Source organism: Spinacia oleracea, chromosome 2 (assembly GCF_020520425.1).
Source record: "Spinacia oleracea cultivar Varoflay chromosome 2, BTI_SOV_V1, whole genome shotgun sequence".
Lineage (NCBI taxonomy): Eukaryota > Viridiplantae > Streptophyta > Magnoliopsida > Caryophyllales > Amaranthaceae > Spinacia > Spinacia oleracea.
Genome location: NC_079488.1, coordinates 21074150 through 21218328, shown reverse-complemented (window position 1 = coordinate 21218328; position 144179 = coordinate 21074150). Strand labels below are relative to the sequence as shown.

The 144179-nt window shown below is 37.7% G+C and overlaps 7 protein-coding genes across 10 annotated transcripts; 3 read left to right on the top strand and 4 right to left on the bottom strand.

The window, feature by feature from the left end:
* Window positions 1–51502: 51502 nt before the first annotated feature.
* Window positions 51503–56226, bottom strand: LOC130467768 (uncharacterized). Its single transcript, XM_056836547.1, has 7 exons — window positions 56023–56226; window positions 55733–55936; window positions 55533–55640; window positions 55374–55455; window positions 55189–55290; window positions 54939–55083; window positions 51503–51911 (listed from the first exon to the last, which is right to left on the bottom strand). The coding sequence occupies exons 1-6, from the start codon at window positions 56025–56027 to the stop codon at window positions 54985–54987; spliced, it is 600 nt and encodes a 199-aa protein (XP_056692525.1). The 5' UTR covers window positions 56028–56226; the 3' UTR covers window positions 51503–51911; window positions 54939–54984.
* On the bottom strand, window positions 56039–64743 carry LOC130467266 (uncharacterized). Its single transcript, XM_056835733.1, has 10 exons — window positions 64169–64743; window positions 59703–59786; window positions 58424–58730; window positions 58099–58329; window positions 57693–57992; window positions 57146–57568; window positions 56768–57043; window positions 56456–56668; window positions 56222–56369; window positions 56039–56064 (listed from the first exon to the last, which is right to left on the bottom strand). Exons 1-10 carry the CDS (start codon window positions 64435–64437, stop codon window positions 56039–56041), a joined length of 2277 nt encoding a protein of 758 aa, XP_056691711.1. The 5' UTR covers window positions 64438–64743.
* A 21229-nt stretch (window positions 64744–85972) lies between these two features.
* Window positions 85973–96182, top strand: LOC110796090 (protein FAR1-RELATED SEQUENCE 5-like). 3 transcript variants are annotated; one of them, XM_056836545.1, is made up of 7 exons: window positions 85973–86229; window positions 87327–87402; window positions 87516–87617; window positions 87740–87891; window positions 89602–89720; window positions 89905–92288; window positions 95683–96182. In XM_056836545.1, the coding sequence occupies exons 5-6, from the start codon at window positions 89657–89659 to the stop codon at window positions 91323–91325; spliced, it is 1485 nt and encodes a 494-aa protein (XP_056692523.1). In that variant the 5' UTR covers window positions 85973–86229; window positions 87327–87402; window positions 87516–87617; window positions 87740–87891; window positions 89602–89656; the 3' UTR covers window positions 91326–92288; window positions 95683–96182. The 3 variants fall into 3 exon arrangements, with proteins under 3 accessions (XP_056692523.1, XP_056692522.1, XP_056692524.1); XM_056836546.1 differs by lacking the exon at window positions 85973–86229 and adding an exon at window positions 86333–87114; XM_056836544.1 differs by lacking the exon at window positions 87327–87402.
* Window positions 86664–87844, top strand: LOC110796100 (60S ribosomal protein L24-like). The gene is made up of 5 exons (XM_056835732.1): window positions 86664–86705; window positions 86801–86874; window positions 87327–87402; window positions 87516–87617; window positions 87740–87844. The coding sequence occupies exons 1-5, from the start codon at window positions 86664–86666 to the stop codon at window positions 87842–87844; spliced, it is 399 nt and encodes a 132-aa protein (XP_056691710.1).
* LOC110798048 (protein FAR1-RELATED SEQUENCE 2-like) lies at window positions 91404–92282 on the top strand. Its single transcript, XM_056835731.1, has one exon. The coding sequence runs from the start codon at window positions 91404–91406 to the stop codon at window positions 92280–92282; it is 879 nt and encodes a 292-aa protein (XP_056691709.1).
* A 12827-nt stretch (window positions 96183–109009) lies between the features above and the next one.
* Window positions 109010–112587, bottom strand: LOC110780050 (uncharacterized). Of its 2 annotated transcripts, XM_056836542.1 has the most exons (7): window positions 112488–112587; window positions 112323–112398; window positions 111104–111850; window positions 110733–110933; window positions 109395–110420; window positions 109113–109225; window positions 109010–109027 (listed from the first exon to the last, which is right to left on the bottom strand). In XM_056836542.1, exons 3-5 carry the CDS (start codon window positions 111779–111781, stop codon window positions 109656–109658), a joined length of 1644 nt encoding a protein of 547 aa, XP_056692520.1. In that variant the 5' UTR covers window positions 111782–111850; window positions 112323–112398; window positions 112488–112587; the 3' UTR covers window positions 109010–109027; window positions 109113–109225; window positions 109395–109655. The 2 variants fall into 2 exon arrangements, with proteins under 2 accessions (XP_056692520.1, XP_056692521.1); XM_056836543.1 differs by lacking the exon at window positions 109010–109027 and having other exon boundaries at window positions 109113–109222.
* Window positions 112588–113750: 1163 nt separating this feature from the next.
* Window positions 113751–143557, bottom strand: LOC110798043 (AP-1 complex subunit sigma-1-like). The gene is made up of 6 exons (XM_056835729.1): window positions 143521–143557; window positions 115550–115644; window positions 114209–114280; window positions 114074–114109; window positions 113899–113985; window positions 113751–113822 (listed from the first exon to the last, which is right to left on the bottom strand). Exons 1-6 carry the CDS (start codon window positions 143555–143557, stop codon window positions 113751–113753), a joined length of 399 nt encoding a protein of 132 aa, XP_056691707.1.
* Between the last annotated feature and the right edge of the window lie 622 nt (window positions 143558–144179).

Sequence of the window (144179 nt, the reverse complement as noted above, 5' to 3'; positions counted from 1 at the left end):
TTTGTCGACCACAAATTTTAATTAGACCATGTACATCCTTGACCTTCGGTCAATTGAAAAATAATTTATCTCTTATCCTTCTCCTTCTTCTTCTTCCACTTCATCTTCCACTAATTTGACATACTTCTTACTTAAATCTCTCTTTTTTCTTCTACAATCTTGACTCAAGGTCGTTAATTCTCTTACCTATTTTTTTCACTTTTACATATACCCCACTTCAAATCACCTTCAAACACAATTATTAATTTTAACGAACAAACAAATATGAAATTAAATTGACATACATATAAATAAAAATGTAATATATAACCTTAAAGATATACATATAGCACAATAAAGTAAAACTGATACATAATTGACTACTAATTTTTGCTTAATTTTCTTTTAAAAAATTAATATGAAAACCATGCATGAAATGAAAGTTGCATGGGAGCAACACATGAAAATAAAGTAGCAGAGTTAAAAAAAAGTAGCAGGTAATGCGTATAGAAAGCAACAACATAGTTAATCTATACAAAATGCAAATTTCATCTGCAACTTAAATAGAAATTTGGCCCCACATCCCAAATTTATTAACTTTGTAATACCTCGTATTTTTCTATAATTATATTATATTTATAAAGCATTTTGTTGTATTTATAAAGTATTTTTATAAATTAATTTAATTTAATGAGAATTAAATGCTTTTTATTTTAATTAATTTAATTATTAATTAATTACGAAAACCGAATTTTATTAAATAGTGTATTTCGAAAACGAATTTAATATACTTAAGGCCCGGTTGTTTTGTCTTGACCAAACCCAACAAAGCTTGCAAGGAGTAAACTTAAATGAGCTCGGTAATAAGCCCAACTCAAAACTACCTTAACCTAGCCCACAAGGGAGAGAAAACCTATAAATAGACCTCATGTCAAACCCTCACAACCAAAAATTCAGAAATCTCTCTCTCTCCTCTTTTCCTCTCCTTGCGGCACACTCCACACCCACACACCCCTCTCTTTGTGCGCCCTTGCTTGCGGCGCAAGGCATCCCTCGCCCGTCTCTCTCTCTCTCGCCTTCCCGCAGCCGCAGCGTAGCACTACGTGCCTGCGTGCTGTGCGGACGTGCCTTGCTACGCTGCCCACTCGTCCCTCACCTCGCTTCGCGTCGCAGCACAACAGCAGAGCTGTGTGCGCGCGTTGTGCCTCGCCTGTGCCTAGCGCCCAGCTCGCCTGCCCTGCCCCTTTGCGCGCGCGCTCCCGTTGCTGCGGTGCGTTGCGTCGCTGCTGCTATTGTTGTGCTTGTCGTGTGTGTTGGTCGGCACACACACACACGATTAATTAATCGTTGTGTGTGTGTGTGTTGATCAATTGTTTAATCAAAAATTTATTTTCCAAAATATTAATTTTCAGTTTTAAATTGATTTAATTGTTGTGATTAGTTTAAATATTTGAGTTGTTTAAATTAATTAAAACGGTTATGAACACCGTATTGGGTTAGTATTGTGTTTTAATTAAAGAGATTGGTTTTGATGATTGAATTTATAATTTTCAGATTTTATAAGTTTATAAAGTGTTAATTTTTGAAGTCAAAACGTGTTTTGGAATAAACTATTGTTAGGGTTTTGGTTTTAAATTAATTAAGCGATTGATTCACATAATTTAATGACAATTTAAATTATGGGAATCAACTTAAATTTTCAGAATGTTTATAAGCTTTAAAAAGTTGGTTTTTAATGGTTTTAAAGCTAAAAAGTCAATATTTTTATGCTAGGACCTGAGTTGACTATTTGAGACTATTAAATTAACGATTAACGATTGATTTCTAATTAAACTAAGAGTTTTAGAATCTTGAATAGTTTCTGGAAATTTAGTAAACATGGATAATAATTTAGTTCTCTTATTTTGTTTATAGGAGTTGATTTCTAGTGAGTCGTGATTCGCACAGTGGCCCCTATACTTAGGTATTCCAGGTACGTACAAGACTAGGGTGACCACCCGTCCCTTGAGGACTTTATGAAGTGTATTGAATGCGAATCATGTGAACTTATATGTTGTTATGAATTCATGTTTGATGATTGGGAATGAATATGTTATTATAAATTCATGTTTATTGTTGAGAACATGCATGTTATTACTATTGTTGAATCTATGTGAACGAGCATGTTATGAATTGAAATATGCTTTATGGATTCTATTGAACAATCATGTTATGGACTTTTATAATCGTTCAATTATGTCAAGCATGTTGTTCAATTGGTTTGCATGTATGAGTATTGCGCATGCAAGTTGTTATTATTGTTATGCTATAGTACAGGATGTCTAGCATAATTATTGAGCCAGTCAAATATTGCCAGTGAGCAATATATATTCTGCCAAAGGGGTAGATTATGTTAGAGAGTCTATGTGAATTGAATTAAGGACAATTCGTGCTAAGGGCACACCCCGCTTGTTAATAGGCAATGCCGGGTTATCTCAAACAGTGTTTTTGAGAAGGAACAATGGGAGTAATTTCACTTGAGTCTATATTTGATTACAAGTCCTAAAGAAGTAAAAGAATGAAGTGTCATTGTTGAATTGTTTGATTGTTCAATTGTTCAATTGTTCGTATGTTGTGTCTTGAGTCGCCTTGAACGTAATATACTAATGAACGTAAAGTGTAACCCAAAAGAGCTTCAAAACTCTTGGAACGTATATACCTTGAGTATGAACAATGGGGGGGAGTCTTGCCGGAAAACTTGTACTCCTAGAATGATACAAGACGTTGTTTCGTTCTTCTTTTATGCCGTTGTGCATTGGAATTCCTGTCGGTATGGCCCGACTGTCGGTAGTAGCCCGACTTATTTTGGTGTATGGTTAGCTCCCATCACCCTTTCTTTCCTTTTGAGGATACTTTACTTTACCCGTTCGAAGCTACTTTTTTTATTCTGTGAGTCAAGAATCGTGTCAAGTGTCGAGTCTTGTCTCCATGTTTATTTGTTTATTATATGGCTTTTGCATGTGGATTATTTAATCTGTCGAGTGAAGCATGTTAGAATAGAATGTTATTCTAGCTTGTTCGTACTCAGCTTTTGCTGACTTCGTGCTTCATGTCTTCTGGTCATGGCCTTTTCCTTAATGATCCTATGATGATCCATCAATTGCATTTGCATTGTTGGGGAGTAGATTTTTAATAAAGCAGGTTTGTAGAGATAACTTGCGGGAGAAGTTATCATGGGATTCGTGTTGAGATTTTATTCTTCCGTAATTTTATAAACTCTATTTTTATTTAAAGTCATGACTACTATTTTCAGTTAATGGATTTCGAAACACTTTAATACCTTGGATTTGGGCCTCAACGGTTCCAACTTGTTTTTAATAACCATTAACTACTTATTTAATATGTTTTGAAAGTTAGTTAATTCCGCTGCGTAATTCTGGTAAATAGCCTTAACCGTTATCACGGTGGTGGTAATATCTTGGTAATTCCTGTGTTTTAAGTTGGAAAATATTTTATAAAAAGCAAGGAATTATTAGGTGTTACAAAGTGGTATTTGCAGAGCTCTAGTTTGAGAGTTGATTTGCATTAGTTAATAGTGCAAAGTGGTAAATCCTTAAACTACGATCGCGGAACTTTAGGATTTTCGAAAATTATTTTCCTAAGTCAAAATGTTGTTTTGAGTACTCAAAATTTTGAAAAGCCAAATACCAATTATTTCAAGAATTTGAAAATCATTTTAATCATTCGATTTTTTTATTCGAATTATTTGTTTTAATTCCGAAATATTTTCGGATTTTCAAAAAATAAAAATAAAAACTTTAATTTTATTTTCGGATTTTTCCGAATTTCAAAAAAAAAAAAAATATTCGGAATAATTAATTATTTATTTATTTATTTCTTTCTTTCTAATTATTTTCGAAAATAATCGAATTAATTAATAAAATTATTCGATTAATTATTTTAAAATTTTCGATTTTAATTTTTAATAATTTTGTGTATATTTGAAGTTATTTATCTAAATTAATTTATAAATTTTTTATTTATTCTAAGTGAGGAAAGGGTAGAATAAGAAGGGTACAATTAGACTAAGTATGCGTTTGATTTAAGTATGCATTCTAATCAATTTTTTGGATGATTATGCCTTGATTATGTGATCTTTTAATTAAAGTGTGATCATGTCTTGTTTTGCTTTATGTGATTAATTGCATCACGATTCATGATTAAGCATGTACTTGTGCATTGAAATTGTATGGCTCAACGAACTTACTTTGTTTTTGGAACACTCTAGTAAGACTTTGTAGTTGTTACCTTTCAGGAGTTAAGATGTTGATATCAAAGTACGCAAATCTAGGAAACCTAGAGAAGCTAGATTGTGAAACCCCACACATTTATGTGAAGAAGATCGAATTTGCTTGCAACTATTTTGCTACAGTAAAGAACCTACCTGAACTAAGGAAGAAAGATGTTACGGCAGAGATGGTTATTCATTGCTTACCTTCCAAGAACCCATACATAGAGCTTAAGAACCGATTTCGTGATATGCATATGGAAAATGGCATTCCTAATTACTACAAGTATGGTACTCCAGATGGTAGATGGAGGTATGATTTGGAGATTATGACCACGATTATAGAGCTTGCGGAGGAATGTTTTGATGATGGTAAGACAGTGGAGAACATCAACCATACAGGATTAAATAATGATACAGAAACTCAGATGGATGAGGATAGTGATGATGATGTTGTTGAGATTGAGAACCCTAATCCTATCATTCCTGAACCTACTATTGAGATCTCAAGTGATACAGAAATTGAGCCTGAAACCAACAATGATGAAGTAAAAAGTGTGCTACAACAGAACAATGAGGATATGGAGTATGAGTCTAATCCAGAGGAAGACTTTGATGACTTTGAAGACCATGAACACTCTTCACCAGTTTGTAGAGGTGGTTGGATAGTAGAGTAGCATTTCAAAGACTTTTCTAATGTAATAGCTAGTGCTTAAATTTTAGTGAAGTAATAAAGTAGTAAACTACTATTTATGGTTTTAGTAGTTAAGTTTTGTGGTTTCCGAATAAAGAACGATCCAAAGGATGTATTATTCTTTCCATTGAAGCAATAAAAGTTTATAATCCTTTCTTTTACCTTTAATTCTAAGTTTATGCTCTCTTTGAGCGATTATCGCAAAAGAATTTCATGTATTTCTTCAATGAAATTGTGCTTGCAAGGTGGTTCAATTTTCACCACTTGGACTTTGTGATGCGGACTAGGAGAGGAAGCGGCCCATAATAGGCGCCTATCTTGCTTAGGGTCCGAAATTTCCATGTATGTGTAATAATTGTATGGCTAGTTAGTGCAATGTTTTAGCAAGGCAGTGTCCAAACTCAGTCGTTAAAGTTAGTCTTTTGTTTTATTCAGGAGAAGGGAAATGACTACCCAAGGAATTTCCGACGTGGTTAGGCAGCTAGCTGAAGTAGTGCAGAACTTAGCACATAATAGGAATAACCAGGGAGTTGATCCAGCTGGTGAGATGTTTAAGAAGGTGGCCCAAAGTGAGCCTCCTTTGTATCAAGGGAAGATAGAACCAACAATACTTGAGAACTGGCCAAGGGAGTTCGATAAGCTTATCGTAGCTGTCAATTGCCCGAAAGACCTTAGGGTTAATAGTGTTGTTTATTACCTTAGGGGAGAAGCTGATTTGTGGTGGCAGAGGTGTGAGAATGCTTTGAGAGCTGCACCTAGATTTGGATGGGAATCATTCAAGGTAGCCTTAAGGAACAAGTTTTACCCACCATACCTGAAGAAGTAGAAAGCCCAAGAGTTCATCGAGTTGAAAATGGATGGTATGTCTGTGACAGAGTACTATTCTAAGTTTATAGAGCTGTCTAGATTTGCACCAGAAGTGGTGGCAACGGAGGAGATTAGAGCCCGAAGATTTGAGAGCAGATTGACTATGGACTTGCAACTGATGCTTGCTGGAGAGACCTTTACATCTCTTGACACCCTATATGGAAAAGCTGCCCATATGTATGGCCTGCAGCAAAGGAATAATGGAATTGGTGAAAAGAGGAAGGATGTTGGTAACCAAAACCAAGGGGGTGGTCAGCAAAATCAGAGGAACTTTAAGAAAAATAAGGGAAACAACCATTTCCAGTTCAAGGGAAACCAGGGTGGAAACAGGAACAATTTCCACAATAACAATGGAGATAAGAATCAGTCTACATGGAATGGAACGAGAGTCTATGAGTGTAGACGTTGGCATACTAATCACCCAGGTCGAGACTGTAATGGAAACCAAGTTGTCTGTAGGTTTTGTGAGAAGCTAGGCCATAGAGAATTTGAGTGTTGGGCCAAGAATGGGAAACCCAACCAAGTCAACCAAGGCAACCGCCAGAACAACAATCGGAATAACCAAAACCGGAATGGAGGGAACAATGGTGGAAACCAAAGGGGTAACCAGAATGGTAACAATGGCAATAATGGCCAGGGTAATGGAAAGCCCGGAGGGAACTATCAGCAGAATGGGAACCGAAATGCCAATGAAAATGCCAATGGAGGTGGCTATAACAAGGGAGTTTCCCAAGGAAAGCTGAATGTGATCACTAGGCAGGAAGCCGAAAACTCGTTTGACGTCATAACTCCATTTTAGTTAAAGCACTATTTGATTCTAGTGCGACTTATTCGTTTATATCAAAGGGTATCTTAGAGAAGTTAGGATTGAAAGAACCTGAAGAGATTGAAGTACCCATAGTGATACCAACCGGTGAAATTGTGAAATGCACTAAGATCCATAGGAATGTACCTTTAACCATAGCCAAGACCATATTCTTGTCTAGCCTAATTGAGTTTGAGTTAGGAGATTTAGATGTGATTTTGGGAATGGATTGGTTGGCCATGTTCAAAGCTAAGATTGACTATGAGAAGCAGAAGATTCTTTTGAAGTCTAGTCTAGGAAAGGTTGTATCATATCGACGTTTTGGGAAGCCTAGGAGTGTAGGAATCGTCACGGCAATGGAATGTTAGGTTATAATACATATAACTGAATATAAATCATGTGGAAAAACCATTAAAGCCAGGAATCCCAAATTAATTGCCACATAACAATTAGCATAATTAGGATGCATACTCTTTGTAGCGTGCCCTCCCTTGCTGCGCCCCAACCGATTAAGAACAAGTCTTTAGGACTCCAAGTGTCGTCCCTCCGTAGAAAGTCCACAGCACGTCCGGATCCGCCTTAGGTTTGACTAACTAGAATGGCCCCAAAGGTTTCGGTTATTGTGAAGCAAATAAGTGACTGAATTTTATGCCTAAAACTCTTTTGAATAATTGAAAAACTCGTTATAAATTGTGAGCATTGATCACCTATTTATAGGGTATGGAAAAGGTATTGGAATCCTACTAGGAAACGAATTAATTAATTTGAATTTAATTTAAACTCTATTAATTAATTTATCTAGTAGAAATAGGAATTTAATCATTAAACGAATCCTACACTATTTAGGTTTTGTACGGAAGCACAAACACTCACACGAGCATGACCCGCATGCGTGCAGGCCATGCCCGCGCACAAGCCCACGAATCTGCCGCAACCAAGGCGCGCGCTGGGCCTGCCTTGCGGTGGGCCTGGCGTGGCCTTGGGCTGTTTGTGTGGCGTGCCATGCTTGATGGACGTGGGCCTGGCTTCGCGCTGGGCCTTCGTCTAGCAAGCTCGTCCGATGCTAATTCGTACGACGTGCTTCCGATTAATTTCCCGATAACGGAATTCATTTCCGATACGAACAATATTTAACATTTTCAATTCCGGAATTAATTTCCGTTTCGAACGAATATTTAATATTTCCGTTTCCGGAATTATTTTCCGATTCCGATAATATTTCCGATTCCGACAATATTTCCGTTTCCGACAATATTTCAGATTCCGGCAATATTTCCATTTCCGATAATATTTTCCGATACGTACCATGTTTGCGTTTCCGGCAACATCTACGACTTGGATAATATTTATATTTCCGATACGATGTATATTTCCGTTTCCGGCAATATCATCGTTTCCGGATTATTCATTTATTTGCCTTTGACGATTTCAGCTCCCACTAAAACCAAGATCCGTCGATTCCGAATATTCATAGATGGAGTATTTAATGTCATTAAATACTTGATCCGTTTACGTACTATTTGTGTGACCCTACGGGTTCAGTTAAAAGTAAGTTGTAATCCACTTGAACTGAAGCGGCCTCTAGCTAGGCATACAGTTCACTTGATCTCACTGAATTATTAACTTGTATAATTAATACTGAACCGCATTTATTAGACTTACCATTAAATGCATACTTGGACCAAGGGAATTATTTCCTTCATGGAACTCGTGAAGTTAATACAGAAAGGAAACCCTATTTTCTTATGCAACGTAAGAGACCTAGACCATGTGATGAAAGAGCAACCAGGGGATATTGCAGTGGTGAGTGAATTCCTGGACGTGTTTCTGGAAGAGATCCCGAGAATGCTGCCCAATCGACCAATCGACTTTACCATATATTTAGCACCCGGAACTGCACCTATCTCAAAAGCCCCATACCGGATGGCTCCAGCAGAAATGAGTGAGTTAAAAGGTCAACTTGAGCAATTTCTAGGGAAAGGTTATATCATACCAAGTGCATCGCCTTGGGGAGCGCCAGTCTTGTTTGTGAAGAAGAAGGACGGTAGTATGAGACTCTGTATAGACTACAGGGAGCTCAATAAAGTTACAATCAAGAATAAGTACCCTTTGCCTAGGATAGATGATCTATTTGACCAGTTAAAAGGAGCGGGAATGTTTTCAAAGATTGACTTGAGGTCAGGTTATCATCAGTTGAGAATCGCAGAGCACGATATACCAAAGACTGCATTTAGGACTAGATACGGTCATTATGATTTCACGGTTATGCCTTTTGGGTTAACCAATGCACCTGCAATCTTTATGGACTTAATGAATCGAGTATTCCATGCATTCTTAGACAAGTTTGTAGTGGTTTTCATAGATGATATTCTGGCCTACTCTAAAAATGAGGAGGATCATGCGGAACACTTAAGGTCAGTGTTGAGTACCCTGAGAGACAACCAGTTGTATGCCAAATTCTCGAAGTGTGAATTCTGGCTGGAGAGAGTTGCGTTCTTAGGACATTTTGTATCCAAGGAAGGAGTTGCAGTGGATCCTGCAAAGATAAAAGCCGTTAGTGAGTGGCCTACGCCTAAGAGTGTCACCGATATTCGGAGTTTTCTTGGTTTAGCGGGTTATTATAGACGCTTCGTGCAAGACTTTTCTAGAATCGCCAAACTAATAACAACCTTGATGAAGAGAGAAGCGAAGTTTGAGTGGAATGACCAGTGTGAGGAGGCGTTCCAAGCTTTAAAGACGCGATTGACAACCGCGCCGGTGTTAACTTTGCCAGATGAGAGCTGTACTTATGATTTATATAGTGATGCCTCTAAGAATGGTTTAGGGTGTGTGTTGATGCAGAACGGGAAGGTGATTGCGTATGCATCAAGGCAGTTGAAGCCATATGAGTCCAATTACCCTACCCATGATTTAGAGTTAGCCGCCATAGTGTTTGCATTAAAGATATGGAGACACTATCTGTATGGTGTGAAATGTAGGATATTCACGGATCATAAGAGTTTGAAGTACATTTTCACACAGAAGGAATTAAATATGCGACAACGAAGGTGGTTGGAGTTAATCAAGGACTATGATCTGGATATTCAATACCATGAGGGAAAATCCAATGTAGTCGCACATACCTTGAGTAGGAAATCAAGTCATGTGTGTGAATGCGTTAGTAGTTGCTAACGAGCTGTGTAAGGACATGCAACGATTAAATCTAGAAATAGTGAGTGGAGAATGACTTGAGGGTATGATGAGTGCCTTAACCATCCAGTCGTCGGTATTTGATGAAATCAGGGAGAATCAGGCTGGTGATGTTAAGTTAGAGCGGATCAAGGAAAAGATTTCTCAAGTAAAGGAGATTGATTTTAAGATCCACGAGGATGGAAGTTTGAGGTATAAAGGACGATGGTGTGTACCTCAAATGTGTGGTGAACTAAAGGAGAAGTTGATGAGAGAAGGTCACAATACGCCATGTTCTGTTCACCCGAGAGGTGACAAGCTGTATAAGGATCTGAAGAAGGTCTATTGGTGGCCAAGGATGAAAATCGAAGTGGCTGAATTCGTTGCAAGGTGTTTGACTTGTCAGAAAGTTAAGATTGAGCATAGGAGACCTCAAGGAAAGGTCCAACCTTTAGATATTCCGAGTTGGAAGTGGGACTGTATCTCAATGGACTTTGTCACTTGTTTACCCAAGTCTAAAAGTGGAAATGACACCATTTAGGTAGTGGTGGATAGGTTGACTAAGTCAGCAGTGTTCATACCAATGAAAGAAACCTGGAAAATTGAACAACTTTCCAAAGCTTACATCAAACATGTAGTGAGATTACGTGGAGTTCCTAAGGATATCATATCAGATAGAGTGTCTAGGTTCCTTTCGAATTTCTGGAAGAGTGTGCAGAAGAACTTTGGTACAACATTGAAAATGAGTACAGCGTTCCACCCAGCCACAGATGGACAGACCGAAAGAACTATTCAAACCTTAGAGGATATGCTAAGAGCTTGTGTGATTGATTTCCAAGGTGGATGGGAAGATAACCTAGATCTAATTGAATTCTCATACAACAATAGCTATCATGCCAGTATTGGAATGGCACCATTCGAAGCCCTGTATGGACAAAAATGCAGAAGTCCACTATGTTGGAGTGACATTAGTGAAACCATTGTATTAGGTCCCCAATTCATAGAGGACACTATGAATCAGGTTAGGACTATTCAATCCAAAATCCAAGTCGCGCAAGATCGCCAAAAGAGCTACGCAGATGTAAAGCGTAGGGATGAAGAGTTCCAAATAGGTGACAAAGTATTGCTTAAGGTTTCACCAATGAAACGTGTGATGAGATTTGGGAAGAAAGGAAAACTCAGCCCAAAGTATATAGTGTTATGTTATGATACATATAAATAAACATAAATCATGCGGAAAAACCATAAAGCCAAGAAACATATTATTAACACATAATCATTTAGCATAATTCAGATGCATACACTTTGTAGCGTGCCCTCCCTAGCTGCGCCCGAACCGAACAAGAACAAGTCTTTAGGAATCCAAGTGTCGTCCCTCCGTAGATAGTCCACAGCACGTCCGGATCCGCCTTAAGCTTGACCAACTAGAATCGTCCTTAAGGTAGTATGAAATTCGGCTATTATGGGGCAAGAGAGTGACTGATTTTTCTTGAAAATCTTACCTTTGAATACTTCAATATGATCTCTAAATTGTGACCCTAGGCACCTATTTATAGAGTTATGGAAAAGGTCTTGTAATCCTACTAGGATACGAATTAATTAACTTAGAATCCTAGTAGAACTCTAAATCAATTAATTTAACTTTTAGGATTAGGATTTCATCATATGTAGAATCCCGATAGCTTTAGGATTCACAAACACTCACGCACGCACGAGCCGCACGCCCATGGGCAAGCCTCGCGGCCCACGCACGGCGCACAGCCCCGCAACCCATTATGCGCTCGCGCCAAGGCTTGGCTGGGCCTGGCCTTGCGCTGGGCCTGGTCGAGTTGGCGTGTGTTTGTTGGGTGTTTGCTTGCTGGGCGATGGCCCGGCTTCGGGTCGGGCCTTCGTCTGGAAGGCCTCGTCCGATGCTAATTCGTACAATACGCTTCCGATTAAATTCTCGATTCCGGAATTCATTTCCGATACGAATAATATTTAATATTTCCGATTCCGGAATTAATTTCCGTTTCGAACAAATATTTAATATTTCCGTTTCCGGAATTATTTTCCGATTTCGATAATATTTCCGATTCTGACAATATTTCCGTTTTCGACAATATTTCCGATTCCGGCAATATTTCCATTTCCAATAATATTTTCCGATACGTACCATGTTTCCGTTTCCGGCAACATCTACGACTTGGATAATATTTATATTTCCGATACGATCCATATTTCCGTTTCCGGCAATATCATCGTTTCCGGAGTATTCATTTCTTGCTTATGACGATCTCAGCTCCCACTGAAACCAAGATCCGTCGATTATGAATATCCATAGATGGAGTATTTAATGCCATTAAATACTTGGTCCGTTTACGTACTATTTGTGTGACCCTACGGGTTCAGTCAAGAGTAAGTTGTGGATTAATATCATTAATTCCACTTGAACTGAAGCGGCCTCTAGCTAGGCATTCAGCTCACTTGATCTCACTGAATTATTAACTTGTAAATTAATACTGAACCGCATTTATTAGACTTAACATTAAATGCATACTTGGACCAAGGGCATTATTTCCTTCAGTCTCCCACTTGTCCTTGGGGACAAGTGTGCATTTCCTAATTCCTTTGTCGCTCGATGCTTGCTCTTGAACATAAGGTAAGAGTTGTCATCCTTATTACGTCCAAAGGTGTTTCTCGGTTTCAGAGTTCAACTGATCAAATAAACAGATAATCATAGACTATGATTCATCCGAGCACGACCATGCATTTTACAGTTTCTAACTCTCCGAGTGGCCTTGTACAACTTTCAGCATCTCATCCCGATTTCTGGGAGGACAATACCAATCTTGCGATCTTGAGATTAGACTTCGTTTGATAGATGATTACCTGAGCGTTGCCTTTATAGCCTCCTTTTACGGTGCGACGATTGGTCAACGTCAAAGTAACCAGTTCTCAAACAAGTAATCTCAAATCACTCAGGTATTGAGGATTTAGTGTCTAATAATTTTAATGAAATTTACTTATGACTGATTTTCCTCTCTTACAGTAAAGTTTCATAGGCCTGTCCGATACTTGTAAACACCTACTTTTGTCCCCATTTCCGAAAGGGAAGGTTCGATGATGAAAGCATAAATCTCCAATTGACAACGCATCTCCTATAAAATAACGAATCTCGATCACCCCTTTTCATTTCACCCGAAACCTGCTATTTATGGAAACCTGCTAAAAATAGTAACTGCCGTAATGGGTAGTTGTTAAAAGTGGAAAGTCATAAAAGATAGAAACCTGTCAGAATTAGGTGTTGCACTCCAACATAAATCCTAAATGAGATAGAAAACTGCGAGAATCCTATTCCTAATATGATTCGGAAATAAGAGTTACGTATTAATTAAAATCCTAACGAGCCTAGAGTTCGTAACGGGCCCAGACGCATTCCGTCATAAAATTGATACGCAATGAAAGACTCGATTAAATCTCAAACACTCAGGATTCTAGGAATCCGAATCTGACAAAGAAACGGCCCAAACAGCAATTTCAACGCTCAGCCTTGGGCGCTGAAATTGCATGGATCCTATTTTCAACGCCCAGAGCTGGGCGCCGAAATCTTTGACGCGCAGCACTGGGCGCTGAAAATACCCTGGTACGTGTTTTTTCCTAATTCCTCGTGGATTAGAGTTCTGCAATTCTATCTTACCACGAACTCTTTTCTATAAATAGGGCCTTAAGTTCGACGTGAAAGGGACAACACACAACACAATTATATTCTGAGTATTGACTCCAACCCTTAGCCTGAGCCTCACGCTGCGAAACTATTCACGCGTTCTGTCGCAATCGATCCATAAATCGAACAGAACGTATCCTGTTCCATAATTGAGATTCGTTAAATAAAAGGAGAAATAGCAAAGTCAAAGTGGTTAGTTTTCTGAGAACCGTGACGCACCTCTCAAGGGTGCATCGTAATGTGCCCCTTTTCGATGATTTAACTGCTTTCCTCGCCCTTTTTATGAACTGTTAAACTAACCAAATCTGATTGTTCTATCACGCCTAACAAATATAATATTTTCGGGAAATCGGATTATCATGCTAGGTCCCTTAATGCTATTTAAATCAGATAATCGCGATCGATCTAGTATTATATGTTGCATATTGCTAAAATCAACTCAGATTAGTTTAATAGTTAACGCATGTCCCTTCAATTATTTATGCTGAGCTAGTAAGGATATCCTGCCTCTGGAGTTATCGACGAGAGAAGTACTCCTCTCGGTAGTTACAGTCCCCCGAACCCTCAATCTCTACCTTGCGGGTGTATGTTGAGAGATCCCCACACCAGGGATCACAAGGGAACCTACGGCCGTCGTGGTCAAACATAATTGCACTCCCTTTATGTCACGATAACCGGGTTTTTGTCAGTTTTTCTCATTGTCGTTAAAAACTGAATGGCGATTCCTATATTACTAGTCAATTGGGTGTAAACTCACAGGAAATCCAACTACACTTGATTGAATAAAAAGAATCATCACACCCACGAGGGACGAGGTCACGCATTAGCCTCGTGCTTTTTCGACCCCCTCACAGTGGCGACTCCACTGGGAAAGTGAAGGAAATACTCGTGCTTGTAGGTAATCAAAATAGCCGAAGGGTGAAACGATCCTACCCCGCATTTATTTCCCCATCAAGTTGGGACGACCTGAAAATCAACATATTAATGTGAACGGGCAGAAAAGCATAACGAATCTCGGCTCCCTCGGGAGTTGGGACTAAGGATACCTTTTTTCGCCAATAGGGGGGTGCATACGCCGCGCATGTTGCCCACTCGGTACTTGTGCAGGTAGTACACCTATCCCGAACCCAATCGCTCACTCATTAGGTCCCTCTCGCCTGCATGCCCCCTTGGCTTGCACTTGCGGGTTGGCCTCTTGAGCGAAATTCGTCTGTTGAAGACACTACCTCGACCGGGGCATGTGTTGGATCGACGATAGAAGCGGTACCAAGCCAGGCGCAAATACTACCCATAGAAGCCTATCATAAACTACGTGACATATTTAATTTTCAAATCCATGTTTGTAATGTAGTTATGTGTAGCGAACTATGTGACTATGTTATGATTGTGCGTACGAATAATGCTAGACAAATAATGCTAGAAAACCAACGACCTTAAAAATTTCCCAAACATTCATGAACCAATTGGCCAAAGAGTTATACCAAAATACGTGTCCCGCAAGCCCGAACGATCGCCACAAAAATAAGCGACGCTCGGGATGGCCGTAACAAATCCCACAAACGCTGCACAACGCGTAAAGGACGTTATTAGGCAAGCACGCAAAATTGAAGTCGCATAAACAAAAGTAGACGCAAACAGAAAACGAGAACCAGCCAGGGACTCATTTTCAACGCCCCTGGCTGGGCGCTAAAATTTCTCACGCCCATTGCTGGGCGCTGAAGTTGCTGCCTGGCCTTTTGGTCAGGCACAGGAGCCTCGGTGCCCGCGCATAAGAAAAACATACGTAGCAAAAAAAAACTTTTCAAAAAAATTGCTGCGAGGGCGTATGAAAAGGAACTCGATTCTAAAAGCGACTTGTAAAAAATAAATAACTCCTTGTGTCGTTGTTAGGCCTCCTACGACGACAATGCTCGGCACCAAAACCGAGCATGCTAATCCAACTACACTTGATTGAATAAAAAGAATCGTCACACCCACGAGGGACGAGGTCACGCATTAGCCTCGTGCTTTTTCGACCCCCTCACAATACTAGTCTTCCCAAAGTAAGTATCTATGCAAATGATTATGACATTGCCATGTCCACATAGTTCAAGAAATATAACTACTAGTCATCTTGCATTCTAGTCGTCTAACGCTTTCTATGCGTCCATCTTTATAGAAAACTCCGACCAGGGACCATTTTCAACTTTTGACATTCAAGTTCACTTGATAGACATTTCTTAGTCACAGGACTGGTCCTGACAGTCTATCTTGAATATATCGTCAAATTAAAGGGACTCATAATTTAATAACCACAAATTAAATGGAAAAATGAATTCTATTCATTTATGTGAATGATTAACCAATAATGTTTTACAAAGAATTAAACTCTAAAACTTTAAAACATTAAACAAGGACATCATAGCCATTCTCCAATATGCTTGATTCCCATAGCTGCAGTGTGCGAGTTGTGCTTCGCCTGCGGCAGAGGTTTAGTCAATGGATCTGAGATGTTTTCATCAGTTCCAATCTTGCTTATCTCGACTTCTTTTCTTTCAACGAACTCTCTTAGAAGGTGAAATCTACGAAGTACATGCTTGACTCTTTGGTGGTGTCTAGGCTCCTTTGCCTGTGCAATTATCACAATATAGGGCTATTGGTCCTTTAATGGAGGGGACTACACCAAGTTCTCCTATGAACTTCCTTAGCCATATAGCTTCCTTTGCTGCTTCATGTGCAGCAATGTACTCCGCTTCAGTTGTAGAATCCGCAATGGTGCTTTGCTTAGCACTTTTCCAGCTTACTGCACCTCCGTTGAGGCAGAAGACAAACCCAGACTGTGATCTGAAATCATCTTTATCGGTTTGGAAACTTGCGTCCGTATAGCCTTTAACAATTAATTCATCATCTCCACCATAGACTAGGAAGTCATCTTTGTGCCTTTTCAGGTACTTCAGAATATTCTTGGCAGCAGTCCAATGTGCCTCTCCTGGGTCTGACTGGTATCTGCTCGTAGCACTGAGTGCGTACGCAACATCCGGGCGTGTACATATCATAACATACATTATTGAACCAATCAATGATGCATATGGAATCCCACTCATTCGTCTACACTCATCAAGTGTTTTTGGGCACTGAGTCTTGCTTAGAGTCATTCCATGAGACATGGGTAGGTAGGCTCGCTTGGAGTCTGCCATCTTGAACCTATCTAGCACCTTATTGATATAAGTTCTTTGACTAAGTCCAATCATCTTTTTAGATCTATCTCTGTAAATCTTGATGCCCAATATGTACTGTGCTTCTCCTAGATCCTTCATCGAAAAACATTTCCCAAGCCAAATCTTGACAGAGTTCAACATAGGAATGTCATTTCTGATAAGTAATATGTCGTCTACATATAGTACTAGAAAAGCAATTTTGCTCCCACTGACCTTCTTGTATACACAAGATTCGTCTGCGTTCTTGATGAAACCAAAGTCACTGACTGCTTCATCAAAACGTATATTCCAGCTCCTTGATGCCTGCTTCAATCCGTAGATTGATTTCTTTAGCTTGCATACCTTTTTAGCATTCTTTGGATCCTCAAAACCCTCATGCTATGTCATAAACACAGTTTCTGTTAAAACGCCGTTTAAGAAAGCGGTTTTGACATCCATCTGCCATATTTCGTAATCGTAATATGCAGCGATTGCTAACATTATCCGAATAGACTTTATCATTGCAACTGGTGAAAAGTTTTCATCGTAATCCACACCGTGAACTTGCCTGTAACCTTTTGCAACCAATCTAGCTTTGAAAACTTCAAGTTTCCCATCCTTGTCCTTTTTCAGTTTGAAAACCCATTTGCTTCCAATGGCTTGGTAGCTGAAGGAAATAATGCCCTTGGTCCAAGTATGCATATAATATTAAGTCTAATAAATGCGGTTCATTATTAATTAACAAGTTAATAATTCAGTGATATCAAGTGAGCTGAATGCCTAGCTAGAGGCCGCTTCAGTTAAAGTGGAATTAATGATATTAATCCACAGCTTACTCTTGACTGAACCTGTAGGGTCACACAAATAGTACGTAAGCGGATCAAGTATTTAATGGCATTAAATACTCCATCTATGGATATTCGGAATCGACGGATCTTGGTTTCAGTGGGAGCTGAGATCGTCACAAGCAAGAAATGAATACTCCGGAAACGATGATATTACCGGAAACGGAAATATGGATCGTATCGGAAATATAAATATTATCCAAGTCGTAGATGTTGCCGGAAACGGAAACATGGTACGTATCGGAAAATATTATTGGAAATGGAAATATTGCCGGAATCGGAAATATTGCCGGAAACGGAAATATCGTCAGAATCGGAAATATTATCGAAATCGGAAAATAATTCCGGAAACGGAAATATTAAATATTTGATCGAAACGGAAATTAATTCCTAAGCAACCTTAAGGGCGATTCTAGTTGGTCAAGCTTAAGGCGGATCCGGACGTGCTATGGACTATCTACGGAGGGACGACACTTGGAGTCCTAAAGACTTGTTCTTGTTCGGTTCGGACGCAGCTAGGGAGGGCACGCAACAAAGTGTATGCATCTAAACTATGCTAAATGATTATGTGTAAATAATATGTTTCCTTGCTTTATGGTTTTTCCGCATGATTTATGTTTTGTCATATGTATCATAACCTAACAGTGGTATCACGAGCCTCTTATTATTTTCATAATCTAAATTGCATAAACATGGTTAAATATTACAAATTTGCAAGGAATTAAAAGGGGTGATTAATTTTCGTAATTGTTAATTAATTGCAAATTGCGTTTATTTAATTATATGTACGCAGTTTTTCGGCAGAATGTTCGTTACTCAACCAAATCGAGTGTTTTTTGTGTCAATTCCGCATGTAAAAGGCATTCTAAAGTTTTGACAAAAATAGTTTTTTACGCCGAAACCCAGAATTCCCAAATTCGAAGCCTAACTATGACTTTTCGGAGGTTTTAGTTTTTCGAACGCAAAAGTTTGTAAATTTAAGATGTTAAATTAAATATTTGCGATTCTTGTTGATAAATCTTGAATCTTTGATTGACCTACTGTATATGTTTAACAAGTTTGAGTGCCTAGCCTTGTTAATTATACAACCTAATTTGTAATTATGATTAATTTGTTGAAATTCGAATTTAGAATTGATTTGATTATCATAATTAATTAATAATTTAATTAGGTACCAATGATTAAAAACCACCATAAAAATTGTTAATTTGTGTTAAATTTTATATTTTTATGACCTAGATTTGAATCCATGTTAATCGGAAATTAATTGATTAATAAATTTTCGATTTTTCGCCCTAAAATTATGAAATTAATATGATTTATTAATTTGTCATTAATTTTGGAAATAAAAGTTTTAATTTTTTATGCGATTCGCTCATAAAACTTGGACGCACAAAGCAATGGACGCTACGTGTTACCCTTAAGGGGTGTTGTATAGTGCGGGCATGCGACGACGAGCAAGGGAGCTCGTCGCCTATGCGGTACGAATGCAGCGAGCAAGGCGAGTGGCACGCGAGCATAAGGCAGTGGCCCTGCCTTGCGTTGAGTGCTGCGATGATGCATGGGCAGATGGGCGAAGAACCAAGGCGAGCGAGTGATGGCAGGCGCGCGCGCGGGCTGCGAGGGGTGCCTTGCAGCACGAGCGCTGCCTCGCCCAGCCTCGCCAAGCAGCTGCTGCGCTACGAAGCCAGCGCGCAAGCGTGGCTTGGCTTGCTGCGTTTGCGCGTGGCTGCTGCTCGAGCCTTGCTGTGCGATCACTCGTGGACTCGACGGGGGTATGGGCGATGCTGCCTCGTGGACTCGACAGGGTATGGGCGCAAGCCCATGGCCTCGTCTTGACCCGATTTTAATTAATTTTAAAATTCGTAATTTAAATTGTTTTCTCGGATTTTAATTTTGAATATTATAATTATTATAAATTTTATTTATACTAATTATTTTACTAAAATTAAATCTTGAATTAATTTAAATTCGTTTAATTCAACTGAAATATATTAAATTAATGGATTCGATTATAAATTTATATGAGCTTTAAATTTTAATTAAATTTGTATGTTTCCGGTTAGACTAGAAATTTATTTTTATGTTTAAAATTAGTAAAGCATATGAATTTATTGGTTTAAGTGGGAGCCTTTTAGTCATAAACTCTTGATTAGGTCTACAAATCCTTTAAAGTTAAACAACTTGATTAGAATTAATAAGGACTGAATAATTGGTAGATTATTGGTGCCCTTAATTAATTCCTGCAAATATTTATGTGATGCATAACGTGTTTTACTAACCAGCTATGTGGGCCATTCATGATAATGAATGGGTGAATGGTATATATTGTATATGTACTGTTTTGCAGGTTATAGAGTGACTAGTATGGCCCAAAAAGGATAGAAAATATGGTCTGCGTACCATTAATTTGAATGTAATTGGTCTAATGCACCAAATTAGTTTTTCAATTTAAATATGGTCTGCGTACCATCAAATAGTTGTAATTAGTTTAATTATAGCTTATCCTATTTGAAGAAAATGGCGCCTCCCACGGTGAAATTCAAGACAAAGTTACCATTTTCGAGACGGACTTTGAAGTTGAAGCTTCAAGATGAAGTTGGGCCATACTAGATCACATTTATCTTATGCATGCTTTAAGTTATTTATTGCTTTAAATATGTCTTAATTATGCATGAGATTGTGGCTTGATTATGTTGCATGATTAAGGATTTTAGTTCACTTAAAATCTAACCAACATAGTAAGAGCCTTAAGTTCCAAACTTAAAAATTGGGTTAAAAGGTGCCATGCCAAAATAAACACTTGCTTGGATATCCTTTACATCAATCTAGTAATAGTTTTCGCTCAGCGAGGTGTTACTTATTGGTCCTAAAGGGGTAAGGTACACAAATAATTGTGAGTACATGTTAGTTTTGGTGAAACTCAACGATATAAGTAAGGAGTCCTTTTATGTCGTGGCAAAATCGATAGGTTTACCTAATAAGTTCTTAGACGTACCTATCAACCAAGAGTAGTTTCTAGACTATTAGCAAAAGGCTTTTGCTTACCTAAAAGATTTTAGAATTGAGTCTAAATACATAATGTGCTTAATTATTCAATGGATTTTAGGGTCTTGGAATTATTTTATTCACACCTGCCGGAACACATAACTTGAATAAAATGCTTAATGAACATTGAATTATGCATGTATGCTAGAATTTAAGTTTATTAAGAGAAACTGTGAATGGTTATTTATTTGTTTATTCTTTTCAATTGTAGTTTAAACTATGGCAAACAACAATCAAAACATCATCATGGGTTCTGAGCTTATGGTCAAGCTGAACCTAACAAATTTTCTTGAATGGGAAGCTAAGCTAGTTGAAATAGTCAGACTCAATGGACTTGAGTATGTACTGTTACATCCCATGCCACGCTACTATGCCAGAGACATGACCCCTGAAAGATTTTCCGCCTGGGATGCGGATCTCAAAAAGGTTATGAGTCTCATGATGAACAATATCCCTGATGAATGGGCTAGAAGGTTCGTAGCTTATGAACCTTTTACGCTCATCAAGAATCTGTCGTGGAAACACGGAGGACAGGGACCTGAACGTCCATGAGTTGATTGAATCAATGTCTGGTCTAAAGGTTAGTTCTCCCAACAGGTGTTATAGGATGGAGGTCCAAGAAACACATGTTCAGCTCCTTCGCACTAAACAAAGGGTAGGCGTCCCACTAAGGTTCCATGTGGATCTTATGCTTTCATATTTCGATCGCCTAAGTCTGCTAGGAACACCAATAAGCGAAAGGATGGCAGTCTTATCTTGCTCAATTCACTACACAGTGGGTTTGGTCGCTTCAAGAAACTATACCTAAGTGAACCAAGAGAAGAAACAGTTGCAGAATTTATTCACCTTGTCAGAAAGGCTGAGATAATACTGGACTGCGAAGCCAAAGATTTACTCAAGGCTAAAGGGAGACCGTTCAAGAAAAGTGGAAAGTCCAAGGGCAATGCTAAATCAAAGCAGGACAAGTCCACATCAAACTGTCTTTATTGTGATGGAATAGGCCATTACAAAAGAGAATGTCCAAAGCTTAAGGAAGATCAGAAGAACGGAACAGTCGTTCCATCTTCAGGTATTTTCGTTATAGACTGTATACTTGCTAAATTCAACTTCTTGGGTATTAGATACAGGTTGTGGCTCACACTTATGTTCCAATCCACAGGGGCTAAGAAGAAGTAGAAAGTTAAGCAAGGGTGAAGTCGACCTACGAGTGGGAAATGGAGCACGGATTGCTGCATTGGCTGTAGGAACTTATTATTTGTCGTTGCCCTCTGGGCTAGTTTTGGAACTGGAAGAGTGTTTCCATGTTCCAAGTCTTACTAAAAACATCATTTCTGTTTCTTGCTTAGATGCTAAGGGATTTTCCTTTTTAATAAAAGACAATAGTTGTTCGTTTTATTTTAAAAAGATGTTTTATGGATCTTCTAGATTAGTCAATGGACTTTATTTATTAGATCACGACAAACAAGTTTATAACATAAATACCAAAAAGGCCAAAAAGGATGATTCAGATCTCACCTATGTGTGGCATTGTCGATTAGGCCATATTAACTTGAAACGCATGGAAAGACTTCAAAAGGAAGAAATTCTAGAACCATTTGACTTAGAGGATTATGGTAAGTGCGAATCATGTTTACTTGGCCAAATGACAAAGCAACCTTTCTCTAAAGTTGGAGAAAGAGAAACTGAACTATTGGGTTTAATCCATACAGATGTATGTGGACCAATGAGTACAAATGCTAGGGGTGGTTTCAGCTACTTTATCACTTTTACTGATGACTTCAGTAGATATGGTTATGTCTACCTAATGAAGCATAAGTCCGAATCCTTTGACGAATTCAAGGAATTTCAGAGTGAAGTAGAGAATCAATTAGGCAAGAAGATTAAAGCACTGCGGTCTGATAGAGGCGGTGGATATCTGAGCTATGAATTTGATGACCATCTGAAAGAATGTGGAATTCTATCAGAATTGACTCCTCCTGGAACACCACAATGGAACGGTGTGTCGGAACGGAGGAACAGAACCTTACTAGACATGGTTAGGTCAATGATGGGTCAGGCCGAACTTCCAATAGAATTTTGGGGACATGCACTAAATACAGCTGCACTCACTATAAATAGAGCTCCGTCTAAAGCTATTGAAAAGACTCCATATGAGTTATGGTTTGGAAAGCCTCCAAATGTGTCTTTTCTTAAGATTTGGGGATGTGAAGTATACGTCAAGCGATTAATTTCAAACAAACTTCATCCAAAATCTGACAAATGTATCCTTGTGGGCTATCCAAAGGAAACAAAGGGGTATTACTTCTACAATACATCTGAGAACAAAGTGTTTGTTGCTCGAGATGGTATCTTTTTGGAAAAGAATCACATTTCCAAAATGACAAGTGGGAGAAAAGTAGACCTCGAAGAAATTCGAGTCGAACAACAAACTCTAGAGAATGCTCAAGATGACATTCAAGATGAAACTCAGAGATCTTTAGAAGTATCTGGTGAGAATCATGGTCAATCTAGAGATGTAACCCCGTGTAGATCGCAGAGATATAGATCTCAACCGGAAAGGTACTTAGGTATTTTGACGAACGAGAGCTATGATGTTCTATTACTTGAAAGTGATGAAACTGCGACTTACAAGCAAGCTATGACGAGCCCTAGCTCCAAGCAATGGCAAGAAGCCATGCAATCTGAATTAGAATCCATGTCTGAAAACCAATTCAAGTAAGGGATTTGGTCGATTTGCCAGATGGCTACCAAGCCATTGGAAGCAAATGGGTTTTCAAACTGAAAAAGGACAAGGATGGGAAACTTGAAGTTTTCAAAGCTAGATTGGTTGCAAAAGGTTACAGGCAAGTCCACGGTGTGGATTACGATAAAACCTTTTCACCAGTTGCAATGCTAAAGTCTATTCGGATAATGTTAGGAATCGCTGCATATTACGATTACGAAATATGGCAGATGGATGTCAAAACCGCTTTCTTAAACGGCGTTTTAACAGAAACTGTGTTTATGACACAGCCTGAAGGTTTTGAGGATCCAAAGAATGCTAAAAAGGTATGCAAGCTAAAGAAATCAATCTACGGATTGCAGCAGGCATCCAGGAGCTGGAATGTACGTTTTGATGAAGCAGTCAGTGACTTTGGTTTCATCATCAAGAACGCAGACGAATCTTGTGTGTACAAGAAGGTCAGTGGGAGCAAAATTGCTTTCCTAATATTATATGTCAATGACATATTACTTATCGAAAATGACATTCCTATGTTGAACTCTGTCAAGATTTGGCTTGGGAAATGTTTTTCGATGAAGGATCTAGGAGAAGCACAGTACATATTGGGCATCAAGATTTACAGAGATAGATCTAAAAAGATGATTGGACTTAGTCAAAGCACTTATATCAATAAAATACTTGATAGGTTCAAGATGGCAGACTCCAAGCGAGGCTACCTACCCATGTCTCATGGAATGACTCTAAGCAAGACTCAGTGCCCAAAAACACTTGATGAGCGTAGACGAATATATGGGATACCGTATGCATCATTGATTGGTTCAATAATGTATGCTATGATATGTACACGCCCGGATGTTGCGTACGCACTCAGTGCTACAAGCAGATACCAGTCAGACCCAGGAGAGGCACATTGGACTGCTGCCAAGAATATTCTGAAGTACCTGAAAAGGAACAAAGATGACTTCCTGGTCTATGGTGGAGATGATGAATTAATTGTTAAAGGCTATACGGACGCAAGTTTCCAAATCGACAAAGATGATTTCAGATCACAGTCTGGGTTTGTCTTCTGCCTCAACGGAGGTGCAGTAAGCTGGAAAAGTGCTAAGCAAAGCACCATTGCGGATTCTACAACTGAAGCGGAGTACATTGTTGCACATGAAGCAGCAAAGGAAGCTATATGGCTAAGGAAGTTCATAGGTGAACTTGGTGTAGTCCCCTCCATTAAAGGACCAATAGCCCTGTATTGTGATAATAACGGAGCTATTGCACAGGCAAAGGAGCCTAGACACCACCAAAGTGTCAAGCATGTACTTCGTAGATTTCATCTTCTACGAGAGTTCGTTGAAAGAAAAGAAGTCGAGATAAGCAAGTTTGGAACTGATGACAACATATCAGATCCATTGACTAAACCTCTGCCGCAGGCGAAGCACAACTCGCACACTGCAGCTATGGAATCAAGCATATTGGAGAATGGCTTTGATGTCCTTGTTTAAAGTTTTAAATTTTTAGAGTTTAATTCTTTGTAAAACATTATTGGGTAATCATTCACAATAAATGAATAGAATTCATTTTTCCATTTAATTTGTGGTTTATTAAATGATGAGTCCCTTCAATTTGACGATATATTCAAGATAGACTGTCAGGACCAGTCCTGTGACTAAGAAATGTCTATCAAGTGAACTTGAATGTCAAAGGTTGAAAATAGGTCCCTGGTCGGAGTTTTCTATAAAATTGGACGCATAGAAAACGTTAGACGACTGGAATGCAAGATGACTAGTAGTTCTGTTTCTTGAACTATGTGGACATGACAATGTCGTAATCATTTGCATAGATACTTACTTTGGGAAGACTAGTATCGGACAGACCTATGAAACTTTACTGTAAGAGATGAAAATCTGTCATAAGTAAATTTCATTAAAATTATTAGACACTAAATCCTCAATACCTGAGTGATTTGAGATTGCTTGTTTGAGAACTGGTTGCTTTGACGTTGACCAACCATCGCACCGTAAAAGGAGGCTATAAAGGCAACCCTCAGGTAATGACCTATCAAACGAAGTCTAATCTCAAGATCGCAAGATTGGGATTGTCCTCCCATAAACCGGGATGAGATGCTTAAAAGTTGTACAAGGCCACTCGGAGAGCTAGAAACTGTAAAATGCATGGCCGTGCTCGGATGAATCATAGGCAATGATTATCTGTTTATTTGATCAGTTGAACTCTGAAACCGAGAAACACCTCTGGACATAATAAGGATGACAACTCTTACCTTATGTTCAAGAGCAAGCATCGAGCGACAAAGGAATTAGGAAATGCACACTTCTCCCTAAGGACAAGTGGGAGACTGAAGGAAATAATTCCCTTGGTCCAAGTATGCATATAATATTAAGTCTAATAAATGCGGTTCAGTATTAATTAACAAGTTAATAATTCAGTGAGATCAAGTGAGCTGAATGCCTAGCTAGAGGCCGCTTCAGTTCAAGTGGAATTAATGATATTAATCCACAGCTTACTCTTGACTGAACCCGTAGGGTCACACAAATAGTACGTAAACGGATCAAGTATTTAATGGCATTAAATACTCCATCTATGGATATTCGGAATCGACGGATCTTGGTTTCAGTGGGAGCTGAGATCGTCACAAGCAAGAAATGAATACTCCGGAAACGATGATATTACTGGAAACAGAAATATGGATCGTATCGGAAATATAAATATTATCCAAGTCATAGATGTTGCCGGAAACGGAAACATGGTACGTATCGGAAAATATTATTGGGAATGGAAATATTACCGGAATCGGAAATATTACCGGAATCGGAAATATTGCCGGAAACGGAAATATTGTCGGAATCGGAAATATTATCGGAATCGGAAAATAATTCCGGAAACAAAAATATTAAATATTTGTTCGAAACGGAAATTAATTCCGGAATCGGAAATATTAAATATTGTTCGTATCGGAAATGAATTCCGGAACCGGGAATTTAATCGGAAGCACATCGTACGAATTAGCATCGGATGAGGCTTGCTAGACGAAGGCCCAGCACGAAGCCAGGCCCGCGCCCAGCAATCCGAGCGCCCAAACACGGAGCTGCCACAGCCTCGCCAGGCCCAGCGCAAGGCCAGGCCCAGCAAGGCCTTTGGCGCGCGCGCTGAGCGCGCTCATGGGCTGCGAGCAGCGACTGCTCGTGTGGGCCGCAAGGCCTGCGCGGGTGGTGCGATGCTCGTGGCCATACGACGCTCGTGTTCGTAACGAATCCTAATCCTATCGGAATTCGTGTATTGATTAAATCCTAATCCTAATAGATTAAATTTATTATTTAGAGTTCAAATAGGATTCTAATTAATAAATCCACATCCTAGTAGGATTATAATTAATTTTCCATATCTCTATAAATAGGTGCCTAGGGTCATAATTTATAGATACAATTGAAGTATTCTAAAGGTAAGATTTTGATGAAAAATCAGCCATACACTTGCACCTAAATAGCCGAAATTTCTAAGCAACCTTAAGGGCGATTCTAGTTGGTCAAGCTTAAGGCGGATCCGGACGTGCTGTGGACTATCTACGGAGGGACGACACTTGGAGTCCTAAAGACTTGTTCTTGTTCGGTTCGGGCGCAGCTAGGTAGGGAACGCAACAAAGTGTATGCATCTAAACTATGCTAAATGATTGTGTGTAAATAATATGTTTCCTGGCTTTATGGTTTTTCCGCATGATTTATGTTTTATCATATGTATCATAACCTAACAGTAGCCATCTGGAAAATCGACCAAATGCCATACTTGGTTTTCAGACATGGAGTCTAATTCAGATTGCATGGCTTCTTGCCATTGCTTGGATCTAGGGCTCGTCAGAGCTTGTTTGTAAGTCGCAGGTTCATCACTTTCAAGTAATAGAACGTCATAGCTCTCGTTCGTCAAAATACCTAAGTACCTTTCTGGTTGAGATCTATATCTTTGCGATCTACGCGGGGTTACATTTCTAGATTGACCATGATTCTCACCAGATACTTCTAAAGATCTCTGAGTTTCATCCTGAATGTCATCTTGAACATTCTCTAGAGTTTGTTGTTCGGCTCGAATTTCTTCGAGGTCTACTTTTCTCCCACTTGTCATTTTGGAAATGTGATTCTTTTCCAAAAAAATACCATCTCGAGCAACAAACACCTTGTTCTCAGATGTATTGTAGAAGTAATACCCCTTTGTTTCCTTTGGATAGCCCACAAGGATACATTTGTCAGATTTTGGATGAAGTTTGTCTGAAATTAATCGTTTGACGTATACTTCACATCCCCAAATCTTAAGAAAAGACGCATTTGGAGGCTTTCCAAACCATAACTCATATGGAGTCTTTTCAACAGCTTTAGACGGAGCTCTATTTATAGTGAGTGCAGTTGTATTTAGTGCATGTCCCCAAAATTCTATTAGAATTTCGGCCTGACCCATCATTGATCTAACCATGTCTAGCAAGGTTCTGTTCCTCCGTTCCGACACACCGTTCCATTGTGGTGTTCCAGGAGGAGTCAATTCTGATAGAATTCCACATTCTTTCAGATGGTCATCAAATTCATAGCTCAGATATTCACCGCCTCTATCAGACCGCAGTACCTTAATCTTCTTGCCTAATTGATTCTCTACTTCACTCTGAAATTCCTTGAACTTGTCAAAGGATTCAGACTTATGCTTCATTAGGTAGACATAACCATATCTACTGAAGTCATCAGTGAAAGTGATAAAGTAGCTGAAACCACCCCTAGCATTTGTACTCATTGGTCCACATACATCTGTATGGATTAAACCCAAAAAGTTCAGTTGCTCTTTCTCCAACTTTAGAGAAAGGTTGCTTTGTCATTTTGCCAAGTAAACATGATTCGCACTTACCATATTCCTCTAAGTCAAATGGTTCTAGAATGCCTTCCTTTTGAAGTCTTTCCATGCGTTTCAAGTTAATATGGCCTAATCGACAATGCCACAGATAGGTGAGATATGAATCATCCTTTTTGGCCTTTTTGGTATTTATGTTATAAACTTGTTTGTCGTGATCTAATAAATAAATTCCATTGACTAATTTAGCAGATCCATAAAACATCTCTTTAAAATAAAACGAACAACTATTGTCTTTTATTAAAAAAGAAAATCCCTTAGCATCTAAGCAAGAAACAGAAATGATGTTTTTAGTAAGACTTGGAACATGGAAACACTCTTCCAGTTCCAATACTAGCCCAGAGGGCAACGACAAATAATAAGTTCCTACAGCTAATGCAGCAATCCGTGCTCCATTTCCCACTCGTAGGTCGACTTCACCCTTGCTTAACCTTCTATTTCTTCTTAGTCCCTGTGGATAACATAAGTGTGAGCCACAACCTGTATCTAATACCCAAGAAGTTGAATTAGCAAGTATACATTCTATAACGAAAATACCTGAAGATGGAACGACTGTTCCGTTCTTCTGATATTCCTTTAGCTTCAAGCAATCTCTCTTCCAATGCCCCTTCTTCTTGCAATAGAAGCATTCGGATTCAGAAGTGGGTTGACTGACCTTCCTCTTTTCAGACTTGGCGCCAGTTTGCTTAGTTGGGCTGGCCTTGTTGCCACCTTTCTTAGCATTCCTCTTCTTTCAAGATTTCTTGAACTTGCCCCCACGCACCATAAGCACATCTTGCTTATCACTTTTGAGCGTCTTTTCAGGGGTCTTCAGCATACCGTGAAGCTCAGTGAGCGTTTTGTCCAGACTATTCATACTGTAGTTCAGTTTGAACTGATCATTCCCGTTATGAAGAGAATGGAGGATGGTGTCTACAGCCATTTCCTGAGAGAATTGCTGATCCAGCCGACTCATATTCTCAATGAGTCCAATCATTTTGAGAACATGTGGACTTACGGGATCGCCTTTCTTAAGCTTGGTCTCAAGAATTTGCCTATGAGTCTCGAATCTTTCGACCCGAGCCTGATCTTGGAACATGTTCTTTAACTCACTGATGATCGTGAAAGCATCTGAGTTGATGAACGTTTTCTGTAGATCTGCACTCATGGTTGCAAGCATTAGACATTTTACATCCTTGTTGGCATCAATCCAACGATTGAGGGCTGCCTGAGTGACCCCGTCGCCCGCGGCTTCGGGCATCGCCTCTTCCAGGACATACTCCTTTTCTTCCTGCATAAGAACTATTTGCAAGTTCCTTTGCCAGTCAAGGAAGTTTTTCCCGTTCAACTTCTCCTTTTCGTGAATTGATCGAATGTTGAATGAATTGTTGTTTGCCATAATAAAAACTACAATTGAAAAAGAATAAACAAATAAATAATCATTCACAGTTTCTCTCAATAAACTTAAATTCTAGCAAACATGCATAATTTAATGTTTATTAAGCATTTTATTCAAGTTATGTGTTCCGGCAGGTGTGAATAAAATGATTCCAAGATCCTAAAACCCATTGAAGAATTAAGCACATTATGTATTTAGACTCAATTCAAAAATCTTTTAGGTAAGCAAAAAGCCTTTTGCTAATAGCCTTTTGCTATCGATTTTTCCACGACATAAAAGGACTCCTTACTTATATCGTTAAGTTTCACCAAAACTAACATGTACTCACAATTATTTGTGTACCTTACCCCTTTAGGATCAATAAGTAACACCTCGCTGAGCGTAATCTATTACTAGATTGATGTAAAGGTTTATCCAAGTAAGTGTTATTTTGGCATGGTACCTTTTAACTCAATTTTTAAAGTTTGGAACTTAAGGCTCTTACTATGTTGGTTAGATTTTAAGTGAACTAAAATCTTTAATCATGCAACATAATCAAGCCATAATCTTATGCATAATTAAGACATATTTAAAGCAATAAATAACTTAAAACATGCATAAGATAAATGTGATCTAGTATGGCCCGACTTCATCTTGAAGCTTCAACTTCAAAGTTCGTCTTGAAAATGGATTGGAAACTCCATCTTGAATTTCACCATGGGAGGCGCTATTTTCTTCAAATAGGATAAGCTATAATTAAACTAATTACAACTATTTGATGGTACGCATACCATATTTGAATTGAAAAACAAATTTGGTGCATTGGACCAATTACATTCAAATTAGTACGCAGACCATATTTTCTATCCTATTTGGGCCATATTAGTCACTTCATAACCTGCAAAACAGTACATATACAATATATACCATTCACCCATTCATTATCATGAATGGCCCACATAGCTGGTTAGTAAAACACATTGTATGCATCACATAAATATTTGCAGCAATTAATCAAGGGCACCAATAATCTACCAATTATTCAGTCCTTATTAATTCTAATCAAGTTGTTTAACCTTAAAGGATTTGTAGACCTAATCAAGAGTTTATGACTAAAATTGCTCCCACTTAAACCAAAAAATTCATATGCTTTACTAATTTTAAACATAAAATTGTATTTCTAGTCTAAACGGAAACATACAAATTTAATTAAAATTTAAAGCTCATATAAATTTATAATTTAATCCATTTTATTTAATTTATTTTTCAGTTGAATTAAATGAATTTAAATTAATTCAAGGTTTAATTTTAGTAAAATAATTAGTATAAATAAAATTTATAATAATTATAATATTCAAAATGAAAATCCGAGAAAACAATTTAAATTATTAATTTTAAAATTAATTAAAATTATTTCCGAACTGAAAATCTTTAAATTAAATTTAAAACACGTCAATCGTAACACGACGAGGCACTTGGGCTTGCACCTAAGCCCATCGAGTCATGAGGCAGCTGCGCCCCACCGACTGATCGCTAGGCGCGCACGAGCAGGCCACACGCATCGCAGCCATGCCAGGCCACGCTGCGCGCAGCCCGCACAGCACGACGCTACTGCTTTGCTCGTTGGGCGAGGCAGCGCGCGCTGTGGCGCAGCTCGCTTGCTGTCCACACGCGACTGCTCGCCTGGCACACGCCACGCCCTCCGCCCATCGCCCATTGAGTCGCACACGCCCAGCTGCCATGCTTCGCGCGCGCGCCTCTTGCTTGTTGCTCGTTGTATTCGTACCGCATGGGCGACGAGCTCCCTTGCTCGTCGTCGCATGCCCGCACTATACAACACCCCTTAAGGGTAACACGTTGCTTCCTTTGCTTTGTGCGTGCAACATTTATGAGCGTTTTCATAAAAATGTAAAATTTTTAATTTAAAATTAACGACAAATTAATAAATCATATTAATTTCATAATTTGAGGGCGAAAAATCAAAAATTTATTAATTAATTAATTTTCGATTAACATAGATTCAAATCTAGGTCATAAAAATTTAAAATTGAACATAAATTAACGACTTTTATGGTGGATTTTAATCATGAATACCTAATTAAATTATTAATTAATTATGAAAAACAAATCAATTCTAAATTATTCGAATTTCAACAAATTAATAATCATTACAAATTAAGTTGTATAATTAACAAGTCTAGGCATTCATAATTGTTAAACATACACTGTAGGTCAATCAAAAAATCAAGATTTATTAACAAGAATCGCAAATATTCAATTTAACATCTTAAATTTACAAACTTTTGCGTTCGAAAAACTTAAACCTCCGAAAAGTCATAGTTATGCTTCGATTTTGGGTATTCTGGAATGCCTTTTACAAGCGAAATTGACACAAAAATCACTCGATTTGGTTGAGTAACGAATATTCTGCCGAAAAACTGCGTACATATAATTAAATAAACGCAATTTGCAATTAATTACGAAAACTAATCACCCCTTTAATTCCTTGCAAATTTGTGAAATTTAACCATGTTCATGCAATTTAGATTATGAAAAAAATAAGAGGCTCGTGATACCACTGTTAGGTTATGATACATATGAATAAACATAAATCATGCGGAAAAACCATAAAGCCAGGAAACATATTATTAACACATAATCATTTAGCATAATTCAGATGTATACACTTTGTAGCGTGCCCTCCCTAGCTGCGCCCGAACCGAACAAGAACAAGTCTTTAGGACTCCAAGTGTCGTCCCTCCGTAGATAGTCCACAGCACGTCCGGATCCGCCTTAAGCTTGACCAACTAGAATCGCCCTTAAGGTAGTATGAAATTCGGCTATTATGGGGCAAGAGAGTGACTGATTTTTCTTGAAAATCTTACCTTTGAATACTTCAATATGATCTCTAAATTGTGACCCTAGGCACCTATTTATAGAGTTATGGAAAAGGTCTTGTAATCCTACTAGGATACGAATAAATTAACTTAGAATCCTAGTAGAACTCTAAATCAATTAATTTATCTTTTAGGATTAGGATTTAATCATATGTAGAATCCCGATAGCTTTAGGATTCACAAACACTCACGCACGCACGAGCCGCCCGCCCATGAGCAAGCCTCGCGGCCCACGTACGGCGCACAGCCCCGCAGCGCATTATGCGCGCGCGCCAAGGCTTGGCTGGGCCTGGCCTTGCGCTGGGCCTGGTCGAGCTTGGCGTTTGTTTGTTGCGTGTTTTCTTGCTGGGCGATGGCCCGGCTTCATGTTGGGCCTTCGTTTGGCAGGCCTCGTCTGATGCTAATTCGTACGATACGCTTCCGATTAAATTCTCGATTCCGGAATTCATTTCCGATACGAATAGTATTTAATATTTCCGATTCCGGAATTAATTTCCGTTTCGAACAAATAATTAATATTTCCGTTTCCGGAATTATTTTCCGATTTCGATAATATTTCCGATTCTGACAATATTTCGTTTCCGGCAATATTTCTGATTCCGGCAATATTTCCATTTCCAATAATATTTTCCGATACGTACCATGTTTCCGTTTCCGGCAACATCTACGACTTGGATAATATTTATATTTTCGATACGATCCATATTTCCGTTTCCGGCAATATCATCGTTTCCGGAGTATTCATTTCTTGCTTATGCCTATCTCAGCTCCCACTGAAACCAAGATCCGTCGATTCTGAATATCCATAGATGGAGTATTTAATGCCATTAAATACTTGATCCGTTTACGTACTATTCGTGTGACCCTATGGGTTCAGTCAAGAGTAAGCGGTGGATTAATATAATTAATTCCACTTGAACTGAAGCGGCCTCTACTTAGGCATTCAGCTCACTTGATCTCACTGAATCATTAACTTGTTAATTAATACTGAACCGCATTTATTAGACTTAACATTAAATGCATACTTGGATCAAGGGCATTATTTCCTTCATATAGGCCCATATGAGATCCTAGAACGGATAGGGAAGGTAGCATATAGATTAGCCTTGCCCATGGACTTGCACATAGTGCATAATGTGTTTCATGTATCTCAGTTGAGAAAGTATGTCCCGGATAAGTCTCATGTACTGTAACCGGAGACCATAGAGTTAGACCAAGGTTTGACATTTGAGGAAAGACCTGTCAAAATACTCGATAGCAAAGTGCGTAGTACGTTACACAAACTAAGGATGTTAAGATCGTTAAAGTGTTGTGGTCTAACCAAGAGTCTGAGGAAGCTACTTGGGAAGCGGAGGAGGAAATGAGAAAGAAAAATCCCGAGCTTTTTCCCGAGGTTATTTGAGTTATGGGGCCGTAACTCGTTTTCTTTAAAGGGGGTAGAGTGCGGTAGAATTTCGCGCTTTTTACCTTATTTACCCAATTTATCCTTTAAGATATGCTTGAATCGTTGTTTCCAGTGAAGTTTCACTGTTTATTGTCATGTTGAATTACTTAAAGAGTACAACAACTAAAATTTTTTGCAAAGAAAACACACTAAAGTCTCAAAATAGTCTCAAGTCTAGTTTTAAAATTGTGATTTCCGTGCCCAAGTTTCGGGACGAAACTTCTTTTAAGGAGGGTAGACTGTAATACCTCGTATTTTTCTATAATTATATTTTATTTATAAAGAATTTCGTCGTATTTTTATAAATTAATTTCATTTAATGAGAATTAAATGCTTTTTATTTTAATTAATTTAATTATTAATTAATTACGAAAACCGAATTTTATTAAATAGATTGAACGAATTTATTTAATCGGGAATTGTTGGGTCGTATTTCGAAAACGAATTTAATATACTTAAAGCCCGGTTGTTTTGTCTTGACCAAACCCAACAAAGCTTGCAAGGAGTAAACTTAAATGAGCCCGGTAATAAGCCCAACTCAAAACTACCTTAACCTAGCCCACAAGGGAGAGAAAACCTATAAATAGACCTCATGTCAAACCCTCACAACCAAAAATTCAGAAATCTCTCTCTCTCCTCTCCTTGCGGCACACTCCACACCCACACACCCCTCTCTTCGTGCGCCCTTGCTTGCGGCGCAAGGCAGCCCTCGCCCATCTCTCTCTCTCTCGCCTTCCCGCAGCCGCAGCGTAGCACTACGTGCCTGCGTGCTGTGCGAACGTGCCTTGCCGCGCTTCCCACTCGTCCCTCACCTCGCATCGCGTCGCATCACAACAGCAGAGATGTGTGCGCGCGTTGTGCCTTGCCTGTTCCCAGCGCCCAGCTTGCATGCCCTGCCCCTTTGCGCGCGCGCCCGTTGCTGCGGTGCGTTGCGCCGCTGCTGCTATTGTTGTGCTTGTCGTGTGTGTTAGTCGGCACACACACACACGATTAATTAATCATTGTGTGTGTGTGTTGATCAATTGTTGAATCAAAAATTTATTTTCAAAAATATTAATTTTCGGTTTTAAATTGATTTAATTGTTGTGATTAGTTTAAATATTTGGGTTGTTTAAATTAATTAAAACGGTTATGAACACCGTATTGGGTTAGTATTGTGTTTTAATTAAAGAGTTTGGTTTTGATGATTGAATTTATAATTTTCAGATTTTATAAGTTTATAAAGTGTTGAATTTTGAAGTCAAAACGTATTTTGGAATAAACTATTGTTAGGGATTTGGTTTTAAATTAATTAAGAGATTGATTCACATAATTTAATGACAATTTAAAATATGGGAATCAACTTATATTTTCAGATTGTTTATAAGCTTTAAAAAGTTGGTTTTTAATGGTTTTAAAGCTAAAAAGTCAATATTTTTATGCTAGGACTTGAGTTTTCTATTTGAGACTATTAAATTAACGATTACCGATTGATTTCTAATTAAACTAAGAGTTTTAGAATCTTGAATAGTTGCTGGAAATTTAGTAAACATGGATAATAATTTAGTTCTCTTATTTTGTTTATAGGAGTTGATATCTAGTGAGTCGTGATTCGCACAGTGGCCCCCGTACTTAGGTATTCCAGGTACGTACAAGACTAGGTTGACCACCCGTCCCTTGAGGACTTTATGAAGTGTATTGAATGCGAATCATGTGAACTTATATGTTGTTATGAATTCATGTTTGATGATTGGGAATGAATATGTTATTATAAATTCATGTTTATTGTTGAGAACGAGCATGTTATTACTATTGTTGAATCTATGTCAATGAGCATGTTATGAATTGAATTATGCTTTATGGATTCTATTAAACGATCATGTTATGGAATTTTATAATCGTTCAATTATGTCAAGCATGTTGTTCAATTGGTTTGCATGTATGAGTATTGCACATGCAAGTTGTTATTATTGTTATGCTATAGTACAGGATGTCTAGCATAATTATTGAGCCAGTCAAATATTGCCAGTGAGCAATATATATTCTGCCAAAGGGGTAGATTATGTTAGAGATTCTATGTGAATTGAATTAAGTATAGATATATGTTTCATTGTGATTTATTCAAATGAGACACAAGGGTATTGTTTCTACCACGAATTTTTGAGAACATAATGTTTGTTTGCTCGAAATAATGTCCTTTTGGAGATTCGTTTCTGTAGACACCTACTTTTGTCCCCATTCCCGCAAGGGAAAGGTTCGATGATGAAAGCATAAATCTCCACTTGACAACGCATCTCCTATAAAATAAACGAATCTCGATTCCCCATTTCATTTCACCCGAAACCTGTTATTTATGGAAACCTGCTAAAAATAGTAACTGCCGTAAAAGGTAGCTTCTAAAAGTGGCAAATCATAAAAGATAGAAACCTGTCAGAATTAGGTGTTGCATTCCAACATAAATCCTAAATGAGATAGAAAACTGCGAGAATCCTAACGAGCCTAGAGTTCGTAACGGGCCCAGAAATAAGAGTTACGTATTAATTAAAATCCTAACGAGCCTAGAGTTCGTAACGGGCCCAGACGCATTCCGTCATAAAATTGATACGCGCTAAAAGACTCGAATTAATCTCAAACTCTACGGATATCAGGAATCCGAATCTGACTAAAGAAAACAGCCCAGACCCAATTTTCAACGCCTGGCTCTGGGCGCCGAAATCTTCGGCGCCCAGGCCTGGGCGCTGAAAATAACTGGGTACGTGTTTTTTCCTAATTTTTTGTGGATTAGAACTCTGCAATTCTATCTTTCCACGAACTCTTCCCTATAAATAGGCCCCTAAATTTGACGTGAAAAGAACAACAACACACAATTATATTCTGAGTATTGACTCCAACCCTTAGCCTAAGCCTCTCGCTGCGAAATTGTTCACGCGTTCTGTCGCAATCGATCCATAAATCGAACAGAATGTATCCTATCCCATAATTGAGATTCGTTAAATAAAAAGGAGAAATAGCAAAGTCAAAGTGGTTAGTTTTCTGAGAACCGTGACGCACCTCTCAAGGGTGCGTCGTAATGTGTCCCTTTTCGATGATTTAACTGCTTTCCTCGCCCTTTTTATGAACTGTTAAACTAACCTAATCTGATTGTTCTATCACGCCTAACAAATATAATATTTTTGGGAAATCGGATTATCATGCTAGGTCCCTTAATGCTATTTAAATCAGATAATCACGATCGAATTAGTATTATATGTTGCATATTGCTAAAATCAACTCAGATTAGTTTAATAGTTAACGCATGTCCCTTCAATTATTTATGCTGAGCTAGTAAGGATATCCTGCCTTTGGAGTTATCGACGAGCGAAGTACTCCTCTCGGTAGTTACAGTCCCCCGAACCCTCAATCTCTACCTTGCGGGTGTATATTGAGAGATCCCCACACCAGGGATCACAAGGGAACCTACGGCCATCGTGGTCAAACATAATTGCACTCCCTTTATGTCACGATAACCGGGTTTTGTCAGTTTTTCTCATTGTCGTTAAAAACTGAATGGCGACTCCTATATTACTAGTCAATTGGGTGTATACTCACAGGAAATCCAATTACACTTGATTGAATAAAAAGAATCGTCACACCCACGAGGGACGAGGTCACGCATTAGCCTCGTGCTTTTTCGACCCCCTCACAGTTTCCAAAATGACAAGTGGGAGAAAATAGACCTCGAAATTCCTCGAGGCGAACAACAAACATAAACGGACATTCCGGAGGCTTTTCGAAGTGCTTCAGAAAATCCGAGCTTATTCTTTAAGGACTTTAGAAGTGGCTTTAAGAATAGACATCTCTTAGAAGACTTTACAAGTGCTTCAAGGAGAACAGAATATTCAAAGGACTTTCAAGTGGCTATTGATATTCTGTTGTTTGATGTTCTATACCCAAGTAGGCATAGAATTCAAGTCACTGAAACTATGAGATTCTTCTATTAGATAGTGAAGAAACATGGAGTTCAGGTCACTGAAGCTATGCGATTCTTCTATTAGATAGTAAAGAAACCTACAACTTGCAGTCAAAATATTATCATGTAGATTAATGAGTTTGTGACTTGTAAGAAAGCAATGACGAAACCTAGATTCCCTAAAATTGTTAGAGGCCATATATAGACTCTAATGTTTTAAATGGTTAGAGGCCATAAAACATACTCAATGTTCTGATGACAAAATTGAAATTTTGTTAATTTGCAAGAATAGTTTCACACCTATTGGTTGCAAATTGGTTTTAAGGATAAAAACCATCAAACATGAAATTGTGTTCACACACAAAGCTAGATTAGTTGCTAAAGGTTACAGGCAAATTCATGGCATGGATTGTGTTGAAACCTCATGCATAATCGTAATGCTCAAGTCTATAATTCAAGCAATGATTGCATATTGGTACATATGGCAATTGGATGACAAAATGTATTCCTCAATCAAATGTTGGAAGAAAACTATGTACATGGCATGTCATAGGATTTGTGGATCCAAATAAATGCTTGAAAAAGAAAAGCTAGCTTATGAAATTAAGTACAGAATTTAAGCAAGCAATTGGGAATTAGAATTATATTTTATTGAAGCTAATAAGTATTTTAGTTTCATAAAATGTACATAATTCTTATAGATATATAAGAAGTTTAGTGGGAGTACATAAAACTTAATTGGTCATATGTGTATCAAACACATATCTCTCTATTGTGAAATAACATTCAAGTGCTAATAAGTTAGGTTTGAAATTATTCATCAATGATGGACCAAGGAAAAACTTAGTACATTCTGGGTATTAAGATCTATTTACAAAGACCTTATGATATTGTTTTGGATTAAGTAATGGCATTTACTAAATCAAACACGAAAGACTCCATTGGAGATATTCGATCCATATGAATAAATCTAAGTAATGAATGTTTGAACTATGTATAAGCATTTACTAAGTTAAACATCAAAGAATCTAATGAGATTCTTCACCTATATTATATGTCAAAGAATTTAGTTGAATTCAGTATCTATTGAAACTGAATGAGCTAAAGTTACATGAATAGAATTCAATTGGGAATTATTCTGCAAAAGAATTTATCATGTATATAATATAATATGAGGATCGCCAAAAACGTATCGTATGACTTTAGGCATGACGAACATATACCAATCTCTATTGATCTAAGTAAAGATCAACTAGATTGAGATCAAGAAAAACTTATGGTACTTGAAAAGGTACATAGGATTAGTTCTTGATTCAAGGAAATAAAGATATGCTAAATATTGATGCTACACGCATAAACACTGGCAAAGGATCAAGAAAGATCCCTTTGAAGTTAACCATTGACAAGGACGAGCAATAGAGCATTGTGTTTTGAAATGGAAACATGGATTGGAGACCATGAGTTGTTGCCTGGGAAATTAAATATTAATTTCTATGTTCTAAGATACAGCTGGAAAGTCTTCCACATATCTGTGAACTGCTTGGATAAGCAAAACCAAATAAAGCATCACTAGCAACCTATACAGTTGAAGTAAAAGTAATTATTGCCTAAGAAGCAATGAAACAGGGTTGTTTAAGTTAAAGAGTTCTTCACTGAACTTGGGTAGATCACATGTCTGCTGACTTGATGGTTCATCATTGCAAAATGCGTAGAACCAACCTTGTAGCTAGAAAGAATAGATCACAAACTAAACACACTCAAAAGATCTTATCATCCTATCTCGAAAAGACATTCGATGAAAAGGGTATTAAGATTGGCAAAGCATGATAACTAAACCTATGCAACAAGTGAGAAGCAACACTCACATTCTAGCACTGGAAATCAAGCATAGCTTTGAATTCCATGAACTGTTTTAAAGATGGGTTTGAGGCCCATGGTTGTAAAACATTGGGGTTGAACATTTATCATATATGAAATGCATTTTCATATTCCATTTAATCTTGGTTTAGTATTAAATGATGAGTCCCTTCAATTTGACGATATATTCAAGATAGACTGTCAGGACCAGTCCTGTGACTAAGAAATGTCTATCAAGTGAACTTGAATGTCAAAAGTTGAAAATGGTCCCTGGTCGGAGTTTTCTATAAAGATGGAAGCATAGAAAACGTTAGACGACTAGAATGCAAGATGACTAGTAGTTCTGTTTTTTGAACTATGTGGACATGGCAATGTCGTAATCATTTGCATAGATACTTACTTTGGGAAGACTAGTATCGGACAGACCTATGAAACTTTATTGTAAGAGATGAAAATATGTCATAAGTAAATTTCATTAAAATTATTAGACACTAAATCCTCAATACCGGAGTGATTTGAGATTACTTGTTTGAGAACTGGTTACTTTGACGTTGACCAACCGTCGCACCGTAAAAGGAGGCTATAAAGGCAACGCTCAGGTAATCACCTATCAAACGAAGTCTAATCTCAAGATCGCAAGATTGGGATTGTCCTCCCATAAATCGGGATGAGATGCTTAAAAGTTGTACAAGGCCACTCGGAGAGCTAGAAACTGTAAAATGCATGGTCGTGCTCGGATGAATCATAGGGTATGATTATCTGTTTATTTGATCAGTTGAACTCTGAAACCGAGAGACACCTCTGGACATAATAAGGATGACAACTCTTACCTTATGTTCAAGAGCAAGCATCGAGCGACAAAGGAATTAGGTAATGCACACTTGTCCCTAAGGACAAGTGGGAGACTGAAGGAAATAGTGCCCGTGGTCCAAGTATGCATATAATATTAAGTCTAATAAATGCGGTTCAGTATTAATTAACAAGTTAATAATTCAGTGAGATCAAGTGAGCTGAATGCCTGACTAGAGGCCGCTTCAGTTCAAGTGGAATTAATTATATTAATCCACATCTTACTCTTGACTGAACCCGTAGGGTCACACAAATAGTACGTAAACGGATCAAATATTTAATGGCATTAAATACTCCATCTATGGATATTCGGAATCGACGGATCTTGGTTTCAGTGGGAGCTGAGATCGTCACAGGCAAGAAATGAATACTCCGGAAACGATGATATTGCCGGAAACGGAAATATGGATCGTATCGGAAATATAAATATTATCCAAGTCGTAGATGTTGCCGGAAACGGAAACATGGTACGTATCGGAAAATATTATCGGAAATGGAAAAATTGCCGGAATCGGAAATATTGCCGGAAACGGAAATATTATCGGAATCGGAAAAATAATTCCGGAAACGGAAATATTAAATATTTGTTCGAAACAAAAATTAATTCCGGATTCGAAAATATTAAATATTGTTCGTATCGGAAATAAATTCCGGAATCGGGAAATTAATCGGAAGCGTATCGTACGAATTAGCATCTGACGAGGCCTGCCAGACGAAGGCCCAGCACGAAGCCGGGCCATCGCCCAGCAAGTCATGCGCGCCACACGAACAGCCAAGGCCACGCCAGGCCCAGCAGGCCGTGGCAGCGCGCGCAGCGCGCGCAGTGGGCTGCAGCTCGCGTGGGCTTGTAGCTCGCGTGGGCCGAGCGGCCGTGTGGGCTGTGCGCGGGCATGGCCTGCACGCTTGCGGGTCATGCTCGTGTAGAGTTTGTGCTCACATACGAAACCTAAAAAGTATAGGATTTGTTTAATGATTAAATTCCTAATCCTAAAAGATAAATTAATTAAATAAAGAATTCTACTAGGATTCTAATTTAATTAATTCGTATCCTAGTAGGATTCGATTACTTATTCCATGGTCTATAAATATGTGTTAAGGGCTCATAATTTATATCGAGTATTCAAGGATTCAAGGTGATTTTGAGAGCAAAATTCAGTCACACAATTGCCTACAACTAGCCGAAAATTCCAAGTACCTTAAGGGCGATTCTAGTTGATCAAGCTTAAGGCGGATCCGGACGTGCTGTGGACTATCTACGGAGGGACGACACTTGGAGTCCTAAAGACTTGTTCTTGTTCGTTTTGGGCGCAGCTAGGGAGGGCACGCAACAAAGTGTATGCATCTAAACTATGCTAAATGATTATGTGTAAATAATATGCTTCCCTGGCTTTATGGTTTTTCCGCATGATTTATGTTTTGTCATATGAATCATAACCTAACAGTGTCTTGAGTCGCCTTGAACATAATATATTAATTAACGTAAAGTGTAACCCCAAAGGAGCTTCAAAACTCTTGGAACGTATATACCTTGAGTATGAACAATGGGGGGAGACTTGCCGGAAAACTTGTACTCCTGGAATGATACAAGACGTTGTTTCATTCTTTCTTTTTAGGCCGTTGTGCATTGGAATTCCGTCGGTAGGATCCGACTGTCGGTAGGAGTCCGACTTATTATTATGTGGTGCATGGTGGGCTCCCATCACCCTTTCTTTCCTTTTGAGGATACTTTAGTTTACCCGTTCGAAGCTATCTTTTTATTAAACTGTGACTCAAGAGTCGTGTTATGTGTCGAGTATTGTCTCCATGTTTAAATTGTTTATTACATGGCTTTTTCATGTTGATTATTTAATACTGTCGAGTGAAGCATGTTAGGATAGAATGTTATTCTAGCTTGTCCGTACTCATCTTTCGCTGACTTCGTGCTTCATGTCTTTTGGTCATGGCCTTCGCCTTAATGACCCTATGGATGATCCATCAATTCCAATTGCGTTGTTGGGGAGTAGATTTTCAATAAAGCAGGTTCGTAGAGATAACTTGCGGGAGAAGTTATCATGGGATTCGAGTTGAGAGTTTTATTCTTCCGTGATTTATAAACTCTTTATTTTATTTTAAAGTCATGACTACTACTATCTTCAGTTAGTGGATTTTTAAACGGTTTGTTTAGGATTGGGCCTCAGTGGTTCCAACTTGTTTTTAATAACCATTAACTATTTATTTAATGTGTTTGAAAGTTAGTTAATTCCGCTGCGTAATTCTGGTAAATAGCCTTAGCCGTTATCACGGTGGCGTAATATCTTGGTAATTCCTGTGTTTTAAGTCGGAAAATGTTTTATAAAAAGCAAGGAATTATTAGGGTGTTACATCAGCCATCAATGTGTGTCCTCTCCGCACTACTGAAAATTTGGGCTTCACCCCTATTGACTTTTCTAGCTCCTCCCAAGTTGTTCGTGCCTATGACAACACTTGTCGGGAAGCAATGGGAACTCTCACCCTTCTACTCCGAATTGAATAGGCCCAATTGAACGCAAGGTGAGCTTTCAAGTGCTCAACATCAAAGCAAGTTTCAATCTCCTTTTGGGGAGACCTTGGATCCACGACCTCAAAGCTGTGCCATCCTCACTCCACCAGAAAGTCCGGATGGAGGTCCAAGGAAATATCATTACTCTAAATGCATCCCATCCAAGAACCAAGATAGCTGACAAGTCTTTGATACTAATAGAACATGATGACAATGATGAAGACCTTTGGGGGTTCAGTGCCGAAGTAGGAGCCATCGAGTCAAAAATGAATCCCATGGCAACGCACATAATGATTGAGCGTGGGCGCTTCTTGGGCACTACTATGCCACCGCCTACCAAGTCTCCTTTCAAGACTCATGGATAGACTAACTGTTGTGGTATGGGATACAAACCGACTAAGTACGACAACAAGAAACAAGAGGCTAAGCTAAGGGCCCGTCGAGCTGGTAATGATCAATTCAAAGTACCTCCCCATCAGCGTACACTCAACGGGCAGTTCATAAAAGAAGGAGAGGATGACATGTACTTTGACTTTCCAGAGCCTTTCTATTATACTACAAAAGGGGTCCTCTACCCTGGATTCGAGATCTTTCAAGACTGTCACTTCCTCGAGAATGCCCCTACAATACAAAACAAGGCTACCCCTGAATGCCTTGATTCATCAGCTTTTGGTCTCTTATTCGGCCAAGAAGTAAAGCCAATCATTTCTGAAGATACTATGGTTCAAATGATCACTCAAATAGAAGATTTTGACCCATCTAAGCTTATTACTCCCAGTGAGAAGATGGTCAATGGTTGGAGGAAGTCCCTCAAGATCACTGCTCCAAATGGCAAAATGTTCAAGATTACTGTGGGCGAAGGATCTATGATAGGCGAGTCTGAGTCAGAGGATGAGTTTGGATCTGAGTCTAATGATGAGTCTAAGAGTCTAGGGATAGAGTTTTACATCAATCAAGAGCCTCTAAAGGCCGAACTTCAAGTTAAAGTTGTCGATGTAATGATTGCTAATTTCAATAATACTTCAATTTCCTCCTACTCTTCAAGTCCAAATTCAAAACACACTTCTAATTTAAACAACTTTGCTTCACAAGAAACTGACTTTGAAATCTTAAAAACTATTGAAAATCATGAAAACAGGACGCCCATAATTGAGGAAACAGAAAAAGTTAACCTTTCTAACAACAGTGATCCAAAACTAGTTCAGATTGGTTTGACTCTATCTCAAGCAGAGCGGGATGATCTTATCAGGCTACTTTCGGAGTACATAGACGTCTTCGCGTGGTCCTATCATGATATGCCAGGGTTGATCCAAGCATCGGTCAGCATACAATTCCCCTCATCCCAGGTTTAAAGCCCATCAAGTATAAACTCTGTCGCATGAAACCAGATGTTTCCCTCAAAATTCAAGAAGAAGTCTCTAAGCAGCTAGAGGCCGGGTTTATTCGAGAAGCCAAGTATCCGAAATGGATTGAAAATGTCGTCCCGGTTGCAAAGAAAGACGGAAAAGTACGGACGTGGGTTGATTACAGAGATCTTAACAGGGCTAGCCCTAAAGACGGTTTTCCATTGCCTCACATCGATATCTTGGTCGATAACACCGCAAATCATGCCTTACTCTCTTTTATGGACGGGTATGCGGGCTACAATCAGATTCCCATGGCAGAGGAAGATATGGAGAAGACAACCTTCATCACTCAGTGGGGTACATATTGCTACACAGTTATGCCGTTCGGACTGAAGAACGCGGGGGCTACGTATCAAAGATCAGCCACCGCCATTATGAGCGACATGATTCACAGAGAAATTGAGGTATATGTCGACGACATGATCGTCAAATCCAAAGAGCGACATAAGCATACAACAGTACTTCGAAAATTCTTCAATAGGCTCAGGAAATACAATATGAGGCTCAATTCATACTGGTCGCAATCGACTATTTCACTAAGTGGGTCGAAGCCAAGTCATTCAAAGTGTTGGGTTCCAAGAAAGTGGCGCAGTTCATATAAGAAAGCATCATATACAGATACGACGTTCCTCACGAGTTCAATAGTGACCAGGGAACCCATTTCCAAGGAGAGTGTGAAGATCTATTTACCAAGTACAAAGTTCAGAATCACCGTTATTCGCCTTATCGCCCGCAAAATAATGGGGCAATAGAAGCAGCCAACAAGAATGTCAAAGCCATCATCATGAAAATGACAACCAATTACAAAGACTGGCCCCAAAAGTTGCACTTTGCATTGTGGGGGTATCGAACTTCAATCCGCACTTCAATAGGCGCAACCCCATTTTCATTGGTCTATGGAATGGAAGCAGTACAACCTATTGAGCTGGAGATACATTCTCTAAGGATAGTCCTCGAAAGCAAAATCCCAGAAGCTGCATGGGTACAAGCAAGATATGACGAGCTAGTCATGCTCGATGAGCGTCGGCTTTAAGCCGCTCACCATGTACAAGTCTATCAGCGCCGAGTGGCCAGACATTTCAACAAGAGGGTCAGAACCCGAAACATCAAGGAAGGCGAGCTTGTCTTGAAAGCCCTTCGCAAGAGCGTCATGGACCAAAGGGGAAAATTTAAACCCAACTGGGCAGGACCATACATTGTCAAAAAAATCCTCTCTGCGGGAGCAGTCGAATTAACAGATGTCGATGGGATAGAATTAACAAACCTCGATCAGCTCAAGAAATTCTATGTCTAAGTTCTAGATTCGAAATTCAATCTCAAATTCAAAAAGTTCTGTAAGTTAGAACTACGTTCGGCCTGATTCCTTAACGGGACACATAGGCAACCTCATTCCGAGGCCCGATCACTTTAATACAAATTTTTTTTTCAAAGTTTCCTCAATTAAGGGCATCCTAAAAATCGAATCAAAATTCAAAATTCAATTGTTGTTGTGGTTTCTATTCCAAATGTGCAAATAAAAAGTAAGCATGTTCAAGCAGAAGTTAACACAATAACTTTCATTTGTCTCTAAAGCCTCCAGCAAAACTAATTCAAAGTACAAGGTTGGAATCAAGTGAAGTAAAGTTCAATGCTTTTTCACTTCCACTAAACACAATTCCTAAACACATCTTCTAAACACACTCTTAAACACACTTCTTACTAATACAATTTCAAACACATTATGCCTACAAAGATCTAGAGTTAAGCGATTATGCTCTTGAGTCTTAGCACCTTGAGTACTATCCCCTGACTCTCCCCGCAATCATTCATCAATCTTCCCCTTGCCAAAGCGGCGAGAGAAGGAACTTGCCAGTCTTCCAAGACGGGAGGATGACGAACCTCCTTTGGACCCGGAATGGTCAAGCACCGGACGGGCCACACTTCCGTCACCTTCCTCATAATCATTGATGCAGGGCGTCTAGCTCTAGAACCTCGGACTCCCGCTGGTCCGTAGAGAGAAATATCCCTTTGGCTTGGGCCTTTCATCCATACAATATACCCCGCAGACAGAGTAGCAGTCTCAGGTGGAAGTAGAATATTCAAGAATGGTTTGGCAACCCTATACCGCCTCCAAACTTCAAGTCGATCAGCATGCAGTACAACAGGTTTCGGATGCTCCTCAGCACAATCCGGGATTTCTTGGTTCAAGCTATATTGTCTCATCACTCGAGCAGGAGAGTAGAAGACTAACATTGTGAGGCTGGGCACCCTCAAAGCAGTAGAGCCAGGTGCATGTCTAATGGCAGCGATTCCCCACCAAGGAACTACCCGCCTGATACAAGATTCAACCCCCGAGAGTGCGCAACGCCACTCATCCAATAAAAGACGGCCATACATCATGGGCCGCACAATGAATCCTTTCCTATTATAGCTTTCCATGTTCTCCGTGGTGCCACCAGCATGAGTCTCTCCATAAGCCAGACCAGGGGAAAGTACAAGAGAAGCATTTCAAAATTCAACATTCAAAATACAAGTACAATTTCAATATACAATAATGTTAGGTTATGATACATATAATTGAATATAAATCATGCGGAAAAACCATAAAGCCAGGAATCCAAATTAATTACCCAATAACAATTAGCATAATTTAGGACACATACACTTTGTAGCGTGCCCTCCCTAGCTGCGCCCGAACCGAACAAGAACAAGTCTAGGACTCCAAATGTCGCCCCTCCGTAGATAGTCCACATCACGTTCAGATCCGCCTTATATTTAATTAATTAGAATTGCACCTAAGGTTCTATGAATATGTTCGAATACTTTAGGCAAATATTAGACTGAGTTTTAATCCATAAAACTAGGTGAATGATTGAAAATTATGTTCTCTTAAATTTGTGAATGCCATCACATATTTATAGAGTAGGAATATGGAATTAGAAGTCTACTAGGATTCAAGTATTCTAAATCTATTAGAATTAGAGTTTACTTAAAACTAGTAACTTAGGAATTTTAATCTTTTAATCTAATCCTAATCGCTTAAGGATTCGATGCATGCACAAAATCCAACACGCACACGAGCAAGGCCCACAATCGGGCAGGCCATGCCCGCGCGCGGGAGAAGCCCGCAGTAGGCTTGCAGCCCACACGCAGCCTCGCAGCCCGCGTTGCTCACAGCCCGCGTTGCTCGCAGCTTTGCTCGCAGCCCAAGGGCGCGCTAGGCCTGGCCTTGCGATGGGCCTTGCGTGCCTTTGGCTTGCTGCGTTGCTTGTGCCTTTTGCGCTGGGCTTGCTAGGCGTGGGAATGGCTTCGTGTTGGGCCTTCGTCTAGCAAGCTCGTCCGATGCTTATTTCGTACGACGCGCTTCCGATTAATTTTCCGATTCCGGAAATCATTTCCGATTCGAACACTATATAACATTTCCGATTCCGGAATTAATTTCCGTTTCGAACAAATATTTAATATTTCTGATTCCGATAATATTTCCGATTCTGACAATATTTCCGTTTCCGGCAATATTTCCGATTCCGGCAATATTTCCATTTCTGATAATATTTTCCGATACGTACCATGTTTCTGTTTCGGGCAACATCTACGACTTGAATAATATTTATATTTCCGATACGATCCATCTTTCCGTTTCCGGCAATATCATCGTTTCCGGAGTATCCATAATTTGCCTTTTGACGATTTCAACTCCCACTGGAACCAAGATCCGTCGATTCCGAATATACATAAATGGATTATTTAAATCCTTTAATTTAAATACTTGTTCCGTTTACGTACTATTTGTGTGACCCTACGGGTTCAGTCAAGAGTAAGCTGTGGATTAATATAATTAATTCCACTTGAACTGAAGCGGCCTCTAGTCAGGCATACAGTTCACTTGATCTCACTGAATTATTAACTTGTATAATTAATACTGAACCGCATTTATTAGACTTAGCATTGACTGCATACTTGGAACAAGGGCTTTATTTCCTTCAGTCTCCCACTTGTCCTTAGGGACAAGTGTGCATTTCCTAATTCCTTTGTCGCACGATGCTTGCTCTTGAACATAAGGTAAGAGTTGTCATCCTTATTTTGTGCAGAGGTGTTTCTCGGTTTCAGAGTTCAACTGATCAAATAAACAGATAATCATAGCCTATGATTCATCTGAGCACGACCATGCATTTTACAGTTTCTAGCTCTCCGAGTGGCCTTGTACAACTTTCAGCATCTCATCCCGGTTTATGGGAGGACAATCCAAATCTTGCGATCTTGAGATTAGACTTCGTTTGATAGGTGATTACCCGAGCATTGCCTTTATAGCCTCCTTTTACGGTGCGACGATTGACAACGTCAAAGTAACCAGTTCTCAAACAAGTAGTCTCAAATCACTCAGGTATTGAGGATTAGTGTCTAGTAATTTTAATGAAATTTACTTATGACAGATTTTCATCTTTTACAGTAAAGTTTCATAGGTCTATCCAATACTAGTCTTCCCAAAGTAAGTATCTATGCAAATGATTGCGACATTGCCATGTCCACATATTTCAAGAAACAGAACTACTAGTCATCTTGCATTTTAGTCGTCTAACGTTTTCTATGCGTCCATCTTTATAGAAAACTCCGACCAGGGTCCATTTTCAACTTTTGACATTCAAGTTCACTTGATAGACATTTCTTAGTCACATGACTGGTCCTGACAGTCTATCTTCAATATATCGTCAAATTGAAGGGACTCATCATTTAATTTACCACAAATTAAATGGAAAAATGAATTCTATTCATTAATATGAATGGTTAACCAATAATGTTTTACAAAGTATTAAACTCTAAAACTTTAAAACATTAAATAAGGACATCAAAGCCATTCTCCAATATGCTTGATTCCCATAGCTGCAGTGTGCGAGTTGTGCTTCGCCTGCGGCAGAGGTTTAGTTAATGGATCTGAGATGTTGTCATCAGTTCCAATCTTGCTTATCTCGACTTCTTTTCTTTCAACGAACTCTCGTAGAAGGTGAAATCTACGAAGTACATGCTTGACTCTCTGGTGGTGTCTAGGCTCCTTTGCCTGTGCAATAGCTCCATTATTATCACAATACAGAGCTATTGGTCCTTTAATGGAGGGGACTACACCAAGTTTACCTATGAACTTCCTTAGCCAAATAGCTTCCTTTGCTGCTTCATGTGCAGCAATGTACTCCGCTTCAGTTGTAGAATCCGCAATGGTGCTTTGCGTAGCACTTTTCCAACTTACTGCACCTCCGTTGAGGCAGAAGACAAACCTAGACTGTGATTTATAATCATCTTTGTCGGTCTGGAAACTTGCGTCCGTATAGCCTTTAACAATTAATTCATCATCTCCACCATAGACCAGGAAATCATCTTTGTGCCTTTTCAAGTACTTCAGAATATTCTTGGCAGCAGTCTAATGTTCTTGGTAGCCTCGCTTGGAGTCTGTCATATTGAACCTTTCAAGCACCTTATTGATATAAGTTCTTTGACTGAGTCCAATCATCCTTTTAGATCTATCTTTGTAAATCTTGATGCCCAGTATGTACTGTGCTTCTTCTAGATCCTTCATCGAAAAGCATTTCCCAAGCCAAATCTTGACAGAGTTCAACATAGGAATGTCATTTCCGATAAGTAATATGTCGTCGACATATAATGCTAGAAAAGTAATTTTGCTCCCATTGACCTTCTTGTATACACAAGAATCGTCTGCGTTCTTGATGAAACCAAATTCACCGACTGCTTCATCAAAACGTATATTCCAGCTCCTTGATGCTTGCTTCAATACGTAGATTGATTTCTTAATCTTGCATACCTTTTTTGCATTCTTTGGATCCTCAAAACCCTCGGGTTGTGTCATAAACACGGTTTCTGTTAAAACGCCGTTTAAGAAAGCCGTTTTGACATCCATCTGCCATATTTCGTAATCGTAATACGTAGCGATTTCTAACATTATCCGAATAGACTTTAGCATTGCGATTGGTGAAAAGGTTTCATCGTAATCCACACCGTGGACATGCCTATAACCTTTTGCAACCAACCTAGCTTTGAAAACTTCTAGTTTTCCATCCTTGTCCTTTTTCAGTTTGAAAACCCATTTGTTTCCTATGGCTTGGTAGCCATCTGGCAAATCGACCAAATCCCAAACTTGGTTTTCAGACATGGAGTCTAATTCAGATTGCTTGGCTTCTTGCTATTGCTTGGAGCTAGGGCTCGTCATAGCTTGTTTGTAAGTCGCAGGTTCATCACTTTCAAGTAATAGAACTTCATAGCTCTCGTCCGTCAAAATACCTAAGTACCTTTCCGGTTGAGATCTATATCTCTGCGACCTACGCGGGGTTACATTTCTAGATGGTCCTTGATTCTCACCAGATACTTCTAAAGATCTCTGAGTTTCATCCTGAATGTCATCTTGAGCATTCTCTAGAGTTTGTTGTTCGACTCGAATTTCTTCGATGTCTACTTTTCTCCCACTTGTCATTTTGGAAATGTGATCTCTTTCCAAAAAGATACCATCTCGAGCAACAAACACCTTGTTCTCATATGTATTGTAGAAGTAATACCCCTTTGTTTCCTTTGGATAACCCACAAGGATACATTTGTCAGATTTTTGTTAAAGTTTGTCTGAAATTAATCGTTTGACGTATACTTCACAACCTCAAATCTTAAGAAAAGACACTTTTGGAGGCTTTCCAAACCATAACTCACATGGAGTCTTTTCAACAGCTATAGACGGAGCTCTATTTATAGTGAGTGCAGCTGTGTTTAGTGCATGTCACTAGTGGAAAAAATACCTGTTGAGGGGGGCATTTTGGGTTTATTGAGGCGAACAAGGCCCGCTGCGACAGACGTAGCTTCAACAGCTCAGTGATCTGTTGAGGCGGGCTTTGTTCGCCTCAACAGGTGATCTGTTGTGGGGGGCTTTCAAAAGCCCGCCTCAAAAACCTCTACAGAAAGCGCGAAAATAAGGACCTGTTGAGGGGGGCATTTAAGAAGCCCGCCTCAACAGCCTCCTCTGTTGAGGCTCACTTCTTAAATGCCCCCCTCAACAGGTCCTTATTTTTGCGCCAAAAGTTCATATGTTGTTGAGGCGTACATTAAAAGCCCCCTTCAACAACATTAATTTTTTTTTTTCCAAATTCTTTTAAAATATAAAATAGGCGGCAATAACCACAACTAGATATATACTCCATTGAGTATTGAAACCTGTACCCAATCAACACCAAAATAGCAAAGGTATGAATCTGCTTATCTTTGATAAATAAATCATTACATTAACTTCATTTATATTAACCCAACAGAGCAAAGCGTATATATAGTACGTATGTTTACAATTTTTAAACACCTAGCTAGTCTAACAAATTACAACTAATATTAACAACTAAAGACAAAAGGCTAGAGAGCTAATCTAACAAATGTCTCTAATCCAGCCACTTAGGTCCCTTTAGATCATGCATTACAAACCTTAAGTAAGGTCGTGTTGACTTTCTTCCAATCGACTCGATCCCTAGCCTGCAAGTTGCATGGAAGGAAAATATATATGAGTACCAAAGTTTACACTCACGATATTGTCTTTACATTCCATTGAAGCATAAAATTAAAAGATATAGTTGCAGACTATAGAGATAATTAAGTACGTTGTTGACCTATAACGACCCAATGAGCCTTAAATGTGCATACGTAGATTAGAATGAGTTTTAGAAAGTTAAAGCTATGTATATTAGTAATGTAATAAGAATCAAATGAGTCCTTAGGTTCTTTAGTTCAAAGTTGGGAGCGGAAATGTCATTTTAGCTCTAAACATGACCTATAACGACCTAATGAGCCTTAAATGTGCATAAATAGATTCGAATGAGTTTTAGAAAGTTAAAACTATGTATATTAGTCATGTAATAAGAATCAAATGAGTCCTTAGGTTTTTTAGTTCAAAGTTGGGAGCGGAAATGTCATTTTAGCTCTAAACATGACCTATAACGACCTAATGAGCCTTAAATGTGCATAAATAGATTCGAATGAGTTTTAGAAAGTTAAAACTATGTATATTAGTCATGTAATAAGAATCAAATGAGTCCTTAGGTTCTTTAGTTCAAAGTTGGGAGCGGAAATGTCATTTTAGCTCTAAACATGACCTATAACGACCTAATGAGCCTTAAATGTGCATAAATAGATTCGAATGAGTTTTAGAAAGTTAAAACTATGTATATTAGTCATGTAATAAGAATCAAATGAGTCCTTAGGTTCTTTAGTTCAAAGTTGGGAGCGGAAATGTCATTTTAGCTCTAAACATGACCTATAACGACCTAATGAGCCTTAAATGTGCATAAATAGATTCGAATGAGTTTTAGAAAGTTAAAACTATGTATATTAGTCATGTAATAAGAATCAAATGAGTCCTTAGGTTCTTTAGTTCAAAGTTGGGAGCGGAAATGTCATTTTAGCTCTAAACATGACCTATAACGACCTAATGAGCCTTAAATGTGCATAAATAGATTCGAATGAGTTTTAGAAAGTTTTAACTATGCATATTAGACATGTAATAAGAATCAAATGAGTCCTTAGGTTTTTTAGTTCAAAGTTGGGAGCGGAAATGTCATTTTAGCTCTAAACATGACCTATAACGACCTAATGAGCCTTAAATGTGCATAAATAGATTCGAATGAGTTTTAGAAAGTTAAAACTATGCATATTAATCATGTAATAAGAATCAAATGAGTCCTTAGGTTCTTTAGTTCAAAGTTGGGAGCGGAAATGTCATTTTAGCTCTAAACATGACCTATAACGACCTAATGAGCCTTAAATGTGCATAAATAGATTCGAATGAGTTTTAGAAAGTTTTAACTATGCATATTAGACATGTAATAAGAATCAAATGAGTCCTTAGGTTCTTTAGTTCAAAGTTGGGAGCGGAAATGTCATTTTAGCTCTAAACATGACCTATAACGACCTAATGAGCCTTAAATGTGCATAAATAGATTCGAATGAGTTTTAGAAAGTTAAAACTATGTATATTAGTCATGTAATAAGAATCAAATGAGTCCTTAGGTTCTTTAGTTCAAAGTTGGGAGCGGAAATGTCATTTTAACTCTAAACATGACCTATAACGACCTAATGAGCCTTAAATGTGCATAAATAGATTCGAATGAGTCTTAGAAAGTTAAAACTATGCATATTAATCATGTAATAAGAATCAAATGAGTCCTTAGGTTTTTTAGTTCAAAGTTGGGAGCGGAAATGTCATTTTAGCTCTAAACATGACCTATAACGACCTAATGAGCCTTAAATGTGCATAAATAGATTCGAATGAGTTTTAGAAAGTTAAAACTATGCATATTAATCATGTAATAAGAATCAAATGAGTCCTTAGGTTCTTTAGTTCAAAGTTGGGAGCGGAAATGTCATTTTAGCTCTAAACATGACCTATAACGACCTAATGAGCCTTAAATGTGCATAAATAGATTCGAATGAGTTTTAGAAAGTTAAAACTATGTATATTAGTCATGTAATAAGAATCAAATGAGTCCTTAGGTTCTTTAGTTCAAAGTTGGGAGCGGAAATGTCATTTTAACTCTAAACATGACCTATAACGACCTAATGAGCCTTAAATGTGCATAAATAGATTCGAATGAGTCTTAGAAAGTTAAAACTATGCATATTAATCATGTAATAAGAATCAAATGAGTCCTTAGGTTTTTTAGTTCAAAGTTGGGAGCGGAAATGTCATTTTAGCTCTAAACATGACCTATAACGACCTAATGAGCCTTAAATGTGCATAAATAGATTCGAATGAGTTTTAGAAAGTTAAAACTATGCATATTAATCATGTAATAAGAATCAAATGAGTCCTTAGGTTTTTTAGTTCAAAGTTGGGAGCGGAAATGTCATTTTAGCTCTAAACATGACCTATAACGACCTAATGAGCCTTAAATGTGCATAAATAGATTCGAATGAGTTTTAGAAAGTTAAAACTATGTATATTAGTCATGTAATAAGAATCAAATGAGTCCTTAGGTTCTTTAGTTCAAAGTTGGGAGCGGAAATGTCATTTTAGCTCTAAACATGACCTATAACGACCTAATGAGCCTTAAATGTGCATAAATAGATTCGAATGAGTTTTAGAAAGTTAAAACTATGTATATTAGTCATGTAATAAGAATCAAATGAGTCCTTAGGTTCTTTAGTTCAAAGTTGGGAGCGGAAATGTCATTTTAGCTCTAAACATGACCTATAACGACCTAATGAGCCTTAAATGTGCATAAATAGATTCGAATGAGTCTTAGAAAGTTAAAACTATGCATATTAGACATGTAATAAGAATCAAATGAGTCCTTAGGTTTTTTAGTTCAAAGTTGGGAGCGGAAATGTCATTTTAGCTCTAAACAGAAGCAAACAGAGGAGAAACACACAGATGGAAGTGAAATTCTAAAGACCACCAGATCAGAATTCACATGCAACAGCAGCAAGACCAGCAGATTAGTATTCAAAGCAATAAATTAGCAAATCCAGCAGACTTGTAATTATGGAAAAATTAAAGAACTTTACCAAATCCATGAAGATATAAACGCTTCCATCTTTGTGTCTAAACAACCTAAGTAAATAAATACTCGGTTGTAAAAAACTTAGCCCATTGCTCACGAACCACATCTATTTCCTCATCGGTATAAGGCGCATTTCTTGGAGTGTAAGCCTGAAATAAGTAACATGATAAGTAATGCTACTTGTAAATTAAGAATTCTACTACGTAAAAGTACTAGTATTAGTAGTTCAACTAACATATGGTAAAAGAACGAACATTGTCTAACCGCTCATCAGTGTTATGGTGTAACGTGACTATTTCATGCATGAACTTCATAACGTAATAGCCACACTCGTGGGCGCCGACTTGTTGAGCACACTGATTTGGAGATAAATCATAAATTATATATCCAAGTAGTTACCCAAAAAAAAAAGTAAAGCTAATTAGTAAGCATGATATACCTTTACATGGAAGCCTTTCAACCCCTGCATAGTCGCTCTATTCGGACAAATCCCATCATTAAACTTGTACACTTGGTATGCCCTGGAAGTTGAGTAAAACTTCATGAATCTGATTCGGCACGAAAAGAAATAACTTAAAAAGAATTGAAAGTAACTTACAAACACAAGATTCCCCATGCACTATTTTCTCGGTTGGAACCTATCGCAGAGTCGAAAATATACGCACAACCTCTACGTAGGTCTAACACGTACAAAATCCAATGATTTCTGCATTATATATAAATGTTATTGCAACCTTATGCATGAAAATAACAATAACATAGCTATTTACCAAATATCGATCAATCTCTAACACTTACTCTTGATGGTATGGGATCAAAAACCACTTGGTAATGTTAGGATCACCCTTCTTCTCCTTTTCAATTTCAGCATTGAAAACTACTTTCAAATACATTGATGCAGCCTGAGGGTTGGCCTTGATTCTAGAGCTTGACATTGCCTCGGGACAAACAAACCCAATCTGAGAGTTGTCAAATGCAAAGGTGTGTTCGTGGAATAAACACCTACAAAGTAAATGTATAATGCAAAAATTTCAAAAACTATTATAGTTGACAAAACCAAAAACAAAAATATCGATGGAAAAGTTTACATCATATAGACTTGGATCACTGAAATGTTGAGGCACGCCCCTCTAAGGAACTCTTCAACGTCAACCTCATTTACATAAGTTTGTCGATCTTCGTCATAATGCCAAACCGAAGCGGGCAATGGGATTGAAGTATTTTTATATACATCACCGGGCGCCGTATTGATGATAAACTTCAAATAATTGCATGATGGGCCAAGACCTTGAATTGTGCCGTCTGCCAAATTTTGCTTCTTACTTTTGGCGGCTGATTCTTCAGTTTTACGATCACAACTACCTACCATCTCTTTGGCCGTCTTAGAGTTCTTCGACTTCGATTTCGACTCCAACTTATTTGAGCATGAATTTCCCTGTAACAATAATGTTAAGCTAGCATGAAAAGTTCAGTTTTGATTTCAGTGTTGAAGCACAGGGGAGTGGGAAGCATATGGTTTACCTTGGCCGTTAACTTCAGTGTTGTCTTCTCTTTGGACCCTAAATCAAGTGTTGCCTTCTCTTTGACAATTAATTCTGTTGTCTTATCTTTGACAACTAATTCTGTTGTCTTCTCTTTGACAATTAATTCGTTTTTCTTCTCTTTGGAGCTACCAACCACCTCTTCAAAAATCTGACTCCTGGACTTCTTTGTTGGGCGTGGAGTAGAGTACTCCTAAACAGAGGTAGAAACCAAAGGAGTTCAAGGCTCTGAATCTAATTCTAAACAGATGCATAACGCAATGAATGACAATTAATAATAAAAAAGTTATACCTCGTCTTCTTCGAAAATCACCAAGTGAATTGGCCATTGCACAAAACTAGCAAGAGCCCTGCCTAAGTTATTGAATCCATCTCCAGTAGGTACCGGAAGAGTGTCATCATCATGTCCGTCGTAAATACAATCAACTTGGACCTTATAATGACTAGGCTTCATCGATCTAAAGTGTTGGTGCAACGAACCATCCAATGGGTACGCCATACCATCTGCCACTATCACTTTGTTACCCAAAACTTTATCCTCAAGGGCAAGACGACATGGAGTTATGGCCTTCACAAATAAATTTACAAAATTTCAGAAATCACTACAAAGTACAATATTAAAAACCTAGCTAGGGGTGTTTTGAGTGTATGCACTATAGAGAATATATACCTTCAGCTCGCGTGGTTGCTGCGATGAACTCGGACAACAGGTTACGAGTGCACGGTTAACATCAAACTCATCACTTACAAGAGCAGAATCAAGTGCGGGGGTAGAGAGGGTGTGTAGTTGACCGTTTGCTTTCAATGTGGCTAGTTGGTTTTGGAGGGCCTCCGCCACCTTTCTCTCTAATTGATCTTCAAACTCCCTTCTCACCGAAGCTCTGATTGATTCGATAGCCTCCGGTGATGGTTCAATATGGCCACATCTACTACTTCGGTCTATTGGACCGAATGCAACTTTGTAACCGACATTAACTCCACCTGTTGCCTTGACACGCCCACGGTGATCCTTTTTTCCCATAGCCTTGGTGAGGGCATCTTCTCCCTGGGTGAATGAAATATTTCCTTTTCCCTCTTCTTCTATGTACTCCAACTATAAGAATTAGGAAAGTAAAAATTAGATGGTATACATGATGGAAAGGAGAAGCAATCTTAGCAATAGAACTAGGAATTAGGAAAGAAAAGGATATAGAACGTAAAATTTCATATGCACTTACAGCCATCTTAGCAATATTTACGGCTTCTTTATCATTCGGGTCAACTTCCCACTTTCCCTCTTTGTTTTTAACTTGATGAGCCAAGATCCACTCTACTGATCTAAACTTCTTAAATCTATCTGGCGCTGTGGTGAGTGATGAGGTCACTGAGGAGGAGCCACTTGAGAGGGTTAAAGCTGCCTCTGGCGGTAGTCGCCCATCATTTATCCACTCTGGTCTCTTTCTAACATAACCCTTTTGGCCTGTGCGATGTGGGTGCTTGTTTTGTAATGCACTTTTACTTGCTTTTTCTCTACGAACCTGTCAAAAAACACATAAAGAACATGTCGAACATTTAAAGATGGCAACAACAAACTAATCATAAAATTATAAAAAAAAATATCTAGCAAAGTAAATTCATTATTACCAACATCTCCGGCTTGTTTCGTTCTATCACAAATGTTTTCCAATCATCCTCTGTGATTTGATGGTAGATGTCCCAAGGCATGTCATTTGTCTGATGTTTCGGCATTTTTTCTTTCTTAGTTATCCAACGCCGCGTTAACCTGGACTTGAAAGCTCCAAAGCGTTTCGCCACACACATATGAAAATATTTTTCTCTCCTTTTAGCCGGATCATCAATAATGTGGAACAGAAGCTGTTAATTTTATGGATAAGAGATTGTTAGAAACGTATGCTACACAAATAGATAATCTAGGAGAATACAAATCAAGTTTTTATTCAATGTTTACCTTGGTCTCCTCCCAAAACCCCTTCTTTGTGTGTTCATCTAACGTTGAATATTCTTTCACATTAATGTTAATTCTAGCAGCACAAGACCCAACTTGCTTCCCGTATTCTCCTGACCATTCTCCATCGGGGATTCCATATTGATTATACTGAAGATGCATAGGCTTTTTGGCTTGAACTCCTTTTGACGGACCACGGAATTTGGTCTTTTTACTAGTGTTGGTACCTTGTGATTCCCCCGTAGGATGACTAGCTCCATCAATTCCCTGTATTTCATTATCACGATGATCATCCATGGTAGCTACGGTCCTGCAACAAAGAAAAGAGAGCAATACTTAGTAAAGGGAGCAATACTTAGAAAAGAGAGCAAAATGCTACAATTGGCCATTTACAAAGCTATACCTAAAATAATGGCCTTATGGTATTACACCTAACATGCAAAACAATCCCAAATCAAACCTCACCTAAAAAAACAACCCAAAAAAAAATCATAATTCACCAGTTCTACGAGATCAATGCACAGAACTGATCAGAACTGACCAGTTCTGTGCACTGATCTGCACAGTTCTGATCTGAGCTGTGCAGATCAGTGCACAGAACTGATCAGAACCTGACCAGTTTTGTGCACTGATCTGCACAGTTCTGATCTGAGCTGTGCAGATCAATGCACAGAACTGATCAGAACTGACCAGTTCTGTGCACTGATCTGCACAGTTCTGATCTGAGCTGTGCAGATCAGTGCACAGAACTGATCAGAACTGACCAGTTCTGTGCACTGATCTGCACAGTTCTGATCTGAGCTGTGCAGATCAGTGCACAGAACTGATCAGAACTGACCAGTTCTGTGCACTGATCTGCACAGTTCTGATCTGAGCTGTGCAGATCAGTGCACAGAACTGCACAGTTCTGTGCACTGATCTGCACAGTTCTGATCTGAGCTGTGCAGATCAGTGCACATAACTGCACAGTTCTGATCAGTGCATATTCCTTGTGCTACTTGCAGTTCTCGTGGATTGATAAAATGCAATATATGTCAAATTTGATTCCTGGTCTAATTTGATGATTCTGGAGTTCAAATCTTCACCTTCAAACATGTAAATTACACCATACTGTAAGCAAAGTATCAAATTGTAAACAAAGTCATCTTCAAAACGGTTTTTATGTACTTATCCATCATCAACCACCAGAAAGCAAACATCAGAAACTAAGTTACCAATCACAAAGCCATGCAAACAAGAACAGGTAATTGATATTATTAGACAAAATGTACTGAAAACTAACCTAGGAAAATTCAACTGCAATTTCTGCAACCTGTGCTTGGAACCTGGCTCACATAAGAGGATACGACATTCACCAAGTTTACACCTGTGTGAAAAAACCAGATAAAGTTAGTCAAGTTATTAGAAGTATCAGACTCTCAGTAACTTAAATAGGAGGGATAAAGTAGGAGACTATCACTGCAATTCCTCTTCACAATACAAGTGGCAATTGATTGGGGTTGAATTTTTAGAAAAAAAATATGAATTAATATCCACAAGTATCCTTCACTATTCAAATTTAAGTAGTCAAGATAACAAAAATTCCAAGGCGCACAGGCTTTCAGATATGAATAGAAAGAACAAAGTCAAAAACTTCAACAATGCATCAGAAGTGAAGCCCGAACTTACACATGTATGTTTCAATTACGATTCGTAACCCATATTCCTTCCGTATGATCTGTACGCATATGATTAGTATTATTTGCATCCTCCTCTTCTGGCAATGGTTGAACAACCATTGGTAACGGAGGTGTGTCATCATACTCATCATACTCATCTTCATCTACAACATCATCAATACCCAAAATATGTCTTTTTCCTTGGGCAACAACACGCCATCTAGGATCAATATTGTCAACCACATAAAAAACTTGCTTAGCTAGTGATGCTAGAATGAATGGCTCGTCACTGTCACTTAGTCGATCAAAATTCACCAAGGTTAAACCCGGGAAAATTTCATCTCGCTTCACACCATTTTGGTTGTTAGCCCACTGACACCGAAAAACAGGGATCACAAAATAGGTATAATCAAGCTCCCATATTTCTTCGATAACACCATAATATGATTGTGTTGAATCAACCGGCCTTTTATCCTTAGCGCTTGCATAGACCCTAGATGATGCAACAACCTTTACTCCACTATTTTGCACTACACTCTTTTCATCTTGCCTTCTAGTGTAGAATGTGAACCCATTGATATCATATCCTTCAAAAGATCGAACACATAGTCGAGGACCTCGAGATAACCACTTGATCGTATCAGAAACATCATGGTCTTGTTTCTTTCCAACTTCCTTCTTAACCCATTCAATAAATGTGCGATTATGTTCCCGCATCAACGCTCTTTCCTTCAACTTAGGATTACAATGTTGCAATTCAAGCAGATGCTTTTCTAAATAAGGATGAACCTCTGTAAGATGCTGCAACACACAAAGATGTGCCTTCTTCTTCCTCTCCGATGGAGGAGATATCACATTTTTACCAATTACTCCCTCCCCTGCGAGCCTACCAACATGTCGAGATTTTGGAAGTCCTATTGGTTCAAGGCTTGACAAAAACTCAGCTAGATATCCAGAAATCTCTTCTTTAAGGACTCCCCGAATGATACTACCCTCTGGATTAGCCGGATTCCTTGCTTTGTCCTTTAAAGTCTTAAAAAATCTCTCAAAAGGATACATCCATCTTAAGAACACCGGACCACATAACTTGACTTCGCGAACTAAATGGACAATCAAATGCACCATTATATCAAAGAAAGAAGGCGGAAAATACATTTCAAATCGACATAGAGTTTCAACAACATCATTGTGCAAAGCATCCAAAGTCTCCGGATCAATCACCTTAGCACATATGGAATTGAAAAACAAACAAAGTTTTGTTATAACATGTCTCACGTGTTTCGGCAATATCCCACGAAGTGCAATTGGCAAAAATACATTAATCAGTGCATGACAATCATGAGACTTTATACCAATCAACCTAAGGTCCGAGAGAGACACTAGGCGCTTAACATTCGACGAATATCCCGAGGGAACCTTAATGCCATGTAAGCACTCACAAAACTTCTTCTTCTCCTTTCTCGACATTGTGTAACACGCTGGAGGCAGAAAGGTCTTTGTACCATCCTTTTTTTTAACAGGCCACAAATCTGGTCGAATATTCTTCTTTTTCATATCTTTCCGCACATTCTCATTGTCCTTGGTCTTTCCTGGTATGTTTAGCAAAGTCCCGATGATAGCATCGCACACATTTTTCTCAATGTGCATTACATCGAGACAATGCCTAACCGACAAATCTTTCCAGTAGGGAAGATCCCATAATGGAGACACTTTCTTCCATAAAACACCCTTTTTAGACTTGGACTTGAAGCACTTACCGTATTTGGTTTCAACATTTTTGATACGTTCATAAACTTGTGATCCTGTCAAAGGTGTACGAGCTACTCCTTCCTCGGTGAACCCATTGAATTCCTTCTTCTTCTTACGATAAGGATGATATCGACTAAGGTGCTTCCTGAAATCTGGGTAGATATTTTTCTTGAAATGATCCAACCGTGTGGGCTTCATGTCCTCTTCACATATAGGGCATGCTTGTTCTCCTTTGGTTTTGTACCCAGACAAGTTTCCATAGGCCGGAAAATCATTTATGGTACAGAAAACCATTGCCCGCAATGTAAAGTTTGAGTTGGTGTGAGCATCGAACATTGGAACACCTTCATTCCACAACAATTTCAAATCATCTATGAGTGGAGCGAGATACACATCTATATCATGTCCTGGCTGCTTAGGCCCTGAGATGAGGAGTGACAACATGATATACTTGCGTTTCATACACAACCATGGAGGAAGATTGTAAATTGCAAGAAGAACCGGCCAAGTGCTATGCTGACTACTCAGAGAGCCGTATGGATTCATCCCATCTGTACATAGAGCAAGTCTCAGATTTCTAACCTCCTTGCCAAATTCAGGATACTTCTTATCAATAGTTCTCCATTGAGGAGAATCAGCCGGATGTCTAAGGAATTCATCTTTCTTCCTCCCTTCCGCATGCCACCTCAGATACTTAGCATTCTTCTTTACGGAGAACAAGCGCTCAAACCTAGGTATGATCGGAAGATACCACAATACCTTGGCGGGCGGTCCCCTCTTAGCTGAATTGGCCCCTTTACGCTTGTAACGCGACATAGAACACGTTGGACACTTATCCAAATTTTCATACTCTTTTCTGTAAAGAATACAATCATTTGGGCAAGCATCTATCTTGACGGCCTCTAAGCCTAAGGGATTCGTCAATTTGTTGGCATAATAGGCAGAGGTGGGAATGTCATTGCCATCGGGAAACCAAAGACCTAGTCGTTTCAATAATTTCGTGAAACTTTCTTCGGTCCAACCACTCTCCGCTTTCAAGTTGGAAAGTGATGCCACACATTCTAACAATTTGAATTTTGTACACCCAGGGTACAAAGGCGTCTCAGCAGCCTTTAATACCTGCTCGAGTATGTGAGGTCGTTCATTCAAGTGATCTTTCACCGCATCCATCATTTCATTTATTTCATTATCTTCTTGCTCATCATCATCCATCTCATTATTCTCAGAAATATCAGAATCACTCTCATCACTCTCATCACTCTCTGCCAGAACATCAAATTCATTCACACTAGAACTTGGACGATCAAGTATTTTCTCACCATGCCAAAACCAGACATGGTAATCTTGCTTAAACCCACGACGAAATAAATGATCCTCAATTTCATCAATATCAGCTAACCGCCTTACATTGTTACAATCACGGCAAGGACAATAGATCTTTGCGGCTTTCGTATTCCGTTGGTGTGCTAAAGCACATCTAAGGAACTCCTCAACCCCACTCAAGTATTCCACCGTAGTATGGTCACCGTACATCCAACGACGACTCATTTCTAATAACACAAGGTTTTACACAGAATTAGATAAATCAAGCCACAAATTCTTAATTTTGACACAAGAACTATACTAGCTTGGCATAAGATCTTTGTTCTCTAATGATGCAATCTTAATTTTGACACACGAACTATACTAGCTTAGTTTCTGATGTTTGCTTTCTGGTGGTTGATGATGGATAAGTACATAAAAACCGTTTTGAAGATGACTTTGTTTACAATTTGATACTTTGCTTACAGTATGGTGTAATTTACATGTTTGAAGGTGTAATTTACATGCATGAAGTACTGTTTTAGCTTCTCAGTGCACTGATCAGTTCTGTTCTGTGCACTGATCTGCACTGCCCAGATCAGAACTGTGCAGATCAGTGGACAAAACTGATCAGAACTGTGCAGTTATGTGCACTGATCTGCACAGCTCAGATCAGAACTGTGCAGATCAGTGCACAGAACTGGTCAGTTCTGATCAGTTCTGTGCACTGATCTGCACAGCTCAGATCAGAACTGTGCAGATCAGTGCACAGAACTGGTCAGTTCTGATCAGTTCTGTGCACTGATCTGCACAGCTCAGATCAGAACTGTGCAGATCAGTGCACAAAACTGGTCAGTTCTGATCAGTTCTGTGCATTGATCTGCACAGCTCAGATCAGAACTGTGCAGATCAGTGCACAGAACTGGTCAGTTCTGATCAGTTCTGTGCATTGATCTGCACAGTTCTGATCTGAGCTGTGCAGATCAGTGCGTAGAACTGGTGAGTTAAAAAAAACTAAGATTTGGTTTTAAGTCCAAACCTTGGTCTGATGGCTGATTCTTCTATTGCAAAATGAGGAATAGATGGATATAAGGAAGACAGGGTTGAATAGCTTGGTCTGAAGTTCCTCGAGAACTGGCACCAAGAAGCATAAAACAGAACATCTACACAGTCCTGATTGAGGTTGTACACCAAATGCAGCGCTTTTTGCAATGATGCTTCATCTCCCTTGAAAATTAGAAGTAAGCAAATGCTATTAGATTTAGTTGAAAAGTAACAGAAAGGAAAAAGCTCCACATAAAATAACATAGCTATAGAATCTCCTAATTTGGTTATTAAAGTCCTTTCTTAAGTTAAATATCAAACCACAGTTTGTTTCCATGCAACAGGATGGATAACTGAATGAGCCCCTATGCATGCAACTATGCAAGAGTTAAGCTACAAGCACCTGGCACTACTCATACTCAGCCATAGTCAAAAGCCTTGTAAGTAGAACTAGTTAATATGAGACTGGTCCTCGGCAAAGGAAGAGGCACGGAGGTTTGCTGCGGACTGTGCATACATTTTCAAATTTTGACAGGTGCTCGACGACCTGGCTTGATTAAATTTTTAACCAAGAAACAAAAAAAGACTAAAAAATCTCTAGGGGGGCAGACTAGTTTTTTTCACACCGTTAACATAATACTTGCAATAAAGAAGTGTTTACAATCTGCGTTATTATCAGATACTGTAGCAGGCTATATCAGGTACACCAGCTGGTTGCATCAGGTACACCAGCTGGTTGAGCTGCTGCGAGCCCAAACCACAGACCGATAAATCTAACCTTGACCGAAAATGCCATAACAACTAGTACAGGCAATGCAACCAAGTAGAAGGTGACAAAGTTTATTGTTGCACCTATTTTAGTCCTTGTTGAACCTGTCAAAGCCCCACAGGCAGCTGTCTATGGACAGTTTCCGATCTCACAAAACCCCAGAATAGGAACTCAACAATAGCAAGAGCAATATTGTAGCATAATAAAAATGGAACTAAAAGAACTTGAAAATCAAAGCAGCAGCAACAACAGTCTCCACTGTCATACATCAGAATATTGTAGATAAGCGTGTACAAAAAACATCACAATATACTATAGTGAATACATCAAGCTATGGTAATTTTAGAGCCTATAAAGCTACAATCCAATATCAACGATTAGTTTACATCATTAATAAACTATCAATATTACAATGAACACATGAGTATATTTTATGCAGACATATTTTCAACAGATTCATATCGATTCGCTCCACTTAAAAGTTCAAACACTTCATTTCATCTGCATACTTTGGATCGAGCTACTCACATAGCTTACATAAACCATCACCATAAAAGAGACCTTCATCATTTAGACACAAAACCCATATCACTAACTTCTATTTTGTAACTGAACTAGAAAAATTTAACCTAACATCTATTTTGTAACTGAACTAGAAAAACCACAAATATCAAACCCTAATTTGTAAATTCATCCAATATTGAAACATTAGCCTAAATTCTCTGCATAATCAACTCATTATGCTCAACTAATTGAAGAGAAACTGAATTTTAAGACCAAGCAAAACAAGAATCAATTATAACCTAACCTTGATATATTGCGGCACTGTGTGAAACAGAGTCAACCGAGATAGGGAAGACAACGGTGGGGAAACTCTCCTTCAGATGGTGGTGGTGGAGCCGCGCGGTGAGGAAGGTGGTGGTGGTGGTTATGGTGGTGGTGGAGTCGCGCGGTGAGGATAGGTATGCGTTGGAAGAGCTAGATGTGAAGTACGACGACGAGATGTGAAGAGAAGAGAAGCTTATCGATCTGTTTGGCGGTGGTTTTATTTTTTTAAAATTTAATGTAGCCTATTGAGGCGGGCAATTAAAAGCCCCCTTCAACAGAGAGACCCTATTGAGGCGGGCAATTAAAAGCCCCCTTCAACAGCTTCTATCTATTGAGGCGGGCAAGGAAAGCCCCCTTCAACAGCTTCTGTAGAAGCGAACACCAAAAAAGCCCGCCTCAACAGAATAGTAAAATATTTGACCCGCGTTGACTAAGTAGCTATTGAGGCGCGCTTATGTATGCCCCCCTCAACAAGGGGGCTACAACAGGGGTTTTTTCCACTAGTGTGTCCCCAAAATTCTATTGGAAGTTTGGGCTGACCCATCATTGATCTAACCATATCTAGCAAGGTTCTATTCCTCCGTTCCGACACACCGTTCCATTGAGGTGTTCCAGGAGGAGTCAATTTTGATAGAATTCCACATTCTTTCAGATGGTCATCAAATTCATAGCTCAGATATTCACCGCCTCTATCAGACCGCAGTGCCTTAATCTTCTTTCCTAATTGATTCTCTACTTCACTCTGAAATTCCTTGAATTTGTCAAAGGATTCAGACTTATGCTTCATTAGGTAGACATAACCATATCTACTGAAGTCATCAGTGAAAGTGATAAAGTAGATGAAACCACCTCTAGCATTTGTACTCATTGGTCCACATACATCTGTATGGATTAAACCCAATAGTTCATTTGCTCTTTCTCCAACTTTAGAGAAAGGTTGCTTTGTCATTTTGCCAAGTAAACATGATTCGCACTTACCATAATCCTCTAAGTCAAATGGTTTTAGAATTCCTTCCTTTTGAAGTCTTTCTATGCGCTTTATGTTTATATGGCCTAATCGACAATGCCACGGATAGGTGAGATCTGAATAATTCTTTTTGGCCTTTTTGGTATTTATGTTATGAACTTGTTTGTCGTGATCTAATAAATAAAGTCTATTGAATAATCTAGCAGATCTATAAAACATCTCTTTAAAATAAAACGAGCAACTATTGTCTTTTATTAAAAAGGACAATCCCTTAGCATCTAAGCAAGAAACAGAAATGATGTTTTTAGTAAGACTTGGAACATGGAAACATTCTACCAGTTCCAAAACTAGCCCAGAGGGCAACGACAAATAATAAGTTCTTACAGCTAATGTAGCAATCCGTGCTCCATTTCCCACTCGTAGGTCGACTTCACCCTTGCTTAACCTTCTACTTCTTCTTAGTCCCTGCGAATGGGAACATAAGTGTGAGCCACAACCTGTATCTAATACTCAAGAAGTTGAATTAGCAAGTATAAAGTCTATAACGAAAATACCTGAAGATGGAACGACTGTTCCGTTCTTCTGATCTTCCTTAAGCTTCAAGCAATCTCTCTTCCAATGCCCCTTCTTCTTGCAGTAGAAGCATTCAGATTCAGAAGTGGGTTGGCTCACCTTCTTCTTTTCAGACTTGGTGCCGCCAGATTTCTTAGTCGGGCTGGCCTTCTTGCCACCTTTCTTAGCATTCCTCTTCTTGCCAGATTTCTTGAACTTGCCCCCACGCACCATAAGGACATCTTGCTTATCACTTTTAAGCGTCTTTTCAGCGGTCTTCAGCATACCGTGAAGCTCAGTGAGCGTTTTTTCCAGACTATTCATACTGTAGTTCAGCTTGAACTGATCATACCCGCTGTAAACAGAATATATGGAGGATGGTGGCTACAACCATTTCCTGAGAGAATTGCTGATCCAGCCGACTCATATTCTCAATGAGTCCAATCACTTTGAGAACATGTGGACTTACGGGCTTGCCTTTCTTAAGCTTGGTCTCAAGAATTTTCCTATGAGTCTCGAATCTTTCGACTCGAGCCAGATCTTGGAACATGTTCTTTAACTCACTGATGATCGTGAAAGCATCTTAGTTGATGAACGTTTTCTGTAGATCTGCACTCATGGTTGCAAGCATTAGACATTTCACATCCTTGTTGGCATCAATCCAACGATTGAGGGCTGTCTGAGCGACCCCGTCACCTGCGGCTTTGGGCATCGCCTCTTCCAGGACATACTTCTTTTCTTCCTGCATAAGAACTGTTTGCAAGTTCCTTTGCCAGTCAAGGAAGTTATTCCCGTTCAACTTCTCCATTTCGAGAATTGATCGAATGTTGAATGAATTGTTGTTTGCCATAGTTAAAACTACAATTGAAAAAGAATAAACAAATAAATATCCATTCACAGTTTCTCTTAATAAACTTAAATTCTAGCATACATGCATAATTTATCATTTATTCAGCATTTTATTCAAGTTATGTGTTCCGGCAGGTGTGAATAAAATGATTCCAAGATCCTTAAATCATTGAAGAATTAAGCACATTATGTATTTAGACTCAATTCTAAAATATTTTAGGTAAGCAATGCCTTTGCTAATAGTCTAGAAACTACTCTTGGTTTATAGGTACGTCTAAGAACTTATTAGGTAAACCTATCTCATTTTCCACGACAAAAAAGGACTCCTTACTTATATCGTTGAGTTTCACCATAACTAACATGTACTCACAATTATTTGTGTACCTTACCCCTTTAGGATCAATAAGTAACACCTCGCTTAGGCGGAAAACTATTACTAAGATTGATGTAAAGGTTTATCCAAGTAAGTGTTATTTTGGCATGGCACCTTTTAACTCAATTTTTTAAAGTTTGGAACTTAAGGCTCTTACTATGTTGGTTAGATTTTAAGTGAACTAAAATCCTTAATCGTGCAACATAATCAAGCCATAATTTCATGCATAATTAAGACATATTTAAAGCAATAAATAACTTAAAGCATGCATAAGATATAACGTGATCTAGTATGGCCCGACTTCATCTTGAAGCTTCAACTTCAAAGTCCGTCTTGAAAATGGATTGGAAACTTCGTCTTGAATTTCACCATGGGAGGCGCCATTTTCTTCAAATAGAATAAGCTATAATTTAAACTAATTACAACTATTTGATGGTACGTAGACCATATTTAAAGCAATAAAATTTGGTACTTTAGACCAATATTACATTCAAATTAATGGTACGCATACCATATTTACTATCCTATTTGGGCCATACTAATCACTTTCCATAACCTGCAAAACTGTACATATACAATATATACCATTCACCCATTCATTTATCAATGAATGGTCCACATAGCTGGTTAGTAGAACATATTATGCATCACATAAATATTTGCAGCAATTAATCAAGGCTTCCAATAATCTACCAATTATTCAATCCTTATTAATTCTAATCAAGTTGTTTTAACCTTAAAGGAATGTAGACCTAATCAAGAGTTTATGACTAAAAGCTCCCACTTAAACCAATAAATTTACATGCTTTACTAATTTTAAACGTAAAATTGTATTTCCTAGTCTAACCGGAAACATACAAATTTAATTAAAATTTAAAGCTCACATAAATTATTATTTGAATCCTTTAATTTATTTTCAGTTGAATTAAATAAATAAATTTAAATTTATTCAAGGTTTTAATTTTAGTAAAAAAATTAGTATAAATAAAATTTATAATAATTAGATTATTCAAAATTAAATTCCGAGAAAAAAATAAATTACGAATTTTAAAATTAATTAAAATCGTTTTCGAACTGAAAATTTAAAATTAAATTTAAAAGGCATCAATCGGATCAACACGAGGCCATGGGCTTGCGCCCATGCCCCGTCGAGTGCACGAGTTAGCAACGCCCCTCGACTGATCACATAGCAAGGCACGAGCAGGCCACACGCATACGCAGCCAGCCCAGCCACGCATGCGCGCAGCCCGCTTGCTCGACGCGTTCTGGTTTGCTCGCTGGGCGAGGCAGCGCGCGCTGTGCCGCAGCATCCCTCGCTGACCACGCGCGCCCGCCTGCTCGTTGTACCTTGCCTCATCGCCCCATCGCCCATGGCTCGCAGCACACACGCCCAGGCAGCCCACTGCCTTGCACGCATGCCACGCTCGTTGCTCGCTGCATTCGTACCGCATGGGCGACGAGCTCCCTTGCTCGTCGTCGCATGCCCGCACTATACAACACCCCTTAAGGGTAACACGTAGCGTCCATTGCTTTGTGCGTGCAAAATTCAAGAGCGAATTATATAAAAATTAAAACTTTTTAATTCAAATTTATAGACAAATTAATAAATCATATTAATTTCATAAATTTAGGGCGAAAAAATCGAAAATTTATTATTCAATTAATTTCCGATTATCATGGATTCAAATCTAGGTCATAAAAATTTAAAATTTATCAAAAATTAAAAATTTTTATGGTGGTTTTTAATCATGGATACCTAATTAAATTGTCAATTAATTATGAAAATCAAAACAAATTCTAAATTATTCGAATTTCAACAAATTAATTACAATTACAAATTAGGTTGTATAATTAACAAGCTTAGGCATATAAATTTGTTAAACATATAAAGTATGTCAATAAAAAATTCAAGATTTACAAACAAGAATCGCAAATATTTAATTTAACATCTTAAAAATTACAAATTTTGCGTTCGAAAAACTAAAACTTCCGAAAAGTGATAGTTAGGCTTCGAATTTGGGAATTCTGGGTTAGGCATCAAATCTTTGATTTTAGTCAAAATTTTAAAACGCCGTTTACATGCGAAATACACTATAAAATTATACGATTTCGACCATTATTGACTAAACTACCGAAAATTCTGCGAACATATAATTAAATAATCGCACGAATTTGGAATTAATTACCAAAAAATTAAAATTTTCGAATTAATCACCCCTTTAATTCATTGCAAATTTATAAAATTTAACCATGGTAACTAATTATTATGGAATAAATTAGAGGCTCGTGATACCACTGTTAGGTTATGATACATATAATTGAATATAAATCATGCGGAAAAACCATAAAGCAAGTAATCCAAATTAATTGCCACATAACAATTAGCATAATTTAGGACACATACACTTTGTAGCGTGCCCTCCCTAGCTGCGCCCGAACCGAACAAGAACAAGTCTAGGACTCCAAATGTCGCCCCTCTGTAGATAGTCCACATCACGTTTAAATCCGCCTTAGATTTAATTAACTAGAATCGCACCTAAGGTTCTATGAATATGTTCGAATATTTTAGGCAAATATTAGACTTAGTTTTAATCCTTAAAACTAGTTGAATGATTGAAAATTATGTTCTTTTTAATTATTGAATGCCATCACATATTTATAGAGTAGGTATATGGAATTAGAAGTCTACTAGGATTCAAGTATTCTAAATCTATTAGAATTAGAGTTTACTTAAAACTAGTAACTTAGGAATTTTAATCTTTTAATCTAATCCTAATCGCTTAAGGATTCGATGCATGCACAAAATCCAACACGCACACGAGCACGACCCACAAGCGAGCAGGCCATGCTCGTGCGCCCGAGAAGCCCCCAGCAGGCTTGCAGCCCACACGCAGCCTCGCAGCCCGCGTTGCTCACAGCCTGCGTTGCTCGCAGCCCAAGGGCGCGCTAGGCCTGGCCTTGCGATGGGCCTTGCGTGCCTTTGGCTTGCTGCGTTGCTTGTGCCTTTCGCGCTGGGCTTGCTAGGCGTGGGAATGGCTTCGTGTTGGGCCTTAGTCTAGCAAGCTCGTCCGATGCTTATTTCGTACGACGCGCTTCCGATTAATTTTCCGATTCCGGAATTCATTTCCGATTCGAACAATATTTAACATTTCCGATTCCGGAATTAATTTCCGTTTCGAATAAATATTTAATATTTCCGATTCCGGAATTATTTTCCGATTCCGATAATATTTCCGATTCTGACAATATTTCCGTTTCCGGCAATATTTCTGATTCCGGCAATATTTTCGTTTCCGATAACATTTTCCGATACGTACCATGTTTCCGTTTCCGGCAACATCTACGACTTGGATAATATTTATATTTCCGATACGATCCATATTTCTGTTTCCGGCAATATCATCGTTTCCGGAGTATCCATAATTTGCCTTTTGACGATTTCAGCTCCCACTGGAACCGAGATTCGTCGATTCCGAATATTCATAAATGGATTATTTAAATCCTTTAAATACTTGATCCGTTCACGTACTATTTGTGTGAACCTACGGGTTCAGTCAAGAGTAAGCTGTAGATTAATATTATTATTTCCACTTGAACTGAAGCGGCCTCTAGCTAGGCGTACAGTTCACATGATCTCACTGAATTATTAACTTGTATAATTAATATTGAACCGTATTTATTAGACTTAGCATTGAATGCATACTTGGACCAAGGGCATTATTTCCTTCAAAGAAAACTCCAGATCCGTACTTGGAGGAGTACCGGACTTCCCTACGGCAAGGAAGAGGGGTCCGATTTCAGCATATCAAGGCCCATCAATGTCTCGCCAATCACGAGCGGCATTGGGTCCCTGCCACTAGCAAACTGCTACACAATCTCTCTTAGGGAGGCATCACCATTGCCAAACCCCTGCTTCGAAAAGAGGAAGCGAGCAAAGATATAAAAACTCAAGGCCCTCAAGCGAAAAACCTTGAGGACATCAAGCCCAGCAAAGTAAGTGACAAGGAGGGACAAATCCATCCCTCGGCCATATACAACAACACTCAAAAGTGGGGGCTTCAAGCCCAAATACCTTTCAAAAGCCAAGAAAAAGTGTTCTTCAACACTAGGCATGCATGGCTCCATCATAAGGGGCCACCCCAATATAGCACTGAACTCTTCAGGGAGGGGACATAGCTCGTTGTTTCCAAAGAGGAAAAAATGGTGAATCGGATTCCAAGCCTCCAAAGCAGCAAGAATGAAATGCATGTCAAGTTTCACAAACCGGAAAGAGGCGAGCACCCCAAGATGCATGTCGTCAAGCTCCCTTTTCTCTATTTTCTTTCTTTTTCGTGAAGAAGCAGTATGCAAAGAAGAGCAAGGAATGATTGGTGCAAGAATGTGATTCGGAAAGCTCCCTATTTATACAAAAACCGGCAGGGCCTGCAACAAGGACGAGCCCAACGTCCCCTTTATAATTCGGAGTACACACTCTTTATAGCTTTTGACAGCTAGTGCAGCCCCAATAATTCATGCTGAAGATTCCAAAAGCCGCAACTCGCACAAATTCAAGCAGTCCGAATCAGCACTTCGGGTCGATTTCGGGTCAATCTGTTCAAAATTCAAGCATTCTAGTTCTAGATCGGCGTCCTAAGTCAAGTCTGCATATGCATAAGCAAGAGTTGAATATACTTTTGACTTGCTCTTTCTCTAACCAAAAAACCTCAGTCAAAGTGGGGGCTTATAGTGGGTATGTACACCCGAAAAAATAGGCAATTTTTTTTCTAGAGTCTGCATGTGCATAAGCAAGAGTTGAATATACTTTGACTTGCGCTTTTTCTAACCAAAAAACCTCAGTCAAAGTGGGGGCTTATAGTGAAGGAAATAATGCCATTGGTCCAAGTATACATTCAATGTTAAGTCTAATAAATGCGGTTCAGTATTAATTAATTATGCAAGTTAATAATTCAGTGAGATCAAGTGAACTATATGCCTAGCTAGAGGCCGCTTCAGTTCAAGTGGAATTAATAATATTAATCCACATCTTACTCTTGACTGAACCCGTAGGGTCACACAAATAGTACATGAACGGATCAAGTATTCAAGTGATCATTAAATACTCCATTTATGGATATCCGGAATCGACGGATCTCGGTTCCAGTGGGAGCTGAAATCGTCAAAAGGCAAATTATGAATACTCCGGAAATGATGATATTGCCGGAAACGGAAATATGGATCGTATCGGAAATATAAATATTATCCAAGTCGTAGATGTTGCCGGAAACGGACACATGGTACGTATCGAAATTAAAAAAATATTATCGGAAATGCCGGAAACGGAAATATTACCGGAATCGGAAACATTATCGGAATCGGAAATATTACCGGAATCGGAAATATTATCGGAATCGGAAATAAATTCCGGAATCGGAAATATTGAATATTTGTTCGAAAAGGAAATTAATTCCGGAATCGGAAATATTAAATATTGTTCGAATCGGAAATGAATTCCGGAATCGGAAAATAAATCGGAAGCACGACGTACGAAATAAACATCGGACGAGCTTGCTAGACGCAAGGTCCAGCACGAAGCTAGGCCCGCGCCTAGCGAAGCCCGTGCAAGCACAGCAAGCGAGGAACAACAACCCGCCAAGCAAGCAGGCCCAGCCGAGCACAAAGCAAGGCCAGGCCCAACGAGCAAGGCAAGGCTAGCAGCAGCAGCGCCCTTGCGATGGGTCACGTCGCTGCTTCCTGGGCCGAGCTCCGCTCGCGCACAGCAGCCCCTTGTGGGCTGTTCGTGCGTGTCGTTGTGTTCATGTGTGTTTCGAATCCTTAGGCGTTTAGGATTTTTTCGATTAGATTATTTTCCTAAAACTACTAGAGTTAGTTGTTAAGCTAAACACTAAAATGAATAGATTTCATTTAAGTCTAATTCTAATTGAATTAGATAAATTGAATCCTAGTTGGTTTCTAGTTCCGATAATCCTACCTTATAAATAGGTGATGGAAATCACAATTTATACACAATATATTATCTCAAGTATTCATATAGTTTTAAGTTATAAACTAAGCTTAATAATTTGCCAAATAATTAAGTACGAATAACATAATACCTTAGGCTAAATTCTAGTTAATTGAATCTAAGGCGGATCCGAACGTGTTGTGGACTATCTACGGAGGGACTACACTTGGAGTCCTAAACTTGTTCTTGTTCGGTTCGGGAGCAGCGAGGGAAGGCACGCTACACATGTATGTATCCTAAATTATGCTAATTGGTTATGTGATCAATTAATTTGGATTCCAGCCTTTATGGTTTTTCCGCGTGAAATATATGTTTTATATTTGTCATAACTTTACAGTGGTATCACGAGCCTCTAATCAATTCCATAATCAATTATAGTTAACATGGTTAAATTTTATAAATTTGTAATGAATTAAAGGGGTGATTAATTTTGATTTTTGTAATTAATTGCAAATTCGTGTGATTATTTAATTATATGTTCGCCGGATTTTCGGCAGTTTAGTCAATAATGGTCGGAATCGTATATCTTTATAGTGAATTTCGCATGTAAACGACGTTTTAAAATTTTGACTAAAATCAAAGATTTGATGCCGAACCCAGAATTCCCAAATTCGAAGCCTAACTATGACTTTTCGGAGGTTTTAGTTTTTCGAACGCAAAATTTATAATTTATAGGATGTTAAATTAAATATTTGCGATTCTTGTTTGTCAATATTGAATCTATGATTGAACTGCTGTGTATGTTTAACAATTTTAATGCCTAAGCTTGTTAATTATACAACCTAATTTGCAATTGTAATTAATTTGTTGAAATTCGAATAATTTAGAATTTGAGTTGATTTTCATAATTAATTAGCAATTTAATTAGGAATCTATGATTAAAAACTACCATAAAGTTTGTTAAAATTTAAAAGTTTTAAAATTTTATGACCTAGATTTGAATCCATGAAAATAAATATAATCGGAAATTAATTTGAATAATAAATTTTCGATTTTTCGCCCAAAATTTATGAAATTAAAATGATTTAATAATTCGTCGATAAATTTACATAATAAAATTTTTTATTTTTATAAAATCCGTTCACGAATCTTGCACGCACGAAGCAATGCATGGACGCTAAGTGTTACCCTTAAGGGGTGTTGTATAGTGTGGGCATGCGACGACGAGCAAGGGAGCTCGTCGCCCATGCGGTACGATGCAACGAGCAAGGGCGTGGCACATGCGCGCAAGGCAGCAGCCCTGCCTAGCGCTATGTGCTGCGAGCAGTGGGCGGGAAGGGCGAGAAGCAAGGCAACAAGCAAGACGAGACCGTGCGCGCGGGCAACGAGCGTTTCCCCGCACCAACGAGCGCTGCCTCGCCACAGCGAGCGAGGTGCTGCTGCGCGTAGGCGTGGCTTGCTCGGCTTGCTACGTCTACGCGTGGCTTGCTTGTTGCTTGAGATACGATCAGTCGAGTGGCAAGGCATGCTGCGAGGCCTCGACGAGGCATGGGTGCGAGCCCAGCCCATGGCCTTGTCTTGGCCCGATTGGTTCGTTTTAATTTAATTTTCGGTTGGAAAACGATTTTAATTAAATTTAAAATTCGTAATTTAATTTTTTTTCTCGGAATTTAATTTTGAATAATTTAATTATTATAAATTTTATTTATACAAATTATTTTACCAAAATTAAAACCTTGATTAAATTTAAATTAATTAATTTAATGAACTGGAAATAAATTATAGGATTTAAATAATTATTTATATGAGCTTTAAATTTTAATTGAATTTGTAAGTTTCCGGTTGGACTAGGAAATACAATTTTATGTTTAAAATTAGTAAAGCATGTAAATTTCTTGGTTTTAGTGGGAGCGTTTTAGTCATAAACTCTTGATTAGGTCTACATTCCTTTAAGGTTAAAACAACTCGATTAGAATTAATAAGGATTGAATATATAATTTGTAGATTATTGGAAGCCTTGATTAATTGCTGCAAATATTTATGTGATGCATAAATATGTTCTACTAACCAGCTATGTGGGCCATTCATTGATAAATTAATGGGTGAATGGTATATTGTAAATGTATTGTTTTGCAGGTTATGGACAGTGACTAGTATGGCACAAATAGGATAGAAAATATGGTCTGCGTACCATTAATTTGAATGTAAAATTTGTCTAAAGTACCAAAGTTTTATTGCTTTAAATATGGTCTGCGTACCATCAAATAGTTGTAATTAGTTTCAATTATAGCTTATCCTATTTGATGAAAATGGCGTCTCCCATGGTGAAATTCAAGACGGAGTTTTCAATCCATTTTCAAGACAGAGTTTGAAGTTGAAGCTTCAAGATGAAGTCGGCCCATACTAGATCACATTTATATCTTATGCATGCTTTGCTTTAAATATGTATTAATTATGCATGAGCTTGTGGCTTGATTATATTGCACGATTAAGGATTTTAGTTCACTTAAAATCTAACCAACATAGTAAGAGCCTTAAGTTCCAAACTTTAAAAATTGAGTTAAAAGGTGCCATGCGAAAATAACACTTACTTGGATAACCTTTATATCAATCTTAGTAATAGTTTTCTGCCAAAGCGAGGCGTTACTTATTGATCCTAAAGGGGTAAGGTACACAAATAATTGTGTGTACATGTTAGTTTTGGTGAAACTCAACGATATAAGTAAGAAGTCCTTTTATGTCGTGGCAAATTAGATAGGTTTACCTAATAAGTTCTTAGACGCACCTATCAACCAAGAGTAGTTTCTAGACTATTAGCAAAGGCTTTGCTTACCTAAAATATTTTAGAATTGAGTCTAAATACATAATGTGCTTAATTCTTCAATGGTTTAAGGGTCTTGGAATAATTTTATTCACACCTGCCGGAACACATAAATTGAATAAAATGCTTAATAAATAATAAATTATGCATGAATGCTATAATTTAAGTTTATTAAGAGAAACTGCGAAGGGTTATTTATTTGTTTATTCTTTTCAATTGTAGTTTTAACTATGGCAAACAACATCATTCAACATCCGCTCAATTCTCGAAAATGAGAAGTTGAACGGGAAAAACTTCCTTGACTGGCAAAGGAACTTGCAAATAGTTCTTATGCTCGAAGCTGCAGGTAACGGGGTCACTCAGGCAGCCCTCAATCATTGGATTGATGCCAACAAGGATGTAAAATGTCTAATGCTTGCAACCATGAGTGCAGATCTACAGAAAACATTCATCAACTCAGATGCTTTCACGATCATCAGTGAGTCGAAAGATTCGAGACTCATAGGAAAATTCTTGAGACTAAGCTTAAGAAAGGAGAGCCCATAAGTCCACATGTTCTCAAAATGATTGGACTCATTGAGAATATGAGTCGGTTGGATCAGCAATTCTCTCGGGAAATGGCTATAGACACCATCCTCCATTCTCTTCATAGCGGGTATAATCAGTTCAAGATGAACTACAGTATAGTCTGGACAAAACGCTTACTGAGCTCCACGGTATGCTGAAGACCGCTGAAAAGACGCTCAAAAGTGATAAGCAAGATGTGCTTATGGTGCGTGGGGGCAAGTTCAAGAAATCTAGTAAGAAGAGGAATGCTAAGAAATGTGGCAAGAAGGCCAGCCCGACTAAGAAAACTGGCGGCACCAAGTCTGAAAAGAAGAATGTGAGCCAACCCACTTCTGAATCTGAATGCTGCTACTGCAAGAAGAACGGGCATTGGAAGAGAGATTGCTTGAAGCTTAAGGAAGATCAGAAGAACGGAACAATCGTTCCATCTTCAGGTATTTTCGTTATAGACTGTATACTTTCTAATTCAACTTCTTGGGTATTAGATACCTTTTGTGGCTCACACTTATGTTCTAATTCGCAGGGACTAAGAAGAAGTAGAGGGTTAAGCAAGGGTGAAGTCGACCTACGAGTAGAAAATGGAGCACGGATTGCTGCATTAGCTGTAGGAACTTATTATTTGTCGTTACCCTCTGGGCTAGTTTTGTAACTGGAAGAGTGTTTCCATGTTCCAAGTCTTACTAAAAACATCATTTATGTTTATTGCTTAGATGCTAAGGGATTTTCCTTTTTAATAAAAGACAATAGTTGCTCGTTTTATTTTAAAGAGATGTTTTATGGATCGGCTAGATTAGTCAATGAACTTTATTTATTAGATCACGACAAACAAGTTTATAACATCAATACCAAAAATGCCAAAAATAATGATTCAGATCTCACCTATCTGTGGCATTGTCGATTAGGTCATATTAACAGGAAGCGCATAGAAAGACTTCAAAAGGAAGGAATTCTAGAACCATTTGACTTAGAGGATCATGGTAAGTGCGAATCATGTTTACTTGGCAAAATGACAAAGCAACCTTTGTCTAAAGTTGGAGAAAGAGCAACTGAACTATTGGGTTTAATCCATACAGATGTATGTGGACCAATGAGTACAAACACTAGAGGTGGTTTCAGCTACTTTATCACTTTCACTGATGACTTCAGTAGATATGGTTATGTCTACCTAATGAAGCATAAGTCTAAATTCGTTGACAAATTCAAGGAATTTCAGAGTGAAGTAGAGAATCAATTAGGCAAGAAGATTAAGGCACTGCGGTCAGATAGAGACGGTGAATATCTGAGCTATGATTTTGATGACCATCTGAAAGAATGTAGAATTCTATCAGAATTAACTCCTCCTGGAACACCTCAATGGAATGATGTGTCAGAACGAAGGAATAGAACCTTGCTAGACATGGTTAGATCAATGATGGGTCAGGCCGAACTTCCAATAGAATTTTGGGGACATGCACTAAACACAGCTGCACTCACTATAAATAGAGCTCCGTCTAAAGCTGTCAAAAAGACTCCATATGAATTATGGTTTGGAAAGCCTCCAAATGTGTCTTTTCTTAAGATTTAGGGTTGTGAATTATACGTCAAACGATTAATTTCAAACAAACTTCAACCAAAATCTGACAAATGTATCCTTGTGGGCTATCCAAAGGAAACAAAGGGGTATTACTTCTACAATACATATGAGAACAAGGTGTTTGTTGCTCGAGATGGTATCTTTTTGGAAATAGATCACATTTCCAAAATGACAAGTGAGAGAAAATTAGACCTCGAAGAAATTCGAGCGAACAACAAACTCCAAAGAATGATCAAGATGACATTTAGGATGAAACTCAGAGATCTTTAGAAGAATCTGGTGAGAATCAAGGACCATCTAGAAATATAATGTAACCACGCGTAGATAGCAGAGATATAGGTCTCAACCGGAAAGGTACTTAGGTATTTTGACAAACGAGATCCATGAAGTTCTATTACTTGAAAGTGATGAACCTGCGACTTACAAACAAGATATGACGAGACCTAGCTCCAAGCAATGGCAAGAAGCCATGCATTCTGAATTAGACTCCATGTCTGAAAACCAAGTTTTGAATTTGGTCGATTTGCCAGATGGCTACCAAGCCATAGGAAGAAAATGGGTTTTCAAACTAAAAAAGGACAAGATGGGAAACTAGAAGTTTTCAAAGCTAGATTGGTTGCAAAAGGTTACAGGCAAGTCCACGGTGTGGATTACGATGAAACCTTTTCACCAGTTGCAATGCTAAAGTCTATTCGGATAATGTTAGCAATCGCTGCATCTTACGATTACGAAATATGGCAGATGGATGTCAAAACCGCTTTCTTAAACGACATTTTAACAGAAACTGTGTTTATGACACAACCTGAGGGTTTTGAGGATCCAAAGAATGCTAAAAAGGTATGCAAGCTTAAGAAATCCATCTACGGATTGAAGCAAGCATCAAGGAGATGGAATATACGTTTTGATGAAGCAGTCAGTGACTTTGTCTTCGTCAAGAACGCAGACGAATCTTGTATATACAAGAAGTTCAGTGGGAGCAAAATTTCTTTTCTAGTATTATATGTCGACGACATATTACTTATTAGAATTGACATTCCTATGTTGAACTTTGTCAAGATTTGGCTTGGGAAATATTTTTCGATGAAGGATCTAGGAGAAGCACAGTACATACTGGGCATCAAGATTTACAGATATAGATCTAAGAAGATGATTGGACTCAGTCTAAGCACTTATATCAATAAGGTGCTTGATGTTAGGTTATGATACATATAACTGAATATAAATCATGCGGAAAAACCATTAAAGCCAGGAATCCAAATTAATTGCCACATAACAATTAGCATAATTAGGATGCATACTCTTTGTAGCGTGCCCTCCCTTGCTGCGCCCGAACCGAACAAGAACAAGTCTTTAGGACTCCAAGTGTCGTCCCTCCGTACAAAGTCCACAGCACTTCCGGATCCGCCTTAGGTTTGACTAACTAGAATCGCCCTTAAGGTACTATAATTTTCGGTTGATTTGAGGCAAATAAGTGACTGAATTTTTTGCTTAAAATTCTCTCTTTTTGAATACTTGGAAAACTCGTTATAAATTGTGAGCATTAATCACCTATTTATAGGGTATGGAAAAGGTATTGGAATCCTACTAGGAAACGAATTAATTAACTAGAATCTAATTAAAACTCTATTAATTAATTTATCCATTAGGAATAGGAATTTAATCATTAAACGAATCCTACACGATTTAGGTTTCGTACGTAAGCACAAACACTCACACGAGCATGACCCGCATGCGCGCAGGCCATGCCCGCGCAAAGCCCATGGAGCTACGAAGCCCACGAAGCAGCCGCAGCCTAGGCGCGTGCTAGGCCTGCCTTTTGGTGGGCCTAGCGTAGCCTTGGGCTGTTTGTGTGGCGCGCCATGCTTGCTGGACGTGGGCCTGGCTTCGCGCTGGGCCTTTGTCTAGCAAGCTCGTCCGATGCTAATTCGTACGACGCGCTTCCGATTAATTTCCCGATTCCGGAATTCATTTCTGATACGTACAATATTTAATATTTTCGATTCCGGAATTAATTTCCGTTTCGAACGAATATTTAATATTTCCTTTCTGGAATTATTTTCCGATTCCGATAATATTTCTGATTCCGACAATATTTCCGTTTCCGGCAATATTTCAGATTCCGACAATATTTTCATTTCCGATAATATTTTCCGACACGTACCATGTTTCTGTTTCCGGCAACATCTACGACTTGGATAATATTTATATTTCCGATACGATCCATATTTCCGTTTCCGACAATATCATCATTTCCGTAGTATTCATTATTTGCCTCTGACAATCTCAACTCCCACTGGAACCAAGATCCGTCGATTCTGAATATCCATAGATGGAGTATTTAATGCCATTAAATACTTGATCCCTTTATGTAGTATTTGTGTCACCCTACGGGTTCAGTCAAGGGTAAGCTGTGGATTAATATCATTAATCCACTTGAACTGAAGAGGCCTCTAGCTAGGCATACAGTTCACTTGATCTCACTAAATTATTAACTTGTATAATTAATACTGAACCGCATTTATTAGACTTACCATTAAATGCATACTTGAACCAAGGGCAATATTTCCTTCAGTCTCGCACTTGTCCTTAGGGACAAGTGTGCATTTTCTAATTCCTTTGTCGCTCGATGCTTGCTCTTGAACATAAGGTAAGAGTTGTCATCCTTATTATGTCCAGAGGTGTTTCTCGGTTTCAAAGTTCAACTGATCAAATAAAAAGATAATCATAGCCTATGATTCATCTGAGCACGGCCATGCATTTTACAGTTTCTAGCTCTCCGAGTGGCCTTGTACAACTTTCAGCATCTCATCCCGATTTATGGGAGGACGATCCCAATCTTGCGATCTCGAGATTAGACTTCGTTTGATAGGTGATTACCCGAGCGTTGCCTTTATAGCCTCCTTTTACGGTGCGACAGTTGACAATGTCAAAGTAAGCAGTTCTCAAACAAGTAATCTCTTACAGTAAAGTTTCATAGGTCTGTCCGATACTAGTCTTCCCAAAGTAAGTATCTATGCAAATGATTGCGACATTGCCATGTCCACATAATTCAAGAAACAGAACTACTAGTCATCTTGCATTCTAGTCGTCTAACGTTTTCTATGCCTCATCTTTATAGAAAACTCCAACTAGGAACCATTTTCAACCTTTGACATTCAAGTTCACTTGTTAGACATTTCTTAGTCACAGGACTGGTCTTGACGGTCTATCTTGAATATATCGTCAAATTGAAGGGACTCATCATTTACTAAACCAAGATTACATGGAATATGAAAATTCATTTCATATATGATAAATGTTCAACCCCAATGTTTTACAACCATGGACCTCAAACCCAACAGTTCATGGAATTCAAAGCTATGCTTGATTTCCATTGCTACAATGTGAGTGTTGCTTCTCACTTGTAGCATAGGTTTAGTTATCATGCTTTGCCAATCTTAATATCCTTTTCTTCGAATGTTCTTCGAGATAGGATGATAAGATCTTTTGAGTATTTTATTTTGGGATCTAATCTTTCTTGCTACATTAGTGGTTCTATGAATTTTACAATGAAGAACCATCAAATCAGCAGACATGTGATCCACCCAAGTTCAGTGAAGAACTTTCTAACATAAACAACCATGTTTTATTGCTTCTTAGGCAATAAGTACTTTTACTTCAACTGTATAGGTTGCTAGTGATGCTTTGGTTGGATTTACTTATCCAAGCAGTTCACAGATATGTGGAAGACTTTCCAGCTGTATCTTAGAACATAGAAATTAATATTTAATTTCCCATGCAACAACTCATGGTCTCCAATCCATGTTGTCATTTCAAAACACGATGCTCTATAGCTCGTCCTTGCCAATGGTTAACTCCAAAGGGATCTTGCTTGATCCTTTGCCAGTGTTTATGCGTGTAGCATCAACTATTTAGCATATCTTTATTTCCTTGAATCAAGAACTACTCTTATGTACTTTTTCAAGTACCATAAGTTTTTCTTGATCTCAATCTAGTTGATCTTTACTTAGATCAATAGAGATTGGTATATGTTCGTCATGCCTAAAGTCATACGATACGTTTCTGGCTATCCTTATATTATATCATACATGGTAAATTCTTTTGCAGAATAATTCCCAATTGAATTCTATTCATGTAACTTTAGCTCATCTAGTTTCAGTAGATACTAAATCCAGCTAAATTATTTGACATATAATATAGGTTAAGAATCTCACTTAGATCCTTTGATGTTTAACTTAGTAAATGCTTATACATAGTTCAAACATTCTTTACTTAGATTTATTCACATGGGTCGAATATCTTCAATGGAGTCTTTCGTGCTTGATTTAGTGAATGCCATTACTTAATCTAAAATAATATTATAAGATCTTTTGTAAATAGATCTTAATACCCAGTATGTACTAAGTTTCGCCTTGGTCCATGACTAATGAATAATTTCAAATCTAAGTCATTAGCATTTGAATGTCATTTCACAATAGAGAGATATGTGTGTGATACACATAGGACCAATTAAGTTTTACGTACTCCCACTAAAATTCTTATATATATATAAGAATCATGTACATTTTATTAAACTAGAATACTTATTAGCTTCACTAAAATACAGTTTAATTCCCAATTGCTTGCTTAAATATGTACTTAGATTTCATAAGCTAGCTTTCCTTTTCAAGCATTTATTTGGATCCACAAATCCTATGACATGCCATGTACATAGTTTCTTCTAACATTTGATTGAGGAATACTTTTGTCATCCATTTGCCATATGTACCAATATGCAATCATTGCTTGAATTGTAGACTTTGAGCATTACGATTATGCATGAGGTTTCAACACAATCCACGCCGTGAATTTGCTTGTAACCTTAGCAACTAATCTAGCTTTTGTGTGAACACAATTCCATGTTTGATGGTTTTTATCCTTAAAACCAATTTGCAACCAATAGGTGTTTAATCTATTCTTGCAAATCAACAAAATTTCAATTTTATCATCAAAACATTGAGTATGTTTTATGGCCTTTAACCGTCTACAACATTGAGTCTATATATGGCCTTTAACCCTTTTAGGGAATCTAGGTTTCGTCATAGCTTTCTTACAGGCCACAAACTCATTAAAATCGTTTGACTGCAAGTTGTAGGTTTCTTCACTATCTAATAGAAGAATCGCATAGCTTCAGTGACATGAACTCCATGTTTCTTCACTATCTAATAGAAGAATCTCATAGTTTCAGTGACTTGAACTCTATGCCTACTTGGGTATAGAACATCAAACAATAGAATATCATTAGCCACTTGAAATTCCTTTGAATATTCCGTTCTCCTTGAAGCATTTGTAAAGTCTTCTAAGAGATGTCTATTCTTAAAAGCCACTTCTAAAGTCCTTAAAGAATAAGTGTTCGGATTTTCTGAAGAACTTCGAAAATCCTCCGGAATGTCCGTTTATGTTTGTTGTTCGCCTCGAATACTTTCGAGGTCTATTTTCTCCCACTTGTCATTTTGGAAACGAATCTCCTAAAGGACATTATTTTGAGCAAACAAACATTATGTTCTCAAAATTTTGTGGTAGAAACAATACCCTTGTGTCTCATTTGAATAAATCACAATGAAACATATATATATATATATATATATATATATATATATATATATATATATATATATATATATATATATATATATATATATATATATATATATATACTTGGGCCTTAGTTTGTCGAGTAACAAACACTAAGCTCCCACTGAGTTTTGCAACTCTTTATATATATATATATATTTAGAAACATAGCTTCTTAATGCAGAAAAGATTTTCTTTATACAGAAAATAAAATTACGAAAATGTCCCTAATTAATTAATAAAAATAACTAAATCCCACGTCTATACACTTCAGACCTTTAAACCAAACAAATGTCTATTGCTTTCTCTAGAATGTTCCCAAAACCTCACCCCACCGCTCCGTCAATTCCACAACCATGAGGCTTGTAGGCGGCTGATCTAGCTTCTGTGGTCGCGCGAGTTTAACCGCAAGGATTTTACGCAGCAACAGAAGGAGGATTTTTTTTTCTACGAAGTATTATATTAACACACAATAGTTAGCTAGGGATGATTTTTCTTTCTATTATACGGAGTATTAATGCAGCAGCAGTTAGGGATGATAGATTTGAGAGCATTTAAAAACTGAATTTTAGAAGGGAGACTTTTGATTGGTTTCTGCATATTTGGTTTCTGTTCGAGCTTAAGAGTAGTACAGGCAACACGTAAAAGTAGATTAGCAGCAGCATTTGATTATGGATGTTTTTTCTTTTAATAAATTTTTATTAATTTATTAGGGATTTTTTGGTAATTTTATTTTCTGCATAAAGTAAATCTTTTCTGCATTAAGTATCACCCTTTAGAAAAGGGATCAAGTGAGAACACTTCTTAAGGTGAGAACAAATCTTATACGAGAACAAATCCTGACCATCGAAGATGCAAGATCTGACGGCTGGAATATCACCCGTGTTACTGTTTGAGTAATGGCAACTTTGTAATTATATGCAAAAAAACAAAACAATTTCGTTCTCTCTCTCTCCACCGCAGCAATTTCTTTCTTTCTCTCTCCACCGCGATTTCGTTCTTCCTCTCCTGATTCAATCTCTTCTTCCTCTTCGCAAGTTTGAATCCCTGATTCAATCTCTTCTTCCTCTTCGCCAGTTTGAATCCCTCAAACTTCCATTCTCCTTCAATATTTTCACTAATTTTCATCCAACTCAAACAATTTTCAACAATTTTATTCCTGTTTGTCCTTGAAATTCGATTTAATCCATTTTAAATTAACAGGTACGAATTCCAATTGAACTTGATTATCGATTGAGTACTTTTTTTTATTTGATTTATTTTAATTTGTTTGGTTTTTGAGCATTGTTTGTTGTTCACATATTTGGTTCAATTTTAATGTGTTGTTATTGTATCGATTGAGTACTTTTTCGTATTTTATTCGTTTTATTTTGTTCAATTTTTTAGTACTGTTGGGTTTTTTATATATTAGGTTCAATTATAATATGTTGGAAAGTTCTCTGTGGAAAATAGTAATTGCAATGATATAATATTTTCAATTCTACGGTGTATTGTTTTGTGAATTAAAGTTAGAAGACCAGTCATTGGTTTTCAGTGAATTAGGTAGCTCATTTGGATGGATTATACGAGTTTGTTTCTGGGTTGTAGGAAGATTGGGATTGTAAAAATGTTGAAGGACTGAGGGTTTGAAGATATTCATGCGAATTGAGGAGTTAGAGTTGTGTGTAGGCTTCAGATTGGTAATGTCTATTGGTAATTTTGGGGTCTTGAAAATGTTAGCCTGTGGAGTTGTGGATTGTTAATACTCCTGGTTTGAGCATAAATTTGGTTACAGGGGGGAGTTTATTTTGTTTGTGGTTGGGGTTCATCGGTTCATCGCTATGGCAGAAAGCAATGTTTCCAAGTCAGGTGTTTTCAGAGTGAAAGTTTGAAATAAAGAGAGGGTTTTAGCAGTCCAAAAATTGATTGGCTGTGAGGCAATCACGGGTTGAATTTAGAGTTTTCAGTTGCAATGACTTCCATTTCAGGAATGTGAATGTGAATGTGAATGTGTCGTGCATAATTGATCGTTTGGTTGAAAATACTTGAGAATGAACTAGCCACACTGGTTGACCTAGTTCTATAGGGAGTTTTATCTTGAAGGAGGAGGTCAGTTCATATTGTGATTCCAGGGGAATTTTAAGTTGTTGAAATTCTTGAGAGCATTGTGATTTTTAATTGTTGTACAATAGCTGTTTACGGATGTTGGTTTTAATGTTTTAAATTAAATAACACCTTTTTTTTGTTGGTCTTACTTTTCAATGTATATAATTGTACTTTAGCTTTGGATTAACGTAGTCTTGCTTAAACTGAAACCCCAGGACAAAACTTCGCCACTTTACTGGTGCAAAGATTTACCTTGGTAGGGGTATCAGGTTCGTTCGCTCTGATTCTCAGGTAAGTTGTAGTGATGATTGCTGAAGTTCCACCTCTTAAGTCTTGTTTTCTGCTGAATACTTTTTCTTGATATTAACCAAAAGCTAACTGAATTTTGATGATGTTGGTTGAAGGTTTTCCTGTTTGTCAATTCAAAGTATAAAAGGTATTTCTACAATCGTTTCAAGCCCTCAAAGCTCAGCTGGACTGCTGTGTACCTGAAGCAGCACAAGAACGTTATTATCCCCCATCTCTTTCTCTATTCATGTTTTTACTGTGATCTTATTGATAGATTTGTCTATTTATCATGAAATTCATAATATTCTGGTCTTTGTGTTGGTTTTCTGCTAATATACAGGACATTTTGGGTGAAGCTGTGAAGAGGAGAAGGGCCACCAAGAAACCTTACTCAAGGTCTATTGTTGGTGCAACTTTGGAAGTTATTCAGAAGAAAAGACCTTAAAAGCCTAAAGTTAGAGCTGCTGCAAGGGAGGCTGCTCTGCGGTCAAGGTCTGTTATGAAACTTCATTTACTCAACTAACTCCGACTTAGCCTAAACCCTCGAAATTCTAACTTTTATTTTATTGCTTTAAATTATCATTAATCTCATCTCTATTCTCATTATCCAACACGACATCATCTACAAATAGTAAAGATCACATATCTGATCTTGGATAGTCAACCTTGATACTTCATCTGAAACTGCTGCAGAAAGGAAAGGACTAAGTCCTATTCTTTCTGGGATCCAACAATAACATAAAATGCATCTGTAACTTCATAACTCCTGACATTTTTTTTTCACGTCTCTATACATGCTTTCATCTAGGTCAATGTACTTGCGTGATATACCCCTTTTCCCCATTGCCTAACAAAGCACCTCTCTCGAATTCTCGGTACCTTTATGCGCCTTCTCTAAATCAATATGGACCAATGAACCGCATATCCTTCTTCTTACCCTATAATACTCCATTATTTTCCTGATTAGATGTATACTTGTAGCTTCAAAGGTAGGTTGTCCTGGCATAAACTATATAGAAATTTACCATGAACTCATCTTAACCTAAGCAATCTAACTAAATTCAGTATGCAGAATGGCATCACTATGGGACCACCATTCGTTTGTTGATAGTTTATTTCTTCTTATAATTCTAATAATCACAACACAGAAGTAATGCAGTTCTTAAAAGACTTTCTATAAAAGAAAAAAAGACATCAAAAAATCCATCATAAGAAAACTCAATCACATTCTTACAATAAGATTCAGCAGAAAAAGTAACAATAAAAATGACAGGACAATACAACTAAATCAACTAAATAAATAAAAAGTCAGAGTACTCATTTTTTGCTTTAGAAAGGTCATAAAATTCAGAAAACAGTTACCAATTTGTGTGTTATTTTACATGGATATGTGATATGGGGGTATGCCTCATGACTCAAATGGTTCATAGTGATGAATTTTTACTACCAGATACAGTAAATGTTTCATTACTTACAATCACCAATTATACAGTTATACCCACACCTCTAAAATGTAACACTTAATATATGCAGAACCTAATCCCACCAGTTAAAAACCCAAGTGGGGAAATTATCTTCCAAGTTAAAGAATACCCAAGACGACTAGCAGAAGCAGAAGCTCCAATCCAACAGAGGAAACAGAGAATTGCAGCCACAAACCCAGATTTTTTTATCCATACCCACATAGGAAAGAGCATATATTATAGTGTAAAATGATGCAAAATTGGGGAAAAACAGCATAGCCATGGCAGGAGGACAGAAAGAGTGGTCACCTATGAGATCCAATATAGGCAACGCCCCTTCCTTTTTATAATAACAGGAATCCACCCACTCCTATGATGTAACTAAAGCTTGCAAATTGTGTTTTAGGTCGACCATCTGTTTTACTCTTCTGAAATTGGTGATAGAAGGACTAAGATCAGGCACCATAAAATCCACACCGAAAGTATACGTCCTCATCATATTCAGTACAATACTATGATTATAAAAGAACCTCATTATCGATTTACATTGTTCTAGTACATAATTTATCCATTCAAACATCTAATTTCCGATTTAAGTATTTTATTTGATGGAATTCTTTTATATCTGTAATTACAAATATATTGAAACCCCATTTCCTTTAGGCTATAGGTTTTAAACTATAATTTTGCAGTACCTTTATTAAACTCACATGTTTATCACTGTTTTCTTTTTTGGCAGGCATATTCATCACGTGCTATATCTAATTTTGCACGGAGTAATTGATTCCTTCAACATGGAACATCAACCTGTAGATTATCAAGACATTTATCATAATTCACCGTCAATAGAGGAATCAGGTTAATTGTTTTAAAAAAAAAATTAAAGTTAAAAATTTACAACATATGGTGATTATCTTTTACATTTTAAAAGCTGGTGGTAACTTCTATATGTCATTTTGCTACATTGTTTATTTTCTTGCTGCTTTTTTCCACTCTATTTTTATAATTTAGTGATATATTTGTTATTTCTTTAATGATTCAGGTATTACTAATGAGCAATCCAGTTGTTCTAATGTCAGTGTTCATGTTACTCCTCAAGTAGTACCTCTCTTAACTCCTGGAGGAACACGAGAATGGATTCCATGCCCGTCCCCTGAGTTAAGACCTACTGTTGGCATGATTTTCGAGAGTGTTAATGTGGGTATTGAATTCTACAAAGCATACGCAGTTGCTTCCGGCTTTGGTATTAGGAAATCTACTACTACCAAAACCAAGAAAAAAGGTGTTGTGGACCAGGTGGCATTCAAATATTGTGTATGCAATAAAGCAGGTTTCAAGGAGAAACGTATACAGAAAGCTAAGGGTATTTCCAAGGGTAAAGAAGGGGAAGCTATGGAAATTTCCAAGGGTAAAGAAGGGGAAACTATGGAAGACCAAAGTAAAGTTATTAGAACTAGAAAAAGGTTGGTAACTCGAGTGGGTTGCAAGGCGCGAATGATCCTGAAGTACCGTAAGGAAGGTGGTTATATAGTGCAAACATTTTATGAGGGACATGCTCATCCTCTCTACACTCCAGGTTGCAAGAAGTTTCAAAAAGAGGGGAGGAAGTTGAACATTTTGCACAAGAAGATGATAATCGATAATTCAAAGTTAAATATTGGTCCTGTGACAACTTTCAGATTGATGAAGGAATACTTTGGAGGTTATGGCAATGTTGGTGCATCTAAGGAAGATTTCAAAAATTTCCAAAGAGATTTGAAGACATACATTAAGGGTTCAGATGCTCAGATGTTTATAGACAACTTCAAGATGAAAAAGTTGTTATGGAGTGCTTTTTTTTATGACTTTGAGGTGGATGAAGATGATTGTCTTTCTAGAGCTTTATGGGCAGACCCAATTTGTAGGAGAAACTATGCTCTCTTTGGTGATATGGTATCATTTGACACTACATACTCGACTAACAGATATAACATGATTTTTGGGCCTTTCACTGGTGTCGATCACCACAAAAGGTGCATTACATTTGCTGTTGCATTCATTGCAAAGGAAGATACAACATCATTTGAGTGGGTATTCAGAACATTTCTCAAATCAATGGGAGACAATGAGCTAATATGCTTAATCACTGATCAAGAACCAGCGATGAAGATTGCTATTCAGAATGTGTTTCAGAACGCCGAGCATAGGTTTTGCATGTGGCATATTATGAAGAAAATGCCTGATAAGATAGGACGTATAATTTGTCAAGATACTGAATTTCTATCAAAGATATGTGCATGTGTCTGGAGCCTAGAGATTGAGCCTAGTGAGTTTGAAGATAAATGGAAAAAAGTGCTTATTGAGTTCCATCTAGAGGGACATGATTGGCTTCGTCAATTGTTTGAAATGAGACACATGTGGATACCCGCCTATTTTAGAGACTTGTTCATGGGAGGGATCATGAGAACAACCTCAAGGTCATAAAGCGAAAACAACTTTTTTACCTCTTTTACTAATCCCCATCTAACCCTTGTAGATTTTTTCATGCGGTATGAAACTGCTATGGATGCACAAAGGCACTCACAAGCCCACAATGATAATGATTCAAAAACTAAGTATCCGCACTGTAAGACTACACTTGCCATTGAGAAACATGCTTCAGAAGTCTATACAAACTCTGTATTCTATGAGTTTCAAGATGAAGTGCATAAAGGTTGTTTTTCTTGTGATATTGAAGATTTAATTAAAGAAAATGAACAGGAAATTACCATAGTGAAAGAAGATGATCGAAGAAGAACCTATGAGGTGGTGTTTAATTGCACTACCAACGACACAAGAGGCTCTTGCAAGATGTTTGAAAGGAAAGGAATTCCATGTAGACACATGTCTTCAGTTTGGAAGAGAAAGAGGTTAGAATTAATTCCTGAAAAATATGTGCTAAATCGATGGACTAAGATGGCAACAAAGAAGCCAATCTTAGGCTTCGAAGGAAATATTATGGAGCAATGTGCAAGGATGGTGGATAGGAAGAAAATTTTGAATGATTTATGGTCAGAAATTCATAGTTGTGTGAGTTTGGCAGAGGATAATGAAGAAGATCTTAGTGATCTTGTGAAAAGCATTCACACACTAAGGTTGGAGTTAGAAGCTAAGAAGAGTGGAAATGTTCCTCCACCTAGCAAAACTCAAGACATAGAGTTCCTTATTGGAGCAACTGCTCCAATTGAGACCTTGATCAAACCACCTAAAATTTCAAAGAACAAGGGAAATGGTCCTAGTGGGGAAAAAGCTGCAACCAGTGGCACCGGAAGTGACAAAAGGTTGAAAGGAGACAAAGAGAAGGCTATTGAGCAACAACAAAAGAAGAAGAGGGTATGTCGGGGATGCGGGGAGCTTGGTTACCATGATATCCGCAATTGCCCCGAAAAGCTATCTTCATAATGCAAGGTAAGAAGTCTACTTTAAATCTACTACGTTTCTACATAATGTCACTTTGTGATTTGTTAACTGATCTCTGTGAATCTTTACCTGCTTTTGCTCTGCTATTCTGCACTTTTCCACTATTCTGAAATGATTTTAGTTTCACTGTTGTTTACACCATAACAGGGGTCTCTGATCTCAGCCTCTGAAGTTTACACCATAGCTAAAATAAGTAGTATCATAGACCTCACCTTGTTGATGGTAACTGTTAGTGTTTTGGCCTTTTGGTTTGTGAGTGTGAGGCTTCTTGTGTAAAAAAGGATATACCCCTGTGGTTATGAGTGTGAGGCTTCTTATGGTCTATGTTACTTGGACTCGGGTTTTGTTTTCATAAGTCACAACGACAACTTTTGGATAGAAGTTACGATCCTTTGATTAACTCCAATTTAGTGCCACCTCGTGTATCTAAATCAGATCACAGTTTTTGATAAGATTGCTTGATGCTGTTGTCTCCCTCTTTAGTGTCACCTGATAGTCTCACTCCTCAAACCACTTTCTTTGTTGTCCAAACTGGATGATACTAAACTGGATCACAGTTAACATCATCATGTTGTAATACTAAATGTTTTCAGTGTACTACATGATATACCTTTTCTGGGTTTAATGCACTTATTGGTCATTCAGTCTTGTAGTTCTTTTTCACTGCTCTGTAAACCAATCTACTACTACTACTCCATACAAAGTTTTCATTTCATTATTTCCCTCAGTGATGTGACTAATGTTGTCTCAATTAGAAGCCCGAAAAACTCGTGATTATTCAAAAAGTACTAGTAGGTCATCAGAAGCAATTCTGCAGTCTGCAGATACAGTGATCCTCAAACATATGCAAAATAACAACAAAATGCATAATTTGAAGGACAATGACCGATAATTTTCCATGTTCGGCCACTGTTTTTAACCAAGTCTCTGGATGAACATTGTTCATCAGGAGCAGATTCTCAAAAGAATACATGTGCAACCGTGGAAGAACATGTATAGCCATGCTAGTATATTTCAAGAAACCAAACAGCAGATGTTCCCATAATACGGTTCATGTTTTTCAAGCATTTTAACTTTCTTAACTTTATCCTTTCTAACTAGTTACTAGCATGCCCCTGTTTCCTTAAGATCATACAGAGTACTACTTATAATTGACTAGTCTAGTGTATAAGTGTAAAATACTTATATTTTACCCAGGTTGATTCTCGAGATAAGAGGATCTTAACCTACCGTACCTCTGTACTTTACCTATTTGCATAAAATATAAAAGGAATGTCAAATACCCTAAAATATGGTCATGATTAGGGGTGGACACGAGCCGAATCGAGCCGAACTTTTGGATAGAAGTTACAATCCTTTGCTTAACTCCAATTTAGTGCCACCTCGTGTATCTAAATCAGATCACAGTTTTTGATAAGATTGCTTGATGCTGTTGTCTCCCTCTTTAGCGTCACCTGATAGTCTCACTCCTCAAACCACTTTCTTTGTTGTCTCCCTCTTTAGTGTCACCTGATAGTCTCACTCCTCAAACCACTTTCTTTGTTGTCACCTGACCCGTATTTGTACCAACATGCCAAGATAGTGGAGACTGTTTTGTGGTGACTTTAGGTACTACGTACACTTGTGTGATCTGTTTTCCCTATGAGTCGATCTCAAGAAATCTATGTGTGTTATAGGGGAGATGCCTATCCTGTAATCATGCTTAATTCTTAATTAGTTTGGCCAACAAAATTAGTTTTCTTCCATCCAAATTTAATTTTTTTGACAGTTGTCCTGCTTGTGTTCGTTTGACACCCACACTGATTTCGAGACCCCTGTCAATCTAGCGGTCTGTCTATTTTGAGTTTTGTGGGGGTGCTTGTGTAAAAAAGATAGAGATATATCAACATCAGCTGAAATTTCTTTATTTAGGGAATGTTAGGACTTACAGGAAATTATATATTTGCTGTGTCTTTGTTTTTTTGCTGGCTGTTTCTGGTGTCAGACTTTGTTTTATTATGTGTTCTTTAGGCTTATTTATGACTGCTGCTACTACTTTTTCTTGTGTTTATGACTGATGATAGAGGGACTTTGATTGTACTCTCGGAAGATATGTATGCATTATATTCTCATTCTCTTCTGTAACTGTCTTGTCAATCTGCTCATCCTTTTTACCTCCAACAACTGAACTTTGATCATCCCAGTGTTCGCCTATTATTCCCCATTTCTCCTTAGACTGTTGCATATCAGGTTCACGAAGTTCTGGCTTTACAATTTCAGACTCGTTGCCTTGATCACCAGCAAATATCTCTGATGCATCCTCATTGTTGTCAAAAGAATCCATGAGTAATATTGTACTTGAAGAACATTCCACATTGCTTATATCTTAGCTCTCCTCCTTACCTTGATCCTGATTTCCCTTTAGATATGGGACTTCAGCACCTTTCTCTACCTCAACACCAGATTCTACTGCAGAAATCTCCCTTTCACCGCTTTTTTCCTGTGGCTTGCCGTCAACCTCCTCAAAATTTTCCTTCACTTTCACCAGAAGGTCCTCATTTTCCTCTACTACCCACCTGCTAGGTTGATCCACCTCTAGATCATTGTCCATGCTTCCTGAATTCTCACTCTTAGTTAGCTCGATGCCAAATCATTCTGAACTGCAGCATCAACATGGCCTGGAGTTGCTAGAGACTCCTCCTCAACAACCTCGAGGGGCAGTTCAGAAAGAATATTTGCATCCTCATCTTTGTTCTCAGATACCATATCATCATCCATGACTCTTGTGGTTCGCATTGACTAATGATTCTTTTAACTCCATTGATGATTGTCCATGGACAGTTTTACTTGCACCAACATTCCAGAATCCAAACCAGTTGTAACAACATTTCCATCAGTTCTTCCTAGTAGATTCACAGTCTTATGTTGAGGTCCTTTTTGTGAATCCAAATTCAGCACTAATTCTTCACTACTGCTCTTATTTTGAGAACCGCCTTCAACAACTTGAGGAAGACAAGTCATTTGAGCTGGTCCCTTCCCCTTCATATGCCTTGGCATTGTTCTCTCTGTATACGCTGGAACCTTCAGAAGGTTCTCCGGCGCTTTCAAGTACCTTCATATCCCTCCACGAGGCCTTTGGAGGATTCTTCAGCACAAGGGGTATCCTGGGCCAGATGAATAGACTTTTGGCTCCTTATTGAGTCAAACTTTTCCTGTAAATTAGTCAGGTTTGACACCAATTATAATTTGACCAGGATCTTGCCCAGGTTTGACACCAATTATAATTTTCAGGCTTCTAAAAACATTGCATATTCTTTCTACTTGGTAGTATTTTATCTTCCGACTTTTTGGACTTTCGAAATTAAAAGTGTGTATGTCTAAACTTAATAATCTCTACAAACAGGTATACAATGCATTGGGTGTGAGTTTTGTGCGTGATTAAAAGATTGACAAGGGTATCGCGCAGTTTGAGAAAGCTTTTAATCTTCAACCAGGGTATGTCACTGCTTGGAACAACCTTGGTAATGCATTTGAACAGAAGAAAGATCTCAAGACTGCTCTTAAGGCGTTTGAAGAAGTGCTGCTTTTCGACCCCAACAATAAGGTGGCACTCCCTCGAGTTGACTCACTCAGGGATCGTATTAACGTCTACAAAGGTGTTCCTGTTAAATCCAAAGAACGCTGATAATGCTATAATGTAAACTGACTTACTTGAATTTTTGACATGGTATAAATTATATGAGAACCACTCTTGAATTACGACAATCTATGAGCTCCAGTCGTTGCTTTTTGCTTCATTTGTTTCATATTATAAGGCGCCTGTACTATTTCTATATAATTTGATAATATAAGACTTTTCAGACAAATATATTTGTAGTCTTTTATGCAAATTTGTCAATTTTACCCTGTTTCTCCTCTAGTAATAGCATTTAAGCAAGTTTTTTCAACACAATTATCGTTTAAAATTAACAAGTTTGATTAATTCCAATGATGGAGGCATGGAATCAAAGCTACTATCAAATGAATACAAGCTACCAATCAAATACAGGGCACTTAGATTTATAATGGAAGTTCCGTGGAGAATTGGGAAACTACAATTATTCTTTACTTATACCTCTTATAAAACAACTATGAAGTATTTATTAGGGGTGAAAGTTTGGGAGCAAAAAATCGAAAATCGTATCGAATAATATACCTCTTCATGTACGTCATATAAACTTATAAGATACATCATGCAAACCTATAAGGTACATCATGCAAACGTATAAGGTACGTCATAAAAATCTATAAGGTACATCATGCAAACCTATAAGGTACATGACACAAACCTATAAGGTACGTCATGCAAACCTATAAGGTACGTCACAAAAATCTATAAGGTACATCATGCAAACCTATAAGGTACATGACCCAAACCTATAAGGTACATTTTAAGAACCTATAAGGTACGTCATACTAAGTTATAAGGCACATGGCACAAACCTATAATGTACATGACAATAATCTATAAGGGACGTGACACAATCATATAAGGTACATGGGATGAACTCATAAGGCACGTGACGCAAACCTATAAGGTACATCATGCAAACCTATAAGGTACGTCATAAAAATCTATAAGGTACATCATGCAAATCTATATGGTACATCATACAAACCTATAAGGTACATTAATTTTAAGAACCTATAAGGTACGTCATACTAAGTTATAAGGCACATGTCACAAACCTATAATGTACATGACAATAATCTATAAGGTACATCATGCAAACCTATAAGGTACATCATGTAAACCTATAAGGTACATTTTAAGAACCTATAAGGTACGTCATACTAATTTATAAGGTACATGGCACAAACCTATAATGTACATGACAATAACCTATAAGGTACATCATAAAAACTTATAATGTACGTCATACTAACGTATATGATACATGGAATATAGGTTCACCTAAACCAAAAATACTTGTAGAACTTAAATACACCCGAACGAAAGATCCAAAATCGATTTCAACAACAGAGAAACTTGAATTTAGCAATTAGTTTTAAATGCTAGTTTATTTTTGCTTTTCATATTATTATTATTATTATTATTATTATTATTATTATTATTTTTATTATTTTTATTATTTTTGTTGTTATTATTATTATTATTATTATTATTATTATTGTTATTATTACTATCATGTCAAATCTATAAGGTACATGTCACATACCTAAAAGGTACGCCATAGAAACCTACAAGGTACATGTCACATATCTAAAAAGTACGTCATTGAAACCTACAAGGTACATGTCACAAACATATAAGATACATGGCTCAAATCTAGCCTATAAGGTACATCATACTAGCGTATAAGGGACAACATACTAGCCTATATGGTACATCATAGAAGCCTATAAGGGACATCATACTAACATTTAAGGTACATCATACTAACTTATAAGGTACATGGGACCAACCTATAAGATACATGACACAACGCTATGCGGTACATGACAAAACGATATACGGTACATGAAGCAAACCTATAAGGTACATCTTACTAACGTATAAGGTACGTTATTAGGACATTGATGTGAAGAAGATGGAGAGTTAGTTGAAGCATTTGCGGTTGTTGGGTAATAATTTTGATTTTGTAGTTGCATTCTTTTTATTTTAAGAACTGATAAACGAAACACAGGTTTATGCCATTAAGGCTAAATGTCATATCTACAAACAAGTTGAACAAAGTTTTCGATTTTTAGAATTATTACTTGTAAAGTTGTGTTTCTTATTGTGAGTATGTACTTCATGTTCGAAAATTCTCGTAAAATTTATGATAAGTAAAAATTGTATTTTGGAGAAACTACAATTATTCTTTACTTATAAGGTACGTCATATAAACTTATAAGATACATCATGCAAACCTATAAGGTACATCATGCAAACGTATAAGGTGCGTCATAAAAATCTATAAGGTACATCATGCAAACTTATAAGGTACATGACACAAACCTATAAGGTACGTCATGCAAACTTATAAGGTACGTCACAAAAATCTATAAGGTACATCATGCAAACCTATAAGGTACATGACGCAAACCTATAAGGTACATTTTAAGAACATATAAGGTACGTCATACTTAGTTATAAGGCACATGGCACAAACCTATAATGTACATGACAATAATCTATAAGGGACGTGACACAATCATATAAGGTACATGGGATGAACTCATAAGGTACATGACGCAAACCTATAAGGTACATCATGCAAACCTATAAGGTACGTCATAAAAATCTATAAGGTACATCATGCAAATCTATATGGTACATTATACAAACCTATAAGATACATTTTAAGAATCTATAATGTACGTCATACTAAGTTATAAGGCACATGGCACAAACCTAAAATGTACATGACAATAATCTATAAGGTACATCATGCAAACCTATAAGGTACATCATGTAAACCTATAAGGTACATTTTAAGAACCTATAAGGTACGTCATACTAATTTATAAGGTACATGGCACAAACCTATAATGTACATGACAATAACCTATAAGGTACATCATAAAAACTTATAATGTACGTCATACTAACGTATATGATACATGGAATATAGGTTCACCTGAACTAAAATACTTGTAGAACTTAAATACACCCGAACTAAAGATCCAAAACCGATTTCAACAACAGAGAAACTTGAATTTAGCAATTAGATTTAAATGCTAGTTTATTTTTGCTTTTCATATTATTATTATTATTATTATTATTATTATTATTATTATTATTATTATTATTATTATTATTTTTGTTGTTGTTATTATTATTATTATTATTATTATTATTATTATTATTATTATTATTATTATTATTATTATTATTATTATTATTATTATTATTACTGTTATTATTATTATCATGCAAAATCTATAAGGTTCATGTCACATACCTAAAAGGTACATCATAGAAGCTTATAAGGGACATCATACTAACATATAAGGTACATCATACTAACTTATAAGATACATGGGACCAACCTATAAGATACATGACACAACGCTATGCGGTACATGACAAAACGATATACGGTACATGAAGCAAACCTATAATGTACATGACAATAATCTATAAGGGACGTGACACAATCATATAAGGTACATGGGATGAACTCATAAGGTACATGACGCAAACCTATAAGGTACATCATGCAAACCTATAATGTACGTCATAAAAATCAATAAGGTACATCATGCAAATCTATATGGTACATCATACAAACCTATAAGGTACATTTTAAGAACCTATAAGGTACGGCATACTAACTTATTAGGCACATGGCACAAACCTATAATGTACATGACAATAATCTATAAGGGACGTGACACAATCATATAAGGTACATGGAATAAACTTATAAGGTACATCATACTAACTTATAAGGTACATGGCACCAACCTATAAGATACATGACACCACGATATACGGTACATGACACAAATCTATAAGGTACATCTTACTAACTATAAGGTAAGTTATTAAAACCTATAAGGTACGTTGTAAGAACATATAAGGTACGTCATACTAACTTATATGATACATGACACAAACCTATAATGTACATGACAATAACCTATAAGGGACGTGACACAATCATATAAGGTACATGGTATGAACTTATAAGGTACATGACACGAACATTCAAGATACATCATAAAGACCTATAAGGTACATCATACTGACTTATAAAGTATGCATACTAACGTATATGATACATGGAGTATAGGTTCACCTGAACCAAAAATACTTGTAGAACTTAAATACACCCGAACCAAAGATCCAAAATCGATTTGAACAACAGAGAAACTTGAATTTAGCAATTATAAGGTACATCTTACTAACGTATAAGGTACGTTATTAAGACATTGATGTGAAGAAGATGGAGAGTTAGATGAAGCATTTGCGGTTGTTGGGTAATGATTTTGATTTTGTAGTTGCATTCTTTTTATCTTAAGAACTGATAAACGAAACACAGGTTTATGCCATTAAGGCTAAATGTCATATCTACAAACAAGTTGAACAAAGTTTTCAATTTTTAGAATTATTACTTGTAAAGTTGTGTTTCTTATTGTTAGTATATTATGTACTTCATATTCGAAAATTCCCGTAAAATTTATGATAAGTAAAAATTGTATTTTGGAGAAACTACAATTATTCTTTACTTATAAGGTACGTCATATAAACTTATAAGATACATCTTGCAAACCTATAAGGTACATCACGCAAACGTATAAGGTACGTCATAAAAATCTATAAGGTACATCATGCAAACCTGTAAGGTACATGACACAAACCTAAAAGGTACGTCATGCAAACCTATAAGGTACGTCACAAAAATCTATAAGGTACATCATGCAAACCTATAAGGTACATGACGCAAACCTATAAGGTACATTTTAAAAACCTATAAGGTACATCATACTTAGTTATAAGGCACATGGCACAAACCTATAATGTACATGACAATAATCTATAAGGGACGTGACACAATCATATAAGGTACATGGGATGAACTCATAAGGTACATGACGCAAACCTATAAGGTACATCATGCAAACCTATAAGGTACGTCATAAAAATCTATAAGGTACATCATGCAAATCTATATGGTACATCATACAAACCTATAAGGTACATTTTAAGAACCTATAAGGTACGGCATACTAACTTATTAGGCACATGGCACAAACCTATAATGTACATGACAATAATCTATAAGGTACATCATGCAAACCTATAAGGTACATCATGTAAACCTATAAGGTACATTTTAAGAACCTATAAGGTACGTCATACTAATTTATAAGGTACATGGCACAAACCTATAATGTACATGACAATAACCTATAAGGTACATCATAAAAACGTATAATGTACGTCATACTAACGTATATGATACATGGAATATAGGTTCACATGAACCAAAAATACTTGTAGAACTTAAATACACCCGAACCAAAGATCCAAAATCGATTTCAACAACAGAGAAACTCCAATTTAGCAATTAGTTTTAAATGCTATTTTATTTTTGCTTTTCATAATATTATTATTATTATTATTATTATTATTATTATTATTATTATTTTTATTATTTTTGTTGTTGTTATTATTATTATTATTATTATTATTATTATTATTAATGTTATTATTATTATCATGCAAAATCTATAACGTACATGTCACATACCTAAAAGATACATCATAGAAGCTTATAAGGGACATCATACTAACATATAAGGTACATCATACTAACTTATAAGGTACATGGGACCAACCTATAAGATACCTGACACAACGCTATACGGTACATGACAAAACGATATACGGTACATGAAGCAAACCTATAATGTACATGACAATAATCTATAAGGGACGTGACATAATCATATAAGGTACATGGGATGAACTCATAAGGTACATGACGCAAACCTATAAGGTACATCATGCAAACCTATAAGGTACGTCATAAAAATCTATAAGGTACATCATGCAAATCTATATGGTACATCATACAAACCTATAAGGTACATTTTAAGAACCTATAAGGTACGTCATACTAACTTATTAGGCACATGGCACAAACCTATAATGTACATGACAATAATCTATAAGGGACGTGACACAATCCTATAAGGTACATGGAATGAACTTATAAGGTACATCATACTAACTTATAAGGTACATGGCACCAACCTATAAGATACATGACACCACGATATACGGTACATGACACAAATCTATAAGGTACATCTTACTATCCTATAAGGTACGTTATTAAAACCTATAAGGTACATTGTAAGAACATATAAGGTACGTCATACTAACTTATATGATACTTGACACAAACCTATAATGTACATGACAATAACCTATAAGGGACGTGACACAATCATATAAGGTACATGGTATGAACTTATAAGGTACATGACACGAACATTCAAGATACATCATAAAGACCTATAAGGTACATCATACTGACTTATAAATTATGCATACTAACGTATATGATACATGGAGTATAGGTTCACCTGAACCAAAAATACTTGTAGAACTTAAATACACCCGAACCAAAGATCCAAAATCGATTTGAACAACAGAGAAACTTGAATTTAGCAATTAGCTTTAAATGCTAGTTTATTTTTGGTTTTCATATTATTATTATTATTATTATTATTATTATAATATTATTATTATTATTATTATTATTATTATTATTATTATTATTATTTTCTTAAATTTATACTCTTTTGTGCAAATTGGAAAATAAGTAACGTAATCAAAACTCGAAACCTATAAGGTACACCAACATCTAAAGTACATAGTACAAACCTATAAGGTACATGACCCAAACCTATATGGTACATGACACAAACCTGTATGGTACGTTATAGAAACTTATAACATACATGTTACTAACCTATAAAGTACAACATATAAAGCTATATGGTACATGTCATGGACATATAAAGTACATGTCACGAATATATAAGGTACATGACACAAACATATAAGATACGTCATAAATACCTATAAAGTACATCATAAAAACTTAAAAAGTACGTCATACTAACCTATATGATACATGACATATAGGTTAACCCGAACCGAAAGTACTTGTAAATTTGAAATCAACTCTAACCGATCCGAACCGAAGATCTAAACTCGATTTGAACAAGAGCCAATCTTGAATTTAGCAATTAGTTTTAAATATTAGTTTATTTTGGGTTTTCATATTATTATTTGATGTATTATTATTATTATTATTATTATTATTATTATTATTATTATTATTATTATTATTATTATTATTAGGAATTTTTGTCAGAAAGGACCTTTTAAAATCAAAAAATTTGACAAAGGACCTTTTAAAAAAAAGTTGTGAGGTAGGACCTAAATCAGATTTTTTGTTGTGAATAGGGATCAAGACCCCTTTTCCGGTAGTCAAACCACATTCTCCGGCGTTGACCAGCGCGTGCGTCGCACGTGCGCCCATAAAAACGAATTATTAATTATTTCCCCCCTAAGTACCTATAGAAAACCTTAAAAAAAACTCTCTTCTCTCTCCTCGTTGCTTCTTCTTCCTCGACATTACCTGCACTTTGCTTCTGGAAAAAGAAAATTCGGTACATCCTAAACAAAATTCAAAAAACCCCATTCCCATACTTCAACTCCCATACTCACCTAAAAAATCCGACCACCTTGCACTAATGCCTAAAGCCATCTGCAACCCTGCTAGACCGTGTAACTCAAACAAACGCAACCACCAACACCACCGGCCTGAAGAGGATTAACACTCGAGTTGCCATCGTTGCCGCCTCCGAAGGGCCCAACAACCCTCTAGTATGGTCTAAAACCAACCAATTACGGCCTGAAAATAAATTTAGCTTATGAACCATAATATCGAAAGTTACGAAATTGGAGAAATTGGACCAAAACAATTAGGGATTTTACTCTTACCTGGTATGAATTGCAACGAAAATCAAGGGGAAGCAATGAATTTTATTTTCCATAAGCAATATGCAACGGATTGATGAAGAAGATGAAGAAGCTATGAGAAGGTAATGTGGAGGAACAGAGCAACGAAGGAGAGAGAAAAGGGGATTTTTAATTTTAGATTTTCGGTAGGCATGCAAGGGGGAATTGGAGGGGAAAATTAAAAAAAAAATCGTTTTTATGGGGCACGTGCCACGCACGTGCTGGTCATCGCCGGAGAATATGGTTTGACTACCGGAAAATGGTTCTTGGTCCCTATTCACAACAAAAATTCTGATTTAGGTCCTACCTCACAACTTTTTTTTTAAAAGGTCCTTTGTCACAATTTTTTGATTATAAAAGGTCCTTTCTGACAAAAATCCCTTATTATTATTATTATTATTATTATTATTATTATTATTATTATTATTATTATTATTATTATTATTATTATTATTATTATTATTATTATTATTATTATTATTATTATTGTTGTTGTTGTTATTATATTCTTTTGTGCAAATCAAAATATAAATAACTTAATCAAAACTTAAAACCTTTAAGGTACATGGCACCAACATATAAAGTACACTGCACAAACCTATAAGGTGCATCATATTAACCTATAATGTACATGGCCCAAATATATATAAAGTCTGACATTCGTTTATCAAAAGTAATGCTTAAATAAGAAATAATAGTTACGTTGTGAAACACTTTACTTAAACCAAGTTACTCAAGTTATTAAAAGTTTCAAAACACTTTGCATATGTTGTAAGCAATTTACTACACAAATTCTAGAAGATAAGCCATAGCCAATGGACATCTAAACCAATGCACAAAAACCTACATCTTTAAGTTACAAAATATCAACCTCCTAAAACTAAAAAAACCCCTAGCATAATCCACCATTTAGCTGGTGTTTCTCCATCCAAACATGGTCAAGTTATCAGGTAGTCTTTACAAAGTAAAATGCCCAACAACATATACAAAGAATAAAAGTTCTCGTCAACGTGGAATGCTTTTGTCCTTGTCCTTTACAACAGTTTATAATTAGTTATGCAGCAAACAAACACCCAAATGAGTTCCATTGTCCTGTTACCTGCAGATTTGTTCAATTAAACCAAAGTGAGTACATGTTTCAGAATCTTGATGGAAAAGATTACAAGGTACATATTTTTTTGGCAATTAATTATAAGTTTACTGAGTAACTGTCATTGACTTCCTGAAAATAATTCATGAAAGCTATATAACAAGGATTAAAGTCTGACATCTGTTTAGCGAAAATAATGCTTAAATAAGAAATAAAAAGAGGACATACAAATCAGAGGTCCATAACAACAATTCGATCACGGCTAGCAAATCAACAAATTGATCACTGACCACAATCCCCTCCACCCCCAAAAAAAAATCTATCTCCGACTCTCTTGGTATTTCATTTGTACACTTACTGCACACCTGAAAAAGCAAATACATTCTTACATATAATTCAGTAGATATAATATTTTTAATATTTTTGTAATCAGAAAGAGTGTAGATAAGCTTAGACAGATTGTTCTTGTTCTGTGTATAGTTAGTAATTTCCATAATATTTGTGGATAAGAAAATTTCCAACCTACACTTGACAAAGATGAAGTGTTGCAGACATACTGTTCGAACAACACAACAGGTCCAACAAAACAAATACATTCTTAGATAAGGTATTTTCTGTTTCTTGATTAAAACTCCAGTAGAAAATCAAAGAAATCATCCCAATTCAAATATTTTTCAATTTCTGGGTTTTGCTTGCTGTAGTTAAATAATGTCTTCGAGTAGTGTTGTACAGGTTGCAGAGAGAGACCCAACAGGGCAATACGTAAGGTACGACGAGATATTAGGCGAAGGGAATTGGAAAAGAGTTTACAAGGGATTTGATGAGGTTAACGGTATAGAAATTGCTTGGAACGTGGTAGCTTTAAAAGATAGAGTATTAAACTCTGCTTCAAATCTTTCTTATTTGATTGCAGAAGCTAAATTGATGAAGTTGTTAGATCATAAGAATATAGTGAAATGCATGTTTTAGATCCACAGATCCACAGATTAAGACGTTTCTTAATAGGTGTCTTGCTACTGCATGTTTTAGATCCCCTGCAATTGACCTTTTGAATCACTCGTTTCTTGCACCTACACATAGTCTTTCTTCTGTCACATCAACTGATACTACAAGTCTGAGTGAATCCGAGTCAAGTCTGAGTCAAGTGACGAGTGCTCTGGTGGATGGATTAATGCAGCTAGTGAAGGAGATTAAGTGTGGGGACAAGATATTTAAATTACAAGGGAGTATGAAGCTCTGGTGGATGTATTGTTTATAATGTTGAAGGTATGGATCAGGTTGAAAATAAAATGAAGTTTGAGTAACATTGATGAGTTTGTGAAGGAAAAGATTGTTACGCAAATGAATTTGTCAAGTGAAGATGTTGAAGTGGCTACTGAGATAATAAAACAACTAAGAACAGAACTCTTAGTCCTGCATTATCAACCTAATATTACTGTTGAATAGAAGTTGATGTCAGAGGAATTAGATTATAATCTTGGCAACTTATTTTAGGAGTGTAGGGGTAATAACTTATCCCTAGAACCAAGACATCTACTTAGGATTCTTACCTATTTTTAGCAGGTTTCAAGCCCTAAACTACCTCTCCTGCCATTAAGTGTCATCAGATACACTCCCACGTCCACAACTTCTGGTGCTTCTTGCACCTGAGTGTCACTTAATTGGGAAGTGGTCCGGTAACCATCACATATAGTGCAACAACAACTGGAAGACCCTAACTGAGTGTTTACAGTAGGCTATACACATTGTGTGCGATCTTGATGTTGACTGCATGCTATTCTAATATAAATATTTCACTTGTTACTTTTTTAGATCCATTTCATAGCAGGTCCCATTTCTGCGAGAAAACAGACAAATTTTTTAGATGGAATATTCTCTCCCTCAGTTCAAGGCTGAAATCTTTCTTTCCTATTGTTGCCAATTTTGTACTCCACATTTTCATCTTGACATCACTGCTAATCTAAGCTTACTGAGATGAGTAAATCTATAATTGATGTAGGCTACTCATACTGACAACACTACATTCTAATTAAGAAATTCTCGCTTTGGGCTATTTTTTTTGTTTGTGAAATGTTTTTTGACAGACGATCTTATAGCAACATAAAATTTATCATTAATCTTGTTTTGAAGCGAATAAATGCATAATGAATATCTGGAGGAAAAATTTATCTGGTTTGGCATTTGTCTGGCCTTCCTCACATAATAAGAATGAAGAATCTAAATCATATTTTATCTCTGAAGTTGAGTTGAAGAGCTTGGCTTTCTGATTGTCTAAGGCGGGCCAAACAATTGAATGAAACATAGAAAAGTTGCAATTGACAGTCTGAGAATTGAAGTTCTAATTTTTTTTTTAAATAAATAAAAATAAAATGACAGAAGTTTTGTTTCTCTATAGTAAAGGACTAAATCTTCGTGAAATAAAACCAAGAAAAAAGGGTCAACCCTAAATCACTGATATCTCTCCCGTTAGTAACCTGTTTCATCTCACTCTGTTTCCTTAACATCAATTTCCTTACACATCCCACTGTTACCTGTTAGCTCCATATCAGGTTTCACTCCTTCAGGAATAGCCTAACACTCTTTCTGCCCTGATTTATAACTTTTAGCACGATGAAACCAGAACAGTTAAATACTCAAGACTTCAATATAAATATGAGGTCCTACGCTTCAAACTCCACACTTATACAAAGTAATCCCAACGCAATAAAAGTCAACATACTTGACAAGTTCCCAAATCAATCAATAACCCTATTCTACAAAGAAAAGCTCAGAATTCAGCAAGACATGCAGATTACCGTCTACATCAATTTGACCAAAACAAACCGAGAAAACAAGACAAAAGCAAAAGTCAACTTAATGTGTACCACATATAAAAAGCAATTGAAACTGGCAGAGAGGACTGAGTACACTCAACATCAGCAAACCTGCGGATTCATAAAAATGTTTCTCATTCAATCCTATTCTCACTGGCTGGCATATAGATTATGGAATACGTAGCTAACATACACTACATAGTTAACAAACACCTTTCCCTCCACCCTTCAGCTAATGGCTACTCCATCCAAACACTTCTACTTTAGATTAGAACACTACTTACAGCTCGTTTGATAGTTTAGGCCTTTCGGAAGAAATGGAAATGACTACATAAGTTATTTTGGCAAGTCCAACAATGTCTACAGCAGTCACTATCCCCAAGTATGTCCTGGCAGAAAACAATAAAAAGCACATACTTGGAATACAGTAGCCTTACCATGGACATTAGATTTTTAGTTTCCGGAATTCTCTCCACTTCTTTTCAATTGTTTCCTTCAAAGAATTGACTTCACTGGTCAAGATTGAATGACAATATTTAACTCTCAATTTCTTTAGAAATGCATCCTTGGAAAAAAAAAAATAGAACATAAATACTTCCTAGTTAATGACACTTAGACTTTCCTAGAATAGATTAAATTTAGCATAAATATTTTTAATACTTACAGTTTGAGGTTTCAATTGTGGATCTCATGCCTTCATATCTCCTTTATATGTTTCCATATATCTCATCAAATAAAGTCCAACATCACACCATTCTTTTGGTTTTTCCCATTCCAAAACAAATTCTTGAACCTTGAAAGATGTTACTTTACTAGCCTTATTATTCTTCTTCCCTTTGAAATACTTTGACAAAGCTTCAGCCTGGAAATGTTTCCAAATACAGAAAAACACATGACATTTATAAGAAAAATCGAAGGAAAAAACAAAGAAAAAATGTATAGAAAAAATGATTTTGATTTACCAGTGTTTTTGCTTCACTAAAGTCTCTGGATTCAGACTTGTTACTGCGATGATGTCAATTGTTTGTCGTTGAAAGTTGAAATAGAACATGTATGGACACCGAGGGTCTTGAATTGTGAAACACATCTAAAATGTAATGAAAATATACACTTTAAAAGAAATGAACAAGGAAAGGGACATAAAAGAAATGAACGAACATAATTACCAAAAAGAACAAAGGTGAGCACTATTGAGAAATCAACATAAATAACTTACAAGTTGTACTTTTGTGATATCAATATTTGCAGAAGGGAGATCTTGTTCTAATAATTTGCAGAATTCACCATAAGAATTGAGTGAAAGGTACAACAACATCTATAAAAAGAAGAAGAAACAAATAAATATTAAAAATATAAATTGTTAATAATATAAATTCAAAATTAGCTAGGGGAGAAAATACCATGTGTGGCATGGGAACAAAATATCTTGAAATAGAGCTAGAACATCTTTTCTTCTCCCCGGCGTTCAATAGATGTGCCCACAAATCCACCACTTTTTCTGAAATCCCGTCTTCTGATGACAAGGTGTTTAAAACTTCACGTGTAATGAACATGTATTTATCTTTAAACAGCTTCTCACTATTGAAATGAAAATAAATCACCAGAAATAAAATGAACATTTGACATTTCAGTACATAGAATAACTAAATGAACTATAGGCAAAACTCAATATTAAACTTTACCTTTTCTCTAAATCAGCAAATACCCAGTCTGCCATACACCTTTCCTTTTGCGTTAGATCCCGTAAGACATTCACGTGCCTATTAATGAATGGGGATCTATACAAAAAAGATGGGTTTCCTTCCCTTTTCTTCAAGATTTTTATGTCACAGTCGATGACATCGACTATTGTGGGAGACACTGAATGCACAACAGGAGCGTTATTGAGACGAGGCGAAAAACGGCGAGAAGGTTGAGTGTTGGCAGCATGCCTAACAGAAGGGCTAGGAGAAGAAGGGGGAATGTTGACCAAACGGGGAGAAAAATGTGTATGAGTAGGAGGAGGAGGAGGGAGAGGAGGAAAAAAAAGGAGGAGTAGGAGGAAGTGGTGAGGAGAATAAGTTAAAAGAAGGCATTTCAATGTGAGCCAACCGAGGAGAACGGCGTGGACCATGGTGTCTGGCCATTGAAGGTGTTTTAGAAGAACAGAAATTAGATTGAGGAGAAGGAGGGGGAGGAGGAGGCAGCTTAGTTTGAGGAGGAGGAGGAGGAGGAGGAGGAGGAGGCAGCTTAGTTTGAGGAGGTGGCAACTTAGTCAGAAGAGGAGAAGGATGAGGAGGAGGAGAAGGAGGAGAAGAAAGTGTCGAGGGTCTGCTAACCTTATTTGCTTCCCTGTTGCTAATAGCTTTTCTAACCTCCTCATCAAAAGCCTTCCAGAAATCCGGACCCAAATGCTCGTCCTCAAGCACGAAATCCCCATCCATAGTTTGCTCCTTTGGCTCCTTTGGCTCCTCTGGCCTATCAATACTTTGAGTGTGCATCTCATTCATATCAATTGACTCCTCTTGCTCGTTAGTTTGCTGGTCAGTTTGCTGCTCATGCTTGTCACATTCTTGATACACGTCAAACATCATATTCGCTAAGTTATGCAACTTAGCTACAGCTTGGAAGTTCGGAAATTTTGAATTTGCTTGTTCAACGACATCAAAAATTTTACTAAATGCTCCGGCAAACTCCATTGCAGCACTCACAACCTCTTTTAGGCATTCCTGCAAGAAACCAAATCAATAACTTAGCATAGGATACTTAAATCAAAGTCAAGTGAAACCCTAAGCAAATAGCGAGAAGTTAAGGATTGAAAAACATATATATTCTTCTAAAAAAGATGTAGGTTGCCAAGTACATAACTAACTGCCAAGTCCATTGCTGTTTTTTGCTGATTGTTAATGGCATTGATTTTATCAGCAAAATCACTGACTACAAAATCATATTAAAATTACAGGGCACCCAATTCTCTCTTTTCTCTGTTTCGTTTATCTCTATCCACTATACTACTGTTACAAAATTCCAGCTAGATTTACCTTTTGATCAACACCATTTGTTTCTTTTTCTTCTTTAATGGTCAAGGTCTCTTCCACTTTACCTTGTCCAAATCTTCCCGCCATTTTTTTCTCCAAATCAGACCTCTCCTGAATTTTGCTCGTTGTCCAAGACTTGATGAGGGGAAACTTCCTCTCAACAAGCTGACGACCCATAAAGGTCACACGATCCATGTAACAAAGCTAGAAAAAAAACAAAAAGCATATCAAATGCCTTTTTCCTTATGTTTTCCCTATTTGTATTTCAAAACAAAATTCATAATAAAAAGCATCACATAAGAAACATGATTTTAACTTATAAAATAGAATGCCTTAGATAAGAAACTGTAAAAACAAAAGGATTGGAATCATACCAGTAGAACTATAGCAGGCCCTTTAAACAGACCATCTCCATTTTCGGCTTGCCATTCCCTACTACAATCACATAGAGATTCTAATGTGTATTGGCACCAATTCATGTCCTTAACATCATTAACATCCCCTAAAGATTTCAATATCTTGTAGTTTGCTTTAGCATTTTTATTTCCATTCAACAATGTTGAAACTACAAGAACCACAAAGCTTCTCTTAAATATTTCCCCTCCATCCACCAGAACCTTAATATTCTTCACAATATCCCCCACTGTCACAGTATTGTTAACTCCTAAATCACGAAACCAATCGCTAACAATTTTTGTATACTCAACACTAGGATCCCTAGCCTTTGCTTCAATAACCTTTTTTGCACCTTTTGGCAATCCCAAAGAAACATAAACATCATCTAATGTTATTTTCATTTTACCCGTATCCAAAAGAAGAGAGGAATGAAAAGGATCAAAATTTTTAACTAGCCACCGACAGAGATCCCATGGCAACTCTTCTATCTGTAGATCCAATAATCTACCAAATCCTATTGCGTGAACATCATCTTTTTGTTTTTCAGTCAAACCCTTGAAATTTCTATCACCCACGAGTAGCTTATACAAAGTGGTAGGGGACATTCTGGAAAATGTCTTGACCTTCTCACTCTCTCTCCTCACAATAACTTGCATTCCTTGTTCTTCTCTTACTTGTGCAACTTCCAAAGAATGATCCCCGTAAAATATGTGACATAAAAGTTACTACATAAATCAGAAAATGAATAGGAAGCAAAGCAACAACATGAGGGTTTTTTGCATCAGTTTAAATCAGAGGCATGTTTTTCTCTAATCTGTTATCTTTTTTATTGATCGAGCTAGCACCTTAAACTAGGCTATTCTCCTATCGGGCAACATAAAGTTGGCTAGAAATAAAAGAAGTGTGATCCATAGACTCTTCTGGAACATTTGCATTCTGTGACGGTTTCTCTTTGCCCGTGCAAGTATTTATGTTCTTGCCAAATTCCAAACATGCAAGTCACAATAGGAAAGCAAGTTATTCTTCTCTATTAAGACAACTGAAAATGACATTCAACTTTATCATAGGGCTAGACAAGGGGGAAAGCCGCAAAGATACAAAAATAGGGCAACTGATCTAAACAGCACAACATTACACACTTTTCCAAAGTTTCTCTACCTAAACTTATCAACAATAACCAATAACAATAACCAATACCTCTGTAGTAGTTCAGGTTGAACAACGATTTGAGGTTGAGATTCAGCTCTAGATCGTGTCTGCCTACTTGCAATATCTGATTTAGTACATCATAAAGTGAAGTTATTGAACAAGAAAAGAAGTATATTGAATAATGTGGTAACTTATTAAATCAAATCAATTTACCATGCGATGGCTCAAGTTAGCTTAGCCTCCTCTTGTTTTTTGCTTCATTTTTCGACATCCTTCTGATATTTCTTCACAATTTCAAATTTCTTACCTGTCCAAGTTTAGCATTAGGGTTCCTCTTAAATAACGCTAATGTACATAAAAAAAACCATAAATTATACAATAACACACTATTTCAACACAAGGTATTATACAATAACAACAAACTAGTTAAGACACATTTTGAATCATCATCATAATACTATTACTAGTTATTTCATCTACTGACAAGACCCTGAATTTGCGCTATCAACCTTCATTAGCCAGTCATCTGCAGTCATCAATATTTCAGCTACCTTTTATACAAGATTGTCACAAAATTACTATCCTGGAAGTCTAAAAGAACTACCCATCTTTGTCCCGAACAGCATTTTAATGCATATACTTTCTAATGATTCTCAAGATATGAATTCTTCTTCCAGATAAATGCTGATTAGTACTCGTACACCAAATTAGTGTCAATGCTCCCCAACCTCCTAAACAGTAGGCCACATTTCTAAATTTAGTTGTTTTACTTATGATTTGAACTTTTTATTTCTAGCCTCAATGATACCCTTAAAAAAAATTAGAGACTACGTAAATTTACATTAGTATGGACTACGTATAACATAGGACTTGTTGGATTTGATCCAAGGACTTACCAGTTACCAATGACCTTTTTCCAGGACCGTGACAAAATCTTACAGAAATAAATACAGACTGCAATTGGTGTACAATAGACTTGGACCATATACGTAATACAAGAACCCGTACGGGACATTACACATAAACAAACGCCAGAAAGTCAGAGACTATACTCTCAGCAAGGGAAGTGTAGAGATCATGGTGGCAACTTTAGGTCAAGGTTAACTTCAAAATGGACCACAGAAACTATCCAGAAAAAATAGAAAAACTAAACATCTGTAACACTTCAGTTTAAATAAATAAATTTGCAGTCCATGCTAGAGGGAAAATTGCATCGAAAACAATGCGAGAAAAATGCAGCTGGGCATATGTAACATTACAGAAACAAAACGCCTGTGTGGAGGACATTGCAAAAACAGTAACAAATACAACGGTACAAATTTTATCACAAGAAGAATCGTCTAGGGAGAGTAGTACTTTTGGCAACAGCAACAATACACTAGAAAGAGATATATTCATAAAAAAATTGATTACAACTTCACTAGAAATTGGCTTGGTATAGGATCGGTTGATATGGAACTCATAGGTGACAACAGCTTACTTTGTGGCTTGTGCAATTATATTACTGATTGAGCTTTCTTGTTCTTTTGCAGCCTCAACCAGTGAATCCTGCAAAACCATATTCTCCATGTTAGCTGACACAAACAGCAGTGAATACTATACAACATTCAAATAGATATTGTACCTGTGCGGCAATCAGGCGGGCAACTGTTTTTTTGCTTGATTCTTGGAGCTCACAAGCAATCAAAATCTCGTCGAGTATATAATATGCCTTTCATAGCCATACCATTAACAAATCAGAAGGAAATTTAAAGCATATAAAAAAATGTGAAACATCATGATGCAGGGCATACTCTTACCTTGTGAAAGTTGAAGATCAAATCCAACTCACAGACCTGCAAAAGAATTTAGTTACTTTTTAGATGTAGAACTAACTAACGTAATGAGAAAATTAACTTCTTGTGTGCTACTAACAGCTGAAACAAATAACTCACACTTCCAAAATAGCGGTCTAGAATCTCAACAAAGTGATGGACAATTTCGAGAAACTCTAGTTCGTTGTCATCCTGATCAATGCACATGCAAAAATACAAACTCGCATATGTTACCGATGTATGAAAACATGAGTTTCAGCTGATCTCCAACATATATAATACCTAAAACAGATAGCTAAAGTCACAACAGATCATCTTTATCTCCTTATTTGCAAGATGATAGAGAAACGGGTAGGGAAAAGCCTAGAACATGACTATAGGATGGATTGGAACCATCAAAGTTTTATATGAGACGGGTGTTAATAATAGGACAAGTCCAAGTCACTCAAGTTCCATTGACAGTATCCTTATTTCTCACAAAAAGTCGCCAATCCATATAGAAGTCCCTCATAAAAGTCCTCACTATACCCCCTGTATCATTCAAGATTTACTCATCAGAACCAAATGCAATAATATTACTCATTCCCTTACAAAATAGTTTTCCCATTATAAAAAGTAAAATTATATGGAAAGGTATCCCAAAAGAAATTAATTGGAAAAAAGGGAAAAGTAAAGGAAACAAACAAAATACATAATTCTTTAAAGGGATCTTCAGATGGATCGACATATATCCATATTCTAGATGATCCTATTCTAATTTTGCATTACATCTGTTGTGGAGAGCTTTAGAATTAGGCACTTTAGATGCTTCAGCGTGAAACTATTAGGACTTTATCACATTGTATTCAGAATTTATTTGCAGGATGTGGAATTTGCAGGATATGGAATTTGCAGGATACTAATTACACACTACTACTGTTTCTCATGCTTGCTAAAAGCATGCTCTACGTTTCTCATGCTTTCCATTTCACCTAGGCCAATGAACTCAAATACTCACAAAGTCAAAAATGAGTACAGTAGTATTCAGGCCAACTCCAAATTCTGTGTCTGTTATACCACCAGTCTACTTTCATTTTCAATTAACAAAGTTGTAACTCAACTTAGGGTTCTTCTTTTGAAATCCATGACTAGACCAATAATCTTGACTTAACTAAATCAATTTAAATCTCTGTTTGTCCAAAACCAACAAACCGTTTAGCAACAAAACTAATCCAAGTACAAGTTGGTAATCTCAAGAATCCAATATAAACAAATCTTCAATACATGTAACTCTGAAAACTATATCAATCATTTCTCCTTAAATCCAAATTGCAATGCCAAATTATTTCTCAAAATAACAAAATTCACGACATTATACAATTAGTCAGTTATTAAAGTAAAAATGGAAAGATTAAGCAAGAAAACTGATTTTATTCAAAAGAGGCGAAAATCGCACACAAACATCGGGAGAGAGAAAAATACCAATGGAGAAACACTTGATTTAGGGTTTTCTGAATGAGCAATTGGAGGAGAAATAGAGAAGACAAAGTTCGAACGAGCTTTAATGGAGAAAGAAGCTCAAAAAAACCCCGAAAGAACCTAGGAAGAAGAAGATTTAATGGAGGAAGAATCTTGAAGAAGAAGCTTCAATGGAGATGGAGGAAAAAAGAATGTCGTGAAAATGAGAGGGAAAAGTGGGAAGAGAATCGAGTTGTACGAAGAGAACGTATTAGCCGTTGAGATGTATCAGTATCAAGGGCCAGGATTTGTTCTCATATACAAAATGTATTCTCATGTAAAGAGGTGTTCTCTCCGGAACCCGACCCTATATATATATATATATATATATATATATATATATATATATATATATATATATATATATATATATATATATATATATATATATATATATATATATATATATATATATATATATATATATATATATATATATATATATATATATATATATATATATATATATATATATATATTATTGAAAAGATATTCTGAAATTACTTTTCAATAGCTTTGACGAATTTGGTTTAGTTTGGTGGTAGTTGAGCATTTTGTTTTAGAAATTATAGGAAAAGTCTTTATGATTCATCATTGATCGAATCAAGTACTAATTGGCTTCGATCATTCCAACTTAGATATGCCATATCTTATGGAGCTAGATTGTGAAATTACAACACACAATCATTAATGATCATTTTTTGTCTTAAAGTAATCATCGTCATAATCTAACCTAGATCTTTATGATTTCTTGCCATGTGGATTTTATACTTCTGAATCTTTGAACTAGCCAAACAGATTCAAACTTATATCACTTTGAGTAGATAAACCAATATTCACTCAAATTTAGGTGAAATAATAAAGTCATAAAATCTTTCTTTAGCTTTGAACTCTATTGTCTAGGCGTCCTTACAATAGTTCATATCCTTTGTTACTTCCAACAAGTAAGACTTAGCTTGTCTTAAATGATCTAGAAATCAATCAAATTTTAAAATTCCATCAAAATAGAGCTTTAGAATGTTAACTTGTTGATATGGTCTAAGCAACAATGCCAAAGATTAGTGGAACTCAAATCAAGGGGTTGATTTGAACCTAGTAAAGTTCTTATTGTTAAAAAGTTGTTTGTTTTAATCAAGCATATTGACTCAACCCGTAAATGACCATTTCAATCAAATAAATAAACAAACATTATTTTTGTTTTTCTTGAATGTGAGTCTTTATGTGTTTGAAAACATAAATTTAGGTATGTTGATTATGGAACAAAATATCCATTAGCTTCCAGCCTTTGAAAGGACTTAAAACAAACTAGATGACCCTACAACTAATGTAGCATTGTCATGCTTCATTTTTTCACTTGTAGGTCAATAGTGTATCCTAGCTTCCATCGTTTGAGTTATTACCGAAGTAAGAACCTCAAGCGGTATATGATACCAAGGAAGTTTGATTGCTAGGTCATTTCTCTTTAAACATAAATTTATAGGTAGAAACGGAATCGTAAATTCCTTTCATTTGTTCCTTGTTTTTCCTATTTCTTGTACCCTTTCTAATAGCCTTAAGAATTGAATTCTTTAGTGTTGACTTTTATACTTTGTTTAGACATGTCCAATGTCACTTCAACAAGGTTCTTACCATTTTATTTATGTTGAATATTCTTTTCAACTAGATGATTTTACCAGAAGCTTCTAAAGTTCTCTAAGCATCGATCTATTCGAATGTCTAGGGTCTGGACTCATTCGAGAACTAAATGGACAAAGATATTAGGTTGTTAACCATTGGTAAAGCTAAGCGTTTAAACTCAATGCTTTATGATCTCAAAACTACATTGTATTTTGAATTCACAAGCACCAATCGGTTTGCCATTCGATTTTGATACTCGAAAACAACCATAAAAGTCGCTATAAGAAACGTACATTTTAAATTGCTCATTTTCTCTCATTTCCATGAATCGTTCTTGGATTCATTACCAATCAGGGAAATTTACTATTACCTTTCTAAAAGGATTTACTGCAGTGTAAGATATTTAATTATAAACAATAATGAAAACATACATTGAAGCATGCAAAGTCTAAACATTTATCATGAGTAATAACTTGAAAATTAAAGCAATCATGCAATTTAAACAAGTTATTGACATTTTATTCGAATTTATTGTTCCGGCAGGTGTGAATAAAATGATTCCAAGATCATTAAATCATTGAAGAATTAAGCACATTATGTATTTAGACTCAATTCTAAAGTATTTTAGGTAAGCAAAGCCTTTGTTAATAGTCTAGAAACTACTCTTGGTTGATAGGTACGTCTAAGAACTTATTAGGTAAACCTATCTCATTTGCCACGACATAAAAGGACTCCTTACTTATATCGTTGAGTTTCACCAAAACTAACATGTACTCACAATTATTTGTGTACCTTACCCCTTTAAAATAAATAAGTAACACCTTGCTATGGCGGAAAACTATTACTAAGATTGATGTAAAGGTTATCCAAGTAAGTGTTATTTTGGCATGGCACCTTTTAACTCAATTTTAAAGTTTGGAACTTAAGGCTCTTACTATGTTGGTTAGATTTTAAGTGAACTAAAATCCTTAATCATGCAACATAATCAAGCCACAATCTCATGCATAATTAAGACATATTTAAACCAATAAATAACTTAAAACATGCATAAGATATAAATGTGATATAGTATTGCCCGACTTCATCTTGAAGCTTCAACTTCAAAGACCGTCTTGAAAATGGATTGGAAACTCCGTCTTGAATTCTCCATGGGAGGCGCCATTTTCTTCAAATAGGATAAGCTATAATTAAACTAATTACAACTATTGATGGTACGCAGACCATATTTAAAGCAATAAAATTTGGTACTTTTGACCAATATTACATTCAAATTAATGGTATGCAGACCATATTTTCTATCCTATTTGGGCCATACTAGTCACTTTTCAATAACCTGCAAAACAATACATATACAATATATACCATTCACCCATTCATTATCATGAATGACCCACATAGCTGGTTAGTAGAACATATTATGCATCACATAAACATTTGCAGCAATTAATCAAGGCTTCCAATAATCTACCAATTATTCAATCCTTATTAATTCTAATCAAGTTGTTTTAACCTTAAAGGAATGTAGACCTAATCAAGAGTTTATGACTAAACGCTCCCACTTAAACCAATAAATTTACATGCTTTACTAATTTTAAACATAAAAATGTATTTCCTAGTCTAACCGGAAACATACAAATTTAATTAAAATTTAAAGCTCATATAAATTTATAATTGAATCCTTTTAATTTATTTTCAGTTGAATTAATTAAATGAATTTAAATTTATTCAAGGTTTTAATTTTAGTAAAATAATTAGAATAAATTAGAATTTATAATAATTAGATTATTCAAAATTAAATTCCGAGAAAAAAATTAAAATTACGAATTTTAAAATTAATTAAAATCGTTTCCGAACTGAAAATTCAAAATTAAATTTAAAACGTATCAATCTTAACACGACGAGGCACTTGGGCTTGCGCCCAAGCCCCATCGAGTCATGAGGCATGCGCGCCCCATCGAGTGATCGTTAGGCACGTACGGGCAGGCCACACGCATCGCATCCATGCGAGGCCACGCTGCGCGCAGCCCGCATTGCACGACGCCACTGCCTTGCTCGCTGGGCGAAGCAGCGCGCGCTGTGGCGCAGCATGCTCGCTGCCCACACGCGACTGCTCGCCTGGCCCCCGCATTGCCCTTCGCCCCATCGCCCATCGAGCCACACACGACCAGCTCCCTTGCTTCGCGCGTCCGCCCCTTGCTTGTTGCTCGTTGCATTCGTACCGCACGGGCGACGAGCTCCCTTGCTCGTCGTCGCGTGCCCGCACTATACAACACCCCTTAAGGGTAACACGTAGCGACCTTTGCTTTGTGCGTGCAACAATCATGAGCGAATTTCATAAAAAATTAAAACTTTTTAATTCAAAATTAATGACAAATTAATAAATCATATTAATTTCATAATTTTAGGGCGAAAAATCAAAAAATTATTAATCAATTAATTTCCGATTATCATGGATTCAAATCTAGGTCATAAAAATTTAAAATTTATCATAAATTAAAATTTTTTATGGTGGTTTTTAATCATGGATACCTAATTAAGGCGTTAATTAATTATGAAAATCAAATCAATTCTAAATTATTCGAATTTCAACAAATTAATTACAATTACAAATTAGGTTGTATAATTAACAAGCTTAGACATTCAAATTTGTTAAACATATACAGTAGGTCAATCAAAAATTCAAGATTTAACAACAAGAAGTGCAAATATTTATTTTAACATCTTAAAATTACAAACTTTTGCGTTCGAAAAATTAAAACCTATGATAAGTCATAGTTAGGCTTCGAATTTGGGAATTCTGGGTTCGGCCGAAAAAACAATATTTTTATCAAAATTTTAGAATGCCTTTTTCATGCGGAATTGACACAAAAATCACTCGATTTCGTTGAGTAACGAAGAAACTGCCGAAAAACTGCGTACATATATAATTAAATAAACGCAAATTTGCAATTAATTACAATTAAGAAAATTAATCACCCCTTTTAATTCCTTGCAAATTTGTAAAATTTGACCATGTTAAGCAATTATTATGGAATTAATTAGAGGCTCGTGATACCACTGTAGGTTATGATACATATAACAAAATATAAATCATGCGGAAAAACCATTAAAGCCAGGAATCCAAATGAATTGCCACATAACAATTAGCATAATTAGGATGCATACTCTTTGTAGCGTGCCCTCCCTTGCTGCGCCCGAACCGAACAAGAACAAGTCTTTAGGACTCCAAGTGCCGTCCCTCCGTAGAAAGTCCACAGCACGTCCGGATCCGCCTTAGGTTTGACTAACTAGAATCGCCCTTAAGGTACTATAATTTTCGGCGGATTTGAGGCAAATAAGTGACTGAATTTTTTGCTTAAAATTCTCTCTTTTTGAATACTTGAAAAACTCGTTATAAATTGTGAGCATTAATCACCTATTTATAGGGTATGGAAAAGGTATTGGAATCCTACTAGGAAACGAATTAATTAACTAGAATCTAATTAAAACTCTACTAATAAATTTATCCATTAGGAATAGGAATTTAATCATTAAACGAATCCTACACGATTTAGGTTTCATACGGAAGCACAAGCACTCACACGAGCATGACCCGCATTCGCGCAGGCCATGCCCGCGCAAAGCCAACGCGAGCTACGAAGCCCACGAAGCTGCCGCAGCCTAGGCGCGCGCTGGGCCTTCCTTGCGGTGGGCCTGGCGTAGCCTTGGGCTGTTTGTGTGGCGCGCCATGCTTGCTAGACGTGGCCTTGGCTTTGCGCTGGGCCTTCGTCTAGCAATCTCGTCCAATGCTAATTCGTACGACGCGCTTCCGATTAATTTCCCGATTCCGGAATTCATTTCCGATACGAACAATATTTAATATTTCCGATTCCGGAATTAATTTCCGTTTCGAACGAATATTTAATATTTCCGTTTCCGGAATTATTTTCCGATTCCGATAATATTTCTGATTCCGGCAATATTTCCGTTTCCGGCAAAATAACAGATTCCGGCAATATTTCCATTTCCGATAATATTTTCCGACACGTACAATGTTTCCGTTTCCGGCAACATCTACGACTTGGATAATATTTATATTCCCGATACGATCCATATTTCCGTTTCCGGCAATATCATCGTTTCCGGAGTATTCATTATTTGCCTTTGAAGATCTCAGCTCCCACTGGAACCAAGATCCGTCGATTCCGAATATCCATAGATGGAGTATTTAATGCCATTAATACTTGATCCGTTTACGTACTATTTGTGTGACCCTACGGGTTCAGTCAAGAGTAAGCTGTGGATTAATATCATTAACCCACTTGAATTGAAGCGGCCTCTAGCTAGGCATACAATTCACTTGATCTCACTGAATTATTAACTTGTATAATTAATACTGAACCGCATTTATTAGACTTACCATTAAATGCATACTTGGACCAAGGGCATTATTTCCTTCACTTGAAAGGTTCAATATGGCAGACTCCAAGCGAGGCTACCTACCCATGTATCATGGAATGACTCTAAGCAACATTCAGTGCCCAAAAACACTAGATGAGCGTAGACGAATGAGTGGGATTCCATATGCATCATTGATTGGTTCAACAATGTATGCTATGATATGTACACGCCCGGATGTTGCGTACGCACTCAGTGCTACGAGCAGATACCAGTCAGACCCAGGAGAGGCACGTTGGACTGCTGCCAAGAATATTCTGAAGTACCTGAAAAGGCACAAAGATGATTTCCTGGTCTATGGTGGAGATGATGAATTATTTTTAAAGGCAATACGGACGCAAGTTTCCAAACCGAAAAAGATGGTTTCAGATCACAGTCTAGGTTTGTCTTCTGCCTCAACGAAGGTGTAGTAAGCTGGAAAAGTGCTAAGCAAAGCACCATTGCGTATTCTACAACTGAAGCGGATTACGTTGCTGCACATGAAGCAGCAAAGGAAGCTATTTGGCTAAGGAAGTTCATAGGTGAACTTGGTGTAGTCCCCTCCATTAAAGGACCAATAGCTCTATATTGTGATAATAACGAAGCTATTGCACAGGCAAAGGAGCCTAGACACCACCAGAGAGTCAAGCATGTACTTCGTAGATTTAGCCTTCTACGAGAGTTCGTTGAAAGAATAGAAATCGAGATAAGCAAGATTGAAACTGATGACAACATCTCAGATCCATTAACTAAACCTCTGCCGCAAGCGAAGCACAACTCGCACACTGCAGCTTTGGGAATCAAACATGTTGGAGAATGGCTTTGATGTCCTTATTTAATGTTTTAAAGTTTTAGAGTTTAATACTTTGTAAAAAGTACAAAGTTATTGGTTAACCATTCATACAAATGAATAGAATTCATTTTTCCATTTAATTTGTGGTTTATTTAATGATGATTATTTTACCAAAATTAAATCTTGAATTAATTTAAATTCGTTTAATTCAACTGAAATAAATTAAATTAATGGATTCGATTATAAATTTATATGAGCTTTAAATTTTAATTAAATTTGTATGTTTCCGGTTAGACTAGAAATACATTTTTATGTTTAAAATTAGTAAAGCATATGAATTTATTGGTTTAAGTGGAAGCATTTTTAGTCATAAACTCTTGATTAGGTCTACAAATCCTTTAAGGTTAAACAACTTGATTAGAATTAATAAGGACTGAATAATTGGTAGATTATTGGTGCCCTTAATTAATTGCTGCAAATATTTATATGATGCATAACGTGTTTTACTAACCAGCTATGTGGGCCATTCATGATAATGAGTGGGTGAATGGTATATATTGTAGATGTACTGCTTTGCAGGTTATGGAGTGACTAGTATGGCCCAAATAGGATAGAAAATATGGTCTGCGTACCATTAATTTGAATGTAATTAGTCTAATGCACCAAATTTGTTTTTCAATTTAAATCTGCGTACCATCAAATAGTTGTAATTAGTTTAATTATAGCTTATCCTATTTGAAGAAAATGGCGCCTCCCACGGTGAAATTCAAGACGAAGTTACCATTTTCGAGACGGACTTTGAAGTTGAAGCTTCAAGATGAAGTCGGGCCATACTAGATCACATTTATCTTATGCATGCTTTAAGTTATTTATTTCTTTAAATATGTCTTAATTATGCATGAGATTGTGGCTTGATTATGTTGCATGATTAAGGATTTTAGTTCACTTAAAATCTAACCAACATAGTAAGAGCCTTAAGTTCCAAACTTTAAAATTGAGTTAAAAGGTGCCATGCCAAAATAAACACTTACTTGGATATCCTTTACATCAATCTAGTAATATTTTTCGCTCAGCGAGGTGTTACTTATTGGTCCTAAAGGGGTAAGGTACACAAATAATTGTGAGTTCATGTTAGTTTTGGTGAAACTCAACGATATAAGTAAGGAGTCCTTTTATGTCGTGGCAAAATAGATAGGTTTACCTAATAAGTTCTTAGACGTACCTATCAACCAAGAGTAGTTTCTAGACTATTAGCAAAAGGCTTTTGCTTACCTAAAAGATTTTAGAATTGAGTCTAAATACATAATGTGCTTAATTCTTCAATGGGTTTTAGGGTCTTGGAATCGTTTTATTCACACCTGTCGGAACACATAACTTGAATAAAATGCTTAATAAACATTGAATTATGCATGTATGCAAGAATTTAAGTTTATTAAGAGAAACTGTGAATGGTTATTTATTTGTTTATTCTTTTCAATTGTAGTTTTAATTATGGCAAACAACAATTCATTCAACATTCGATCAATTCTCGAAAAAGGAGAAGTTGAGCGGGAAAAACTTCCTTGACTGGCAAAGGAACTTGCAAATAGTTCTTATGCAGGAAGAAAAGGAGTATGTCCTGGAAGAGGCGATGCCCGAAGCCGCAGGTGAAGGGGTCACTCAAGCAGCCCTCAATCGTTGGATTGATGCCAACAAGGATGTGAAATGTCTAATGCTTGCAACCATGAGTGCAGATCTACAGAAAACGTTCATCAACTCAGATGCTTTCACGATCATCAGTAAGTTAAAGAACATGTTCCAAGATCTGGCTCGGGTCGAAAGATTCGAGACTCATAGGCAAATTCTTGAGACCAAGCTTAAGAAAGGCGAGCCCGTAAGTCCACATCTTCTCAAAACGATTGGACTCATTGAGAATATGAGTCGGCTGGATCAGCAATTCTCTCAGGAAATGGCTGTAGACACCATCCTCCATTCTCTTCATAACGGGTATGATCAGTTCAAACTAAACTACAGTATGAATAGTCTGGACAAAACGCTCACTGAGCTTCACGGTATGCTGAAGACCGCTGAAAAGACGCTCAAAAGTGATAAGCAAGATGTGATTATGGTGCGTGGGGGCAAGTTCAAGAAATCTGGAAAGAAGAGGAATGCTAAGAAAGGTGGCAACAAGGCCAGCCAAACTAAGCAACCAATTGGCGCCAAATCTGAAAAGAGGAAGGTCAGTCAACCCACTTCTGAATCTGAATGCTTCTACTGCAAGAAGAAGGGGCATTGGAAGAGAGATTGCTTGAAGCTAAAGGAAGATCAGAAGAACGGAAGAGTCGTTCCATCTTCAGGTATTTTCGTTATAGACTGTATACTTGCTAATTCAAGTTCTTGGGTATTAGATACAGGTTGTGGCTCACACTTATGTTCCAATCCACATGGACTAAGAAGAAGTAGAAAGTTAAGCAAGGGTGAAGTCGACCTACGAGTGGGAAATGGAGCACGGATTGCTGCATTAGCTGTAGGAACTTATTATTTGTCGTTGCCCTCTGGGCTAGTTTTGGAACTGGAAGAGTGTTTCCATGTTCCAAGTCTTACTAAAAACATTATTTCTGTTTCTTGCTTAGATGCTAAGGGATTTTCCTTTTTAATAAAAGACAATAGTTGTTCGTTTTATTTTAAAGAGATGTTTTATGGATCTGCTAGATTAGTCAATGGACTTTATTTATTAGATCACGACAAACAAGTTTATAACATAAATACCAAAAAGGCCAAAAAGGATGATTCAGATCTCACCTATCTGTGGCATTGTCAATTAGGCCATATTAACTTGAAACGCATGGAAAGACTTCAAAAGGAAGGAATTCTAGAACCATTTGACTTAGAAGATTATAGTAAGTGCGAATCATGTTTACTTGGCAAAATGACAAAGCAACCTTTCTCTAAAGTTGAAAAAAGAGCAACTGGACTATTGGGTTTAATCCATACAGATGTATGTGGACCAATGAGTACAAATGCTAGAGGTGGTTTCAGCTACTTTATCACTTTCACTGATGACTTCAGTAGATATGGTTATGTCTACCTAATGAATCATAAGTCTGAATCCTTTGACAAATTCAAGGAATTTCAGAGTGAAGTAGAGAATCAATTAGGCAAGAAGATTAAAGCACTGCGGTTTGATAGAGGCGGTGAATATCTGAGCTATGAATTTGATGACCATCTGAAAGAATGTGGAATTCTATCAGAATTGACTCCTCCTGGAACACCACAATGGAACGGTGTGTCGGAACGGAGGAATAGAACCTTGCTAGACATGGTTAGATCAATGATGGGTCAGGCCGAACTTCAAATATAATTTTGGGGACATGCACTAAATACAGCTGCACTCACTATAAATAGAGCTCCGTCTAAAGCTGTTTCAAAGACTCCATATGAGTTATGGTTTGGAAAGCCTCCAAATGTGTCTTTTCTTAAGATTTGGGGATGTGAAGTATACGTCAAGCGATTAATTTCAGACAAACTTCATCCAAAATCTGACAAATGTATCCTTGTGGGCTATCCAAAGGAAACAAAGGGGTATTACTTCTACAATACATCTGAGAACAAGGTGTTTGTTGCTCGAGATGGTATCTTTTTGGAAAAGAATCACATTTCCAAAATGCCAAGTGGGAGAAAAGTAGACCTCGAAGAAATTCGAGACGAACAACAAACTCTAGAGAATGCTCAAGATGACATTCAAGATGAAACTCAGAGATCTTTAGAAGTATCTGGTGAGAATCATGGTCAATCTAGAGATGTAACCCCGCGTAGATCGCAGAGATATAGATCTCAACCGGAATGGTACTTAGGTATTTTGACGAACGAGAGCTATGATGTTCTATTACTTGAAAGTGATGAACCTGCGACTTACAAGCAAGCTATGGCGAGCCCTAGCTCCAAGCAATGGCAAGAAGCCATGCAATCTGAATTAGACTCCATGTCTGAAAACCAAGTATGGGATTTGGTCGATTTGCCAGATGGCTACCAAGCCATTGGAAGCAAATGGGTTTTCAAACTGAAAAAGGACAAGGATGGAAAACTTGAAGTTTTCAAAGCTAGATTGGTAGAAAAAGGTTACAAGCAAGTCCACGGTTTGGATTACGATGAAACCTTTTCACCAGTTGCAATGCTAACGTCTATTCGGATAATGTTAGCAATCGCTACATATTACGATTACGAAATATGGCAGATGGATGTCAAAACCGCTTTCTTAAACGGCGTTTTAACTGAAACTGTGTTTATGACACAGCCTGAAGGTTTTGAGGATCCAAAGAATGCTAAAAAGGTATGCAAGCTAAAGAAATCAATCTACGGATTGAAGTAGGCATCCAGGAGCTGGAATATACGTTTTGATGAAGCAGTCAGTGACTTTGGTTTCATCAAGAACGCAGACGAATCTTGTGTATACAAGAAGGTCAGTGGGAGAAAAATTTCTTTCCTAGTATTATATGTTGATGACATATTACTTATCGGAAATGACATTCCTATGTTGAACTCTGTCAAGATTTGGCTTGGGAAATGTTTTTTGATGAAGGATCTAGGAGAAGCACGGTACATATTGGGCATCAAGATTTACAGAGAAAGATCAAAAAGGATGATTGGACTTAGTCAAAGCACTTATATCAATAAGGTGCTTGAAAGGTTCAAGATGGCAGACTCCAAGCGAGGCTACCTACCCATGTCTCATGGAATGACTCTAAGCAAGACTCAGTGCCCAAAAACACTTGATGAGCGTAGACGAATGAATGGGATTCCGTATGCATCATTGATTGGTTCAATAATGTATGCTATGATATGTACACGCCCGGATGTTGCGTATGCACTCAGTGCTACGAGCAGATACCAGTCAGACCCAGGAGAGGCACATTGGACTGCTGCCAAGAATATTCTGAAGTACTTGAAAAGGCACAAAGATGACTTCCTGGTCTATGGTGGAGATGATGAATTAATTGTTAAAGGCTATACGGACGCAAGTTTCCAAACCGACAAAGATGATTTCAGATCACAGTCTGGGTTTGTCTTCTGCCTCAACGGAGGTGCAGTAAGCTGGAAAAGTGCTAAGCAAAGCACCATTGCGGATTCTACAACTGAAGCGGAGTACATTGCTGCACATGAAGCAGCAAAGGAAGCTATATGGCTAAGGAAGTTCATAGGTGAATTTGGTGTAGTCCCCTCCATTAAAGGACCAATAGCCCTATATTGTGATAATAACGGAGCTATTGCACAGGCAAAGGAGCCTAGACACCACCAAAGAGTCAAGCATGTACTTCGTAGATTTCACCTTCTACGAGAGTTCGTTGAAAGAAAAGAAGTCGAGATAAGCAAGATTGGAACTGATGACAACATATCAGATCCATTGACTAAACCTCTGCCGCAGGCGAAGCACAACTCGCACACTGGAGCTATGGGAATCAAGCATATTGGAGAATGGCTTTGATGTCCTTGTTTAATGTTTTAAAGTTTTAGAGTTTAATTCTTTGTAAAACATTATTGGTTAATCATTCACAATAAATGAATAAAATTCATTTTTCCATTTAATTTGTGGTTTATTAAATGATGAGTCCCTTCAATTTGACGATATATTCAAGATAGACTGTCAGGACCAGTCCTGTGACTAAGAAATGTCTATCAAGTGAACTTGAATGTCAAAGGTTGAAAATGGTCCCTGGTCGGAATTTTCTATAAAATTGGACGCATAGAAAACGTCAGACGACTGGAATGCAAGATGACTAGTAGTTCTGTTTCTTGAACTATGTGGACATGGCAATGTCGTAATCATTTGCATAGATACTTACTTTGGGAAGACTAGTATCGGACAGACCTATGAAACTTTACTGTAAGAGATGAAAATCTGTCATAAGTAAATTTCATTAAAATTATTAGACACTAAATCCTCAATACCTGAGTGATTTGAGATTACTTGTTTTAGAACTGGTTGCTTTGACGTTGACCAACCGTCGCACCGTAAAAGGAGGCTATAAAGGCAACACTCAGGTAATCACCTATCAAATGAAGTCTAATCTCAAGATCACAAGATTGGCATTGTCCTCCCATAAATCGGGATGAGATGCTTAAAAGTTGTACAAGGCCACTCGGAGAGCTAGAAACTGTAAAATGCATGGCCGTGCTCGGATGAATCATAGGCTATGATTATCTGTTTTTTTGATCAGTTGAACTCTGAAACCGAGAAACACCTCTGGACATAATAAGGATGACAACTCTTACCTTATGTTCAAGAGCAAGCATCGAGCGACAAAGGAATTAGGTAATGCACACTTGTCCCTGTCCCTAAGGACAAGTGGGAGACTGAAGGAAATAATGCCCTTGGTCCAAGTATGCGTATAATATTAAGTCTAATATATACGGTTCAGTATTAATTAACAAGTTAATAATTCAGTGAGATCAAGTGAGCTGAATGCCTAGCTAGAGGCCGCTTCAGTTCAAGTGGAATTAATGATATTAATCCACAGCTTACTCTTGACTGAACCCGTAGGGTCACACAAATAGTACGTAAACGGATCAAGTATTTAATGGCATTAAATACTCCATCTATGGATATTCGGAATCGACGGATCTTGGTTTCAGTGGGAGCTGAGATCGTCACAAGCAAGAAATGAATACTCCGGAAACGATGATATTGCCAGAAACGGAAATATGGATCGTATCGGAAATATAAATATTATCCAAGTCGTAGATGTTGCCGGAAACGGAAACATGGTACGTATCGGAAAATATTATTGGAAATGGAAATATTACCGGAATCGGAAATATTACCGGAAACGGAAATATTTTCAGAATCGGAAATATTATCGGAATCGGAAAATAATTCCGGAAACAGAAATATTAAATATTTGTTCGAAACGGAAATTAATTCCGGAATCGGAAATATTAAATATTGTTCGTATCGGAAATGAATTCCGGAACCGAAAATTTAATCGGAAGCGCATCGTACGAATTAGCATTGGACGAGGCTTGCTAGACGAAGGCCCAGCACGAAGCCAGGCCCGCGCCCAGCAAGCCGAGCGCCCAACATGGAGCTGCCACAGCCTCGCCAGGCCCAGCGCAAGGCCAGGCCCAGCAAGGCCTTTGGCGCGCGCACGCTGAGCGTGCTGTTGGGCTGCGAGCAGCGACTGCTCGTGTGGGCCGCAAGGCCTGCGCGGGTGGTGCGATGCTCGTGGCCATACGATGCTCATGTTCGTAACGAATCCTAATCCTATCGGAATTCGTGTATTGATTAAATCCTAATCCTAATAGATTGAATTTATTATTTAGAGTTCAAGTTGGATTCTAATTAATAAATCCAAATCCTAGTAGGATTATAATTCCTTTTCCATACCTCTATAAATAGGTGCCTAGGGTCATAATTTATAGAAACAATTGAAGTATTCTAAAGGTAAGATTTTGAAGAAAAATCAGCCATACACTTGCACCTAAATAGCCGAAATTCCTAAGCAACCCTCGTGGCCATACGATGCTCATGTTCGTAACGAATCCTAATCCTATCGGAATTCGTGTATTGATTAAATCCTAATCCTAATAGATTGAATTTATTATTTAGAGTTCAAGTTGGATTCTAATTAATAAATCCAAATCCTAGTAGGATTATAATTCCTTTTCCATACCTCTATAAATAGGTGCCTAGGGTCATAATTTATAGAAACAATTGAAGTATTCTAAAGGTAAGATTTTGAAGAAAAATCAGCCATACACTTGCACCTAAATAGCCGAAATTCCTAAGCAACCTTAAGGGCGATTCTAGTTGGTCAAGCTTAAGGCGGATCCGGACGTGCTGTGGACTATCTACGGAGGGACGACATTTGGAGTCCTAAAGACTTGTTCTTGTTCGGTTCGGGCGCAGCTAGGGAGGGCACGCAACAAAGTGTATGCATCTAAACTATGCTAAATGATTATGTGTAAATAATATGTTTTCCTGGCTTTATGGTTTTTCCGCATGATTTATGTTTTGTCATATGAATCATAACCTAACAAGTTGTACTATGGTCGGAACGGCCGAAACTGCAGAAGACCTTTACGGTTTCCAAGTGGATGAAGCCATCCAAGTCATTGAGGACTATAATTTAGCATTTCTAGATCCGCGTGCATCCCAGGTCATCCCTAAATATTGCTAGCTCAAGGCTATTTCCCGGGAACTCCATTGGGCATAAGGAAGAAGAACTACATGTTCCATCCCCTACCCAACAAATCTACTCCCTTTGCCCTAGGCTATGAGCCGACGGAGGAAGATATTGCTGACCACTTGTCTAGGCTACGCCTTAAGCCAGCCAAGACAAAACAAACCACCCTTCTTCCCCCATATCAAAGAACCCTTAACGGAATGTTTGTCCGGGAAGGAGAAGAACACCCATGCTGTGACTTCCCTGAACCCTTCGTTCAGGATGGCCTGCTAAAACCCGGATTTGAAATTTTCCATGATTGTCATACTTTGGATGAGGCACCCCACCTCACTAAGACTGAAACAGCTGAAATATTGGACAACCAAGCTCTATGGACATTGTTTAACGAATCGAGGCCTATGGAGGACGAGACTGTGATAACTACGCTACCTCTACAAGATGAAGGTTTCGATCCAACTCGGTTAATCGCTCCTACATCAACACTAGAAGAGGCCGAGAACGGATGGGTGAAGACATGTCAGTGGGTCAACACAAAGGGAATAGAGTTCAAGATGAGTACAGGCGAAGGACCAAGGTTCTATGAGACTAAACCCAAGGCTTGAGCCATAGAGAGCACTTTAGCAAAACGCCTAGTAGTTCTTTAGATAATAGAAAGAATAAAGCTCTAGATATGGTCCTAAGAACCCTTAGAATATTGATTAATTTTATTTCAGTGTGTTTTCCTTACTTTCCAAATTAATAAAGGCGTAAATTTTCTCCTAAAATATTATTCTAACACTAAATAAAGCACTAATCATACTTGCAAATATAAAAATCAAAAAATGTAAGGAAGCGGCCCACTGTAGGCCCAATAGCAAGGCCAACTCGGTCTTGAATCGTGACATCGAAACCAATTCCCAAAAATCCACAAAATAAACCACACCATCCTATTTCCAAGACATAAAGGTCAAACCCGTGCAACCCAAAGAAACCAAAAGAAATCAAACAATGCAAACGTTGCTCAACAAAAAAAATTCATAAAACATGAACCCATCATCCCCATCACTAACAACGCGCACCTCAACCCACCCAAAAAGCCTACGCAAAGATCTTCATATCTTTTGCACCCTAACTCCATTTTCAAAGTCGTTTCGAATTACGAATAGAAAAAATTTATCCGGACGAAAATGCGTTTAACGCTAACAGTCCAAAAAGCTTCCGAAATAGTGTCAAAATTGATTTCTGGCGAATAAAAAGTAAAATGAAACAAAGAAAAAGAAATAAATGCAAGAACATGTGAAGGAAAAGAAGCAACGCGCCAAGAGATCTCCCCAGGAATCATTTTCAACGCCCAAAGCTGGGCGCCGAAATCTTCAACGCCCCAGCCTGGGCGCTGATTCTCTCTGCTTGCCAAATTTTGCCCAGAAGTGCTCGTCATTTTATCCGCACATACACGGAAAAATAACGTACACTTGGGGGGGTACAGCACGTATTCAGATATATATACCACCAAAAAATACATGTACTCAAAAAAAAAAAAAAAACAAATTTTTGGCTTACGGCAAAGCAGCAGATTAAAATAATAATAAACTTCGTTTATTCTACCGTTTCAAATAATATGTTTCCATCTCAGAACGTACTTATCGAATTCGGCATCCTAGAATTTACTCTAGCTATAGAACTACGTGTGACCTGATTCTAAGTTAAAGTTACTTAACAAGGATACGTAGGCAATCCTATTTATGGATTCGGTCCAATCAAATGAAAATATAATGGGCATAAGTGTTGGAAATGAGCAAATAAAAAAAAAGGAAGAAGCAAAAGGAAAAAAGAAAAAGAAAATTACGCCTTTATTAATATTTAAAAATAAATAAGAAGGAAAACAAAAAGTGCTAAGGAATGAAAAACAAACACAACTGAAATAAATAAAGGGCACCTACACCCTAACAAGAACTACACTACTCGAGTTCTTCCAGATCATCAAATAAAGTTTTGTAGAGGGCAATGTTCGCAGGGTCGACCTCCACAGGCTTCTGCGCTGCCCCTATATCAATCTCCATAAGAACAGGCTCCTTGACACTAACTTCCAAGGATGCCAAGGCCTCTGAAATATTTTCAGTTTGAACAGCTATAGCCCGCTCAGCCTCAAGGGCACAAACAATGGTAGGGGAAGGATTATCAACATCAATTGGATTAGCCACTGGTTCTACTAGGGGCTGAACCTTCCTAACCCATACATTATTCCGGCGACGATCTCCGTGAGAGATTTCATTTCTTTTGTGAACGGCAGGCCCCTTCGTGTTAGGCATATTTTTAGGCCTAGAACTGGAACGGGGAGGAACTTCCTTTCGCTTTCGATCAGGACGAGCTTTTACAGTCTTAATACCATGGTCGCGAGGATTAGCAGTATCACGGCTCTCATACTTAGCCCTACCTCGAGGTATCAAAAGCTCAGTCGGCTCTTCATTTCGAGCCTTAGTTCTCACAGCCTTATCATCGGAACTCATCCACAACTTGTGGTTTTCGGAAAGACCCACAAAGCCATCTCTAGCCACGGTCCAACGCAGGAGGCCACCATAATACTTAGCCCACGCTTGAACCCGTGCTTCGGAAAAGACCGCTACTTTAGGTGGTACCGTATTAGAAAACGGGATAGTCTGCCTTAAGCCGTACTGTCGCATGACTCGGTAAGGAAAGATGTAAACAGGCCGAGATAGCCCCAACAAAGAAACATAAACTAATGCCTCGGAACCCCCCGTCATATTAGTCCAACCCCACCACGGTACCACCCACTTAATAGAGCATATGCCATGAGTAAAATAGGAGGCCCACTCGGCCTCGTCCTGGCCTTGGTGCAAATACTTTCGGTTACCCAAGGCTATAGGGCGATAACGTTTAGGATCCGCAGGAGCTTCTAAAAGCCTAAGTCGTTCCATGAGCCAAATCTGCAAAAAACGGGTACGATCAGAAAAATAATAATAAACGAAAGTCCTGCCTGGGGCGCACTTTCAACGCCCAAGACCAGGCGCCAGAAATTCCGACGCCCAGCTCTGGGCGTTGAAAATCAGCTCCAGGCAGGGGGCTGTCGAGGCAAACGAAAAAGGAAAAGAAAAAGAAAAAATAGGCGTATTACTTTGCGCAAATAAACGATCGATTACCTGCAGCAATAGGGGGCTCCCCTTAAAAATTTCAGACTTGGCATCCTTTTTTAACTCATACGCACTCAGTAAGGTCTCGGCAACAACCAATGGCATAATGGAATAGCAACTCTCCATCTGGCTGATCAAGGGGATCAACCTTATGTCACCGAACTCGCCATTGTTATTCGACAGTAAATAGTGGTTCAACAGGCAGAATACAAGTGCTCGAATATTCAATTTCTGTTCGATCATATTTTTACTAGGTCTAAAGTGATGTTTTACAAGCTTTGCCAAATTAACCTTATCACCCACAACGATCTCAGCGAGCATGTTAGCATCTAGTCCTAGGAAAGCCCTTATGGTTGTTTTACCCTCTTCAACAGTGCCAGGGGTAGCAGGAGTAGCATTGGTAGGATAACCAAGGATCGCGGCAAATTCATCTGGCAAAGGGCATACTTCATTGCCCCGAAAGACAAAAATATGGTGATCAGAATCCCAAAAGTCCAGGGCCTCATACAGAAAATTATGATCAATATTAATTTGTTGTAAGCCTAAGAATGCCTCTAAGTGGTATCCTTTCAACAAAGCCTTTTCTGTGGGATTAATGGCTCTTAGCCAGCGCCTAACAGCTCGTTGGAGGGAGAAAGGAGGAATCGACATGGCAAGATCAGAGAAGAATAAAAGCTAAGCAATTTCAAAAGAGAGGAAGGTTGAGAGTGGTGAAAAAGAAAGACGTACTTGACCCCTATATATACACGGAAGCATCAAGTGACATCCTGATCCCATTCGGAAACGCGTTAAGAAATCCGGGAACTGCCAAAATAGAATTTCCAGCGCCCAAGGCTGGGCGCCGAAATGTTTAATGCCTGGCCAGGGGCGCCGGAAATATAACCCAAGGCCCGGATCCTTCGAAACGCGGAGCATGAAAGGACTTAAAACCGTGTTAGTAGACACGAGGCCCTGTTGTAATCAAGATCAAGCCCAAAGCACCTTTAGAGCCCGAATAGTGAGAACAAATGTTAAAACTTGTCGAAACTTAGACTCATCTCAAGGAAAAAATATGTGTACATTTTTCAAGGCAATATAGAAAAAAAATAAAAATCAAGGTCATTCTTCGAAACACAAAAACAAAAAAATCAAGTCGTTGGTTTCTCAAATTAAAAAGCGTTTATTTGTCAAAAGATCAATCCGGGCCAAAGTAAGCTCGATGTATTAATTATTGAAATGAAGCAAACTTTGTCGCCCGGAAAATGAAGTCGCACTCCACGACTTCATCAAAGTAGCATACCACTACAAAGATCGCTCGCACTTACGAGCACGATCCAAAACACGATCAAGGACATTACAAAATGCGTATCCCCAAAGAACCTCTTTGATAAGAACTGACCGTCAAGCATGAGTGCTTGGGGGCTCTAAAGAAAATATATATTTCAAAAGAGAGTATGCAAAGTTAAAAGCAATATTCCCAGACTACGTTGTACGAAGTCCCGTGTTTGGACAATCTCGAAAGATAAAACCGGATTACGACCTCAAGACAAAGGTCATTGTTGATACTTATACATAGTCTCCTAATCAAGGACCCATTTAGTGGCAAAATTGAGCCGTAAAGACTAGCTCAAAACCATGAAAGATGATGACCACGAGACAATGGTCCGTCTAAGCACGTTGTCAACCCACATTCAGGTTGCAACTAAATCCGAGCATCCCTCGAAAGAATTCTCTCTTACAAGAATGAATAAAAAGAAATTCTCAAAAAAAATCACAAGAACAAATGAAATAAGGACTTGCCCACCTCAATCGGGCAAGATCGCGGCACGCGAGTCCCAAATCGAAAAGACGAATTCAGGTTCGCTCACCTCCAGCGGGCGGGGCGTCCACTCTTAGCGGACAGGGCTCGCCCACCTTCAGCGGGCGGGGTCTGCGTCACTAACCGCGCAGGTCCTCGGTTTCAAAAATGAAAAGAAAATAAATTCTTCAAAAACACAAAAACAGGCTCGCCATCTTCAGCCGGCGGGGTCTACGTCCTTAACCGCGTAGGTCCTTATTTTCAAAACATCAAAACAGATTCGTCCACTTCTATCGTACGGGGCGTCCACCCTCAGCGGACAGGCTCGCCCACCTTCAGCGGGCGGGGTCTGCGTCAATAACCGCGCAGGTCCTTAGTCGCTGCAGCGATAACTTTTCCTGGTTTTCCCTTATCCAAAAATCAAAGGATGGTTTCCCTTTTCCAAAAATCAAAGGATGGTTTCCCTTTTCCAAAAAACAAAGGATTGGTTTTCCGCTTTTCCAAAAAAGAGCGATGTGCTGGATTTTCCTTCGTTTTACGTCCTATAAAAACAAGGGGGTGTGAGGGGGTCGAAAAAACACGAGGCTAATGCGTGACCTCGTCTCTCGTGGGCGTGACGTTTCTTTTTGTCAAATCAAGTGTAATTGGATTTCCTGTGAGTTTACACTCAATTGACTAGTAATATAGGAGTCGCCATTCAGTTTTTAACGACAATGAGAAAAACTGACAAAACCCGGTTATCGTGACATAAAGGGAGTGCAATTATGTTTGACCACGACGGCCGTAGGTTCCCTTGTGATCCCTGGTGTGGGGATCTCTCAACGTACACCCGCAAGGTAGAGATTGAGGGTTCGGGGGACTGTAACTACCGAGAGGAGTATTCGCTCTTCGATAACTCCAGAGGCAGGATATCCTTACTAGCTCAGCATAAATAATTGAAGGGACATGCGTTAACTATTAAACTAATCTGAATTGATTTTAACAATATGCAACACATAATACTAGATCGATCGTGATTATCTTGTTTAGATTGATTTAAGGGACCTAGCATAGTTCAATTTCCCAAGATATTATCTTTATTAGGCGTGATAGAACAATCAGATTTAATAGTTTAACAGTTTTATAAAAGGGCGAGGAAAGCGATTAAATCATACGAAGGGACACATTACGACGCACCCTTGAGAGGTGCGTCACGGTTCTCAGAAAACTAACCACTTTGGCTTTGCTATTTCTCATTTTATTTAACGAATCTCAAGTTTTCGGGCTTAATTCTTCAGCTACAAGGGACAGGATACGTTCTGTTCAATTTTTGGATCGATTGCGACAGAACGCGGGATCAATTTCGCAGCGTGAGGCTTAGGCTTAGGGGTTGGAGTCCATACTCAGAATATGAATTGTGTGTTGTTTCACGTTGAATTTGGGGCTGTATTTATAGGGAAGAGTTCGTGGAAAGATGGAATTGTAGAGCTCTAATCCAAGAAGAATTAGGAGAGAACACGTCCTAGGTATTTTCAGCGCCCAGGGCTGGGCGTTAAAGATTTCGGCGCCCAGCTCTGGGTATTGAAAATGGGATACAGGAAATTTCAGCGCCCAGGGCTGGGAGTTGAAAATGATGTTTGGGCCGAGTTCTTTGTCAGATTTGGACTCTTAGAATCCGGAGTGTTTGAGACTTATCCGAGTCTTTTAGTGCGTATTAACTTTATGACGGAATGCGTCTGGGCCTGTTACAAACTCTAGGTTCGTTAGGATTTTAATTAATACGTAACTCTTATTTTCGAATTATACTAGGAATAGGATTCCTCTTGCAAATTCTATCTCTTTTAGGATTTATGTTGGAGTGCAACACCTAATTCTGACAGGTTTCTATCTTTTATGTCTTGCCACTTTTAACAACTACCTATTATGGCAGTTACTATTTTTAGCAGGTTTCTATAAATAGCAGGTTTAGGTGAAATGAAAAGGGTGATCGAGATTCGTTATTTTATAGGAGATGCGTTGCCAAGTGGAGATTTTATGTTCTCATCATCGAACCTTCCCTTTCGGGAATGGGGACAAAAGTAGGTGTCTACAGTTAGCCCCCACTTTGACTGAGTCTCGGGATGAGACGATGGTCAAAGTACTGGACGGAGTGCGTCACACAAGCCATAGTGTATGTGACTTGTTTTACGAGGGTCTCACGAGCCCCCGAGTGATAACATTTGACTTAAGGGTCATCACTTGAAGTGTCGACATATCCCTCACGTGTCATTGGGATTTGTCAACGGATAGTATAGAAACTCCCTCACTTTGTCATTGGAAGTATCTAAAGAGGCGTAGAAACTCCCTCACTTTGTCATTGGGAGTATCTAAAGAGGCGTAGAAACTCCCTCACTTTGTCATTGGGAGTAGCTACAGATGTTTTCGAAATCAAAGCTATAAAGTGTAATTGGGCCTGGCCAAGCCCAATCACGAGGTAAAAAATTTTTTAAAGATTCTCATTTTCAGGGTTAGCTAAACGAGAAAACCCCCTTGTTTTCATGGGACGTAAAACGAAGGAAAATCCAGCACATCGTTCTTTTTTGGAAAAAACGGAAAACCAATCCTTTAAATTTTGGAAAAAAGGAAAACTACTCACATCGCTCTTTTTTGGAAAAAACGGAAAACCAATCCTTTAATTTTTGGAAAAGGGAAAACCAGAAAAATTTATTGCTGCAGCGACTAAGGACTTGCGCGGTTAGTGGCGCAGACCCCGCCGGCTAAAGATGGTGAGCCTGTCCGCTAAGGGTGGACGCCTCGTCCGAAAGAAGTGGACGAATCTGTTTTGAAATTTGTTTGCTTTTTTTTTGAAAATAAGGACCTACGCGGTTTGTGACGTAGACCCCGCCGGCTAAAGATGGCGAGCCTATTTTGAATTTGAAGATTTTATTTTTCAAAAACTGAGGACCTGCGCGGTTAGTGACGCAGACCCCGCCCGCTGAAGGTGGGCGAGCCTTTTTTTGTTTTTTGAAGAATTTATTTTCTTTCGAGGGATGCTCGGATTTAGTTGCCACCTGAATGTGGGTTGACAACGTGCTTAGACGGACCATTGTCTCGTGGTCATCATCTTTCATGGTTTTGAGCTAGTCTTTACGGCTCAATTTTGCCACTACTTGGGTCCTTGATTAGGGGACAATGTATAAGTATCAACGGCGACCTTTGTTTTGAGGTCGTAATCCAGTTTTATCTTTTGAGGTTATCCAAACACGGGACTTCGTACAGCGTAGTCTGGGAATATTGTTTTAACTTTGCATACTCTCTTTTGAAATATATATTTTCTTTCGAGCCCCCAAGCATTCGTGCTTGATGGTCATTTCTTGTCAAAGAGATTCCTTGGGGATACGCATTTTGTGATGTCCTTGATCATGTTTGGGATTGTGCTCGTAAGTGCGAGCGATCTTTGTAGTGGTGTGCTACTCTTAACAAAGCCGTGAGGTGCGACTTTTAGTAAAGAAATCGGCAATTTTCGAGTCGAATGGATACGGCAGGGCCCTATAGAAGTCAGAGCCTTTTCTGGGTCTGGGCTCATTTTCGGCGCCTATGCCTGGGCGTTAAAGATTTCGGCCCAGCGCTGGGCGCTGAAAATGATTTCTGGCGAGGTTTCTTGATGACACAATTGGCCTCTTGTTCGTTCGTTTTCTTTTTTTCTTTTCGTCTAGAGATTCTTTTTTTTTTTGGAACGAACCGTTCATTTGAGATCACCGTTGATTGGTGAATAATTATTTCTCGAGAAACCGTAGCCTAATACTGGACCAACGGTGTTTATTATTTCCTTATTCGTTCGCCATTTCTTTTTGTCTTTTTCGTTCGCCATTTCGGACCAACGGGGTCGAAAAAGCACGAGGCTAATGCGTGACCTCGTCCCTCGTGGGCATGACGTTTCTTTTTGTCAAATCAAGTGTAATTGGATTTCCTGTGAGTTTACACCCAATTGACTAGTAATATAGGAGTCACCATTCAGTTTTTAACGACAATGAGAAAAACTGACAAAACCCAGTTATCGTGACATAAAGGGAGTGCAATTATGTTTGACCACGACGGCCGTAGGTTCCCTTGTGATCCCTGGTGTGGGGATCTCTCAACGTACACCCGCAAGGTAGAGATTGAGGGTTCGGGGGACTGTAACTACCGAGAGGAGTACTCTCTCTTTGATAACTCCAGAGGCAGGATATCCTTACTAGCTCAGCATAAATAATTGAAGGGACATGCGTTAACTATTAAACTAATCTGAATTGATTTTAACAATATGCAACACATAATACTAGATCGATCGTGATTATCTTGTTTAGATTGATTTAAGGGACCTAGCATGATAGTTCAATTTCCCAAGATATTATCTTTATTAGGCGTGATAGAACAATCAGATTTAATAGTTTAACAGTTTTAAAAAAGGGCGAGGAAAGCGATTAAATCATACGAAGGGACACATTACGACGCACCCTTGAGAGGTGCGTCACGATTCTCAGAAAACAAACCACTTTGGCTTTGCTATTTCTCCTTTTATTTAACGAATCTCAAGTTTTCGGGCTTAATCGATTTTTGGATATCCTTCAGCTACAAGGGACAGGATACGTTCTGTTCGATTTTTGGATCGATTGCGACAGAACGCGGGATCAATTTCGCAGCGTGAGGCTTAGGCTTAGGGTTGGAGTCAATACTCAGAATATGAATTGTGTGTTGTTTCATGTCGAATTTGGGGCTGTATTTATAGGGAAGAGTTCGTGGAAAGATAGAATTATAGAGCTCTAATCCAAGAAGAATTAGGAGAGAACACGTCCCAGGTATTTGCAGCGCCCAGGGCTGGGCGTTAAAGATTTCGGCGCCCAGCTCTGGGCGTTGAAAATGGGATCCACGCAATTTCAGCGCCCAGGGCTAGGAATAGGATTCCTCTTGCAAATTCTATCTCTTTTAGGATTTATGTTGGAGTGCAACACCTAATTCTGACAGGTTTCTATCTTTTATGTCTTGCCACTTTTAACAACTACCTATTATGGAAGTTACTATTTTTAGTAGGTTTCTATAAATAGCAGGTCCGGGTGAAATGAAAAGGATGATCGAGATTCTTTATTTTATAGGAGATGCGTTGCCAAGTGGAGATTTTATGTTCTCATCATCGAACCTTCCCTTTCGGGAATGGGGACAAAAGTAGGTGTCTACAGGGGGTTTTCTCGTTTAGCTAACCCTGAAAATGAGAATCTTTTAAAAACATTTTACCTCGTGATTGGGCTTGGCCAGGCCTAGTTACACTGTATAGCTTTGATTTCGAAAACATCTTTAGATACTTCCAATGAAAAAGTGAGGGAGTTTCTATACTATCAGTTAACAAATTCCAATGACGCGTGAGGAATGTGTTAACACTTCAAGTGATGACCCTTAAGTCAAATGTTATCACTCGGGGGCTCGTGAGACCCTCGCAAAATAGGTCACATACACCATGGCTTGTATGACGCACTCCGTCTAGTACTTTGACCATCGTCTCATCTCGAGACTCAGTTAAAGTGGGGGCTAACTGTAGACACCTACTTTTGTCCCCATTCCCGAAAGGGAAGGTTCGATGATGAGAACATAAATCTCCACTTGGCAACGCATCTCCTATAAAAATAACGGATCTCAATCACCCTTTCATTTCAGCCAAAGCTACTATTTATAGAAACCTGCTAAGAATAGTAATTGCCGTAAAAGGTAGTTGTTAAAAGTGGCAAAGTCATAAAAGATAGAAACCTGTCAGAACTAGGTGTTGCACTCCAACATAAATCCTAAAAGAGATAGAATTTGCATTCTTGATATAATTCGAAAATAAGAGTTACGTATTAATTAAATTCCTAACGAACCTAGAGTTCGTAACGGGCCCAGACGCATTCCGTCATAGGTTAGTACGCACTAAAAGACTCGGATAAATCTCAAAAGCTCCGTGTTCTAAGAGTCCGAATCTGACAAAGAACTCGGCCCAGATCCCATTTTCAACGCCTGGATCTGGGCGCTGAAAATGCCTGGGGCCGTTTTATCTCCAGAATCTTTTTGGATTCGTATCTTAAAATCTATCTTTCCACACACTCTTTTCCTATAAATACAGCCTCAAAACCGACGTGAAAACGACACAATTGCATAAACTGAGTATTGACTCTAGCCTTAAGCCTAAGCCTCACGCTGCGAAATTGCTCCGGCGTTCTGTCGCAATCGACCCAAAAGTCGAACAGAACGCGTCCGGCTCCTTGTAGCTTGATGAATTAAGCCTAAATACTCGAACATTGCTTAGAAACCCGAGATTCGTTAAATAAAAGGAGAAATAGCAAAGCCAAGTGGTTAGTTTTCTGAGAACCACAACGCACCTCTCAAGGGTGCGTTATAATGTGTCCCTCATATGATTTAATCGCTTTCATCAACCTTTTATAAAATTGTCAAACTATTAATTTGATTGATATATCACGCCTAATAAGATAATACCTTGGAAAATTGAATTATCATGCTAGATACCTTAAATCAATCTAAATAAGATAATCACGATCGATTTAGTATTATGTGTTGCATATTGCTAAAATCAATTCAGAATAGTTTAATAGTTTAACGCATGTCCCTTCAATTATTTATGCTGAGCTAGTAAGGATAACCTGCCTCTGGAGTATTATCGATGAGCACTCCTCTCGGTAGCTATAATCCTCCGAACTCTCAATCTCTGCCCTGCGGGTGTACGTTGAGCGATCCCCACACCAGGGATCACAAGGGAACCTATGGCCGTCGTGGTCGAACATAATTGCACTCCCTTTATGTCACGATAACCAGGTTTTGTCAGCTTTTCTCATTGTCGTTAAAAACTGAATGGCGACTCCTATATTACTAGTCGATTGGGTGTAAACTCACAGGAAATCCAATTACACTTGATCTGACGACGTCACGCCCACGAGGGACGAGGTCATGCATTAGCCTCGTGCTTTTTTGACCCCCTCACAATTAGGTAGACATAACCATATCTACTGAAATCATCAGTGAAAGTGATAAAGTAGCTGAAACCACCTCTAGCATTTGTACTCATTGGTCCACATACATCTGTATGGATTAAACTCAATAGTTCAGTTGCTCTTTCTCCAACTTTAGAGAAAGGTTGCTTTGTCATTTTTCCAAGTAAACAAGATTCGCATTTGCCATAATCCTCTAAGCCAAATGGTTCTAGAATTCCTTCCTTTTGAAGTCTTTCTATGCGTTTCAAGTTAATATGGCCTAATCGACAATGCCACAGATAGGTGAGATCTGAATCATCCTTTTTGGCCTTTTTGGTATTTATGTTATAAACTTGTTTGTCGTGATCTAATAAATAAAGTCCATTGACTAACCTAGCAGATCCATAAAACATCTCTTTAAAATAAAACGAACAACTATTGTCTTTTATTAAAAAGGAAAATCCCTTAGCATCTAAGCAAGAAACAGAAATGATGTTTTTAGTAAGACTTGGAACATGGAAACAGTCTTCCAGTTTCAAAACTAGCCCAGAGGGCAACGGCAAATAATAAGTTCCTACAGCTAATGCAGCAATTCGTCCTCCATTTCCCAGTCGTAGGTCGACTTCACCCTTGCTTAACCTTCTACTTCTTCTTAGTCCCTGCGAATTGGAACATAAGTGTGAGCCACAACCTGTATCTAATACCCAAGAAGTTGAATTAGCAAGTATACAGTCTATAACAAAAATACCTGAAGATGGAACGACTGTTCCGTTCTCCTGATCTTCCTTAAGCTTCAAGCAATCTCTCTTCCAATGCCCCTTCTTGCAGTAGAAGCATTCAGATTTAGAAGTGGGTTGGCTCACCTTCTTCTTTTCAGATTTGGTGCCGCCTGGTTGCTTAGTCTGGCTGGCCTTGTTGCCACCTTTCTTAGCATTCCTCTTCTTACCATATTTCTTGAACTTGCCCCCACGCACCATAAGCACATCTTGCTTATCACTTTTGAGCGTCTTTTCAGCGGTTTTCAGCATACCGTGAAGCTTAGTGAGCGTTTTGTCCAGACTATTCATACTGTAGTTCAGCTTGAACTGATCATACCCGCTCTGAAGAGAATGGAGATGGTGTCTACCGCCATTTCCTGAGAGAATTGCTGATCCAGCCGACTCATATTCTCAATGAGTCCAATCATTTTGAGAACATGTGGACTTACGGGCTCGCCTTTCTTAAGCTTGGTCTCAAGAATTTGCCTATGGGTCTCGAATCTTTCGACTCGAGCCAGATCTTGAAACATGTTCTTTAACTCACTGATGATCGTGAAAGCATTTGAGTTGATGAACGTTTTCTGTAGATCTGCACCCATGGTTGCAAGCATTAGACATTTCACATCCTTGTTGGCATCAATCCAACGATTGAGGGCTGCCTGAGTGACCCCTTCGCCCGCGGCTTTGGGCATCGCCTCTTCCAGGACATACTCCTTTCCTTCCTGCATAAGAACTATTTGCAAGTTCCTTTGCTAGTCAAGGAAGTTCTTCCCATTCAACTTCTCCTTTTCGAGAATTGATCGGATGTTGAATGAATTTTTGTTTGCCATAGTTAAAACTACAATTGAAAAAGAATAGACAAATAAATAATCATTCACAGTTTCTCTTAATAAACTTTAAATTCTAGCAAACATGCATAATTTATCATTTATTAAGCATTTTATTCAAGTTATGTGTTCCGGCAGATGTGAATAAAATGATTCCAAGATCCTTAAA

Excerpts from the sequence above, each read along its gene's own strand:
- LOC110796100 (XM_056835732.1), top strand. The coding sequence starts at position 86,664 with ATGCGAATTGAGGAGTTAGAGTTGTGTGTAGGCTTCAGATTG. Across the intron at positions 86,706-86,800 it reads TGTGTGTAGGCTTCAGATTG|GGGGGAGTTTATTTTGTTTG; the intron begins GTAATGTCTATT and ends ATTTGGTTACAG. Across the intron at positions 87,403-87,515 it reads TCGTTCGCTCTGATTCTCAG|GTTTTCCTGTTTGTCAATTC; the intron begins GTAAGTTGTAGT and ends TGTTGGTTGAAG.
- LOC110798043 (XM_056835729.1), bottom strand. The coding sequence starts at position 143,557 with ATGGCGGTAGACACCATCTCCATTCTCTTCAGAGCGG. Across the intron at positions 114,281-115,549 it reads AATCAAGTGTTTCTCCATTG|GATGACAACGAACTAGAGTT; the intron begins GTATTTTTCTCT and ends TGCATTGATCAG. Across the intron at positions 114,110-114,208 it reads TAGACCGCTATTTTGGAAGT|GTCTGTGAGTTGGATTTGAT; the intron begins GTGAGTTATTTG and ends ATTCTTTTGCAG.
- LOC130467768 (XM_056836547.1), bottom strand. Across the intron at positions 55,641-55,732 it reads TTGATCCCATACCATCAAGA|AAATCATTGGATTTTGTACG; the intron begins GTAAGTGTTAGA and ends TATATAATGCAG. Across the intron at positions 55,084-55,188 it reads CTGATGAGCGGTTAGACAAT|GCTTACACTCCAAGAAATGC; the intron begins GTTCGTTCTTTT and ends TACTTATTTCAG.
- LOC110780050 (XM_056836542.1), bottom strand. The coding sequence starts at position 111,781 with ATGCAAGTTATTGTGAGGAGAGAGAGTGAGAAGGTCAAGACATTTTCC. Across the intron at positions 110,934-111,103 it reads GGCCTGCTATAGTTCTACTG|CTTTGTTACATGGATCGTGT; the intron begins GTATGATTCCAA and ends TTTTTTTTCTAG. Across the intron at positions 110,421-110,732 it reads CAAATGGTGTTGATCAAAAG|GAATGCCTAAAAGAGGTTGT; the intron begins GTAAATCTAGCT and ends GGTTTCTTGCAG.
- LOC110796090 (XM_056836544.1), top strand. The coding sequence starts at position 89,657 with ATGGAACATCAACCTGTAGATTATCAAGACATTTATCATAATTCACCG. Across the intron at positions 89,721-89,904 it reads ACCGTCAATAGAGGAATCAG|GTATTACTAATGAGCAATCC; the intron begins GTTAATTGTTTT and ends TTAATGATTCAG.
- LOC110798048 (XM_056835731.1), top strand. The coding sequence starts at position 91,404 with ATGGATGCACAAAGGCACTCACAAGCCCACAATGATAATGATTCAAAA.
- LOC130467266 (XM_056835733.1), bottom strand. The coding sequence starts at position 64,437 with ATGTTATTTTATGTGGAGCTTTTTCCTTTCTGTTACTTTTCAACTAAA. Across the intron at positions 58,731-59,702 it reads TTGCAGTTGAATTTTCCTAG|GACCGTAGCTACCATGGATG; the intron begins GTTAGTTTTCAG and ends TCTTTGTTGCAG. Across the intron at positions 56,370-56,455 it reads CACTGAAGTTAACGGCCAAG|GGAAATTCATGCTCAAATAA; the intron begins GTAAACCATATG and ends TTATTGTTACAG.